Genomic DNA, 144179 nt, shown 5'->3' with positions numbered 1-144179 from the left:
AGGCCAGGACTCTGCTGTCTATCTTCATCTTAACAACAAAGGACACTCATTTCAGGATTGCAACGTACGCATTTTAGCCAGAGAGGATCGTTGGTATGAGCGAGGAGTTAAAGAAGCCATTTTGGTCAACCTGGAATGGCCATCACTGAACAGAGGTGGGGGTCTAACACACCATTTATCAGCCACCTACAATGCAGTCCTTGGCACACTTCCCAGACAACTGAATGCACACCAAAACCCAGCTGTTTTCAGTGACTCACAGGAGGACAGAGAGAGAACCAACAATCCATTGATCACTCCAACGACTTTCGAGGCCGTTCACACCCAGCCCCCAGTGACCCACACCAACAGGAGGACTCAACCACACCTTAGGATTGCTTTTCATCCATGAGAGGATAAATACCTGATACTCCCTATTAGTCAGACAGAACTGAAGAAGCCTTTCGGATGAGAGGTGAAACGTCTTCAAGAATCTTCAAGCAAGTCCAGTTGCTCTCTTTTACCACCCACAGAGATAAAATGATATTACTGACTCTTACTGATGGAGGCAGGGTATAAAGAAAATCACACTAAACAAAATTTTGCCCTTTTTGGATATTCTATTGTACTGGCGTCAGAAGCATTTTTAATGGGGGACATTAAAATGACATGGCATCATGCAGTCTTCATAACACAAAATCACACTGTGTCAAGCGATGACACATAAAAGAGAACTTCACACAATGAACAAGTGCAGTTTTGTCAGCCTACATGCAATGGTGGTACTACAGTAACATTTACAGATTAGTATAACAAATAGATTTATAGATAGAACTCCTTTTTATATTGGTGCCACCACAATTTCTACCATTTCATCACTTTTATCCCCCTTTCCTTCACAATCCACCTGGAATAACATCCATCTCTCTCCATCGCTTTCCTCTCTACTATTCCTTCCCCATACACTGGTTTCCCATGTTACTTTCCAGAAAACTGGCAAAGACCAGACAAAACAAGTTCTTCAAATCACAACAGGGAATCAATAAATATCATCAGAGCAGACTTGACCTCATTCTTGGCATTACAGTAAGGCAGGCCTACTGGGTTTGAATTAAATGATAGCTAACGTTAAGCTAGCTGATACATCTCCTAACATTGACTAGCCGGCTCACTGCACTAACATTTCCACTGGGACAAAAAACCCTGTCCTGTGGGGAAATTCTGACTGACTTTCTGCTTCTTTGTAAAGAATGTCCTTATGTCCATTGTGTCTGGGGGGGAGCAAATACTGCAAACAATTCATCATCAACCAAGAATACCCCATTAGGCGAAGCTTATTTCATTGTTTAGTTGAATATTAATTTAACGTGTCCTAGGGTTAATTTTGAGGGCAGATAACAAAAGAATAAGGTTTTAGCAAAAGCTAGACATTGTGAGGTTGCAGTGGGGATGACGTCACTTCCTCCACTTTCCAGCAGCTGCACCAACATGTCTGTGCTCGCGCTGAGATTCGCTTCCCTCGCGCGCGGTGAGCTGTTGTCGGGAGCGGCCGGAAACCCGGAGTGGATTCTCAGTGCTCTGTGTCTCTTATCCATCAAGTGGAACGGATTCTTTCACGAAGCAATAGAAACGGCGCTGGGTGAACTCATATTTTATGTTGAATGTGGGCGGGTCCAAACGAAGAATTATGACATGTGAAGGGGACACGCCCCCTTCACATTCAATGGGGGCGACGCCCATGATTGGGTCCATAAAACCAAAAAGCCCTGAAACACCAGGTTCTGTTTTCAGGTCCCCGGGATTTTGACCCTTTGGAGATTCCACAGAAGGTCAGCACGCCTCCACGCGCTCTGGCGGAACCGACCAATCCCAGAACAGAACTCTTTCGCAAACGCGGGTGGAGCTAGCCAATCCCACAGCGGAACTCCTTTCACGAGAGCTTCTCGGGTTGGCCAATCGGCAGCGTGGCAGAGCTGAGGCAGGGGCGGGGCGTCGCAGTGGGCGTGGTTTGGGAGGAGAGCCGAAACAAGGCGTGTAGGGACCCTGCGCGCGCGCTCAGGTTTCTCCGCCTCTGTCTGCAGGTATCATCATCATCGTCCCACAGCGCCGGGCTGGAGTTATTCTATTCTATTCTGTTCTATTCTATTCTATTTTATTTATCCGCAGTGTGTTTTGTCCTGAGAGCAGCTTTTACACACACACGCGCGCGGCTGTTTGATGAGCGCGAGAGGAGACACCGCTGCAGAACCGCGTGAGAACCCAGAAGATCCCGAACCTCTCACCTGAGCTCCCAGCGCACGAGCTTCACAAAGGTGAGGAGAGACAGACAGGTGAGGGGAGTTAAATGAGGTAAATGTGGAGAGACAGACAGGTGAGGGGAGTTAAATGAGGAGAGATAGACAGACAGATGAGGGGAGTTAAATGAAGTAAATGAGGAGAGACAGACAGGTGAGGGGAGTTAAATGAGGTAAATGTGGAGAGACAGACAGGTGAGGGGAGTTAAATGAGGTAAATGTGGAGAGACAGACAGGTGAGGGGAGTTAAATGAGGTAAAGGTGGAGAGACAGACAGGTGAGGGGAGTTAAATGAGGTAAAGGTGGAGAGACAGACAGGTGAGGGGAGTTAAATGAGGTAAATGAGGAGAGACAGACAGGTGAGGGGAGTTAAATGAGGTAAAGGTGGAGAGACAGACAGGTGAGGGGAGTTAAATGAGGTAAATGTGGAGAGACAGACAGGTGAGGGGAGTTAAATGAGGAGAGATAGACAGACAGATGAGGGGAGTTAAATGAAGTAAATGAGGAGAGACAGACAGGTGAGGGGAGTTAAATGAGGTAAATGTGGAGAGGTGTGTAATGAGGGGAGACAGACAGGTGAGGGGAGTTAAATGAGGTAAAGGTGGAGAGGTGTGTAATGAGGGGAGACAGACAGGTGAGGGGAGTTAAATGAGGTAAAGGTGGAGAGACAGACAGGTGAGGGGAGTTAAATGAGGTAAAGGTGGAGAGACAGACAGGTGAGGGGAGTTAAATGAGGTAAATGTGGAGAGACAGACAGGTGAGGGGAGTTAAATGAGGAGAGAGACAGACAGATGAGGGGAGTTAAATGAAGTAAATTAGGAGAGACAGACAGGTGAGGGGAGTTAAATGAGGTAAATGTGGAGAGGTGTGTAATGAGGGGAGACAGACAGGTGAGGGGAGTTAAATGAGGTAAATGTGGAGAGACAGACAGGTGAGGGGAGTTAAATGAGGTAAATGTGGAGAGAAAGACAGGTGAGGGGAGTTAAATGAGGTAAATGTGGAGAGACAGACAGGTGAGGGGAGTTAAATGAGGAGAGATAGACAGACAGATGAGGGGAGTTAAATGAAGTAAATGAGGAGAGACAGACAGGTGAGGGGAGTTAAATGAGGTAAATGTGGAGAGACAGACAGGTGAGGGGAGTTAAATGAGGTAAATGTGGAGAGACAGACAGGTGAGGGGAGTTAAATGAGAGAGAGACAGATGAGGGGAGTTAAATGAAGTAAATGAGGAGAGACAGACAGGTGAGGGGAGACAGACAGGTGAGGGGAGTTAAATGAGGTAAATGTGGAGAGACAGACAGGTGAGGGGAGTTAAATAAGGTAAATGTGGAGAGACAGACAGGTGAGGGGAGTTAAATAAGGTAAATGTGGAGAGACAGACAAGTGAGGGGAGTTAAATGAGGTAAATGAGGAGAGACAGACAGGTGAGGGGAGTTAAATGAGGTAAGTGAGGAGAGACAGACAGGTGAGGGGAGACAGACAGGTGAGGGGAGTTAAATGAGGTAAATGTGGAGAGGTGTGTAATGAGGAGAGACAGACAGGTGAGGGAGGAAACTGAATTAACTTGAATCATCTGTATAAACCTCCCACAGCTGGGCTTTATTTCACCCCAACGAAATATGTGACACCAAACCAGGCAATACTCTGCGCGCGCTCGCCTCCAGCTACCAGCTTGTGATTTCGCCACATCATAAAGAGCTCAAAAATATTGGAACACTGGCTCTGATTGTGTAGTAATGAGACAGGATGGAAGAGTAGCAGGTGTTTGTTTGTTTTTGTGTACACACACACACACAAGCAGGTGATCTGGAGGTTCAGCAGTGTGTGTGTGAGGTAGTGTCCTCATGCTCATCCTGTCTCTGTAGATTCGAGTCTGATCTAAAAGTCAGACATCTTTAAAACTCTCAGCCTCATCACCGCTGCTGTTAACATTCAGCTCGGATTTGTTGTGTTGATTTTGTGGTCTGTATGAAGAACCTGCTCAGCGCGCCACTGTGCTGCAGTTCCACAGTTTCAGTTCCTAAAACCGAAATCATCACATGTATGGGATTAGTCTTAAAGATAAGCTCCGCCCACAAGCTCATTACACATGTGTAAACTGAAATATTTGACATGTTTAGTGATTTCTGGTGATAATTTCTGGGCGGTGGTTGTTAAAAGTTAGCGGTTGTGTGTCATGCTGATATCACAGTGGGCGGAGCTAACGGTTACAATGGAGTTTAACAGGAGAAAAAACATTCACCAATTAGGTTTTGCTTTTAGCTCTTCAAACAAGATGTCTTTTCTTACTTTTCATTTTCCGCCATGTCCAACATCAGATTAACGAGCTGGAGACATCGGCGCAAACGCCACACCCGGCTCCCAGAACGCAGTGCAGCTGTACGGGTCTCGGTGTACGAGATGGTGGGATGGGATTGATGGAAGTATTTGTGTGAAAGGTGATGTATCTGAGCAGAGTGTCTGGAGGAGGAGAGAGAGCTGGACAGACTAAAGCCCCGCTGCATCATTCTCTTTAGTTAGAGATGGAGTGAGGACTAATGCTGCGTTCCATGTATTTCGGAAGTTAGAAGTCAGAGCTGGGAATGACGTCACAGCCAAGCTGACCAAGTTCTAGAACAAGAAGTCAGAAAACCAAGATGGACGTCATTATTAGCCAGTGTTGGTGATACCAGTTGATCACAAGGCATTACGCAGTGTTTAGCACAAACCCCGTGGCAGCGTGTCTTCAGGGAGCCGATGGACGGTCCTGTGTGTGTACGACTGATTTTAATGAGAGTTTGGTGCTTGAAGGAGCCGCTGCACAGATTTATGGGTAACAGGAGACAATGATGCCTTCAGCTGGGGGCCTTTTGAGGGACTCTCCTCAGAAGACAGGAAGTGATCAGTTTCGAGTGTTTTAGTCTTGTTAGAATCCTCCTGAGACAGAACACGCCCAAAGAATCCATCAGCGTTCTGAATGGTTCTATGGCTCTAATCGTATCATCAGGTCTTCTCTTGGAGTGTGTGTGTTTTAGGATCAGCTGTGTGTTGGTTCCTGTCAGGTAAAGTTCCTGGTACAAGATGGTGGAAGAGTTCTGGAGGGTTCTCTTGGTTTCATTCTCAGATAGGTTTTAAAATTTAAAAAAAGGTCAGGAGTTTAACACTGATCATCTTGCTACTTGGTACAGTGATGGAAAAAAGGGTTCTTTAAGGGTTCTTCTTACAGTGCAGTGGTAATGTAAAGTTCTCTCTTGGTCTTGTTCTCTGAGATGTTTTTAAAAATGTATGTTTGTAGTGGGGCGGCACGGTGGTGTAGTGGTTAGCGCTGTCGCCTCACAGCAAGAAAGTCCTGGGTTTGAGCCCCGGGGCCGGCGAGGGCCTTTCTGTGTGGAGTTTGCATGTTCTCCCCGTGTCCGCGTGGGTTTCCTCCAGGTGCTCCGGTTTCCCCCACAGTCCAAAGACATGCAGGTTAGGTTAACTGGTGACTCTAAATTGAGCGTAGGTGTGAATGTGAGTGTGAATGGTTGTCTGTATCTATGTGTCAGCCCTGTGATGACCTGGCGACTTGTCCAGGGTGAACCCCGCCTTTCACCCGTAGTCAGCTGGGATAGGATCCAGCTCGCCTGCGACCCTGTAGAACAGGATAAAGCGGCTAGAGATAATGAGATGAGATGTTTGTAGTGATCTGAGACTAAGAAACTTAAACTGTGGAGTGAACCTTTTAAAGAACCCTCGAAGAACTTGAAAGACGTTCCACAACCCCTACACTCTTTCTTGAGAAAGCAGGATTTGTCCCTCAGGGCTTTGCTCACGTTCCACAGTGCACAGTTCTGCTGTTTTGCTCAGACTGGATCTGATTGGATATGGATCAGAGCTGTAAATGGAAGTGAGTCTGAAGTGTTGGTGTTGAATGAGGACGCGCCCAAAACGTCCCTCTAACACACTTCGGTTTCTTGAGCAGTTGTTTGGACTCCGTTTCTGCTCCTTCCCTTTTTGATGAATCGGTTTGAATCGATTCAGATCCGATCTAGTACAGCACATGAAGCGGCTCAGGTCTGATTTGAAAAGATCAGATCAGTGTCACTGCAGCCTGAGAGTGTGAGCGCAGTCTGGAAGCTTCCGTCTGATTGGTGATCGGACTGCTGCAATCAGAGACTCGGCAACTCGCAGGAGATTATTAGGTTTACTGTGTGCTGTAATGTTACGTGATGTTACTGTTTTATTAAACTGTCAATAAAAGTGGAGTCAAATCTAATGTGTGTATAAAATCTGATCTTTAGGTCTAATCTATCGGTTTCTGGATTATTGAGTTTTATTACAGAAAAACCCAGGTGAACAGAAGACATGACAGTGCGCTGTCCTCAGATCAGTCCAGGGATACCGTGTGTGTGTGTGTGTGTGTGTGTGTGTGTGTGTGTGTGTGTGTGTGTGTGTGTGTGTGCGTGCGCAGCAGGATTGTGGTTGTTGCCAGGTATCAAAGTCCTGAGGGTGCAGCCACGTACAAACACGCTCTCTGAACTTTGTGTGTCCTTTTCCTGTACGCTCACTGCTCAGTCCAGTGCTCTAACACCACACACACACACACACACACACACACACACACACACACACAGAATAAACAGAATAATTTATAGGTGGCTAACGCAAGCAAACTAATTAATTAACTACGATTAACTAGTAAGTAACCATGGCAACGCGGTGTGTTCTCTGAACAGAAGTGAGAAATTGTTCACGATGTGAATGAGAGAAACTTTGATGTGAATAAGAGCTGCACTAAAACACTCCCTCATTAGGTTCCTTCCTCTTCAAGTGCCCTAGATCACAGTATCATTCATAGTGAATCAAAGAACCGATTATTGACACACAGCTGTTAGTGACGAAACATCTGGAGTGCACTCATAAACTCTGAAGAGGAGCGCCGCCTCAGGGTGTGTGTGTGTGTGTGTGTGTGTGAGAGAGAGAGAGACAGTGGCCTGGGGTGTCCAGGTGTGTGAGCAAGAGAGGCATTTAGGTAGGGGGAGGGGAACTCACCTGAGCGTGTGCGCACACACACACACAGGGCATCACTCAGAATGCACTGATACAAGGTGTGTGTGTGTGTGTGTGTGTGTGTCTGTACATGCTCACATTCTCCTCGTAACCCAGCTCAGGATGATCCGACTCAGTAACACTGACATGAAGTCATGACTTATTTATCCGCCACTTACAGAAGTATTGGCACCCCTCATATAAACCCGTAGGGGTTTTTTGGCCACAGGGACGGTATCATTTCTGTTACTTCCAGCACAATGTAGGTTTTACGTGTTTTATCTGAAAAACAATGCTCTCAAAAGTATTGACTCCCCATTCCGAAGCCTTCCTGTCGAGGGCCTGGGGCTGTACGCATGGCCGTGGTGATTTTATAAAAAGACGGCGCTGTGGCTCACGTGGCTGATTTTTGCTGCGTCCTCGTCTGGGAGAGAGTTTATAGAAACGCTGTTTAATAAGCGTGACTCGCCTCTAGTTTGTCATGTTGCAGCGTAAACACGAACACACACCTGATGTGAAACTATAATGCGTGGAGTTAGTGTTACAGGTTATTAAATAAAGAATAAAACTCCTGGGCATGTGCTGTTAGAGGAACATAATAAACCATGGACAGGTTGGTTATTTTCCTGTAGCAGCACATCCCTAAATGTTTTATTCCTCTTACACCACAGCAACTTGGCAACAATTCCAACTTATTTATCAAAGAACACATTTGTATTTTCTGTTTATAGTTACGTTTAATGTTCTGTGAAATGAGTTACTTCCTGTTGTCACCTACATTATAGCAGCGATAAACAGTTGTTCCCTCACCAGGGTCTCTTTATTCTCTCCAAGTTCATAATACAAAATAATCGCCGTTTGTTCCGTCATGTTCCTGAGAAACTGCAAAGAAGGAAGTGTAAACTCCTCTGTCCTGAAGATGTCAAGACGTACACAGATCTGACACTGGAGACTCCTTCCAGAGACGTCTCTCTCTCTCTCTCTCTCTCGCGCACACACGTCACCTTACTTTAAGAAAACATCACCATGACAATGATTTTTAATCAGTTTATTATCAGTGGAGTCTTGGCTGGACACGCCCCGTGAATGATCTGTTACTATAGAAACCATAACATATCAGAGCGAGTGCATTAATATAAACCTGCACTACTGTCAGAGCTGCTGTTAGAGAGAATTAATCAACACCTGACGACCAATCAGAGTCCAGAACTCAGCAGCGCTGTGGGTTAAACGGTTTTAATGGCCAAGTATCATCCACTAAAAAGAATACAACAGTGTGTGAAATACCATTCAACTGATCGGGGTGTGTGTGTGTGTGTTTTAGTCATCTGCCTGTGGCTTACACTAACAAGCTGTCACAATACCTGCTTCAGACGCACACCTTAGTTTTATCCTTTAACTGTGAGAGAGAGAGAGAGAGAGAGAGACAGGATTACACACACTGGGAGGAGAGTGCTGGGATTTATTCTGTGCAAATGCAAAACACACACTGTATCGTCTCCCACACGCTCATCCCGAGCTGGACGGGGACACACACACACACACACACACACACACACACACAGCTGCCACACTGTTTGCAAACAAAACCACACAGTGTTGTGACGGAGTTGACGGCGACTGGAGGAGTTCATCAGCACACGCTGCTTTAATCTCCACTCTTTACAACATTAATATTCCAAAGTATTTGAATATTAATGAGTGCATCATGAATATTAATGAGTATGTACTCTATCACACCACAGACTCGGTGAACATTAACTACACTGTTAATTATTACACAAGTTAAACAAATGAAGTAAATCCTGAGAAAATTACATTTTATCACCATGATTTTTAATATTTGTGTTTAGGGATTTAACCCCAAACCCTTCCTGATCTTCAGCGTAATGCTGCGAGTGTTAGATAGATGTGATGTCGGAGGTGAGAACGACACGCAGTGATTTAATGAGGTTCCAGTCACTGACTCTGAACACGACTCGACTGAAATGCTGAAGATAAACTCCAACACCGGGTGGTGATGAGATTCAACTCCACAGCTGAAGGTTTACAGTAAGCATGCACCGATACTGGCATCGGCATCGGCCCCGATACTCCACTAATATACTCATACTCGTACTTGTCAAACAGTTGCCGATACCATGAACCGATACCAGTGCCGATCCCATGCGCCGATGCCAATGTTCCCCGCAGCGCTTTTTGTTCCATTCGAGAGAGAAAAAAAAAAACTGAAGCATTGTTGAGCTCAGGCTTGAGCATAATATGATAGGCTATACCATGCGCCGATAGTGTTCCGTGAAGCGCCTTTTGCCAGCATCCGTTCGAGGAAAAAAAGCCTCTCCCAGGAAAAAAATTGTAAATCTCAAGCATTGAGCGTAGGCTAATTTCGTCAGAAGACAAAAAAAATTGTTCGACAACAACCCATTTTTCCATGACGGAGATGTGTTTGCGTAGTCATGAAACAGTGCCGTCACAACATCTTTCCCCAACACTGTCATTTTAAACATCTCTCCACACTCCACTCCCTTTCGCTGCCATACGCAGATAGGCCTACGCTAAGATCCCCAACGTTGTCCTTTTTTAATGTTGGCTATTCGCCTAGGTAAGGGTTTTGTAGGACAGGCTACTCACTAACAAACAAATGAAAATCGGATTTTTGTATCGGTGAATCCAACCGGCAGAGTTTTTAAGTACGAGTCCAACCGGGAGAGTTTAAGAGTGAGAGAGAGAGAGAGAGAGAGCTTTAAGAAATGGCTGATTGAGTTTTCCAACTTGTTTCAGTTGAGGGCAACGCTAAGACCAAGGAAATTGACGTCCCATCTACAGGTATGGAGCTCCACGAGCACGGGACGCGATGTTGCGAATGGACAGCAACAGCGTCTGCCTAACAAGTTCTGCGACTGAACAAGAGCGTGCTCGAGGCATTCAACTCTCCTGCAGCACACAGCAGGATGTGCGCACATGCACATGAGGGGGGGGGGGGGCATATTTTAGTCTGCATTACTGGCGATGGAAATTAAATAATACATCGTCGCCGGCCGCCACTGTTATCTTGTGCGCTCTCTGTGATGTTGCGATGGTCACTGCTCCTCCCTTTCACGCCCTTGTCTTGTTGCTAAATGTAATTGGAGTAGTTTAAGCGCACCACCAGAACAACCCTTAAGTCAACCAAGACCGCAATGTTGCGGAAGGCCGATGATAGAGGGGGTAAGTGACCAGCGGAGTGAAATGATCACGCTGCATGTGGTAACTCACTGCTCTCTCCTCCCTTCATCAACAATCGGTCTTACATGTTGCAAGAGTGCAAGTCTTTCTTGACTTCGAAAGTTGGACATTGTAATCTAATCCAAATAAATAGCAGCCTTTTTCAGAAATTGCAGCAGCTAAATATTTAATTCTTTGTGTAGGCTATTTGCAATGAGTGTAGTTTTCTGGGAGTGAATGCTGCGCGACAATCGAGAGAGGTTGCACACGGAAGCGCAGATAGCCTTGTAGTCCACGTTACACTGCCAGCAGACAGCGCCTCTTCAGTTCACGGTAGCGCTTCTTTTGCAACATTGTTATGTAGGCCTAGCGCAGCAGCGCTTACGTTTTGCAACATTATTGTAACAATGTTGCAAAAGATAAGCGCTACCGTGAAGAGGCGCTGTCTGGCTGTGTGACGTGGACTCGAGGCTACTCTGCGCTTCTGGAGCAGCGGAGATTGTCAATGTGAACCCGTGTGCATGATCACTCCAGTTAGAAAACAACATTCACGGGAAATAGATAAAGTAGGCCTATTAAATATTCAAATGCTGCAATTTTTGAAAAATTATATTTTAATAACATCAACAGTATCGGTATCGGTAGTACTCGGTATCGGCAAGTACTGAAATGATAGTACTCATACTCGTATCGGTTTTCACAAATGTGGTATCGGTGCATCTCTAGTTTACAGAAATAAACTGATTGCGGCGTTTGAGTGAGGATATCCGTGCTCTGCAGCTCCAGGTGATCAGTCACTGCGAGATGATGAAGCTGAGACAGGTGTTGTGTTTATCTAATCTACTCCGTGTGTTTTTAAATACAGTAATGTGATAGTGTTTATTGGTCTTGAGCCTTGGCATTAAGGCTTTAATTATCATCCTTCCTCTTCCTGGAACACGAAGATCAAACTCCATCTATTATTCATCGTGTGTGTGTGATTTCTGATCAGGACTTATGAGTAAAAGCTTAAAGGACCAGATCCATCATCTTTTTCTCAGTGTTTCACAGAAAACCTGAACATTTCAAAAACGTTGTGACAGTAAATCATTTCCCACTTTATAATGTTTATAATGTTCCCGTTCCTTCTCCTGAAACTTAAAGCTGTTTATGGACTGAAGACTCCGAGTGCTGAAGTGTCTCAGGTGTTATTTTTGTCCCGTTCTTCCTGTAAACAGGTCTGAAGGTGTGGAACAGTTCAGGGTCGTCACTGTCATATTTATCATTTCTAAATTCTCCACACATTCTCTATTGGGGACAGAGGGGACACGCCCTCTTCTTCCACAGCCACGCCTTTGTAATGTGAGCAGAATGTGGTTTTGCATTGTTTTGTTGAAATCTCCCTGGAAAAGACGTCGTCTTGAAGGCAGCAGATGTTCCTTCAAAATCTCAGTGGACTTTTCTGCATTAATGCTCCATCACAGAAGTGTAAGTTACCTTTACCAAGGGCACTGACCCAACCCCATACCATGGCACACCCTGGCTTTTGGACTTGTTCCTGCTAACAGTCTGGATGGTGATGATCTTTTCCTCTTTGGTCCAGAGCACACTGTAACCATTTCTTCCAAAAAAGACCTGGAGTACTGATCCATCTGACCACAATACCCGTTCCCACTGTGTGATGGTCCGTCCCAGACGCCTCCGAGCCCAGAGAAGTCGACGGCGTTTCTGGACACAGTTAACATCAGACTTCCTTTTTGCACAGTAAAGTTGTAACTGGTGTTTGTGGCTGTAACTCTGTATTGTAGCTTGATAAAGGTTTTCCAGAGTAATCCCGAGCCCATGTGGTTCTATCAGCTGGAGATGAATGACGGTTCTTGATGCCGTCTGAGGGATCGGAGATCATGGGGTTCAGATTAGGCTTGAGCCCTTTACACACTGAAATTCCTCCAGATTCCTTGAATGGTTTTGGGGTTGTATGATCCCTGACATTATAGGATTTGTTCCTTCACCAGTCTGTGTGTGTGTGTCGGTGGTGTGTGTGCGCGCGCGCAATGGTCACCTGTCCTGAATTCGTCGTTCTGAACGTGGGTTATTTGCAGTACAGGAAGTGCATTAGCAGCAGTGTGTGTTGATTTAGTGTTGAGTGTCCCTGTGTGTAGTGCACTAGCAGCTGCTGTGGTTATTTCTGTACAATAGGATTCTGTCCTATGTGATTACTGACTAAATAAAGACTCTGTTTTTTCAACACAACGCTAATCACTTAAACAATAGCCCAGCCTCTGTTATTAGCTTTGTGGACTCTGGGTCAGGCAGCACGGTGGTGTAGTGGTTAGCGCTGTCGCCTCACAGCAAGAAGGTCCTGGTTCGAGCCCCGTGGCCGGCGAGGGCCTTTCTGTGCGGAGTTTGCATGTTCTCCCCGTGTCCGCGTGGGTTTCCTCCGGGTGCTCCGGTTTCCCCCACAGTCCAAAGACATGCAGGTTAGGTTAACTGGTGACTCTAAATTGAGCGTAGGTGTGAATGTGAGTGTGAATGGTTGTCTGTGTCTATGTGTCAGCCCTGTGATGACCTGGCGACTTGTCCAGGGTGAACCCCGCCTTTCGCCCGTAGTCAGCTGGGATAGGCTCCAGCTCGCCTGCGACCCTGTAGAACAGGATAAAGCGGCTACAGATAATGGATGAGATGAGACTCTGGGTCAGCAATGGGTGGGGCTTGCTTTTTATTTAAATTTAAATCAGCCTATCATAAACATGATCTCGTGTTGCATCTAGCCTTTTAACATTAAGCTGTATAAAAGTTGAAACATTCACAATGCTAGTCAGCCAGCTAAATGTTAGCTCACGTTTGGTAGCAAGCTGTTCTGGTGATGTCACATGACCAAGTTCATGTTTTTAAATTTCAATGTAATTACAATTAAATTCTGCTCAAATTCACACAAAATGCAAATCCCGATAAAATGTAAATCTCTAAATATGAACTGATGTGTTAGTTTTTGAGTGTAAAGTTGAGCTAAAACTGCTGTGTGTGTGTGTGTGTGTGTGTGTTTAAGCACCTTGGTCTGAAGGTCACTGCCTTCGTGTCCACCCTGAGATGAGCAAATGGAGGATTTGTTTAGCAAAGTGTGTGAAGAGGGCAGCTCAGGGGAAATGAAACTAAGCAGCACAGAAGTACCTGTGCAGAGACACACCCGCTTACGCTGGAGCCACACCCGCTTATGCTGGAGACACACCCGCTTACGCTGGAGACACACCCGCTTACGCTGGAGAGATGATACAGATAGTTAAGAGGAAAAGAGAACCTGCGATCCAGACTCGTGTGTGTGTGTGCATGAAATCACTGGGTCAGTCAGGGTTATTGATGTTTGTGAATAAGTTTCCACATCATCTTGATTCAGTAGATTCTGCATCATGACGAAAAATCTTCAGAAAATAAACTTGGTCACCTGTAGTAGCTCCACACACTCTTGGGGTGATTAGCAAGTTGCTTGGGTTCACTTGTGTGTAATGGTAGTTCTGTAGGTTTCACATAAACGGTGCTCTGGTAGTCTCAGACTGGTCATGGGGGACGTTAGGATGAAATAATTTCATTTTAAAATTTAGCAGGATTTAAAGGATCTAAACCCCTTCTGCAGAAATCACGGTGTCGTTCCTGTAGGGTAATGCATCTCTCTCTCCAGTCACCACACTTGACTTAATCCCTTCACCCCTTCGAGGAGCATAGGTCATCCACTATCACCCGCCATTTATGTTGGTCTTTGGCTGCTGTCGCCATCTTTGTCCCATCTAGTCCGATGGTCCTGACTTCAGCTTCTGTTGACCGCCTCCATGTGTTCTGTGGTTGTCCTGGCTTCCTTTTCCCTTGTGGGTTCCAGCGCAGGGCATGCCTGATGTTGCTAGCTGGCTTCCGTAAGGTATGTCCGATCCAGTTCCACTTCCTCCTCTTAATCTGGTTCTCTATCCAGTCCTGTCCGCTTCCGTAATTCCTCGTTGGAGACACAGTCCTCCCACTTTAAATTGAGAATATTCCTCAGGCATCAATTGACAAAGGTCTATAGCCTGTTTGTTGATGCTTTGATCGTTCTCCATGTCTCGCAGGCATACAGAAGGACAGACTTCACATTGGTGTTAAAAATGCTCAGCTTGGTCTTGTAGCTGATCACCCCAGATCTCCATATGGGGCGTAGTATCCTGAATGCTGCTGCTGTTTTCCCTATTCTTGCCTTGATGTCTTGGTCTGTGCCCCCATACTTGCTAACAATGCTCCCAAGATGGAGAAACTGCTCGACGACTTCTGTTGTTTCTCCATGCAAAGAAATGGGGACATCATCTGCTGGTTTGACCTTCACTGACTTGACTTGGTCTTGGGGACATTGATCTTCCCACCAGTTTCATCCAGGGATGACAACTTGCTTTGCTGAGTGCTGCTCCTGTTTGACAACAGCATCACATCTGCAAAGTCAATGTCTTCTAGCTGTTTCCATAGGGTCCACTGAATACCATGTCTTTTGGTCTTTGGTCGTTTGGGTCAGAACCCAATCAATGGCCAGCAGGAACAAGAATGGGGATAGGAGGCAGCCTTGTTGAACACCAGTGTGGATGTTGAACGGATCTGTCGGGGTACCACCATAAGCTACTTGGCAAGTGGAAGGCTCATGGGTGTTCTGGATCAGGCTGATGATCTTCCCTGGAACTCCATGATGCTTGGGGAAGCTCCACAGTGTGTTGTGGTCCACGCTGTCAAAGGCTTTTTCGAAATCCATGAAAATGACATGTAGTGAGGAGTTCCACTCTATGGATTGTTCTATTATGATCCTGAGTGTAACAATCTGGTCTGTACATGATCTTTCTCCTTGAAACCCTGCTTGTTCATCCCAAAGCCTCTTGTCCACCTCGGTCTTCATCTTCTCCAGGAGTATCCTGTTTAGCACCTTTCCTGGTATCGAAAGCAGGGTGATTTCCTCTCCAATTCTTGCACTCCAGTGACCACACCCACTCCAGCAATCATCTTCAAAGGTGAAAAATGGAGAAAGTGAAGAGTGATTTAGAAAATAAACAATATTTATCTGTTTTTCTGGAGGATAAAAGGACCTGAGCAAGTGAGAAAGAGAGAGAGAGAGACTTGTGATTTAGAAAAGGGAGATATTGAAATGTCTCCGTATCCAAACAAATGATTAAAAATGTAAGAAAATATCCAACAGGAAGTGAATCATTTGTTGCATAACATGAAAAAGCTATGTCGTGAAAGAGTGACTTCCTGTTGATTTTTATTTTTATACACTTGGTGATTTTTAGAATATTGCCGCCACTTTATTTTAATTTTTTTAAAACTCTATAACGACCAGCACCAGGTGAACTGGTCAGTGCAGGAGTCACGGCGCTGCCGTTGCCCCCGGTGGCCACACCAGGCTATTACACTCTACATTCTCTTACATTTCTGTTTGGTTAATCGTGTTGTCGGTGCAGCTCTGGATCAGAGAATAAACAACAGTATCAGTGTAAAATCTTAATCTTTACTCTTCTGTGATTTGGCTCCAGAGTTAATGCAGGCAGGAACCTCTCTCTGATTGGTTACTGGTGTGTTTTATAGGCGGGGTTAATGAGTCATCTGGAAACTGAAAATAATCACAATGTGTTCTGCTGACATCAGATGGGAGCCGTGTGTGTGTGTGTGTGTGTGTGTGTGAGGGCTTTACATTAACTTTTTTGCTCACCGGCCACTGTGGCTAGTGGTTTCCCCGAGTCACTAGCCATTCAGCCTTTTCACTAGCCACAATTTTGTTGCCAGGAAATCGCAGTTTTTTTCTTCACCATGATGCGTTAAAGTTCGGAAGATCTAGATTTAATTATGAATGGCAGCGTATAATGTATCTCTACAGTAGCACTCAGGTATTCAGTGCTGTTAAGGTCGCTCCCTATATGAAAACATGCAACCAGTTCAGACAAAAATATAAACAGAGTATTCTGTTTATTGAACTCAAATTCAAGCCCCGTACAATATGAAATATCGTATAATATGAAAAATAACATTCAGTACAACTGAACTGATTCTAATATTAAAAGTCCAATTCAAAACATTTATCACTGAAAAACATTTGACGTTTTGATATGTAAGTATTGTGTATTATCAAGTATTATTAAATACATTATGTATTATCTATTAATAGTGTGTGTGTGTGTGTGTGTGTGTGTGTGTGTGTGTGTGTGAGAGAACATGTGTAGAGAGAGACATTAAATGTCCTCATTACATTCATCATCAGATGAGTCTGAATGGTCCATGAAAAATGGTCTTCGTGACCTGAGGCTTCCAGCAGGCCGTAAGTTGATAGCTGGGGCGGGATCAACTTCTTTACAATCGCGTGAACGTTTCTAACCAGCAGCTCCATCCTCTCCAGCTCCGCCGACTTCATGACAGCCAGGGACTGAAAGCAATGCTGTCCTGTAGTGACCAGCCGTCTCCGCCTGTTTTGATGTTATAGTACCGATGTGCGCATTTGACTTTTTGTGGTCCTTTATAGTTTCGAGTTTAAAATTACTGGTGCCTGTCTTTGCCAGACTTTCTACAGTCTTCGCAGTACATGGTCTTTTCGGTTTTGCTATGAACTAGCCAATCTCACCCGAACTTCCATTTGTCATTGAACTGTCTTATCTTCCTATTAGCATCTTGTTCATCTCCATGGCGGCAGCCAGCTCTGAGGCCCCCGCGGTCCGGACCTCGGTCATTTTTAAGAGCTGAAAATACATTTGTACGCTAAATATTCAACTGGATAAAAAAAATAAAGAATAACATTAAAATGTCTCCGTAAAAAGTGCATTGTTAATTATGTTAAATGTTGATTCTGTCTTCTGTGTGTGTTTCGTGCGTGCGGCTCTGAGACCAAGAACACAAACGCGAATGAGCGCGCGACTCGGGGAGGAACGCAGTGCAGCAGACACGGGGTTTCCACGGTAACCATCAGCGCACTTTCATCAAGCTGTTCAATTTACATTTTCGAAGCAGTGGAGTTGTAGCCTGCCTTGTTTGTGATTTTAAAAATAAATAATTCGATAAGCCAAAGCAATAGAGGGGAAAGTTTCAACTTATGTTTGCCTTGGATAACTTTGCCTAAAACATGGTGGTGTATACTGATTTTTTTTTTTTTTTTGTCAGTGTAACGGATGCCACATTGTTAATGTATCTCAGTTCCATAGGCTGCATGGTTAGGGTATCTTTTGTCCTCATTGCTTGGGCCAGATCAAACCATTAAACAAGCTTCAATTATTCTTACTCTTGCCACATACAGGATTTTTTTAAACTGATGATATTCAGTTCAAACACCATTAAAAGTAATTTCAGGAATAGATCTCTTGTGTGATGTGTAATTCACCCTCTCATTTAAATATGGCGGAAATGTTTGGGCGCGTGCTTTGCGCATCACGGACCTCGGTGATTTTAAAATGCTGCTCTGGCCCTGATCATCTCCGCCCCTTTTTCCCTCAGCAGCAGGGTTTGAAACTCCAGCTATGTGCCGCCACATAGTGCGCTTGTCAGTCGTCAGCAACTTTGTCGCTTCGTTCATTAACCGCAGGTTACCGCATCACTGATTTTATCTGAGCTGTTAACGAACGTTCTAAACAATTCTAACATGTTGTCAGAATGTTTATGCAGGTGCTCATGGGAGTTGTCGGCGCGTAATATTACATTGCAATGCGTTTATTATATCAGATGCCTTCAGAGAAAACTACAATTAAAATATATTGTTATACCACAGAATAAACCACCCGCCAAAGCTGAATTTTACCCGCATTTGGCGGGTGGGCGGGTGCTAATGTAAAGCCCTAGTGTGTGTGCATGTGTGTGTGTGTGCACGCATGTTTCAGAGCCATCGACTTTGAAACAAATGACTAGTGATGAGAGAACCTGCTTTTACTTCTTATCAGACTGTACTCTGACCTGTGTGTGTGTGTGCGTGCGCGCGCGCGCGCTCATGCATTTGCTCATATATTGATCTGTGTTATTTCCTGCTTGCACATCTGCAGTTACATCATGCTTGTGTGTGTGTTTTGCCTGCAGGGAACATACTTTCAGATTCTCCTGGATGTCTCCAGTTTTATGTTTTGCTTTCGGTTGTGTGTGTGTGTGTGTGTGTGTGTGTGTGTGTGTGTGAGAGATATACACTGCAGTTGGATCCACCCAGCTTTATTTCTGAATGAAGACAATTTAAAGAAAGCACACAAGCACAACTTTATTCATCACACACTTGTGAAATTCCTCCCTGAATTTAACCCATCTGAAGCAGTGAACACACACACACACACACACACACACACACACACACACACACACACACACACACACACACACAGAGCAGTGGGCAGCCATGCTAACAGCGCCCAGGGAGCAGTCGGGAGTTCGGTGCCTCGCTCAAGGGCACCTCAGCCCAAGGCCGTTCCATATTAACCTAACCTGCATGTCTTTGGACTGTGGGGGAAACCGGAGCACCCGGAGGAAACCCACACAGACACGGGGAGAACAAATTAATGACATCAATGCAGACCCATCATACAGGTGTGTGTGTGTGTGTGTGTGTGTGTGTCTAAAGATTAGAGAGAGCGTCGTCTCTCACAAAACAGTAAGAATGCAATATTGGAGACAATGAAGGTCTGAAAAAAGTGGGGGGCAGTGTGTGTGTGTGTGTGTGTGTGTGTGTGTGTGTGGGGTGAGAGAAAGGAAGAAAGAATTTGTGTTGCGCAGCTGAGACAGAATGACGGAAATATCAAATGAGAAATAAATTTACTATAAACATGTTAACAAACCCACAGATGGAGGGAGACGGGAACAGACGGAGACACTTAGGCAGTTGCGGGAGGGACAAGAAGACGGGCACGGACAGACGGAGATGGGAAGGGGGGGCATGGACAGGGACGGGTTGATGAATGGACGGACAGATAAACCACCAACAGACTTAAACCAAGACAGACAGACAGATGTTCTTGGAGACACAGAATAAATAGATGGACAGCCAGATAAATGTGGAGTCAGAGACGGTCAGACAGATGGAGGTTACAGAAGGTTTTTTTTTCCTTCCTCTCGTCTCTTTCACAGGGTGATGATCTGTGTACTGCTGATTTTACACAAACATTCTGACGCTGTTCCTCAGGAGATTCCACTGAAATGCTTATCGTGATGTCGTCCAGAGACAGTTGAGAATCGATTGAGGTTTGGAGATGGACAGATTCGCCTCCTCTGTAATAAGAGTAGACGACGCTGTTGGAACACGTTTCGGTGCTCTGCTGGAACACGTCTGTACGCTCGGTGTGCTCCTGTCTGTACACCACAGATTAGTTTACACACGTACTGTGAAGAACAAAGGTGAAAAGAATTTAACTTGAGTTACGTCATATGTGACCAAAGAAGAACCACGTTTAATTTCTTTACACACCGTTTATAACATTCCGAGAGTCGGCTACAGGGAGTGAAGCAGAAATAAAAAAAGGTAAAGGTCAGTTTGTGAAAAGCTTTTGTCAAAATATAGATATAAAACTCAATCGGTCCGCTCCGTCAAACGCGGTCGGTCCGCTCCGCAACACAGCACTTTTACTGCACTGACCTGAAGGAACGTGAGGATGCAGTAGAATGATTATGGTGTGTGTGTGTGTGTGTGTGTAGATGACATGGCGTCCTCAGTACCGCAGCTCAAAGTTCCGTCACGTGTTTGGTAAAGCTGCCACTAAGGAGAACTGCTACGATGGAGTGCCAATCACCCGCAGTGTCCATGACAACCAGCTGTGTGCCATCAACCCACGCTTCATTGCCGTCATCACGGAGTGTGCAGGGGGCGGAGCCTTCCTTGTCCTCTCCATCAGTCTTGTAAGCTATTTATCTGTCTAAATGCTGGTCAGTTACACTGTGTGTGTGTGTGTGTGTGTGTGTGTGTGTGTGTGTGTGTGTGAGAGAGAGACTGCAGAAGATTAAATAGGACAAACAACTGTTTTATCAGGTCTGAGTTACCATCGCCATGATTGTCTCTCTCACACACACACACACACACACACACACACACACACACACACACACACACACACACACACTTTCTGAAGGTGTGTACACTCTTGGCTTGAGATGTTCTGATGATGACATGTTTACCCACAATCCCCTGCAGGACTGAACATGAGGAGGCTCAGGAGAAACATCTGGAACATCACAACTTACTAACTAACTTTTTTTTTTTTCTTTCCTTCATCATTTATTTTCCTCTTTCTGTCCTGAAGGTAGAGGGGTGTGTGTGTGTGTGCGCGCACGCTGATTTGTACATGCTTGAGCAACACACAGTTGCTCAATATCAATGTTTATCAGCTCCTCTGATCACTGCATATCTCTCTCTCTCTCTCTCTCTCTCTCTCTCTCTCTCTCTCTCTCTCTCTCACACACACCCCTATTGCAGTGCATTGTGGGATGTAATGGATCCTGTGGACTTTTTCACCATAGTGCTTTGGGACGTTGTGCAAAAAATTTGAATAACAAAAATGCAGTCTGATCTTCGCAAGTGGCGTGCGCGCACACAAACAAACACACACACACCCCTTCAGGACAGAAAGAGAAAAATGGAGATAATGAAGGAAAGAAGGTTGGTCACTTGTGATGTTCCAGATGTTTCTCCTGAGCCTCCTCATGTTCAGTCCTGCAGGGGATTGTGGGTAAACATGATGTCATCAGAACATCTCAAGACAAGAGTGTACACACCTTCAGAAAGTGTGTGTGAGTGAGAGAGAGACACATGTTGATGGTAACTCAGGCCTGATAAAATACTTGTTTGTCTTATTCAATCTTTTGCAGTGTGTCTCTCTCTCTCTGTGTGTGTGTGTGTGTGTGTGTGTGTGTGTGTGTGTGTGTGTGTTAGACAGGGAAGATAGACCCCCATCACCCAAGGATCTCTGGTCATAGAGCAAAAGTCCTGGACATCAAGTGGAATCCATTCAATGACCTCTGCATCGCTTCCTGTTCAGAGGACATGACGGTACACACACACACACACACACACACACACACTTTTAGACTTGGAGATGGCGTTTGAAACCCCTCTTCTTTTTACTGCTTTCTGGGGGGGGGAGAGGGATGGAAGGAAGGAGGGAGGGGGAGGGATAGGGAGGGACATGAACACTGGTGATGTAATATTTTTCCTCATGCGTTGTGTATCACACTGTAACACTGCAGTGCCACTAACAGGTGATGAGTCTCCCGTGCAGTTTGTGGCCTGAGAAACTGTAATAGTTGAATTATTGCGCAGCTCCCTGTGAGCGGAGCGCGATACCGAGGAGAACACAGTCATTCATCGTCCTGATCACTGATGGCTTTTGTGACCGGATGATGAACGATGTCTGTGTCCCACCACAGGAACCCAATTGTAAGCACAAGGTGACGTAGCTCATAAACACCTGATCACCGGAATACACAGTTTATATCTTTATTTCCATAAGATAGTTGGGTTTTTATCCAGCGCTGATCTTTAATTTGCTTTTTAACTCTTTACCCCTTCAAGCAGTTGCTACAGCCAACCTTGGTGGCAAGTATATAATGTTCACCCTTAGAACACATTTACAAGAAAAAAAATCTAAAGACAAGGTTTTAGACAAGGCGTCATATGTCGTCATTATGGGATGTACACGGGGTCGTCTCGTCTTGTCTTCATCCGCTTTATCCGGGGCCAGGTCGTGGAGGCAGCAGTCTGAGCATGGAAGCCCAAACTTCCCTTTCCCCAGACACCTCGGCCAGCTCCTTGGGAAGAACACCGATGCGTTCCCAGGCCAGCCGAGAGACATAGTCCCTCCAGCATGTCCTGGGTCTTCCCCGGGGCCTCCTCCCGGGGGGACATGCCTGGAGCACCTCCCCAGGGAGGCGTCCAGGAGGCATCCGAAAGAGATGCCCGAGCCACCTCAACTGGTTCCTCTCGATGTGGAGGAGCAGCGGCTCTACTCCAAGCTCCTCCCGAGTGACTGTGCTTCTCACCCTATCTCTAAGGGAGCGCCCAGCCACCCTGCGAAGGAAACTCGTTTCGGCCACTTGTATCCGTGATCTTGTTCTTTCGGTCATTACCCAAAGCTCATGACCATAGGTAAGAGTCGGAATGTAGATCGACCGGTAAATCGAGAGCTTCGTCTTTTGGCTCAGCTCCTTCTTCACCACGACGGACCGGTAAAGCGACTGCATCACTGCGGAGGCTGCACCGATCCACCTGTCGACCTCATGCTCTATCCTTCCCTCACTCGTGAACAAGATCCCGAGATACTTAAACTCCTCCACTTGAGGCAGGACTTCTCCACCAACCTGGAGAGGGCAAGCCACCCTTTTCTGGTCGAGAACCATGGCCTCGGACTTGGAGGTGCTGATTCTCATCCCAGCCGCTTCACACTCGACTGCAAACCTCCCCAGTGCATGCTGAAGGTCCTGGTTTGAAGAAGCCAACAGGACAACATCATCCGCAAAAAGCAGAGATGAAATCCTGTGGTTCCCAAACAGGATTCCTTCCGGCCCCTGGCTGCGCCTAGAAATTCTGTCCATAAAAATTATGAACAGAACCAGTGACAAAGGGCAGCCCTGCCGGAGTCCAACATGCACTGGGAACAGGTCTGACTTACTGCCGGCAATGCGAACCAGACTCCTGCTCTGTCCATACAGGGACCAGACAGCCCTTAGCAAAGAGCCCCAAACCCCATACTCCCGAAGCACCCCCCACAGAATACCACGAGGGACACGGTTGAATGCCTTCTCCAGATCCACAAAACACATGTGGACTGGTTGGGCAAACTCCCATGAACCCTCAAGCACCCTATGAAGGGTATAGAGCTGGTCCAGTGTTCCACAACCAGGACAAAAAACGCATTGTTCCTCCTGGATCCGAGGTTCGACTATTGGCCGAACTCTCCTCTCCAGTACCCTGGAGTAAACCTTCCCGGGAAGGCTGAGAAGTGTGATTCCCCTATAATTGGAGCACACTCTCCGGTCCCCTTTCTTAAAAAGAGGGACCACCACCCCAGTCTGCCACTCCAGAGGCACTGTCCCAACCACCACGCGATGCTGCAGAGGCGTGTCAGCCAAGACAGACCCACAACATCCAGAGACTTGAGATACTCGGGGCGGATCTCATCCACCTCCGTTGCCTTGCCACCGAGGAACTTGAAAACCACCTCAGTGACTTTGGCTTGGGTAATGGACGAGTCCACTCCTGAGTCATCAACCTCGTCTTCCTCAATGGAAGACGTGACTGTGGGATTGATGAGATCCTCGAAGTATTCCTTCCACTGCCCGACAATGTCCCCAGTCGAGGTCAACAGCTCCCCACCCGCACTGTAAACGGTGTTGGCAGAGTACTGCTTCCCCCTCCTGAGGCGCCAGACGGTTTGCCAGAATTTCTTCTAGGCCGACCGATAGTCCTCCTCCATGGCCTCACTGAACTCCTCCCGGTTCCGAGTTTTTGCCTCCGCAACTGCCCGAGCTGCGGCACGCCTGGCCTGCCGATACTCGTCAGCTGCCTCCAGAGTCCCAGAGGCCAACATGGCCCGATAGGACTCCTTCAGCTTGACGGCGTCCCTTACTTCCGGGCATCCACCACGGGGTTCAGGGATTCCCGCCACGACAGGCACCGGAGACCTTGCAGCCACAGCTCCGAACAGCCGCGTCTACAATGGAGGTAGAGAACATGGTCCACTCAGACTCAATGTCCCCTGCCTCCCTCGGAAGCTGGGAGAAGCTCTCCCAGAGGTGGGAGTCAAAGACCTCCCTGACAGAGTGCTCGGCCAGACGTTCCCAGCAGACCCTCACCATACGTTTGGGCCTGCCAGGTCTGTCCAGCTTCCTCCTCTGCCAGCGGATCCAACTCACCACCAGGTGGTGATCAGTTGACAGCTCAGCCCCTCTCTTCACCCGAGTGTCCAAGACATACGGCCGGAGATCCGATGAAACGACAACAAAGTCGATCATCGACCTCCGACCTAAGGTGTCCTGGTGCCACGTGCACTTATGGACACCCCTGTGCTCGAACATGGTGTTTGTTATGGACAAACCGTGACTAGCACAGAAGTCCAATAACAAAACACCACTCGGGATCAGATCGGGGAGGCTGTTCCTCCCAATCACACCCCTCCAGGTGTCACTGTTGTCGCCCACGTGAGCATTGAAGTCCCCCAGTAGAACAATGGAGTCCCCAGTCTGAGCACCTCTCAGTACCTCTCCCAGGGACTCCAAGAAGGCCAGATACTCTCTGCTGCTATTCGGCCCGTAGGCACAAACAGCAAGAGCCCTCTCCCTGACCCGAAGGCACAGAGAGGCGACCCTCTCGTTCATTGGGGTAAACTCCAACACATGGCGGCTGATCTGGGGAGCTATAAGCAAGCCCACACCAGCCCACTGCCGCTCACCATGGGCAACTCCAGAGAAGTGGAGAGTCCAGCCCCTCTCGAGGAGCTGGGTTCCGGAGCCCAAGCTGTGCATGGAGGTGAGCCCGACTATCTCTAGCCGGTACTGCTCAACCTCCCGCACAAGCTCAGGTTCTTTCCCCCCCAGTGAAATGATAGTCCATGTCCCAACAGCTAGCTGCTGTGTTTGGGGATCAGGTCGTCGAGGCCCCTGCCTTCGACTGCCGCCTAATCCACACTGCACCGACCCCCTACGGCTACCTCTGTGAGTGGTGAACCCACAGGAGGTCGGGCCCACGTCACCGCTTCGGGCTGAGCCCGGCCGGGCCCCATGGGCAAAGGCCCGGCCACCAAGCGCTCGCATACGAGCCCCAACCTCGGGCCTGGCTCCAGGGTGGGGCCCCGGCTGCGCCATACCAGGCGACGTCACGGTCCTTGATATTTATTTTTTTAAAATCCATAAGGGGTTTTGGTGAACTGCTCTTGGTCTGGCCTGTCACCTCGGACCTGTCTGCCTTGGGAGACCCTAACAGGGCCATAATGCCCCTGACAGCATAGCTCCTAGGATCATTCAAGCACACAAACCCCTCCACCACAATAAGGTGGCAGTTCTAGGAGGGGACACGGGGTCGTCATTATGGGATATACACGGGGTCGTCATATGTCGTCATTAAGGGGTAAAGAGTTAAACAATAATGTGGGATTATTCACGGACACTGTAGCAGCCCTTGGCATTAAGAACAGCAGCGGAGTCTCTGACGGGTGCAGATGTGTTTTATTCCTCTTGAACACGACTCCTTCGGACATCAGCCACCATGAAAACTAAAGAACACAAAACAAACATGCTGTAATTAAGGTAACGTGGTTCTAAACAAATATACAGTTTTGCAGAGTAATGTTTGCTGTGAACACTACACACCTCACTCCGCTCACCCGAGGGTGTAGTAATAATAATAACAAGCTCAATTTATATAGCGCCTTTCTCAAAACCCAAGGTCGCTTTACAATTGTAGGAAACAAACAAACAAATAAACAAGTCCACCAAATAGAGGTCAGGACATCATTCCAGTGGTGTAGCAGCCACAGTCCTACCAAAAGGTGCACGAAAACAAGTCCCACACCACCAGCACAGCCACCGCGATGCTGCCAGGCAACATCACTCTGAACACCACGCCATGGATCCACAAAGCGAGCACAGAAGCACCGCCACGCAATGCACTGGTGTGTCCCAAACCGCCTAACCAGCCACTGCAATGCCACCGAGCAACATTGCTCGGAACACCACGCCAAGCACTAAAGCACCGCTGCACAGAGCGCTGGACAACCACGATGTTAAAAAGAGCAACGAGCTCACTGCAGTCCATAGCTACGAGCACAGGCATCACCCACGGCGAACCAAGGCCTGGAGGGAACCAACGCCCAAAACTGGGTCCGGAGCTACACCACCACTGGCGGACAAAAACACTCAAACAAAAACAAACATCAAACTACACAAACACGTGGAAAAATAAATAAAATAAGAAAAGAGAGAGAAAATAAAATTAAAAAAGCTCTGATGAGAAGCAGCAGCCAGAATGTGCATGACGTACTCTCAACCGGAAGCGGAAAAAGGATCCGTGTAAACCTCTACAAGTTCACCAAACGTGCACCGTTAGCCTCTCGTACTAAACCACAGTTCAGCCAGTGCACTGATCACAAACAAAACACACACACTCAATAAACAGCACACACACTTTACACTGTGCATGAATGACACATCAGGATGACGGACAGCGAAGCTTTATAGCGCGCCGTGCTGAAGCTCTGACGGAGGCACATGGGGAGCATAAACACAGCAGCAAGCGTCTGGAGCAGAACTAATACAGCTTCCTGGGCTGACGGCTCCGCCCGAAACATGAATAATGTATACTATAGGCACTTATTATTTGTTGCTTTGAATAAAAACATCAGCTAAATGACTGTAATGTCATGTAATGTTTGAATAATGTACAATATCTAAACAACAGCAACACAGAATTACTGTTGTTGATTAACGTATGCCCCAGAAACGGATTAAACACCGCAGGGTGTTATTCAAGTAAAAATGGTTTTACTTTTTTTTTTTTTTGTGTGTTTGACCAGAGGAAATTTAAGGGCCACTTTATTTTGGTCTGGGCCACTAAGAATTCAGGGATACTGACCCGAGTGGCAACCAAGCACTGAAGTTAATTTTTATCCCTGGGTTATTGGAGGCAGTTGTTTGGGTTCATCACGGTGTCGCTCATTGCTGGAGTCGTGGCTCTGTGGAACATTATGAAGAAATCACCTGTCACTTTGTGACACAACAAATCTGAGTCAAGTTTAGCTGTCAGTGCAGTAACAAACTGTGTGTGTGTGTTCGCGCGCAGGTGAAAGTGTGGGACATTCCTAAACATGGTGTGATGAAGAACATCACGGTTCCATGGAAGGAGCTTCAGGGTCACTCTCGCAGAGTCGGACTCATCGAGTGGCATCCAACCGCCAGTAACATCCTGTTCAGTACCGGCTACGACTACCAGGTACACACACACACACACACACACACAGAGTTTGAAACAGGGTGTAAATTGATGAAGGCAGTTGGGTCTTCAGAACACAAACATGCTTCCTGTGTGTGTGCTTGCGCAGGTGATGGTGTGGAACCTGAATACACCCGAGCAGGTGATTAAGAACCCGGTGCGCTCCATCAGCATTCACACAGAAGTGGTTCTCTCCATGTCGTTTAACACAGACGGCAGTCGCGTTGCCACGTCCTGTAAAGACAAGAAGCTCCGCATCTTCGACCCGCGCACAGGAGCACTGCTGCAGGTGTGCGCGTGTGTGTGTGTGTGTGTGTGTGTGTGAGTCTCTCAACACAAAGAGAAAAAGAACTTATAAAAATACATACATATTCAGTATATAACGGTAACACTCCGTTCACTATACTGCATTCATGATTCACAATTCAATTCGATATGCATGAAGAAAAATGATGACTGAAAAAACTTTTACTTGATTTCTGAATCAAAAACAATGCAAAACAAAATGCATTTTTGTCAATCAAACTACAAAACTTGAATGGCTTTGAACGGAGGTTTAATATTGTAAACAAAATTCACTACAGGGTCACCACATCTAAAAAAAAAAAAATACATAAAATTATAAATTCTCAAAAAATTTGATTGAATAAAATCTCTGACTCTGAGAAAATGCTCAGCTGAAACGTAGCAAGCTCAGTCGCAGAGCCTGAGGCATCATTCTCGCTGGAAATAGAGCTCCAAAGTCTGATAAACTGCCCAAGTGCTGCAGCCTGTTTCTCGGTGCTCTGTAGATGGCAGCAGGGCGGGGCTGGAGTCATTTGGAAGCTGCTGATGAGCTCTTTTTAACGGTTATAATGTTGTCATGTTGCATTACATTACATCATATGGCATTTAGCAGACGCTCTTATCCAGAGCGACGTACAACGAGTGTAAAAGTCAGGTACACAAAGTGCTGAACTTCTAGACAAGAAAGATTTAATGCCAAGTGAACAAGTGACAACGATACCTAGTGTAATATTCTGTTGAAATACCAACAGTAAAACAGCCAAGGAAACAAACCAACCATATAAAGTACAACTAAAGAACTCAAAACAGCTAAGCCCGGGCGAGGCGGTACACAGCCTGGGTTGGCCAAGACTGAAACGCAGTTACACAGTGGGCAGGGAGGAAGGGGAGAGGTGCAGCCTGAAGAGGTGAGTCTTCAGTCTGCGCTTAAAGGTGGTCAGGGAGTCGGCAGTTCTAACATTAATGGGAAGGTCATTCCACCAACGGGGAACCAGGACAGACTTGAGTGGGCTGGGCAGGAGTGGAGAGGAGGAGGGGCCAGGTGACCAGTAGTAGCAGAGCATAGGGATCTGGTTGGTGTGTAGGGGCGGATCAGACTCTGGAGGTATGCTGGCCCTAATCCCTTGAGAGCCTGGGAAAATGTCTTAAGTTTGATGTGAGCTGCGACAGGTAACCAGTGCAGGTTGGTAAGCAGAGGGGTGACATGGGAAGAACGAGGGAGATTGTAGACCAGGTGAGCTGCAGCATTCTGGATGAGCTGTTGGGGTCTGAGGCAGAAGCTGGAAGGCCAGCAAGGAGAGAGTTGCAGTTGTCCAAGAGAGAGATGATCAGCACTTGGACCAGGAGCTGAGTAGAGTAGGTGGTAAGAAAAGGGCGGATCCTTTGGCTGTTGTAGAGGAGAGGAATCTACACATTCAAGCGCATGCTGCTTGAAGTGCCTCACTGACTGAGAGAAGCACAGTCTTGGTTGAGTGTCCGGCTCCGAAGCCGGACTGATGAGGAGCCAAGAGGTTGTTCCTTGAGAGAAAAGAGGAGAGTTGGTTAGCAGCAGCATGTTCAAGTGTCTTTGATCAGAAGGGGAGAAGAGAAACAGGGCGGTAACTCTGGATGACCAAGGAGTCTAGAGTGTTTTTTTTTTTTTTTTTTTTTTTTTTTTTTTTTTTAGTAGAGTGGTGTGGGCCTGTTTGAAGCTGGAGGGAAAGTATCCGGAGGACAAGGAGGAGTTGACAAGGGAGGTGATGAAAGGGAGGATGTCAGGAGTGATGGTCTGGAGGAGAGATGAGGGGATAGGGTCAAGAGCACAGGTGGTTGGATGGTGAGAAAGCAGGAGCCAGGAGACATCTGAAGTGGAAAGAGGGGAAAATCAGAGAGCAAGGGGGAAGAGACGGGGGGGTGGGGAGGTGGAGGCAGGCATGGTGAAAGAGTTGTGGATGGCTATGATCTCAAAAAAGACCATGAAGTCCTCTGCAGTGATGGAGGACTGAGGTGCAGCTGATGGAGAGTTGAGGAGAGAAGAGAAAACAGTTGATGAGGGTTGGAGATGGAGGTATGAATTTTGGAGCGATAAAACTTGATCTTGGTCGATTTGAGCAACGCTCTGAACTCTGCAAGGAGAGACTGGTAGCAGGACAGGTTGGCAGGGGCCCTGGATTTTCTCCACTTCCTCTCTGCTGCATGTAGATCAATTCTGTTGGAGCAAAGTGTCTCAGACATTCAGGGACTAGGCGGGGAAGATTTTGCTGGCCTGGAGACAAGAGGAGATAATGTGTCCAGTGATAATGAGAGAGGGAGCGGAGGTTAAGGTGGACTGTAACAGTGGGGGGGGGGGGATGATGGGTGGAAAGGAAGAGGGAGGGAGAATGAAATGAAGTGGTGGTCAGACAGATGGAGAGGTGTAACTGTGGGATCTGAGGCAGAGCAGTTCCTGAGGAAGACCAGGTCTAGAAGGTTACCAGCTTCATGGTTTGGAAGGGAGTGCAGCAGGGAAAGGTCAAAGGAGTGGAGTAGGCGAAGGAAGGCAGCGGAGTGCGGGGCTTCAAGGTAGAGCTTGAAGTCTCCCAGGAGCATCAGTGGGGTGCCATCTTCTGGAAAGGAGCTGAGTAGGATGTCCAGTTCATCAAAGAAACATCCCACAGGGCCAGGAGGAGGGCGATAAACAACAATGACCAAAAGGTTAACAGGAGAAGAGACTGAAACCGAGTGAAATTCAAAGGAGGAGATGGAGAGGTGGGAGAGTGGAAGATGTGTGTTCCATGTAACAGTATAATCAATAATACTGTCATCATGGTCTCTATATATTTTATGGATTCTATAGATTAGGACGTCTGCTGTTCAAACAGTGCAATAGCATCAAGATGCATAATTTGATATGCTGATATACAGGAAGTGAATCGCACAATCCAAATTATTATTTTTATTATTATTATTATTATTATCGTGTCACAATGCAGCGTTAAACCCTCTTTATATTCATATCTATATAGTACAGAGGAATTATTTTAATGTATTTAATTTAAATATTAAATACTTAAGCATCATTGGTAAATAATCAGGTTGTTTTTGTTTATAATTTCTCTCTCACTCTCTCTCTCACACACACACACACACACACACACACACACACACACACACACACACAGAGTCCACTTGTCCTCACAGTAAGGTGGGCTTCAGTGTGATTTGTAACGTGTGTGAGAATGGGCTGTGTGTTTCAGGAAACCAGCACAAAGACACACAAAGCCAGTAAAGTTATTTTTCTGGGGAATCTGAAGATGGTGCTGTCGACGGGGACCTCACGCTGGAACCATCGGCAGATTACTCTGTGGGATCAGGTCAGATCTGATTAGAGATGTGTGTGAGAGTGTGAGTCCACAAGACAGCTGTTTATTTACTGAGCAGCCAGTCAGATATGAAGCTTGTGGGACAAAGGAAGCCCATGCTCATTAACATGAAAGGGTACATGGCTCAAGAGTGTCTGTGGGAGGGGACGGGATTGGTCACAGGTGATCAAGTAGAGTTTGATGTGCCTTGTGTTTATTTCACCTTTTACATGACCATTAAAGATCAAATAATACGTTTCTGTAGTGTATATACCCACTAAGTGAGGTGTGTGTGTGTGTGTGTGTGTGTGTGTGTGTGCGTGCAGGAGGACCTCTCACAACCATTATTTCAGGAGGATTTGGACGGCTCCTCGGGTGTATTATTCCCTTTTTATGACCCTGACACACACATGCTTTACATAGCTGGCAAAGTGAGTATGCAGAACCTACACACGCGCGCGCGCACACACACACACACACACACTCCCTGAGCACTGTGTGTATATTGCTATGAGTTGTAATTAACATTCACACTGAAATGAGGACATTCACACGTTCACCTTCTTGGCTCCCCACTTGGCCGTGGTGTGGGCGTGTCCCACCTGCTTTAATTGTTCAGGCTGAAACGCACATCTGGGTCTTTTTGTTCATATTCACTAAAACAAACTAATAATTCATCATCACACTATAAACTCGTCTACATTTGTGCTCAGAGTCTCTCGGTCTCTCACTCAATGCACTGGTTTGAGTTTTAAAGACGATCTTTAATGCAGTTTAGTCGTTTCCTGTTGGTTCTGGAGTTTGCTTGTATGTAAAAAAAAATTTGAGCTGCACTGATCTCACTGTGAGGGGCATGACCGTGACGGTGGGCGTGGCCTATGACAGGAGCTCGTGTCATGCTGCAATCCGATTGGCCTGCTCCTTGTGATATTTGTTTATCATTTCCATAAAGGTGAAGAAATTAACCTGTTACTAGAGGAAATGTCTGGAAAGCAGGCTAAAGGTCAGGTGATGATGGGCCTGGCTGAGATCAGAGAGACGGGCAGCGTCTAGAATCCTCGTCTGCTGCTTGAAGTGTTGCTTTTTTTCCTTTTCTTTGTGATGGAGTGACGCTGTTTCTAATACACCTGGTGATTTTGGTTATGGTTTATAAGTTGTGGGTTTGGTAATAAAGTGAATAAGGCAATACTGTGTGTGTGTGTGTGTTGTAGGGAGATGGAAATATCCGATATTATGAAATCAGTGCGGAGAAACCATACGTTCACTACCTGACTGAACATCGCTCTATCCTGCCGCAGAAAGGAATGGGTAAACACACACACACACACACACCCTCCTATTTTATCTAAGATATAAGAGATGTTTCTAGAATAAATGCTGTACAGTAGAATATGTAAATGAGGTGTTACTCAGTGAGGCAGTGTCCCAATCCACACACTCGCATCCTCAGCACTGGACTGAATGGTTTGGGACGCGGCCCAAAAGCTGAAGATGTAAATCCCCTGCAGCAGTGTGAAGAGCAGTGTTTCTTCCCCACACAGATGAAAACACGTTTAATTTCAGCATAAAGGTTTAAAAACATTAGCATCAGTTACTGAATCCTAATTATTTCACTGGTACTGTATAATAAATAGTGGACTTAACATCCAACACTATTTTACTCTGAATGTTATTGTGTTATTTATTATTTACATAATGTTTAGAGTTGAAATGCATTATTATTGTTGTTATTGTCGATTATATTCATTAATTGTATATTTGTATAATTGAATCAAAGTACATATTTATTAATTTCTTTTTATATTTATTACATTTTATATTTAAATCATTTTATGGTGTCGTTATTTTAAAATGTTGTTCTGTTTTTTTATATTTATGTATTTAATTTTGAACTATCTGCTGTATTTATGAAATGGTTAATCCATTTTTAATATTTTAAAGCTGCACTGCCTTTCAGATTTTTCAAGTGTAGGTCATAAAAAGAATTTTCCCGACGCCCAATTATTTTTGTTTAGTGACCAAAAGCTACTGAATTCGAATCACAGACTTCCAATTTTATTAGTTTTTTTTTTTTTTTTAAACAGAACAATTAATGAATTTATCTCCACGTGGCCCTAAATTCTCCGCTATTTTTTCCTGCTTCCCCATGACCCAATACAAGATACTACGTCATGCATCCCGTGGTGGGCTTTCCCCATTCACGCAAGGCATTGTGGGATACAAATTTCGAACAGGAGAGAAAAATGGAGGACGTGAGTGTGCGAATGAAATGTGAAAGAGCGACTACAGTAACGGAAAGAAAGCGAGAAGAAAAGACGTCATGTTATATATGAAGGAAAGGAAACGCAGGACCAAACTAATAAATATGGGCGCTCAGTGAGCACCTCGGTGTGATCAGCTGTTCGTTTAGCGACAGAATGATGGAACTGTCAGTGCACGCTCAAAGGGAAACCTGTAGATGGCAGTAATGCAACACTGTGGATGCCAGCTGCCATAAAACCCAAAAGAAGAAGAAGAAGGTAAACCTGCGCATGCGCACACGGACTTCCTCTGTCTGCTTGACTGCGCCAAGCGAGCGATTTCATGCAGATTATTTGCTTTAATCCCCTCAAATTAAATAACTTCCCAGTCACAGAATGGCCTGATATTTTGTGAGATATTACAGAAATAAACAGATATCACAATCACCACATTTCAGAGGGAACTAAATTTCACCGATTTTATGAACTCAAAAGGCCGCCTCGCTTTAATGTTTTTGCTTTTTTTAAAAAGAAATATTTATATATTTATTAAGTTGTTGTTGTTATTATTATTATTATTATTATTAATAATAATAATAATAATAATAATAATAATTTCTCAGTTTGAGTATCCACTGGTCATGTGTCCATATAGTGAGGGAAAGCTGTAACTAACAGCCTCAGACCTCCAGAATGTTTCTCAAGATTCTTGCAAAACCAAGTAATGCAGCTTTCTGCAGGAGCTCTATCTTTGTGATACCAAGCTTCTCCAGATGTTTGACGAGTTTTTGGTAACCATGCCTAGCGAACCAACATCCACTGGTACCACACACCTCTTTTCTGAGATCCTGGTACTTTTCAGTCTTTTCTCTCTCCAGTCAGCGATGCCAGCAGCTCCAGGTACAGCGACATCGATTACCAGGCAGTGTTTCTCTTTTTTGTCAATCAGTACGATGTCCTCTGCAGCCCTGGATTCTGTATTTCACGGCCTGTTTGGATGGTAAAATCCTACAGCAGCTTTATCCCGTTATCCTCTATCGCTGGTTCTGGTTTATGTTCGTACCATTCTCCTGCAACATCAAGCCCATGCTCCTTTGTGAGTGACCAGTGCACAGTTCTGGCTACATTGTTGTCCCAGTGCTTATATCCCCCCTGTGCCACCTTACTGCACTTGGACAGTAACTGAAAGAGAGAAAGATTGTCTCGTCTTTCACTCCACATGTTCTACAGAGCGGAGACGGCACTTGTCTCTGTATTTTCACTTTCACTGTATTTATTCTTAGTTTGGTCTTGGGCTGCTGTGATGAGTCGTTCCGTCTCCTTCATTCGGTCTCCCCTCCTCATCCACTTCCACGAGGCCTCGTGCCTTACATCTTCAGTTTGCTGTAAGATCTGATCATGTAAGGCCTTCACCCTCCAGTTCTCTAATCTCTCCACTCTCTTCTTTTCTTGGAAATGGCTGGGAGTCCCAACCTCCTCCATCCTCAGCAAGCTGTCACTCCTCACTGCCAAAAGCAGTGGTTTTTTATTTCTCTGAATGGAATACGCTTGCCCCGTCTTCTCTGAGCATACACAATCCTCCACTCCAATCAGCCCACAACCTTCATGTTTTCTCGGTAGGTAAAGGTGGACAATGTCTGCTCACGGGTGGAGCATTCCATAGATTGTCAATTGCTTCCTTGTCTTCCTATCCATGTTCTCAAGCTCTGCTTTAGGCTCCATACCTGAAGACTGACCCCGCTCAAGTATTCATAGCCATAACAATGTTTCTTCTGTTTAGCTTTGACTTTAGGACTTTCTCCAGTCTACAGAAATATTCACTTCTCAACATATCCTTCATTCGTACATGTAGGAGCTCATCGTACTCAAAGACTCTGAGGTACTTGTACCCATCATCCTCCACTGTTTTCATCTTAAACCAATCTGGCAGGTCAATTCTGTCCATCTTCACAAGTTCACCTCTCTTCAAAATGCGAACACTGTACTTCTTAAGGCCGAACTCCATGCTGATGTCGCTACAACACACCCACGCACTGTTTACCAGGGAGTCCACCTCACCTTCATCTTTCCCATACAGCTTCAAGTCATTATATAATAGATGGTTCAGGGACTCTGTCTTTCCCCACTTGATATCTGTCTTTAGACTATTGCAGGACACAGGACTATCAACAGAGGTATTAAGCAGATGACAAACCGCAGTGGGGACGAGCCATCACCTTGGAATATGCTTTGCTGGATTCTAACGTCTCCTAAACTTTGATCATCAGATGTCAAAATTATTTTCCAGTTTGACATGCTTTCATGTATCCATCGTTGAACATTGTTGTTGTTGTGCAAAAGATAATTCTTAGCAAGCTAAGAATAAACCTAGCAAGCTGGTATTCTTGGGATGGGTATCAAGCCACTTCCTGTGGCCTTGGGTACTGCATCCCATGTCCTTCTGTCCTTGTCACATATCTAGAACTTTTGCGGATCACAGCAAAACTGACTTCTGCATCAGCTCAGTGTCCTTCACCATCTCTTCCAACCATTTATTTAAACTTCTTGGTAGGGTTCCCAGAGCGCCGATTATAACTGGAACAATCTTGACACCTTTCAACTTCCAGACCCTCTTCACCTCCCTCTTAAGGTCTTGGTACTTTTCAGTCTTTTCCTTGTCTTTACTGTAGATTTCTTGTGTCAAATGGGTGGCCACATCTGTGATACAACACTTTCTGGACTCCTTGTGAAGTCCTACAATATCTGGTCTATTAGCTTCGATTGGTTTGTCCGTTTGGATCTTAAAGTCCCAAAGTATCGTAGTCCTCCCGGATTCGAGTACCGGCTTGGGTATATGGTTATACCACTTCTCTTTCACAGCCCGATTTCTGACAAAGCCGGCAGTGGATTACTTGGGCGACTTTGTCGTGTCTCCAGTTTTTGTAATACTTCTGGGCCAGAACCTTGCATTCAGCTATTGTATGTGCCGCTGGCTCTTCTGGGGAAACGTTTTGCTTGTCTGTTCAATTTTTTGCACGGTTTGTTCTTAGAGCCTGGTCCCATGCTGTTCGTAGTAGCCCCTTGGTCTCTTCTTTAGCTTTCCTTTTCTGAGCCACACCCATGAGCTTTCATCTCTTGCTTGGTCCTTTTTTAGAATTCATAGAGAATTCTAAAAACTTCTCTATGAAGAGGCTTTGCTCAGTACCTCTGCTGTCGTTCTTCCCTGAAAGCATCCTTATGCATTCCAGCATGTTCCTCTTTCAGAACATGCTGGAATTCAGCAAATATTCAGATGAGAATATTTCTCATCACTTTCATTGACGTATTTACTCAGGTTATTAATTTTGACGACCACACACTCCTTAATGCTCATCAAACCTCATCCACCCTGTGATCTTTAAGTACAATCTATCCACATATGCCTGCTGGTGGAAAACATGAAATATCGTCAATAGCGTCGGTGTTTTTCCTGTCTCTTACCATTATCATTGTTGACCTAGGTGTGATGCCAAAGCGAGGGCTGGACGTTTGCTCCTGTGAGGTTTTCAGGTTTTACAGACTCGTGACCACAAAGAGTCTCATCGAGCCGCTGTCCATGATCGTCCCACGCAGGGTAACTCTCTCTCTCTCTCTCACACATACAGGACACATTGTATGGTATGCGTTAGTGGGAAATAGTGACCTCTAGTGAGCAGAGAGCAGTATTTCATGTGTCTTCGTTTCTGCTCTTGAATGTGTTCTGGGGAAAATATTCCACTTTATCAGTGTTGTAATCACAGCTTTGTGGGACAAAACATGATTTAATTCAGTCACTTTTATCTGAAGTTATCGTCCGACTCCATGACCACAAGTACAATTTACATTTAATCTGCAATTCATTTTTTTCTGCTTTTTCTTCCCCCTCTGTTTTGTTTGTGTCCCACCGGAGTCCTGCTGCATTTTTTTTTTTCCAGATCCCGGAACCAAACTCTGAATAAGTGAAATGAGATCTCGGCCAGTCGAACATGTTTTCTTTCAGTTTCTCTGCCCTTGTTCCAGTCCTGTTTGTAACGTGCCCCTGACGACCCTCTCGTGGCCGTTTTAAGAGCCGAGCCGTTACTTTATGCATTTGAGTGAAGTGAGTTAGACCAGAATCGAGTTGTGATGTGGGACGTAACGACAGTTTCCTTTTTCTGAAGCCGATTATAGTCCTGATTACTTCCTCAGTCTGAGCAGTTTTCCACCATCCTGAAACCAAAGTGCACAAACCTGCACAGATGATGCACGTTAAAGTCTACTTTTATCATTTAAAATGTAAATTTTGCACAAGTGGATATTTATCTGTATTAAAGAGTGTGTGTGTGTGTGTGTGTGTTACAGAGCGAGTCCTATCAGGAGGATATTTACCCGATGACGGCCGGGAAGGAACCAGCCATGACAGCTGAGCAGTGGTTGAGTGGCATGGACAAAGGTCTGAGCTTCTAACACACACGCTTGCTTTTTTTTTTTTTACAGTGGTGCTTGAAAGTTTGTGAACCCTTTAGAATTTTCTATATTTCTGCATAAATATGACCTAAAACATCATCAGATTTTCACACAAGTCCTAAAAGTAGATAAAGAGAACCCAGTTAAACAAATGAGACAAAAATATGATAATTGGTCATTTATTTATTGAGGAAAATGATCCAATATTACATATCTGTGAGTGGCAAAAGTATGTGAACCTCTAGGATTAGCAGTTAATTTGAAGGTGAAATTAGAGTCAGGTGTTTTCAATCAATGGGATGACAATCAGGTGTGAGTGGGCACCCTGTTTTATTTAAAGAACAGGGATCTATCAAAGTCTGATCTTCACAACACGTTTGTGGAAGTGTATCATGGCACGAACAAAGGAGATTTCTGAGGACCTCAGAAAAAGCATTGTTGATGCTCATCAGGCTGGAAAAGGTTACAAAACCATCTCTAAAGAGTTTGGACTCCACCAATCCACAGTCAGACAGATTGTGTACAAATGGAGGAAATTCAAGACCATTGTTACCCTCCCCAGGAGTGGTCGACCAACAAAAATCACTCCAAGAGCAAGGTGTGTAATAGTTGGCGAGGTCACAAAGGACTCCAAGGTAACTTCTAAGCAACTGAAGGCCTCTCTCACATTGGCTAATGTTAATGTTCATGAGTCCACCATCAGGAGAACACTGAACAACAATGGTGTGCATGGCAGGGTTGCAAGGAGAAAGCCACTGCTCTCCAAAAACAACATTGCTGCTCGGCTGCAGTTTGCTAAAGATCACGTGGACAAGCCAGAAGGCTATTGGAAAAATGTTTTGTGGACGGCTGAGGCCAAAATAGAACAATTTGGTTTAAATGAGAAGCGTTATGTTTGGAGAAAGGAAAACACTGCATTCCAGCATAAGAACCTTATCCCATCTGTGAAACATGGTGGTGGTAGTATCATGGTTTGGGCCTGTTTTGCTGCATCTGGGCCAGGACGGCTTGCCATCATTGATGGAGCAATGAATTCTGAATTATACCAGCGAATTCTAAAGGAAAATGTCAGGACATCTGTCCACGAACTGAATTTCAAGAGAAGGTGGGTCATGCAGCAAGACAACGACCCTAAGCACACAAGTCGTTCTACCAAAGAATGGTTAAAGAAGAATAAAGTGAATGTTTTGGAATGGCCAAGTCAAAGTCCTGACCTTAATCCAATGGAAATGTTGTGGAAGGACCTGAAGCGAGCAGTTCATGTGAGGAAACCCACCAACATCCCAGAGTTGAAGCTGTTCTGTATGGAGGAATGGGCTAAAATTCCTCCAAGCCGGTGTGCAGGACTGATCAACAGTTACCGCAAACGTTTAGTTGCAGTTATTGCTGCACAAGGGGGTCACACCAGATACTGAAAGCAAAGGGTCACATACTTTTGCCACTCACAGATATGTAATATTGGATCATTTTCCTCAATAAATAAATGACCAAGTATAATATTTTTGTCTCATTTGTTTAACTGGGTTCTCTTTATCTACTTTTAGGACTTGTGTGAAAATCTGATGATGTTTTAGGTCATATTTATGCAGAAATATAGAAAATTCTAAAGGGTTCACAAACTTTCAAGCACCACTGTATAACAATCTCAAAAAGAAAACCAACAGAATTCAAGTTCATGTTTCACATCTCTAAGAGCCAAGTAAAACAGTCACCATGACGACCATAAATGCAGCGCTGCAATGACGTCATCGTTACATTCAATGCAGCTGTTTAATGATGTCATCAGCGCACTGAAACATGTATTAATCTGTTAATGTGGACTTTTAAAGATAAAGATGCCAGAAAAGGTTATTTACAGTGATGCCCTGGAACCGCCACGAAGCCGTAACGGTGTACTGGGTAGAAATAAAGTCCATCTGAAAATTGTTACTCATCGTGATTTTATTAGATTTTATCAGTGTTATTTATTTGAGAAAATGAATATATTGGTTCAATAAACATTTAAATAATGAGCAAATATTTGAATAGTTGAATTTTGATTGTAAAATAATTCCTCAAACACTTTGGTTCCTTAAAGAACCTGTGTGTGTGTGTGTGTGTGTGTGTGTGTGTGTGTGTGTGTGTGTGTGTGTGTGTGAGTAATTAAATGGTTACACAAGGCAAGGCAAGTTTATTTCTATAGCACATTTCATACACAGTGGCAGTTCAATGTGCTTTACAGAAGTAAAAGCAAAACAGTAAACAATAGAGAATAAAATTACATAAAATAAATGGGAAAAATATAATAAGAATTAAACAATAGTAGAAATAAAAAAAATAAAATGAAGTAGAAATTCAAATAGGGGGAGAGAGGAAAAAAACAGCAGAATAAAATAGAATAAAAGTTAAGTAAAATTTGAAACATGCAGAAACTGTAAAAGTACAGATTATAAAAACATGTAAGGAAGACAATATTAATTATTTAACAGAAAGCATCTGAAAACAGCTTGGGCTTTAACCTAGATTTGAAGCTGCCTACAGCAGGAGCATTTGTTGTACACAAAGTACAACAAATCAGTGCAGTTCGCCCCGTCCCAGAGTACCATACGTCATGGACCTACCAACATTCTAGATGTTCCCACATGGTCAGTAACTGGTGTTTCCATCTCCAGAGTGAAAGTTCAGAAGTTGAATCCTCTCCCCTCCCCCACAGGGCCAGTGTTGGTGTCCCTGAAGCCAGGCGTGGACACCAAGGTGGAGCTCTGTAAAGATGAGGAACTGGTGAAAGTGCCCAGTGTTCAGTTAGACACCCGACGCTCCCAGAGTCGACCTGGTCTTCAGCAGCTCACCTTCACTGAACGCCAGAGGAACCTGGACAAGGAACGACAGGAAGTGAAGATAGAGGACAGGAAAGAGCAGAACTTCTCTGAGACCATTGCTAATGGACAGGAAGACATCACACACTGCTCACCACCTAAAACTGAAAATGAGGTGCTTCACACACTCTGACATGCTCAGTATAATCACACACTCACTATAATCACAGGATAATCACACGCTTGTGGTGATTTTCTCTCTCTCTCACACACACACACACACACACACACACACACACGCTCGCTGTAATCACACACTAATCTCTCACACACACTATAATCGCACACACTAATGACATGCTCAATATAATCACACACTTGCTATAATCACATGATAATCGTGCCTGCTATAATTACATATTCTAATTCTCAATATTGTTATTGATATATAAAATATACACTAGTGTGTCTCAAACAATTAGAATATCATGAGTTATTTTTTATAATTTAATTCACAAAAGTAAACTTTCATAGATTCTGTATTCATTATACATAAAGTGAAATATTTCAAGCTTTTTTTGTTTTAATTTTGATGATTATGGCTTAGGGCGGCACGGTGGTGTAGTGGTTAGCGTTGTCGCCTCACAGCAAGAAGGTCCGGGTTCGAGCCCCGTGGCCGGCGAGGGCCTTTTTGTGCGGAGTTTGCATGTTCTCCCCGTGTCCGCGTGGGTTTCCTCCGGGTGCTCCGGTTTCCCCCACAGTCCAAAGACATGCAGGTTAGGTTACCTGGTGACTCTAAATTGAGCGTAGGTGTGAATGTGAGTGTGAATGGTTGTCTGTGTCTATGTGTCAGCCCTGTGATGACCTGGCGACTTGTCCAGGGTGAACCCCACCTTTCACCCGTAGTCAGCTGGGATAGGATCCAGCTCGCCTGCGACCCTGTAGAAGGATAAAGCGGCTACAGATAATGAGATGAATGAGATGATTATGGCTTATAGTTTGTGGAAATCCAGTGTCTCAAATAATGTCATCTCATCTCATTATCTCAAGCCGCTTTATCCTTCTACAGGGTCGCAGGCGAGCTGGAGCCTATCCCAGCTGACTACGGGTGAAAGGCGGGGTTCACCCTGGACAAGTCGCCAGGTCATCACAGGGCTGACACATAGACACAGACAACCATTCACACTCACATTCACACCTACGCTCAATTTAGAGTCACCAGTTAACCTAACCTGCATGTCTTTGGACTGTGGGGGAAACCGGAGCACCCGGAGGAAACCCACGCGGACACGGGGAGAACATGCAAACTCCACACAGAAAGGCCCTCGCCAGCCCCGGGGCTCGAACCCAGGACCTTCTTGCTGTGAGGCGACAGCGCTAACCACTACACCACCGTGCCGCCGTCTCAAATAATTATTAGAATATTTTTTAAGATCAATTTAAAAAAGGATTTACAATACAGAAATGTCCAACTTCTGAAAATTATGTTCATTTATACACTCAGTACTTGTTGGGGCTCCTTTACCATGAATTAGTGCATCAATGGGGCGTGGCATGGAGGTGATCAGCCTGTGGCACTGCTGAGGTGTTACTGAAGCCCAGGTTGTTTTGATTGCAGCCTTCAGCTCGTCTGTATTTTTGGGTCGGGTGTTTCTCATCTTCCTCTTGACAATACCCCATAGATTCTCTCTAGGGTTCAGGTCAGGCGAGTCGGCTGGCCAATCAAGGACGGTAATATCAGGGTCCGCAAACCATTTGGTAGTGGTTCTGTCACTGTGTGCAGGTGCTAAGTCCTGCTGGAAAAGGAAATCAGCATCTCCATCAAGCTTGTCAGCAGATGGAAGCATGAAGTGTTCTAATATCTCCTGGTAGACGCTGTGCTGACTTTGGACTTGATAAAACCCAGTGGACCGACACCAGCAGATGACATGGCACCCCAAATCATCACAGACTGCAGAAACTTCACACTGGGCTTCAAACACTTTGGACTCTGTGTCTCTCCACTCTTCCTCCATACTCTTCCTTGATTTCCAAATGAAATGCAAAATTTATTTTCATCTGAAAAGAGGACTTTAGACCACTGAGCGACAGTTCAGTTCTTTCTCTCCTTAGCCCAGGTCAGACACTTCTGGCGTTGTCTCTGGTTCGGGAGTAGCTTGATATTAGGAATGTGACAGTTGTAGCCACTTTCCTGAAGGCGTCTGTGTGTGGTGGCTCTTGATGCACCAACACCAGCCTCAGTCCTCTCCTTGTGAAGCTCTCCCAAGTTCTTGAATCAACTTTTCTTGACGATCCTCTCAAGGCTGCGCTCATCCTTGTTACTTGTGCACCTTTTCCAGCCAGCCTTTTCAGCAATGACCTTCTGTGGCTCATCCTCTTTGTGGAGGGAGTCGATGATCGTCTTCTGGACACCTGTCGAGTCAGCAGTCTTCCCCATGATTGTAGTTGTGTGGACTGAACTAAACTGAGAGATACACGGGATTTATACTGTTTTACTCAAAATGAAATATTCTCATATTTTGAGATGGGTTTTTAAATTTTTTTTATTTGTTGCGCTGTAAGTCATAATTATCAAAATTTAAAATAGAAAAATGCTTGAAACATTTTAGTTTACTTGTAATGAATCTAGAGTAGATTCAATTTTCACCTTCTTAAATAACTGATGGTAAAAATACTGAACTTTTTCACGATATTCTAATGGTTTGAGGTGTGTGAGATAATATTTTATATACATGTATGTTATGTATGTATGAATGATTGTCACAGGAAGTGTGTGTGTGTGTGTGTGTGTGTGTGTGTGTGTGTGTGTGTGTGTGTGTGTGTGTAGCTCTTGCAGGTGTATTATAAGCAACAGGAGGAGATCCGGCGGCTCCGTGAGCTTCTCTGTCAGAGAGACGTTCAGATAAAGCAGCTTGAGCTCGAGATAAAAAATGTCAAGAACTTGCACTGAGAAGATGTGTGCGCGCGCACACACCACACACACACACACACACACACACACACACACACACAGAGAGGACCTCGAGCTGCCTAAACCTGCTTTAATTGTGAAACACTGCGTCACTTTTGTACAGCTTTGAGCTTAAATGTGGCATACCTCCCAGCTATGCAAGGTTACTTTTAATCTTTTATTATTTTGGAAAAAAATTAATGATGTACCTGTCTTTTGTTGTAGATAATTCATTCAGGTGTGTGTGTGTGTGAGAACCTCCAGGTAAGACGTTGTGCCGATTGTGTAACGCACTGAATGTGTTTGTCAGTTAAACTGCTGTATGATAAAGTTACGGGTATCTCACAGTGACGCGCTTTACTTCTCTCCTATTTATTTTCTATAATTTTTCTTTGTTTTAACTTTTTTTTTTAAAAGACGATGACCGAAAAAGAGTAAAAGATGATTGAGACGTGCGGAATTGTGACTGATGTCTCACACTGTTCTGGTGAAAGGATCAGGGCGGGGTTTCAAATCGTCTCTTCGGCGCTGAGCCGTACTCGCTTCTGCTCAAACTGCTGCTTTCCTTCACTTCACTGCCAGTTGAGAAAAAATAAAATCCTGTATTTCGAGTATATTAAGCTATGTTTGCCTTAATATATTTCTGATAAACATTTCTGTCTGGCAGTGATCCTGCAATAATCTTTAGTTTTTAGTAAAACTTGCTCTGATGTTTCTCTGACACTGGATTTATAAAATAAAAACTTCTGTGTTTTCTTTTTAAAACATTTTTTTTCTTAACTGGATTTTTTTGTACTGTGCATTTACTTGTTTTATTTTGATTAGCTCCATTTGTTGTGTCCATCTTTTTTGGATATTTTATAAAAATTCAGTCTGGATTTAGGGCTTGTGTATAAAGATGCAACACAAATTCAGGGTTCTTGAGGTGGGTTTTTTGTTATTTTGCCAATAAATTTTTACTGTAATACCATGTTTTCCACAACTGTGAGACACTGAAGCAGCCGATTCCATTTCCCTTTACGCCACCGTATTTGCATGTTTCCCAGATCACTGTACGCATTCACAGAACGAATGTAATTGAGAAGCAGAAGTGACCGTCAGAAAGAGAAATGGCTCAAGACAATGAAATTAACATGCTAAGACTTTTAAAACTAGCAGCAACACTTTTGGCCCGTTTTGTTTTCCGTACATCCAGCTGTGCTCGAGAGCTTCTAGAGATTTCCTCAGCACACACTGCTTTAACACCAGAGAACCTGAATTCCTGAAGGGAATGAAATCGGCATCAACTGCTTCAACGGTCAAGAGAGAATCATTTTAATCTATCTCTCTCTCTCTCTCTCTCTCTCTCTCTCTCTCTCTCTCTGTGTTAATTTTTCTCATGAGCACATCATCACTCTGGTCTCAAGGTTATTAATAACAGCTTCATAACAGCCTTTGTCGCCTTATTAGATTAGATAAAACTTTATTGATCCCTTTGGGAGGGTTCCCTCAGGGAAATTAAGATAACAGCAGCATCATTACAGATAAACAGAGAAAAGAAATAGAGAAAACTTCTAGATAAATTAAAATAAATTTAAGTATTTACATATACAAATATAAAAGAATAAGATATGGGGAAGAGAGGGGGAGGGGAGGAAAGGGGGGGAGAAGTGGGGTTAGGGTAAGTGTGTGTGTGTGTGGGGGGGGGGGGGGGGGGCAGGAAAGATATTGCACATTATATTGCACATTGTCCGGTATTGCTTATTGTCAGGCTCAGCTACTGCTCCTTCCTGTCCTCTGTCCTCCTGTTCCCCCTCCTCCCCCCCAGAGAGGAGTTGTACAGTCTGATGGCGTGAGGGATAAAGGAGTTTTTGAGTCTGTTCTTCCTGCACTTGGGAAGGAGCATTCTGTCACTGAACAGGCTCCTCTGGTTGCTGATGACGGTGTGCAGAGGGTGACTGGCGTCGTCCATGATGTTCAATAGTTTGTCCATAGTCCTCTTCTCTGCCACCATCACCAGAGAGTCCAGCTTCACGCCGACCACAGAGCCGGCCCACCTGATCAGTTTGTCCAGCCTGGATGTGTCCTTCTTGGATGTGTCGTCCCCCCCCCCAGCACACCACGGTGTAAAACAGGACACTGGCGACCACAGACTGATAGAACATCCACAGGAGTTTCCTGCAGATGCAGGGGTGCAGATCCGATGTCAGGATTGGGGGGGGGGGGGGGACACAAGTGTTTTTTTTTTTTTTTTTTTTTTTTTGCCTGTATGCAACTCATACCATGCAACCATAAATCACAACTTCGTAGAGGCTCGCCACATCATTCAAAAAGTACTGCACAGGGAATCATTTGTGTTTACCTTTCTTGTTTATTTGTCCTAAACAGCCAACAGCGTGTATCACTGCTTACTTAACTGTTATATTAGTAAATCATAATTTTAAGCGTCTTGGGCATGTAATGTCTACTGACGTTCTTATCTATCACCTCCCTCCGACCCTCCCAGATCCCCAATTCTTCTCACCATCTTCCTTTTCTCCCAGTGTATGGGACTACTTTATGCATGATTAATTGATATGGGTGGATATCAAAATCTGATTTATTTACATAAATTTATATAAAATCATTCTTTGTTTTTATCTGTCATTTTCCAGGACTCCCTGGAAGAAGAGATCCTGTATCTGTATAACTGTTCTCATCTGTATAACTCTTCTTGTCTGTATAACTCTTCTTGTCTGTATAACTCTTATCTGTATCTGGACAACTCCTGAATACAATATGATAACTTTACAACTTGAAAATACATTTTCAAACTGAAAATACATTTGTTTGTACAATTTTGAATAATTTAGGGGATTTTTATTGGGGGGAGGGGGCATGTCCCCCCCCCGGGATCTGCACCCATGTGCAGATGTTAAAGGACCGCAGCCTCCTCAGGAAGTACAACCTGCTCTGTCCCTTCCTGTACAAGTGGTTGGTGTTGCAAGTCCAGTCCAGCTTGCTGTCCAGCCACAGCCCGAGGTACTTGTAGGAATCCACAGCCTCCACCTCGACTCCCTCGATCAGAACTGGTCATGACCTTGGTCTGGACCTCCCAAAGTCAATGACCAGCTCCTTGGTCTTTGAGGTGTTGAGCTGCAGATGATTCCTGTTGCACCACACAGCAAAGTCCCTCACCAGGCTCCTATACTCCTCCTCTCTGTCGTCACTGATGCACCCAACAATGGATGTGTCATCGGCAAACTTCTGAATGTGACACAGCTCCGAGTTGTAGCAGAAGTCCGCGGTGTACAGGGTGAAGAGAAGAGGGGCCAGCACCGTGCCCTGGGGTGCTCCAGTGCTGCTAATCACAGTGTCAGACATGATGTCCTTCAGCCTGATGTACTGCAGCCTGTCGGTGAGGTAGCTGGATATCCAGGTGACCAGGCAGGGGTCCACTCGCATCCTGTTCAGTTTGTCCTGAAGCAGTAGGGGCTGGATGGCGTTGAAGGCACTCAAGAAGTCCAAGAAGAGGATCCTCACTGTGCCATTTCCCTTATCCAGATGCGAGTGGGCTTGGTGTAGCAGGTAGAGGATGGCGTCTTCCACACCAACACCTGCCTGGTACGCAAACTGAAGACAGACAAGCATGTTGTACCTGGGGTCTGAGGAGGCTGAGGAAGAGTCGCTCCAACATCTTCATCAGATGTGAAGTGAGCGCCACCGGTTGGAAGTCGTTCAGCTTGCTGGGCGGATTCTTTTTGGGAACTGGAACGATACATGATGTCTTCCAGAGGGTTGGCACTCTCTCCAGCTGCAGGCTGAGGTTGAAGATGCGTTGGAGTGGTTCACCCAGTTCAGCAGCACAGGTCTTCAGTAGTTGGGGACACACCTTGTCTGGGCCTGCTGCTTTCCTGGGGTGAAGCTTCCTCAGTTGACCTCTGGCCTGGTCTGCAGTAATGTGTTGAGGAGGGGGCTGCTGTGATGACTGGGGGGAGGTGTGTTGAGAGAAAAAGGAGAGATGGCTGCAGTGAGGGAGAGGGTGGGGGGGGACGTGGGCTGGTTGAACCGATTGAAGAAATCATTCAACTCGTTTGCCCTCTCCACCGTCCCCTCAACGACTCTGGTCTTTGTATTGTGACCTGTGATGGTTTTCACACCTTCCCAGACCTCCCTCATGCTGTTCTCCTTCAGCTTCTGCTCCACCTTTCTCCTGTAGCTGTCCTTAGCTTCCCTCATGCAGCGTTTCACTTCCTGCTATGCTGCTTTCATCGCCTCCCTATCCCTGTTCCTGAAGGTGGCCTTCTTCCTGTTGAGGACAGCTTTGACTTCCTGTGTTACTCATGGCTTGTTATTAGGATAACACCGTACTGTCTTAGCGGGGGAGACCACGTCTGCACAGAAGTTGAGGTAATCCGTCAGACAGCGTGTCAGCCCCTCTGTGTCCTCACAGTGTGGGCTACGCAGCACATCCCAGTCCGTGATGTCATAGCAGTCTCTGAGGGCATCTTCCATTTCAGGGGACCACCTCCTGATGGAGCTAGTTGTTGCAGGCTGCCTTTGGACCAGGGGGGTGTACTTTGGCTGTAGAAGAACCAGGTTGTGGTCAGACTTCCCTAGTGGGGGGGAGGGGTGTGGCTCTGTATGCATCCCTCGCATTAGCATACAGTAAGTCAGTTGTCCTGTTGTTCCTTGTTGGACAATCCACAGCCTGGTAAAAAGCAGCCAAAGTAGTGTGATTAAAGTCCCCAGAAATGATGATAAATGCCTCAGGGTGCTGTGTCTGCAGCCTTGCTGTGACAGAGTGAATCCTCTCGCATGCAGCAGCTGCGTCTGCCCTCGGAGGGATGTAAACACAGATGGTGATCACGTGACTGAACTCCCTCGGCAGATAATATGGCCGCAGGCTAATGGCTAGCAGCTCCAAGTCCGGGCAACATAAAACTGTCTTTACGGAGAAATGTCTCGGGTTACACCAGCGGTTGTTAACATAAATGATGAGTCCCCCACTTTTGCCTTTCCCACATGCTTTAGTGTCTCTGTCGGCTCTCACAGCAGTGAATCCCCGCAGGTCCACGTTAGCATCCGCTACAAGGTGTGTTAGCCATGTCTCCGTAAAGATAAATAACCTGCTCTCCCAGTAAATCTGCTGGTTGTTCAGAGCGGAAAGCTCGTCGACTTTATTCGGCAGCGAGTTCACATTCCCCATGATAACGGAGGGAATGGATGGTTTGTAGCACCGCCGGTTGTCCGCTAGCCTAGCCTTTAGCTTAGCTCCAGCTTTGCAGCCCCTGGGTTTCCTCCTCAGCTCTGCCGGGATGGGGTGTCGTATCCTGGCTCGTCCCATTGTTTTCAGGGCCAGCAGCTCCTCTCTCAAATAAGTGAGAAAACTGGCTCTTGGTTGCGTGTTAAAGTTAAATATATCCATGTTATATAAGTAAAACACACTATGTCTTCGTAAGAAGAGTAAAAAAGTAAAAAAAGGTGGAAAAAAGAGGTTTAAAGAGCTAAAAACTACAGAGCTACTGGAGAGGCAGCCGTCTTACACAGCACCCATTTGCTTTTATCCAAATGTAGTGTTTATTCCTCCTGGTGTTTCTCACACAAACCTCTCTCTCTCTCTCTCTGAAACACTCACATATTCATAGATCTTTATCATTAATATATGAACTAGTTTTCCCTTTAACACTTTACATCCCCTGCATTACCCACAATGCTGTTCTGATAGTGTTGCAGTGGAGTTTACTCCTTGCTTCATCTCTACCTAAAGAGAGTGATGCGGCAGTGCTTTATTCCTTTACTCTGTCTGGTGCTCACTCTCTCTCATGCCATCTGGTCAAATAAATCAGCTGCCAAAGCTTCAGCTTTCACTAATGCCACCATCACCACCATCGTGCTCATCGTCTCCTATATCTCTGACTCGCTGAGCCATGTTTCTGAGTCCTCTCGCTGCATTGTGTTCTGGATTCGAGTCGAGCGTTTGCTCAAATGTCTCCACAACTTCTACACGGGAAAATGGTGAGAGAAAAGACGGTCTGTTTTGAACAGTGAAACCTGACTGAGATCTTTATAACTCTGCTAGCTCCACCCACTGTGACATCATCATGACTGTGGAATTCCTATTTGTTTTTGTTTTAAAAGCACATGATCGCTACCTGCTAGCGCGCTCTGCAGCAAAATATCCACAGATGCACTGTTAGGGATTCCTTCGAAAACCTTTGGTGAGACGGACGTGGCTGGTTCAGGTCCATTACAACAGAATAACTGGATGAAAACAGAACGGATCCGTTGAAATAATTTAAAATATACATGTTGACAAAATATGTCCAATTTCACATTACAGTCTAAGATTTATAGCCTAGAATGGTGTGGATTGTTTCTGGAATATCACTTAGATAGAAAATAGCGACTTGCTGCTTGGTGCAGAGGATTCTGGGAAGGCTGAGCCAGTCCCTTTCAGGTAACAATTTGACGTGCTGCCATTGAATCTGCTTTGATGTGATTCAATTTGAATGCATGTTCTCCGATTGACAGTTTGGCTCAGAATGTGGGGTGGATCTACCAGCAGCGGCTCGTCCGTGGGGGCAGGCCGGTCAACGCTTCACCGTTCACATCTCAGTCCTTCAACAAGTGTAAATATCCATGAAGTCCTCAGTCTCCTATCCCATCTCATCTCATCTCATCTCATCTCATTATCTGTAGCCGCTTTATCCTTCTACAGGGTCGCAGGCGAGCTGGATCCTATCCCAGCTGACTACGGGCGAAAGGCGGGGTTCACCCTGGACAAGTCGCCAGGTCATCACAGGGCTGACACATAGGCTACGTTTACATTAGACCGTATCTGTCTCGTTTTCTTCGCGGATGCACTGTCTGTTTACATTAAAACGCCGGGAAACGGGAATCCGCCAGCGTCCACGTATTCAATCCAGATCGTGTCAGCTCCGGTGCTGTGTAAACATTCAGAATACGCGGATACGCTGTGCTGAGCTCTAGCTGGTGTCTCATTGGACAACGTCACTGTGACATCCACCTTCCTGATTCGCTGGCGTTGGTCATGTGACGCGACTGCTGAAAAACGGCACGGACTTCTGCCTTGTATCACCTTTCATTAAAGAGTATAAAAGTATGAAAATACTGCAAATACTGATGCAAATACTGCCCATTGTGTAGTTATGATTGTCTTTAGGCTTGCCATCCTTCCACTTGCAAGTAGTAAGTGATATGCGCTGAGATCACACACACAGCGGCTCAGTCCCGAATCGTGGCTCGTGCGCTTCACTCGCGCGCTCTGTGAGCTGCGCAGGGCCGGAGTGCGCACCCTCCAGAGGGCACTCGCTGTTCAGGGCGGAGTGATTTGGAGCGCAGGATGCCTGCGGAGCCGAGCGTATCCGTGTATTGGCGTTGCTGTGTGCACGCGAATCGTGTATTGGTGTTGCTGTGTGCACACTAATCGTTTTAAAAACGTTAATCTGATGATCCGCTGATACGGTCTAATGTAAACATGGGCATAGACACAGACAGCCATTCACACTCACATTCACACCTACGCTCAATTTAGAGTCACCAGTTAACCTAACCTGCATGTCTTTGGACTGTGGGGGAAACCGGAGCACCCGGAGGAAACCCACGCAGGTACGGGGAGAACATGCAAACTCCGCACAGAAAGGCCCTCGCCGGCCACGGGGCTCGAACCCGGACCTTCTTGCTGTGAGGCGATAGTGCTAACCACTACACCACCGTGCTGCCCTAGTCTCCTATCCATAGATTTAAAATTCCACTGAAAAGACCTAATAATGAACCCTTGAGTGATTGTCGCTGTCAGACACCGAGGCAGTTCAAGGGCTGGTTTGGAGCCGGAACCTCATCTTGAACCAGTTCTTCACATTTCACCAGACAAAGAACCACCTCTTAGCCAAGAGAACTGGATCGAGAGCAGCAACAACACTTACTTTAATGATCTAGAACCAAGAACTGCTTACATCAGGGGCTGGGAATATCGTGACCACCAATTTTAATAAAACAGAGCTAGTGTAATGTCTCACCTGCCTATAGCGGTGGTCTACTATTATTATTGTTGTGCTTTGCACTGGTGTTGCTGGGAAAGCAGAGGCGTATACGGTGATGTCATGACATGACTATTGTGTGGAAAAGTAAACCAGTTCTTAGAAGGTCCAACTCCAAACCAGAACTACACCCAGCCCAAAACCTAGCACCTCGTTCACACTGGTTGAGAAGGGGGTAAGTTTTAAGCTGCTCGTGTTTGTAGATGATGCGTGGTGGTGGTGGTGCAGGAAGCTCAGTCCCATTCAGTTCCACAGTTATTGCCCCTAGTGGTCAAACTGAGAACTGCAACATACAAGCCCACGAGGGCAGGAGTCCCACTGCCCTGTGCTGAGGGGCGGGGCAGAGGAGAGGACAGTTAATGACTGGGTTGCCAGATTGGGTTCGTTTAAACATCTAGTTCTTGTTTTATAACAATCTGAATGAAATCTAATAAATTAATGTAAACAAAGGCAAAGTGTAAGTACAGTGTCATGAGCTCTATTTGGAGTGAATTAGTTTATCAGCAGGACATCAGGAATAGATTTTTTTTTTTGGTACATCTCAGTGATGAAACTCGTATCTGGACAGCAATGAAATCTGGACAGTGTTGGTGAGTTCTGGACTCTGATTGGTCAGAAGGTGTTGATTAATTCTCTCTAACAGCAGCTCTGACAGTAGTGCAGGTTTAATATTAATGCTCTTATTCTGATATGGTTTCTATAGAAACAGATCACTCACAGGGGCGTATCCAACACAGTCTCTGCATAAAAATGGGGATAATTTTTTTTTTATCTGTATCGTCTGTGGAAGGAGTCTCCAGTGTGAGTGCTGTGGAACAGTCAGAGGTGAAGCTGGAACTGTAAGGTCTCTGATGTCTGTAAAAAGGAGTTTACACCTTTTTACAGTTTCTCAGGAACACGATGGAACAAACTGATTTTTTTTTTTGGCTCATTAATTTCAAGATAGAGAATAAAGACAGGCTGGTGAGGGGACGACTGTGTATCGCTGCTATAACATAAGCAACAACAGGAAGTACCTTGTTTCACAGAATATTAAATGCAACTATAAAAAATTATGAGGTGCTGATTTTAATAAATAAATTGAATTGTGAGTTGCTGTGGCGCAAGAGGAATAAAACACTTGGTGACATGATGTTACAGGAAAATAATCAACTTCAGGGTGGTAAGTATGCATCATTTAGTATTTTACTGTAACATACACCATTTCTGATTAAATCAGAGGACAAGAGAAGCACAAAATGTCATTTTATTTACAAACCTTGTATTTTTCGTCTTACAGAAAGTAAAAATTTAGCAGTGACGCTGAGGTGTGTGACGAGCCGCCACGCTAAAAACGATGGCTCAGCTGTCACACGGTTGGTATAGCAACAATCTTACTGAGAGTGAACCAAAAGGAGGCAAAAAATAAAAGAACAAGAAAAAAAAAATTAAATGCTTCAACAAAACATTAAAAGCACAGACCCAAAACTAGATCCCCAAAGTCCTTACACAGGCTCTTCACACACACACACACGGAAGGGGTGGGGCTTGGGTGGAACATGGACAGGGTTTGGAGTTGAACATATGGAATGCTGTGGAGTGCAGTGACCAATAGCACGCTCTCTCTCTCTCTGTTCCACATGCCCCGCCCACACGGTACAGTCTTGTCCCCATTGGGGTAGAAATACATAGGGGGAAATTGAGGGGCGGGGCAAATGAGGTCAGTGAGTATTTAAAAAAAAAAAAAACACAGGAAGCTGGGGTTAAAGAGGAGAGGAAGCTGATTGGCCGGTTGGATTTTACTCATCGTCGTCGTCGTCGTCCTCATCGGCTTCTCGCTTCCTTTTCTCTCCCTTCGTCACAGCGGCGGCGTCCTCTGTCAGAACATCGTTGGGATCAGTGTCGCAGTTTAAATATTTATGATAGTGCTTTAAAAATTTACATACTAATGAACTTTAACACACACCTTCATCGTCATCATCATCATCCTCGTCTTCATCGTCCACCTCTCCGTCCTGACCGAAGTCTTCCTCCTGAAATCACAGCGCGCGTTAGTGTTTCCTCTAACACACACCATCACACACTTATTGATCTTTCCTTTTTAATCCTGCACTGTTATCAGTAAACGTGACCTCAGGGTTTACGGTTCGGAGACAGTTTTACAAGCTGTCGTGCGTCCGCCGTTTCACTGTAATTTTGCGTGAGATCTCCGAGCAGCGTGCTCGCGTGTTAAAACGAGAAACTCCTATTTTTTTTTTTTTAAAAATTGTAAATGTGATGAACACTGTAACTCACCTCATCCTCTCCACTGACGTCATCATCTTCCTCTCCTTCTACCTCGTCCTCATCCTCGTCTTCATCCTCTTCATCAAAGTCTTCCTCCTCACCGTCCTCCTCCTCTTCCTCCTCACCGTCTGCAGAACACGGGTCCGATCAGCACCAACACAAACACACGGTGCGAGAGCCATGAGTGTGGAGCAGGAACTGAAACTCACCCTCATCATCTTCCTCGTCCACGCCGTCTACCTCACCGTCTGAGTCGGAAGCTTCGCGGTCCTCGGCGTCATATCCGTCCAGGTATGTGAGCTGAGGCAGCAGTTTGAACACGCTCTCCCGATAACCGTTCAGATTCGTCACTTCACAGTTGAAAAGATCGAGACTCTTCAAGTGGTCGAGTTTTTTCTGAACATCAAAGGAAGTGTTAGAATTAGCTTACAGGCTAATTACTTGACAATCACTCCTATTAGAAAAGTGCTAATTTTCACTAACTCACAGATGAGGCTTATAGAAAAACAGGTTAAAGTGTAATCGTAAACTAGCGTTATACTAGCAGGCTAACGTCAAGACTAGCATTTTAGCAAGCAGGCTAACGCACAAATATTCTCGAATGGGATTTTCACCATAATGCTCATGTTCCTTCCTGAGCGAATGTAAATACTCTAATGAACAGAAAGGCTACAGGCATGGCATTTACATTATTTGCGGAAAATTTACATATTTAAATGGAAAGGCGGAGACGAACCAGAGGTTCCAACGTGCTGATGTCTTTCAGTTTGTTTCCACTCAGGTCCAGATGCGTCAGATTCGGCAGTTTCTCCGCTAAAACATCGAGGCCGCCAGAGATTCTGTTATCACTGAGTTCCAACTGTGATGAAGGGAGGGGGGAAACAACACATTTTCTTTTTAAAAGTTCACCCAGAATTACGTGTTGCTATAGAAACTGCAAAACATGGACACACGGGACCTTTCTGAGCTTGGCGAGTTTGGGCAGGTTGGACACCGAGATTAACCCGACATTTATCAAACTGAGATATTCCAGATTGACAAATTCAGCTGTGAGGCCTTCAATCTTCCCCTCGTTGGACCTGCAGTTCTCCAACACGAGCTCCTGCACCTGAAACACGCAGAACGCAAACAATATAAACCCCGATACACATTCTACAACAGTCACGTTCCATTCACAAGAAAACGTGCAGATCGGTCCAGTAAAGATGGACACTGATCACGCAGATGTTCTGATTGGACGAGAGGTGCTACAGACCATGTCACTTCCTGTTTCTACAGGAGCCACACCCCTGAATCTGCTACATGTTTATTATATGTTAATAGTGATCTCTAGCATCTCATAACTGACGAAGGATTTAAACACTCTCGGCATCTACAATATTAATGCTGACTGCCCGAGATCCTTTTAGTTAAATAAATAAATATTAAATTATCATAATGTTGGATATGAAACCGCTGGAGTCGCTTTAAAAAAGCTTACTGACATTACAGAGAGGCAACAAAACCCCGCTATACTGAGCACAGTGTAATAATCACAACATAACTACACTACTATTCACCGAAACAAGTCATGGATTAGACATTAATATGCAGCACCAGTCAAATGTTTGTGCACCCCTACTCTACTCATTGACAGGCGTTTCTGTATTGTGACCATTTTCTACACTGTAGAGCAAAGCTGAAGACATCAAAACTATGAAATGACATCTGGAACATAGCTGGAATTATGTGGTAAATAAAAAGTGTTAAACAAAGTATGTTTGATATTTTAGATTCTTGGGCAGCACGGTGGTGTAGTGGTTAGCGCTGTCGCCTCACAGCAAGAAGGTCCTGGGTTCGAGCCCCGTGGCCGGCGAGGGCCTTTCTGTGCGGAGTTTGCATGTTCTCCCCGTGTCCGCGTGGGTTTCCTCCGGGTGCTCCGGTTTCCCCCACAGTCCAAAGACATGCAGGTTAGGTTAACTGGTGACTCTAAATTGAGCGTAGGTGTGAATGTGAGTGTGAATGGTTGTCTGTGTCTATGTGTCAGCCCTGTGATGACCTGGCGACTTGTCCAGGGTGAACCCCACCTTTCACCCGTAGTCAGCTGGGATAGGCTCCAGCTTGCCTGCGACCCTGTAGAACAGGATAAAGCGGCTACAGATAATGAGATGAGATTTTAGATTCTTCAGCGTATCCAGCGTTTCCCATGATGACGCTTTGCACACTCTTGTCATTTTCTTACCCAGCTTCATGAGGGAGTCACCTGGAACGCTTTTCAGTTCACAGCTGTGTCTCGTCAAAAGGTCATTAGTGGACGAGTTTCTCACCTTCTTCATGAATTTGAGATCAAACAGTAAATAATAAAAATACAGTAAATAGCCCTATTCCACACTACAACTGCAGTAATCCATATTATGTCAAGAACCAAACAACTAAGTAAAGAGAAATGACATCCATCATTACTTTAAAACATGAAGTGGCTTTAATTAATTAAAATAAAGAATAAACACTGTCTTATGGCCCTTTTCCACTACCCTTTTTCAGCTCACTTCAGCCCGACACGGCTTGCGTTTCGACTACCAAAAACCAGCACGACTCAGCTCGCTTCAGCCCTGCTTAGCCCCTAAAACTCGCACGGTTTTGGAGTGGGGCTGAAGCGAGCCAAAGCGAGCCGAGTGAGGCTGGGGGCGTGAGCAGACACTCCCCTGTGCACTGATTGGTGAGGAGGAGTGTCCTCACATGCCCACACACGCCCCGCGAGCGCGCTGGGATCTGTAAACACCGCAAACCCGGAAGAAGAAGAATTACAAATTACAAGAATTTCTGAAGCCTTATGCGCCTCGCCTCATCTATACGCTCTTGCCAGTATCTGTTGGCGTTGTCGGTGACAACAAGCCACAGCACCAAGACCAGCAACACTAACGACTCCATGTTTATTGTTTACTATCCGGGTCGTGAGACTACCACTTAAAAGGTCACTGATGTCACTGTTTGCGCCGCCTAACGACATCACGTGACGTCCACCCACTTTCGCTAACTCCACCCAATGTGTCCACCCACTTCCAGCCAGCACGGTTCAGCGCGGTTGTAGTCGAAATGCAACTCCAACAGCCCCGCTCAGCTCGACTCAGCACAACTCAGCACGGCACGGCTCAGCCTGACTCAGCACGGCACGGCTCAGCCGCGTTGGCAGTGGAAAAGCGGCATTAGAAGAGGTGTACAAATGTTGACTGTGCCGAGTGTTTCATTTTCCTACTTAAATAAATCTCTTTTTTTTTTGTAACATTTTGACAAATAAAGCACCTGAATTTCAGCTTTTTACTGACAAGACAACAATATTTTGTTAATAAACCTAAATCCTGTGACACGTTTTGTAAATCACATTTGTGCCTTAAACCACAGCGCTGCAGAGTTCTGGACTCTGACTGGTCAGAAAGTTGATGAATTATCTTTAGTATAAATACACTAGTGATTATAGGAAATCGTGTGTGCTGATTGGTCGAGAGAAATTCAGACCATGTCTCAATAATCACCTCGAGCGACTCTGCGTCCAATCACTTCGTTACTGTAAGTGTGGAAGAATCACAGATGAGAGAAAACGCCGTCCCTAAAACCACTAACGATGCTACAATGTTTGGTCTAAAACTATTCAAAGGTAAAGTGGAATTGTTGATTTCAGAAGGATTTTATGTGACTCGATGTAAATAAGTGAAGTCTACACTGCACCGTTATTGACATACAGCTTTTGAAGACTAAAATAATTTAATATAATTTTTTAATCACCTCTGTATTTATACTAAAACAATTGTCTGGCCCAGGCTCGGTGAATATTGATGTATAATAACCTTGACTATATCTAGGTATTATTTACTGATATTCAGTTCACCTTTGGTGAATAATTGTTTAACACTAGCAGTAGTACAGGTTTATATTTTCTTTCTGGAGTAACGGCTCATTCAGAGGAACGTGTACAGCATACGCACTTCATAAACGGATTAGGATCGTGAGGAAATCATTCGCATGGTGATGTTTTATGAAAGAAGTATCCAGTGTCAGTCAGAGATAAAGCTGGAACCAAGCTGTGCGTTGTTTAATGAGCCACAGTGACGGCTATTTCAAAAATTCTTCCAGCATTAAAAAGGAGATGATGATCCTGATTTTCAGTACATCACTTGAAATTTGTTTCCAAAATTCAAACCAATGCAAAAACCACATGTTCACAGGCTTTAGGCACCAAACCTGCTCCGGTGGAGGAACTGCATTTCAAGAACATCATGTAGTTTTCACCTCAAATTCTGGTTTAAATGAACATTACTAATCGTGTGGCATTTATACTGGGCCTCATGGAGATCTTTTTAAAATATAAAACTATAACCAGATCTCGGAGTGTGTGATCATTACGCCCTCAACTCATTACAATCACCACACAGCAACAGAGGAGAAAAACAAACAAAACACCGATTTAGTTCAGAAATCACTGGGGTTTATTTATTTTCCCCTAAAAAACTCAAATGCAGAGCCACACACACACACACACACACACACACTCCGAGCCCCCCCACACACAAACACACTCCGAGCCCCCCACACGTCTTGTTTTTGGCAGCCATTTTTGATTTAGTTTTAGTCTTATGGGCGAAATGCTTATTAGTTTTAGTCACATTTTAGTCAATTCCATCCTTGATAGTTTTGGTCTAGTTTTAGTCGACGAAAACTGAAAGGGTTTTAATCCAGTTTTAGTCATTCATTTTAGTAAAAAAAATAATTACTTTAAAACATTAAATTAGGCCAGTACAGAGATAGGAAATTGTAATCGAGGTTGACAGGTTGTGCATAACATACTCTCAAAACAAACAGTGTCTCAAAACAAACTTGTTTCACTTGAACGTAAAAAGTATGTCAAATATTTGGGTTTAATAATCGATGACAATCTTTCTTGGAAGCCTCATACAGATTTTATTTGCAACAAAATAAGCAAGGCTGTCGGCCTTTTGGCCAAGCTTAGACATTTTATTCCACTACATACCCTTATGACGACATATCACTCTCTGATTCAACCTTATTTAACACATGGTCTTAGTTCTTGGGGACAGGCTCGTAAAACTCATAAATAAAAGTATTAAACCCACAAAAACGAGCTTTAAGGTTAATCCATTTTGTTAATAGAGAAAGTGCCCTTCCATTGTTTTCCAAAACCAATATTCTACCAGTGAATCTTATTTTCTATGAATGTATTTCTAAATTAATGTACGACATTGTTAATCAAAGTGCACCCTCAAACATTTGTAAATTATTTTCTTCTATTTCTACTATCCATTCTTATAACACTTGGTCATCTTACTCCAAGAACTTATATACTCAGTATTCTCGTACAAATCTACAAAAGAACTCATTTTCCTGTGTTGGTGTTAGGGTATGGAACCAGATTCCAACTTCTGTAAGATCAGTGTTTTCCCCAGAAAAAAATTAAAGCCCTAAATTCTGGCATGATAATACACAGACAATTGAGTGCCAATGGTGTGAAAGCAAGTGCCAATGGTGTGAAGTGAAACTAGGGGGGTCCAGGAGGGGCATGCTCCCCCGGAAAATTTGTTTTAAACAGATGCTCTCAGGTGCATTTTCAGGGTCTCTGAGAGGTTTTAGATACGTGATTATAGGATAGAGTTTACCAGTGTTTCAGTGATTTCTGACCTAAATCGTATTAATGTAAACACATTTGAAATTTCACCTTAAAAGTTAAACTGTTTTGTTATAGATTACTGAGGTCTATGATCGATTGAAAATCTACGGGGATCCCTTAATTATCTATGATCAAGTCGTGTTGTAACAAAAATGTGCATGAAAATATGACCAGTGTTTTGCTCCGTCTTATGCAACCCAATGAAGAGAATCGATCATCATGACCTCCTGTTGATCACAAAGGGATCTGAACCGAAGACCTGCCACCTTAAAATAAGTTGCTGTATTACTATAACTGTAATGATTTAGAATGTTTCTGATGCAATTACCGTAATATATGTAGAACTAAGATGCACTGAAAAGAAAAGTAAGGGAACTGCATATTATAAAGTTAAAATTTTGGCACTTTATTAAATGGACTAGATTAAGATTAAAACATATTTAAAGGAAAAGAAAACTTAATTCATACATTTAAGTTTGCAGAAAGATTATGTACTTATAAACACATTCATGAAGGGAATTTGTTAATAAGTGTCAAATGCAGCATAATTGCGAATAATAATGATGAGCGTATTTGGCAGTGTGAGGTCACTGTGAGCCTTTAACAAAAGAATAATCCGGAGCCGCCTTTTGTTAAATGGATCCCAGTGACATCACACTGCCAAAAATGCTTATGATTATTATTTGAAATGATGCTATATTTGACACATTTGGACAACTTCACTTGGTGAGAGTGTTTATAAGTACATAATCTTTCTGCAAATCCAAACTAATGGATTAAGTTTTCTGCTCCTGTAAAGCAGATTAATTCTCCTTGGCGTTTGCTTGGCCCGATGTTGGGCAGCCCTCTCATAGTCCATCTCGCCGTCATCCATGCTGATGTGGATTAATTTGTCCAGCGGGTCTCCTCCTCGCTTATTAAAATCAGTCGGCTTTGTCCGTCTGGTAGGGGACGACATCGGCAGCCAATGAGATCGCTTATAATGAATCGGAAAATTCCGGGATGTCTGACGTTTTCTTTCGATGTTTTGATTGGACGGTTTGAACACGTGATCTTGACACAGCCAACAGATTACAGTTTGTTTACATCATACCACGCGGACATATTACTGTGATAGAATCAACACAAACACTGGAAAAAAAGAGCGCTTGTTTAACACAAATATCAATCAGTATCTAAATGGATCTGTTATTTGCTCTCCTGTGTATCGAGTTACTTGTGGGTAGGAAATTTAACGTATCGGTATAAATCTAAGCGTATCGGATTTTAACTAAAGTGACTAAGTGTATCGGCAGGCAGAGCGAGCATATCGGGCCCGACACGCTAAAACACTTTGGGGAAAACCATGAAGAGCTTCATCTAAATTGTCGTTCAAGAAAAAAAAAAAAAAGTCAGACACCACCTTTTTTCTGATTTAAGTAGATATGGATATGATGTTGACATCTCCAAACTCTTTCTTTCTACATAACTTTATTTCTATATATAATTAAGATTATATCTTAGTTTTAACTTAAATAATATTTAATACCATGCATGAATTATTATCAGTATGACAAGTATACCTCTCTCTATATATATTTTTTCAATGTTATTGAATGATATATTACTGTACCTTTATATCGAATAACAAAGTATTGTCTCTTTCTTTTTGTTACCAAATAGTTGTTAATTTGTCAAGTATGTTTTATTATCTTTTTCATACATATTTAAGTATTATATTAATTAATATATTTTTTTCTTTGTAAACATGAATCTGCCTTGATTAGCAGTGCGCTATTTGCAGACTCGTGTAGTCTATTATATGTTTATATGTAATTGAAATAAGATTGATTGACTGATTTGATTGAAGTGCGCAGGCACCCAGCAGGGCCCAGGGGCAGAGCCCGGTGGGGGCCCAGGGGGCGGGAGCTAATAATTTTTGGCTATTTTTTTTTTTTTTTTACCCCAAAACCATTAATTTTATCAGCAAAAATTTGCAATGTATTTGGAAATAAATTCCCCTTCTTGGTGACTCCCAGGTGAAAATGATTAATATGGTACAAGAGACTTGTTTTTAATCAATTCACATTTGATGACTTAAAAAAAAAAAAATCAATGCACCTTTTAATATAAACGAGCTCTGCAGTATTATATTTCTGCATTTTAGCTATTCATGTCTTTGAATACTCTAATCCTTTACAATGAAGTGCAAACCAGAGAAAAGTTCCATCATATAATTCTCTTAAGCTTTCTTCTGATGTTATCATGGTAGCAGGAGGTCTTGCATATTAAGCAGGCAACATTCAACATCACTCATCACTTCCCTTTCAACTGTTGTGTGGACTAACGAGGTTTTATCTGGACAGGATGTTGTGTAATGTAATGCAGATACCATACGGCCAATCTGAAGATCAAGATGGTGATTTTGAATTAAAGAACAGGCATGTACAATGGGCATTACATATTGGAAATTTTTTTTTTTTAAATCAAAAACTATAATTTCATCTCGGCCTAAAAAATTTGGGCAGACACTCCCGCGCGGCACACGCCAGCAATTCTGTCCCCCTATGAAATGAGCAATAAGTAGGAGAGTTATACACGGTATCATACCTATATTTCTGATAAAATTTTAGGCAACATGCTACATTAGATAAGCTAACCCCATTTATAAAAGATACACACTTATGACATGTATTTTTTATATATATATATATATATATATATATATATATATATATATATATATATATATATATATATATATTACACACACACACACACACACATATATACACACACATATATACACACACTGTATAAAATCTCAAACATTGTCACAAAAGTGAATGTTAATTACGACATGTCAAAAGACTCGAGTGTGTTAACCCGGAGCCCACCAAGAATCAAGACGTTATAAGGTGACCACAGATCGTTAACCATACCCCCCCCCAAAAAAAACTTCTCAATGGATTTACATCGATCTCAGAAACGATCATTTTGGTCTGAAGAAGTAGGAAATCCGCTGATCGGCGGAAAATTATCATCCCTGCCGTTGAGAACTTTTCGGGGGGGGGGGATGGTTAACGATCTGTGGTCACCTTATAACGTCTTGATTCTCGGTGGCTCCGGGTTAACACACTCGAGTCTTTCGACATGTCGTAATTAACATTTCCTTTTGTGACAATGTTCGACTTATTTGCGGTCGAATTTTCGGGAAATCCCATCGCGTGCGGTGTATAAACACAAGTGCGCTTGCTCTCCACGCATGGCTTGCAATTGCTGTTCACCGACTGTACACACTGTTTGATGATGCGCATTGGTAACATCGGAAAGACACGCATTCAGGCGGGATATTTTAGCATATCGACAATGGCAAAAGTCCTAGATAAGAAAGAAGAGGATCGGGCGAGGGAGACTGATAAAGGTGCAGGAATAAAGAACTCTTTTCGATGGGCTTTGTTTGAAAGAACACTGAATGTCAAGATCGACAAGCAGACTGTCACAACGAAGCTCTGTGATCACATATGGAAAATAGACGTCCCAGGAAAAGCACTTTGCTCATTGTGTTCTGACATGATAAACTCCGCTAGTAGAGGGGCGAGGACTATCCAACTTCACATACACACCAAAAAACACACAGGCAGGGCCAAAATTATTTTGCCTGTTCAATGTCTCATTGTATTTATAATGTATATCGCACGAATCAATGCCATGGTGTGTGTGTGTGTGTGTATATCTCAAATACACGTCATATATAAGTGTGTATCTTTTATAAATGGGGTTAGCTTGTCTAATGTAGCATGTTGGGGAGAATCATAGTATCATATCTATATTTCTGATAAAATTTTAGGTATGATACCGTGTATAACTCTCCTACTTGTTGCTCATTTCATAGGGGGACGGGGGGGAATTGCTGGCGTGTGCCGCGCGGGAGCGTCTGCCCAAATTTTTTAGGCCGAGATGAAATTATAGTTTTTGATTTAAAAAAAATTTCCAATATGTAATGCCCATTGTGCATGCCTGCTCTTTAATTCAAAGTGGGAAAGGGAAGTGATGAGTGATGTTGAATGTTGCCTGCTTAATATGCAAAACCTCCTGCTACCATGATAACATCAGAAGAAAGCTTAAGAGAATTATATGATAGAACTTTTTTCTGGTTTGCACTTCATTGTAAAGGATTAGAGTATTCAAAGACATGAATAGCAAAAATGCAGAAATATAATACTGTAGAGCTCGTTTATATTAAAAGGTGCATTGATTTTTTTTTTTTGAAATCATCAAATGTGAATTGATTAAAAAAAAAGGGGTGTTCACATGGCAACTTTTACTCCGGTGTAGCGCCGGGGCTGCCCCGGTAGAGCGTTCACACGGTACAAAGTTATACCAGTGTATCCCCTGAAAGCTGCTTAAACCGGTGCGAATCTAACCCTGCTCGGGAGGTGGTTTAAGAAATTTACTCCGGAGTAAATGCTAGTTTGCGGGGCAGCACCGATATAAAATGGGATGTCTGAACGCTACAGGGGTAGACTCGCTACGCGTGAGGAGAGTTGATTACATACGGGCATTGCATAATTTGCATCCTGGTATTTTGCGCTTCCAAAATGGCGAATATCAACAACAACAGAACTGCGTACGCACGTTGTTTTCCCGGCACTTGGTGATGCCATGACAACCGGGAAAAAGAAGTACATTTTCACGCATGCGCATATTTCATTTCTGCATTATTACTATCGGAAATGATAGGAAATGATAGTAATAAAAGGAAATATCAAAACTTTATTACTATCAAAGGAAATGATAGTAATAAAGTTTTTGCTACTATAGCATGGTCGCAGAAACTGCCGTGTGACCGCAAGTGGGGCTGCACCGGTGCTAACACGCTTCTCTCTAGTAAGCAGGGTTGTGACGTGTGAACGCTGCGCAAAATTTACACCGGTGTAAGATATATCACAACAAAATACATCGGTGCAGCATCGTGTGAACACCCTACAAGTCTCTTGTACCATATTAATCATTTTCACCTGGTAGCCCACCAAGAAGGGGAATTTATTTCCAAATACATTGCAACTTTTTGCTGATAAAATTAATGGTTTTGGGGTTAAAAAAAAAAAATAGCCAAAAATCACGAGCTCCCGCCCCCTGGGCCCCCACCGGGCTCCGCCCCTGGGCCCCCAAACCCCCGGATTTTTTCAGACTTTAATATTTTTCATTCTCATCCCTGCAACGGATTTACATCGATCTCAAAAACGATCATTTTGGTCTGAAAAAGTCGGAAATCCGCTGACCGGCGGAAAATTCTCATCCCTGAAAAGCTACAGCGCCGCTTTCTTCCTCCTCAGAGGCAACATGGCGGCTCTTCCACACAAACCCCGCAGAGACCCGCGCCGGGCACTTTAACACTGTTTAACACGGGCTTCCGGTCCCTTTACACGCTCACAATCACCTGGGCTCAACACGCGGGATTTCTTTTTAATAGACAGATCCGTGCTTTTATGATTTTAACAGAGAAGCTCATTTCCGCCGGATTTCCCTCTGACTGTGGGCGGTGTAGCGGAAGCACCTCCGCGTCACTTCCGCCGTGATTACAGTGAGAGGAAAAAACTAATGAATTCCGAATAAACTCGAAAGAAATGGCGTGAATGTGTTTTAGACATCTGTACCGTGTAAAATATTTTTGCTTTGATAATAAAAATACGAAATAAACTAATAATAATAATGATGATGATGATGATGATGATGATGGTTGTGCTGTGTGTGGAGGAGCCGAGCGCGAGGCGTAATGGCGGGAACGCTGCTAGCTTCAGGCTAATCTCCAGAGCGCAGTGGGTTTTAAAGAAAAGGGGGAAGAAAGAAACCGGGCGCGTTTAAAACATTAACTCGTCTTGTTTATTTTTATATGTTGTGTGTGATTTCCGGGAGGATTTTTGTGTTTTAAAAATATATAAATATCTCCAGTGAAGCTGTAAATGATCAGGCGGCCCCTTTAAATCGTGCAGCAGGTCGCGCGCGGCTCGGTTTCCCCGGTGCGGGTTATTTACAGTCGGTAATGACGGCGGAACAAATCCGGACGGTTTTACACCGACCCGCCGTGTCAATGCGCTCCAGACCAGAATAACCACATCCACACCGAGCCGCCACGGATTTACAGAATCGCTGGATTTGTTTTCCGGAGCGGTTTCAGATTAATGGCGCCCAGTTTTCGGCAAGAAGATTAGCAGCGATGCTAACCAGAGCCAACATGGCCGCCACGGCTTCACTGTGAATTCGCTGAGAACCGGTTCAATCCGACACTCAGGACCGGGGAAAGTTATAAAATACCGAAATACGTGGTCTGGGAAGTGTTATCGTCTCTAAATATCGAGTGAAACGCATCAACAATGCGCACTAATAAAAGAACCGGAACGGCTGTTTGGGATTTGTGTAGTGCAGATTATAATAAATCAGTAATAACACTCAGCCGGAGCTGGGGTTCACACACACACACACACACACACACAGAGAGAGAGAGGACTGGTGTGTGAAAACCGAGCATGCACAAGTCGGACCTGCTAAAGCACACCTCACTCTCACTGTGTTCAGGGGCAGGAAACTAATAAACATAGCAGATCATTAGAACTAATACCCCACATGGTCTGAAACAAACCCATAAGACACTGAATTAAAGGACAGAACGACTAGTGAAAGTAAAAAAAAACACTCACATCAGACGGTGTTCTGTTTCTGAGCTCCAAATGGATCCTCTTCTTCATGTCCATGTTGCCCGGGTGGTGTTTTTTTTTTTTTTTTTTAAAGTTTGCCCTTTCTGTGGCTGTTGGGTTTCACAGAAGATTAGAGCCGAGTCCGGGAAATAGAGAGAAAAGTCCTAAAGAAGGGAAGAACCATGGGACAGAGTGTAAACCAGATAAAGCCCTCTTAAAAACACCACGCCAACTTAAACTCCAACACTCTCACACAGCAGAAAGCATGCAGCGCTGAGAAAACCACCGAGAGCGCAACAGTGACACCGTGTGGCGGAACTGCAGCGGCGCAGAACACTAACAACACCACACGGCTCCTGTACAGGGTTCTATAAAGATCACATAGAGACACCTTTATATGTTACAGACAGCCTGTCTGTGACAGGAGCAGGGCGTGGAAAGGAATATGGTTCGACATTTTTCAGATTTCCTGCGCAGGTCTGGACAGTGTAGTTAGAAGAGGAAGAAGAAAAAGGCTTTATTTGGTCACGTACACTCAAGCACAGTGAAATTCCTCCTCGCCATTTAACCCATCTGAAGCAGTGAACACACACACATACCCAGAGCAGTGGGCAGCTACACTACAGTGCCAGCGCCCAGGGAGCAGTTGGTGGTTTGGTGCCTAGCTCAAGGGCACTTCATCCCTGATACAGAGGGAGGGGAAAGTGCTGTTCATTCACTCAACTCCCCTCACATCATTAACATCAATTAGTTTATTTATTCCTTCGAGCAGTAACATCTGAATTACAAGAAATGTCAGCAAGACACAAACAATCCTGCATACAAAAATACACATCAATAATCAATAGCAATGAAACCATAGCCTAATGGTTAGAGAAGCAGCTTTAGGGCCAAAAGATTGCTGGTTTGATTCCCTGGACCAGCAGGAATGGCTGAAGTGCCCTTGAGTAAGGCACCTAACCCCTGGCTCCTCTGGGTTTGTTGTATATTGTTCTGGATAAGAATGTCTGTAATGTACATACAATAAATAGGTCAAGTCAGGTGATGTTAATCTACTTTATATCTTAGTATCAACTTGTGCCCTATCCAGGAAACACTTTTGGTGGTAGATGGTAATAAAATCATTACCACTTCAACTACCCTAAAGTTCCCTGACCTAAAATTATAAGGTTGATGGAATTCTGAAGGGGAAATAAGGCACTTTATGAGAGGGACCCCACTGCACTTCTTCATAAAATTAATCCATAATTCCTCACGTCCATCACGGAGAGGAGGTTATTTAGAACGCAGTAAGGCTTTTTTATAGCTTGAACCTGGGAAAACAATATATCAAGTTTTCCTGCCAGTCTAGGGGAATCAAACCAGCAACCTTTGGGCCCAAGACTGCATTTTAAGACTGTGTTCTGCTGTTAAATTATTCTATGAAACAAAATAATAATTTTTAAAAAACCTTCATTGTCCTTATTCTTTATACTAATGCACCCATCGGAATGCAAATCACATCATCTCATCTCATTATCTGTAGCTGCTTTATCCTGTTCTACAGGGTTGCAGGCGAGCTGGAGCCTATCCCAGCTGACTACGGGCGAAAGGCAGGGTACACCCTGGACAAGTTGCCAGGTCATCACAGGCCTGACACATAGACACAGACAACCATTCACACTCACATTCACACCTACGCTCAATTTAGAGTCACCAGTTAACCTAACCTGCATGTCTTTGGACTGTGGGGGAAACCGGAGCACCCGGAGGAAACCCACGCGGACACGGGGAGAACATGCAAACTCCGCACAGAAAGGCCCTCGCCGGCCACGGGGCTCGAACCCGGACCTTCTTGCTGTGAGGCGACAGCGCTAACCACTACACCACCGTGCCGCCCAAATCACGTCATATATTTTTAAATTTCTGTAACAAATCACATCATATATTTTTAAATTTCTGTAACAATGAAACTGTAATAGGGCGGTGCAGCGGTTATCACTATCACTTTACAGGATGCAGGTTCTGGGTTTGAACCTTGCAGCTGACTGGGGTCTTTCTGTATGGAGTTTGCATGTTCTCCTTGTGTCTGTGTGGGTTTCCTCTGGGTGCTCTGGTTTCCTCCACAATCCAATGGTGTGGATTCGGTCAACTGGCTACACTAAATCCCTCAGAGATGTGAATGTGATGGCTGTTCACCTCTGTGTAGCCCTGTGATAGACTAGTGGCCCGCCCAGGCTGAACCCTGCCTCTGACCCAGAGTCAGCTGGGATTGGCTATAGCTTCCCCTACAACCCTGATGGGTTAGATTAGATTAGATTAGATTAGATTAGAACTTTATTGCTCCCTTTGGGAGGGTTTTGAAATTAAAATTCCAGCAGCATCATTACAGGATAAACAGAGAATAGAAAATAGAGAAAACTTCTAGATAAATTAAAATTAAGTATTTACATATACAAATATATAAAAAAAGATATGAAAAAAAAAGTCCAGCAGGAGAGGTATTGCACATTATAGAATCAGAATCACTTTTATTGCCAGGTATGTGAACACACACAAGGAATTTGACTCCGGTTTCACTTCGCTCTCTTAGTACAAACAGATAAAAAAAAGCATAGACAAAAAAAAAGCTATGTACATGTAGAATCTTTTGGTGCAAAATGGTGCATAGTGCACGGATGACTTAGTAAATATAAATATACAGTGTGCACAGAATGACGGTATGAGTGTGCAGATATTTCACAGCTGATGTTACTGATATTTGAGTCCGGTTTTAGCTGTTCATCACAGAGACCGCCTGAGGGAAAAAACTGCTCTTGTGTCTGGTTGTTTTTGCGTACAGTGTTCTGTAGCGTCTCCCAGAGGGGAGAAGTTTAAACAGTTTGTGACCAGGGTGTGATGGGTCTGCAGAGATGTTACCTGCCCGTTTCCTGACTCTGGACAGGTACAGGTCTTGGATGGAGGGCAGGCTGACACCAGTAATTTTCTCTGCAGACCTCATTGTCCGTTGCAGTCTGTTCTTGTCCTGCTTGGTGACCGATCCAAACCAAACAGTGATGGAAGAGCAGAGAACAGACTGAATGATGGCAGAGTGGAATTGTGTCAGCAGCTCCTTAGACAGGTTGAGCTTCCTGAGCTGGTGCAGAAAGTACAACCTCTGCTGGGCCTTTTTGATGATGGTGACTGTGTTGGTCTCCCACTTTAGATCCCGGGAAATTGTGGAGCCCAGAAACCTGAAGGTTTCAACAGCAGTCACAGTGTTGTCGGTGATAGTGATGGGCGGCAGAGTGGGGGGGGGGCTCCTCCTAAAGTCCACTGTCATCTCCACAGTTTTGAGCGTGTTCAGCTCCAGATTGTTCTGACTGCACCAACAGACCAGCCGTTCAACCTCCCGTCTGTATGCAGACTCATCACTGTCTCGGATGAGGTCGATGACCGTTGTGTCATCTGCAAATTTCAGGAGTTTAACAGACGTATCTCTTGAGGTGCAGTCATTGGTGTAAAGCAGGGGTCATCAAACTACAGCCTGCGGGCTGACTCCGGCCTGCCACCCCCCTTTGACCGGCCCCCCAGCCCCTCTGCCCCCCACCACATGAACCAGCCCTATGAGGCAATCCCCAAAAGTGGTCATGGCCTATTTTTTTAAATTGCTTTTTGGCAAATAATAACATGTCTGCATCTTGTATTTTATTGATTTTATCAATTAAAATTGATATTTAGTTATAAAATGAACTATTCATATTTTCTGAATTTTCGTCACATGCTCGCGATCAAGCAGTGACAGGCAGCGCAGCAGGCGCAGAGAACTGTCAGTGTTCAGGACAGCAAAATGGCAAGCGGTCAGCGAAAAGTTGACAGAGAGTGCAGAGTTTTTAAAGAACAGTGGACCGGGGGTGTCATGGCTCAGGTGGCTAAGGCGCCATACCATAAATCCGGGGACCCGGGTTCGATTCCGACCCGAGGTCATTTCCTGATCCTTCCCTGTCTCTCTCTCCCGCTCATTTCCTGTCTCTACACTGTCCTATCCGATAAAGGTGAAAAAAGCCCAAAAAAAATCTTAAAAAAAGGAACAGTGGACCACCGATTATTTTTTCGTTCAGTGTAAGGACCGTGCAGTTTGTCTTGTATGTAAAGAAAGTGCGTCAGTTTTCAAAGAATATAATCTGTGTTGTCACTACGAAACCCGCCACAAAGAGTATGCTAGTTTGCGAGGGCAAACAAGAGAAGACAGGATTCAGAGGATGAAATGTGGACTGGCTGCACAACAGAATGTATTCCTTTGCCAAACCCAGATCAACCAGGCTGCTGTCCGAGCTAGCTATAAGGTACAGTGGTGCTTGAAAGTTTGTGAACCCTTTAGAATTTTTGATATTTCTGTATAAATATGACCTAAAACATCATCAGATTTTCACACAAGTCCTAAAAGTAGATAAAGAGAACCCAGTTAAACAAATGAGACAAAAATATTATACTTGGTCATTTATTTATTGAGGAAAATGATCCAATATTACATATCTGTGAGTGACAAAAGTATGTGAACCTTTGCTTTCAGTATCTGCTGTGACCCCCTTGTGCAGCAATAACTGCAACTAAACGTTTGCGGTAACTGTTGATCAGTCCTGCACACCGGCTTGGAGGAATTTTAGCCCGTTCCTCCGTACAGAACAGCTTCAACTCTGGGATGCTGGTGGGTTTCCTCACATGAACTGCTCGCTTCAGGTCCTTCCACAACATTTCCATTGGATTAAGGTCAGGACTTTGACTTGGCCATTCCAAAACATTAACTTTATTCTTTAACCATTCTTTGGTAGAACGACTTGTGTGCTTAGGGTCGTTGTCTTGCTGCATGACCCATCTACTCTTGAGATTCAGTTCATGGACAGATGTCCTGACATTTTCCTTTAGAATTCGCTGGTATAATTCAGAATTCATTGTTCCATCAATGACGGCAAGCCGTTCTGGCCCAGATGCAGCAAAACAAGCCCAAACCATGATACTACCACCACCATGTTTCACAGATGGGATAAGGTTCTTATGCTGGAATACAGTGTTTTCCTTTCTCCAAACATAACGCTTCTCATTTAAACCAAAAAGTTCTATTTTGGTCTCATCCGTCCACAAAACATTTTTCCAATAGCCTTCTGGCTTGTCCATGTGATCTTTAGCAAACTGCAGATGAGCAGCAATGTTCTTTTTGGAGAGCAGTGGCTTTCTCCTTGCAACCCTGCCATGCACACCATTGTTGTTCAGTGTTCTCCTGATGGTGGACTCATGAACATTCACATTAGCCAATGTGAGAGAGGCCTTCAGTTGCTTAGAAGTTACCCTGGGGTCCTTTGTGACCTCGCCGACTATTACACGCCTTGCTGTTGGAGTGATCTTTGTTGGTCGACCACTCCTGGGGAGGGTAACAATGGCCTTGAATTTCCTCCATTTGTACATAATCTGTCTGACTGTGCATTGGTGGAGTCCAAACTCTTTTGTCACCTTTTCCAGCCTGATGAGCATCAACAATGCTTTTTCTGAGGTCCTCAGAAATTTCCTTCGTTTGTGCCATGATACACTTCCACAAACATGTGTTGTGAAGATCAGACTTTGATAGATCCCTGTTCTTTAAATAAAATAGGGTGCCCACTCACACCTGATTGTCATCCCACTGATTGAAAACACCTGACTCTAATTTCACCTTCAAATTAACTGCTAATCCTAGAGGTTCACATACTTTTGCCACTCACAGATATGTAATATTGGATCATTTTCCTCAATAAATAAATGACCAAGTATGATATTTTTGTCTCATTTGTTTAACTGGGTTCTCTTTATCTACTTTTAGGACTTGTGTGAAAATCTGATGATGTTTTAGGTCATATTTATGCAGAAATATAGAAAATTCTAAAGGGTTCACAAACTTTCAAGCACCACTGTAGCTCACCTACTAGCTACCCATGGAAAGCCGTTTACTGATGGGGACTTTGTTAAAGTATGCATGCTTGCTGTGGCCGAGGAGGTGTGTCCCGACAAGAAGGATGCGCTCGACGCGGTGAGTCTCTCCGCACCTACTATGACCAGGCGAACCGAAGATTTGGGGGACATCGTGTATGACCAGCTGAATGAGAAAGCGTCAGAATTCGAGTTTTTTGCTTTGGCCATGGATGAGAGCAATGACGTGCAGGACACAGCACAACTGCTGTGATCTATTGCTCATATTATTATAATTTCACTGTTTTTTTAAAATGTATTTATTTTATAGGCCTATTTATTTGACCTTTATTAAGTGCTGCACACAATTATTATTAATATTATTAATAATATCAACAGGCCTACCTACAATTTATAATTTTCCACTCACCTTTGCCAGTGTCAATCACCTCAACTAGGCAGATGTTTCTTACCTTGATAGCTTTGACGTTATTTTTATTAGAAAATAAATAAATGGAATATCTGGGGTATTTCAAATTAAAACAAAGTGTGAAGACTCGATTACTACTTTTGCAAACCACTAGTAAAGATAAACAAATATGTGCCAGGAATCAAGTGTTGATATAGTAGTGGGGATATAGTAGTGGGGGATATAGTAGTGGGGATATAGTAGTGGGGATATAGTAGTGGGGATATAGTAGTGGGGGATATAGTAGTGTGGATATAGTAGTGTTGATATAGTAGTGGGGATATAGTAGTGGGGATATAGTAGTGGGGATATAGTAGTGGGGATATAGTAGTGGGGATATAGTAGTGGGGATATAGTAGTGTTGATATAGTAGTGGGGATATAGTAGTGTTGATATAGTAGTGGGGGATATAGTAGTGGGGATATAGTAGTGGGGATATAGTAGTGGGGATATAGTAGTGGGGATGGCTGTACCAGGCTAGTAATCTCTACTACACAATGAGGCCTGCTGGTGGTCATATTTGTCTGGGTCATACAATTCTATGTTATATAGCTGACCCGACCCCGGCCCCCCATCACAGTCAGGAATGACAATGTGGCCCCCAGAGAAAAAAGTTTGGTGACCCCTGGTGTAAAGGGAGAATAGCAGTGGGGAGAGCACACACCCCTGGGCGACGCCAGTGCTGATAGTCTGGGTGCTGGATGTGATGCTCCCCAGCCTCACCTGCTGCTTCCTGTCAGTCAGGAAGTTTATAATCCACTGACAGATGGAGGAGGGCACAGTGAGTTGGGTGAGCTTGGTGTGGAGGATGATTATATTGCACATTTATATTGCACATTGTCCAGTATTGCTTTTTGTCAGGCTAGGCTACTGCTCCTTCCCGTCCTCTGTCCTCCTGTTCCCTCTCCTCCCCCCCAGAGAGGAGTTGTACAGTCTGATGGCGTGAGGGACAAAGGAGTTTTTGAGTCTGTTCGTCCTGCACTTGGGAAGGAGCATTCTGTCACTGAACAGGCTCCTCTGGTTGCTGATGACGGTGTGCAGAGGGTGACTGGCATTGTCCATGATGTTCAGTAATTTGTCCATAGTCCTCTTCTCTGCCACCATCACCAGAGAGTCCAGCTTCATGCCGACCACAGAGCCGGCCCACCTGATCAGTTTGTCCAGCCTGGATGTGTCCTTCTTGGATGTGTGTCCCCCCCCAGCACACCACGGTGTAAAACAGGACACTGGCGACCACAGACTGAAAGAACATCCACAGGAGTTTCTTGCAGATGTTAAAGGACCGCAGCCTCCTCAGGAAGTACAGCCTGCTCTGTCCCTTCCTGTAAAAGTGGTTGGTGTTGCAAGTCCAGTCCAGCTTGCTGTCCAGCCACAGCCCGAGGTACTTGTAGGAATCCACAGCCTCCACCTCGACTCCCTCGATCAGAACTGGTCGTGACCTTGGTCTGGACCTCCCAAAGTCAATGACCAGCTCCTTGGTCTTCAAGGTGTTGAGCTGCAGATGGTTCCTGTTGCACCAAATGGCAAAGTCCCTCACCAGGCTCCTATACTCCTCCTCTCTGTCGTCACTGATACACCCCATGATGGCTGTGTCATCAGCGAACTTCTGAATGTGACACAGCTCCGAGTTGTAGCAGAAGTCCTCGGTGTACAGGGTGAAGAGAAGAGGGGCCAGCACCATGCCCTGGGGTGCTCCATTGCTGCTAATCACAGTGTCAGATATGATGTCCTTCAGCCTGACGTACTGCGGCCTGTCAGTGAGGTAGCTGGAGATCCAGGTGACCAGGCAGGGGTCCACTCGCATCCTGTTCAGTTTGTCCTGAAGCATAAGGAGCTGGATGGTGTTCAAGGCACTCGAGAAGTCCAAGAAGAGGATCCTCACTGTGCCATTTCCTTTATCCAGATGCGAGTGGGCTCGGTGTAGCAGGTAGAGGATGGCGTCTTCCACACCATCACCTGCCTGGTACGCAAACTGCAGACAGTCCTGGGCATGTTGCACCTGGGGTCTGAGGAAGCTGAGGAAGAGCCGCTCCAACGTCTTCATCAGATGTGAAGTGAGTGCCACTTAGAAATGAGTGAAGTGAGGAAGTCATTCAGCTCTCTGGGCCAGTTCTTCTTGGGAACTGGAATGATGTATGATGTCTTCCAGAGGGTGGGCACTCTCCCCAGCTGCAGGCTGAGGTTGAAGATGTGTTGGAGTGGTTCACCCAGTTCAGCAGCGCAGGTCTTCAGTAGTCGGGGACACACCTTGTCCGGGCCTGCTGCTTGTAGCGATGTAGATAATGGATGGATTGATATTCAGTAATCAATTAGCATATGAAATTAGCAGCTAAATCCTGACACAGAGACGCTGAACCCATGTGACATCCAGCTCTGTGTTCCAGATAAACAGGTGAAAGTAGCTGACTTATGCTCAAAAAGTGACTACAATTCATAAAATATATCATAAACTAATTTGCATATTCATTAAATCATTAAAATTTTTTGCATATCAGAATGTAGAAATAAGAATTTCTGAAGACTCAGTGATTGATCAATGAAGATAACAGTGATCAGTCATTGGTCGATGGGGATAATGGTGATCAGTGATTTGTCGATGGGGATAATGGTGAACAGTGATTGGTTGATGGGGATAACGGTGATCAGTGATTGGTTGATGGGGATAATGGTGATCAGCGATTGGTCATTGGGGATAATGATGAACAGTGATTGGTTGATGGGGATAACGGTGAACAGTGATTGGTTGATGGGGATAATGGTGAACAGTGATTGGTTGATGGGGATAACGGTGATCAGTGATTGGTTGATGGGGATAATGGTGATCAGTGATTGGTCGATGGGGATAACGGTGATCAGTGATTATTTGACAGGGATAACGGTGATCAGTGATCGGTCGATGAGAATAACAGTGATCAGGGATTGTTCGATGAGGATAACGGTGAACAGTGATTGGTCGATGGGGATAACGGTGACCAGTGATTGGTCGATGGGGATAATGGTCGTTGTTGATAATGATGATCAGTAATTGGTCGTTGGTGTTAATGGTGATTAATGATTGATCATTGGGGATAATGGTGGTCAGTGATTGGTCGATGGGCATTTTGAAATAAAGTTGCTTCGGGGGAATAAAAGAAAGCAGGCAAATTAGCAAAGAACACTGAAATAATAGGACTTTAACTTTACACTTTGTCATTATACACCTTTCACAGTGCATTATGGGTAATAAACACACTCCCTCACACACAGAGAACAAACACCTTCAAGAACTGTCTCTGTGTGTTTGAATATTGCAGACATGGGGATAGTTGTGTGTGTGTGTGTGTGTGTGTGTGTGTGTGTGTGTGTGTGTGTGTGTGTGTGTGTGTAAATTAAATGTAAAATTAAATCTATTTATAAATCTATATCGGCTGTGTGAATAGCAAAGTTATTTATTTATTTTTATCTTTTTTTTTTCTTTTTAAGCTCTAAATAAGGACAGGTTTTGATTTTTAAAAATTTTTATTTACAACATTTACATATTCAGATTTTTTTCTTAACACAATTTCATATATATATATATATATATCCAGCCAAATTTTAGATTATAAATGTACTTAATGTACACGGGTCTGAGCCACACCTTTGGTGCATTTGCATGCTGATTTTGATGTCTGAAAAAAATTATTATTATTTAAACAAAAAAAGTTTATAAATCTATATTACAGCTATACTGCAGTCAGCCAACAGAGGGTGAATAAGATTCACATCATCTTCCCTTTCAGCTGCTGTCACGGTGTGTGTGTGTGTGTGTCACTGTCAGCAACTATAGGCATCCATGCAGTTAATTAAAATTATTTTATTATATAATTATTAATAGAGTATATTATATATAGTAATTAATAATTAAAATAGTTAATAGCTATATAAATAGTTTTAAAATTAAGGAGGTTATACTATATATAGCCATTTACAGTGGTGCTTGAAAGTTTGTGAACCCTTTAGAATTTTCTATATTTCTGCATAAATATGACCTAAAACATCATCAGATTTTCACACAAGTCCTAAAAGTAGATAAAGAGAACCCAGTTAAACAAATGAGGCAAAAATATTATACTTGGTCATTTATTTATTGAGGAAAATGATCCAATATTACATATCTGTGAGTGGCAAAAGTATGTGACCCTTTGCTTTCAGTATCTGGTGTGACCCCCTTGTGCAGCAATAACTGCAACTAAACGTTTGCGGTAACTGTTGATCAGTCCTGTACACCGGCTTGGAGGAATTTTAGCCCGTTCCTCCGTACAGAACAGCTTCAACTCTGGGATGTTGGTGGGTTTCCTCACATGAACTGCTCGCTTCAGGTCCTTCCACAACATTTCCATTGGATTAAGGTCAGGACTTTGACTTGGCCATTCCAAAACATTAACTTTATTCTTCTTTAACCATTCTTTGGTAGAACGACTTGTGTGCTTAGGGTCGTTGTCTTGCTGCATGACCCACCTTCTTTTGAGATTCAGTTCATGGACAGATGTCCTGACATTTTCTTTTAGAATTCGCTGGTATAATTCAGAATTCATTGTTCCATAAATGACGGCAAGCCGTCCTGGCCCAGATGCAGCAAAATAGGCCCAAACCATGATATTACCACCACCATGTTTCACAGATGGGATGAGGTTCTTATGCTAGAATGCAGTGTTTTCCTTTCTCCAGACATAACGCTTCTCATTTAAACCAAAAAGTTCTATTTTGGTCTCATCCGTCCACAAAACATTTTTCCAGTAGCCTTCTGGCTTGTCCATATGATCTTTAGCAAATTGCAGATGAGCAGCAATGTTCTTTTTGGAGAGCATTGGCTTTCTCCTTGCAACCCTGCCATGCACACCATTGTTGTTCAGTGTTCTCCTGATGGTGGACTCATGAACATTAACATTAGCCAATGTGAGAGAGGCCTTCAGTTGCTTACAAGTTACCCTGGGGTCCTTTGTGACCTCGCTGACTATTACACGCCTTGCTCTTGGAGTGATCTTTGTTGGTTGACCACTCCTGGGGAGGGTAACAATGGCCTTGAATTTCCTCCATTTGTACACAATCTGTCTGACTGTGGATTGGTGGAGTCCAAACTCTTTAGAGATGGTTTTGTAACCTTTTCCAGCCTGATGAGGATCAACAATGCTTTTTCTGAGGTCCTCAGAAATCTCCTTTGTTCGTGCCATGATATGCTTCCACAAACATGTGTTGTGAAGATCAGACTTTGATAGATCCCTGTTCTTTAAATAAAACAGGGTGCCCACTCACACCTGATTGTCATCCCATTGATTGAAAACACCTGACTCTAATTTCACCTTCAAATTAACTGCTAATCCTAGAGGTTCACATACTTTTGCCACTCACAGATATGTAATATTGGATCATTTCCCTCGATAAATAAATGACCAAGTATAATATTTTTGTCTCATTTGTTTAACTGGGTTCTCTTTATCTACTTTTAGGACTTGTGTGGAAATCTGATGATGTTTTAGGTCATATTTATGCAGAAATATAGAAAATTCTAAAGGGTTCACAAACTTTCAAGCACCACTGTATACAGTAAACAGACATTTAAATAATTTTTTAACATATTTAAAATCTTTAAAATTTTTATTTTTCACTTAATCCAAAACAAAGAACAGCTAAAACTATTTCATTTACTTTTAGTACAGTTACATTTTGCTGTGTATTCTCTGGGTGTTTTTCTTTCCTGTGTGTGTGTGTGTGTGTTAATGATGTTTTGTATTTTATCTCAGATAAACATTCATTAATGCCACAACAGCAGTTTGTTTGGACTTGAGTCATTATAAAGTCCAGAGAAAAGTCGGTCCAGAGTGAGAGGAATAAAAGAGTGTAGTGTGGCGCTTCAGTGCTGTAATGTGCAGCATGAAGATTGAGACACACCCAGAGACAGAGGACAGGAGATAAGAGATGGACTAAGACAAAGAGAGAGAGAGAGAGATCATGTATCTGAAAACCACACCCTGTCCACTACACTCTTAAAAAAGGGGTTCTTCATAGTTAAGGGTCCTTGGCTTCAGAAGAAGGTGCTAGTTTGTATTTCTTTCTGAAGTTTCCTCCAAGGGTTCTAGATTGGACCTTTTCTAAAATGGTACACTACCATTCAAAAGTTTGGGGTCACCCAGACAATTTTGTGTTTTCCATGAAAAGTCACACTTTTATTTACCACCATAAGTTGTAAAATGAATAGAAAATATAGTCAAGACATTTTTCTGGCCATTTTGAGCATTTAATCGACCCCACAAATGTGATGCTCCAGAAACTCAATCTGCTCAAAGGAAGGTCAGTTTTATAGCTTCTCTAAAGAGCTCAACTGTTTTCAGCTGTGCTAACATGATTGTACAAGGGTTTTCTAATCATCCATTAGCCTTCTGAGGCAATGAGCAAACACATTGTACCATTAGAACACTGGAGTGAGAGTTGCTGGAAATGGGCCTCTATACACCTATGGAGATACTGCACCAAAAACCAGACATTTGCAGCTAGAATAGTCATTTACCACATTAGCAATGTATAGAGTGACCAGGCAAAGGTCAGTCAAGGCTGAGCAGCTTATAGATCCCACAAATGTAGAAGTATGGACTTGTGGGCCTCAGGAGGAGAACTGGAGGTGGTGGACCTCAGGAGAGGAGTAGCAGCTGGTGGACCTCAGGGTTGCAGGAGTAAGAGATAGTGGAGTTTGTAGATAGGGGTAGGGGTATGAACTTTTAGACCTCAGGATGATGGATATAAGTATTTGTAGGTGTCATGAATGTTGGAATAGCAGGTTTAGGACAGGAACAGGAGATTGTAGATGTCAAGTTTAGAAGCTTGTAGGCCTCAGGTTGGAAATAGGAGTCTGTGGGCCTCAAAGAGGTTGGAGCAGAAGATTGGAGACCTCAAGAGGCATATATTGTGGAAATATGGATCTGATGGCCTTTAGGAGACAGGACCATTTTCTTGTGGGATTCAGAGTTCTCAACTCAACTTTATTTTCAACTCAACTTTGTCATTCTTCCACATACACAGGATACAGAAGAACCAAATGTCTTTTTCTTACAGACCAACGTGCACAGACAGTGTAAACATCAAATATCACAATAAATCAGGAAACATTAAATAGTGCAAGCGCTGGTAAAGAGATGTGCAAACATAACACAACACACCCCAACACACCATAACAGAACTGGTCTACGTGCAGCAGAGAGGAAGTGGAGAAAATGCCGACCTGTCCCGCTACCATGTCCTGCTACCTCTTTGCTGAGTTTACAGCCTCGCTCAGATTGGCCAAGATCAAGTTTTATCACTCCAAAATTCATACCTCCATCTCCAACCCTCGTCAAATGTTTTCTGTTTTCTCTTGTCTCCTCAACTCTCCACCAGCAACACCTCAGTCCTTCATCAGTGCAGAGGACTTCACAGTCTTTTTTGAGGAAAAGATCATGGCCATCCACAACTCCTTCATCATGTCTACCTTTCCATCCCACCCCCTCCACACCCTTCCTGTCTCTTCCTCCTTGCTCTCTGCTTTTTCCCCTCTTTCCACTTCAGATGTCTCCCAGCTCCTGCTCTCTCACCATCCAACCACCTGTGCCCTTGACCCTATACCCTCATCTCTCCTCCAGACCATCACTCCTGACATCCTCCTTTTTATCACCTCCCTTTTCAAGTCCTCCGTGTCCTCCGGATATTTTCCCTCCAATTTCAAACAGGCCCACATTACCCCTCTGCTGAAAAAACCCACATTAGACCCCTCTGTTATCCAGAACTACCACCCCATTTCTCTTCTCCCCTTCCTGTCAAAGATGCTTGAACATGCAGTTGCTAACCAACTCTCCTCTTTTCTCTCACAGAACAACCTCCTGGATCCTCACCAGTCTGGCTTCCAAGGCAGACACTCAACCGAGACTGCGCTTCTCTCTGTCAGTGAGGCACTTCATGCAGCACGTGCTGCCTCCCTCTCCTCGGTCCTGATTCTCCTTGATCTTTCTGCTGCATTTGACCCTGTTGAGCACCCCATCCTCCTGTCATCCTTATCAGCTCTAGGGATCTGTGGGACTGCCCTAGACTGGTTCAAGTCCTACCACTCTTGTCGCTCCTTCCAGGTTACCTGGTCTGGTACTGTATCAGTACTATGCTCACCTAACACCGGTGTCCCGCAAGGTTCAGTCCTTGGTCTGCTTCTCTTCTCCCTCTATACCCAGTCTTTCAGCCCAGTTATCTCTTCTCATGGTCTATCCTATCACTGCTATGCTGATGACACCCAACTGTTCCTCTCTTTTTCCTCCTTCTGACACACAGAACTCCGCTCGCATCTTTGCTTGTCTGCGTGACATCCAGAGCTGGATGGACAACCATCACCTGAAGCTCAACCCAGGCAAAATGGAGGTAATCTACATTCCTGCTCTATCCTTTCCACCCCTGGACACTGTCATCTCCCTGGGGGACATCTCTAGGTCACCTTCACCTGGTGCGAAGAACCTTGGGGTCATGTTTGATGACAAACTCTCCTCCTTGGCAAACATCGCTGCAGTGACCCAGACATGTAGATTCCTTCTCTACAACATCTGCAGAATCCACCCTTTTCTCAGCACCTACTCTACTCAGCTCCTGGTCCAAGCACTGTTCCTCTCCCGCTTGAACTGCTGCAACTCTCTCCTTGCTGGCCTTCCAGCTTCTGCCATCAGACCCCTGCAGCTCATCCAGAATGCTGTAGCTTGCCTGGTTGACAACCTCCCTTGTTCTTTCCATGTCACCCCTCTACTTGCTGACCTGCATAGTTCGCATCAAATTTAAAATATTGCTGCTAGCTTACCAGGCTCTCAAGGGGTCAGGGCCAGCATACCTCCAGAGTCTGTTCCGCCCCTACACACCAGCCAGATCCCTACACTTTGCTATTACTGGTCGCCTGTCCCCTCCTTATCTCCACTCCTGCCCAGCCCACTTAAGACTGCTGTCTGTCCTGGCTCCCCGTTGGTGGAATGACCTTCCCATTGAGGTCAGAACTGCCGATTCCCTGACCACCTTCAAGTGCAGACTGAAAACCCACCTCTTCAGGCTGCACCTCTCCCCTTCTTCCTTGCCCACTGTGTAACTGTGTTTTGGTCTTGACCAACCCAGGCTGCGTATGGTCTAGCCTGGGGTTAGCTGTTTGAGTTCTCTATTTAGTTGTACTTTATATGGTCGGTTTGTTTCCTTGGCTGTTTTAATGTTGGTATTTCAACAGAATATTACACTAGGTATTTGTGGGTATGTGTGTGTGCTCATTGCTCACAGTTCAAAGACATGTGGTTAGGTTAATATGGGATGGCCTTGGGCTGAGGTGCCCTTGAGTGAGGCACCTAACTCCCAACTGCTCCCTGGGTGCTGTTAGCATGGCTGCCCACTGCTCTGGGTGTGTGTGTGTGTGCGCGCGCTCATTGCTCACATGTGTTTGCATGTGTGTGTTCACTGCTTCAGATGGGTTAAATGCAGAGAGGAATTTCACAAGTGTGTGATGAATAAAGTTGTTGTTGTTGTTCTTCTTCTTCTATTGCTGTCACTTGTTCAGTTGGCACTAGAACTTTCTTGTCTAGAAGTTTATTACATTGCGTGTACCTGCCTTTTGCACTCGTTGTATGTTGCTCCAAATAAGAGCATCTCCTAAATGCCATGTAATGTAATGTAATAACACACCACAACACAACATACACGCCATAAGTCAAGTCAAGTTTATTTTTTTATCGCGCTTTTAACTATAGACATTGTTGCAAAGCAGCTTTACAGAAAATTAAAGACTTTAAACATGAGCTAATTTTATCCCTAATTTATCCTCAATGAGTAAGCCTGTGATGATGGTGGCAAGGAAAAACTCTCTCAGATAACATGAGGAAGAAACCTTGAGAGGAACCAGAGTCTAAAGGGAACCCATCCTCATCTGGGTGATAACAGACAGCATGATTATAAATAACTCACTTCTGTAACTGTGTCCTATAGAGTCACAAAGAACAACTGTTGTTAAGGCCTAGCTCAAAGGCCTTAACCAAACCAAGGAGGACAAACCATCGCGGAACAAACTTTTAAATAATTTATTAAATAAATAAAAAGAAACAATAAGGCATCTTCATCAGTAATGAGTATCAGTATGTCAGCAAGGGTGCATGTAGCGAGTGTATATGAGTAAATGTGAATGCATGGATGCAAAAACAAAGGACAAAACGCAGCTCTCCAAACGACACCAAAAGCAGCAGCCCAGCTCCCGTCAAGGGGTGCAGCGAGTACCCTTTATAGGCCAGCTGATTATTAGCGAAATGCCTTGGCCACGCCCACACCAGCAATCACCTGAAGAGGGAGACAAACAGAGAGAGCATGCAAAGCAAGAAAAGACGGCCTGCAGTATGCAGCCGTCACACTGTGTAACCAGGAAATTCATTATAGTTTAACAGGAAGTCTGTTTTGTTGAAGTTATAAACTGTTTGTTGATGGAAACTTGAGTGTAAAACTGTTCATGACAACTGCAGTCCTAAAGTTAGCAAGTCAACTGAAGTCTTCAGACATAAACGTGTTACTGTAAGTGTCCAGAGCATCTTCTAAGCGTGACTTTTGACTGTCCATATGGGGCCGTCCTCCACAGGAGCAATGTGATGAGACTCCAACCAGAAGTAGGGCATCAGGATGGATCAGGAAGGTCTGAGGAGCAAAAGAGATTCAGCATCCTGATCTCAGGATCGACATGTAACTCAGAGGGACAGACAGAGTGAAGGGGGAGAGAGGGGAGAAAGAGAGAGAGAAAACACAGGTTGTTAGGTATGTCCAATGTCAACTAATGAGTAAAAACAGTATGCGATTTGTGCTGAGTGCAAGCAGGGACTCCAGCCTCCAGCCATAACACAACACAACAGACCATAACACAACACACCATAACACAACACAACACAACACAACACACCATAACACAACACAACACAGCATAACACAGCATAACACACCATAACACAACACAACATACACAACATACACACCATAACACACCATAACACAACACGACACACCATAACACACCATAACACAACATAACACACCATAACACACCATAACACAACACGACACACCATAACACACCATAACACAACATAACACACCATAACACAAGACGACACACCATAACACAACATACACACCATAACACACCATAACACAAGACGACACACCATAACACAACATACACACCATAACACACCATAACACAACACGACACACCATAACACACCATAACACAACACGACACACCATAACACACCATAACACAACATAACACACCATAACACACCATAACACAACACGACACACCATAACACACCATAACACAACACGACACACCATAACACAAGACGACACACCATAACACAACATACACACCATAACACACCATAACACAACACGACACACCATAACACAACACGACACACCATAACACACCATAACACAAGACGACACACCATAACACACCATAACACAACATAACACACCATAACACACCATAACACAACACGACACGCCATAACACACCATAACACAACACGACACACCATAACACACCATAACACAACATAACACACCATAACACACCATAACACAACACGACACACCATAACACACCATAACACAACACGACACACCATAACACAAGACGACACACCATAACACAACATACACACCATAACACACCATAACACAACACGACACACCATAACACAAGACGACACACCATAACACACCATAACACAAGACGACACACCATAACACAACATACACACCATAACACACCATAACACAACATACACACCATAACACACCATAACACACCATAGCACAACACGACACACCATAACACAACATGACACACCAATAATAACAGTTCTCTGATTGATCCTCTCTAAAAGAGATTTGTCGCAGATTATCTTTATTTATCGCTGTTTATCCCACAGTGCTGCTGAATCCTGGACTCCGATTGGTCAGAAGGTGTTGATTAGTTTTCTATAACAGCAGCTCTGACAGTAGTGCAGCTGCACATCACAGGTTTGTATTAATGCTCGTTCTAAAACTTTTTTTTTTAAATAATAACTCATGGAACATGATTTTATTTCACATTAATGAACTCAAAACATTCTCCATTTATCCTGACAGGAAACAGAGATGCTGCATCACTGCAGGAAAATCCAGCCAAGAGATTATTCATGTGAGATGGGGAAGGGGCGGGGCTTCCAGGGTGCAGTTATTATTGGCAAGTTTAAGTTCATTACTGTCAATTATCCCAGAGTCACGTGGACATCAAGTTATCTGCTGTTTTTATTGTGGAAAAATAAAGAGTGTGTAATTTTGAGTTGTAGCTCATCGCAGCGACGCTGGTGTTAAGATGCATCGTGGTGACAGGGCCAAGCCAAATCACACCATCACGGCGTGGATTATTTTCCTATAACAGCATGTCCTGAAGTGTTTTATTCCTTTCATGCGGTAATGTTCACATTACATTTTAATTAACAAGTTTTTTTCATCACAGCTTCAGCTGCTGCCTGCTTTCACAACAATGAAGAAACATGGAAAACAAAAGATTAGTGACAGGGAATTCCATTTCTCACTTATTCACACACACACACACACACACACACACACAACCATCATTGCCAACAGCATGACCCGTTTTTTCTGAATTCTGTGCCAAGTCCTCCTCCTTTACAAATAAGATAAGAGTGGCGTTGCACGAACTCTCCCAGCTTGGCGTTAATGTTTAGCCTGATAACTCTTCTCTCAGGGGCAGGAGCCACAGCGCTTTTCTTCTCCCACCCGTCTCACACTTACACTTTATGTGTTTGATCGAGCGACAAAATGGAGGAGACGCTCGAGGAGAAAGTTCCCGTCGAAGTGAAAGTCCCTGATGATGACCAAGGTACGAATTTCACTTTAATCACCAGCTTCTTCTTGTGTGTAAAAAAACAGTGAGCTCAGTCCAGCACATTAACGTACGATTTTTCTCATCTATTTATTTTTATTCACGTCAGTACATGACATGTTGCTGTCATTTCTATTTGAGCTTGTGAAAGTGTTCATTGCATTTGTGTTCCATAAACTTTTAATAAATGTCATTATTTCTGTAATATAATCCTTTCTGAACACACTTTCACACAAAAACATCAGGGATTTTTTAGGATTATTGTATAAGATCTGCGATCTGTCCTGACTGACACCGACACTCATTATGAGCTTCAGCTTCTTTACCAAAAGCTACATTAGCGCACTTATTAGAATGTCAGCCATTTTAAGGCTTTGTCCCAAATGTTAGAACAAACAGACTCGATAGATAACCTCGTCCTCTAAAAGGCTTTAGTATTACAATTACAGTTACAATATAGAGTGCTAATTTTATATGCTAACCACTAATCAGCTCATTAACTAGCTATCATGCTAACAATCTGTTTCCTCGTAACTTTTCTTTGCTAACACTGAATTTGTCTGAATATTTTTCCTGGAACAATCTGCTGTGAATCTGTTACCATGATCGATTAGCAAACCAAAGGAATGTGGGATTTTTTTCAGGAGGGATCGGACGGCGGCTTCGGGATCGAGATCTACTGAGGAAGAGGAAAGCTGAAGCGGAAGAGCGAGCAACTAACCAGTGGGTTTATGGGTAAATTTAGTGCCTGTGCAGTGTAGTGTGGGTTCATTAGCATTGTAGCACCATTGAAGCTATCACACACTGAACACGTCTTTTTCCATTTTATTTTTATTTCATGCGCTCCTTTAAAGTCACATGATTAGCCCCGGCCTGTGCAGAGAGTCGGTATGGAAATTCTGGAAATTGGTGTGTAGGAAAATTAGAGGCAACTAGGAAATCAGGATGTGCAACTTTTGCAGATTTTTTTAGCTGACTTGGTAAATGTGCATAATTTTACATGCAGTGAAGTCCAAAAGTCCTGACAACAGCATAGTGTGTTGTGATTGGCTGAGAACAGCACGGTGTGTTCTGATTGGCTGAGAGCAGTACAGTATTCTGGTTAACAGCATGGTGTGTTCTGATTGGCTGAGAGTATGAGGGGAATATTGAAATGGTGTCTCATAACTTATAAAATATTTCACTTTTACACCGACTGCTAATGTTTTCCTCTGCAGCTTGTAAACAGTATGAATTCTTCTCCATGTTTTAGTCACATGGAAATCCAGTGAGTTCTCTTTTTTGAAATCCTGCAGAGCTCAGACCAGTAAGCGAGCGAAGAGAGAAACAAACAACGTTCCAAGGAAGAAAGGCAGACCAAGAAAGAACATCCCTGTAAAGGAACAACAGCCTGAAACAACAGAAGTTCCACATGCGGGTGAACTTGAGACACCCAGCCAAGCGGAGGAGAAGGTTACTGCTCCACATTCTGCCCCGATTCCTACCCAAGTGTCAGCTCCTGCTCTGGATCTTCCTCAGATTCCTGCTGAGGTTTCTGTCCCTATCCCTCTTCCTCCTCCTGATGTGATACCAGAGGTGAAGCCCAGCAGTGAAGCTCTTCCTGAACAGGTTCTGATTGAAGAGCTCAGCCCTGATGAGGAAGAGGACAAAGTGGAGCCTCAAGATAAACTTGTAATCGATCAAGGTCTTAAAGAGCACCTGTTCTTATAAAACCACTATGCTTTAGATTATTATTAAATGTGTGCAAGCCAGGTTTATAGGTTTTAACCCTGAGAAGTTCAGCTCTCTGGTTGGACTGGACATCTTCAGTCAAATCAAAGTGCTTCTGAAGAAACGTAAATGTTTCAGTGGGTCTTTAGTTCGCTTAACAATCAACAATTGCTTTGCATTTTATTGATGGCAATTCTTTTTAAAGATATTTACCAAAAACATGCACATTGTCCCATTGCAGGTGGTGTTGAGGAAGTGACAGGTGTTGGCGTTGACGCTGGTGAACAGAATAAGGTGTTCTCAGACACAGTGTTAGCGTCGCCTCAGCCTGAACCTCTACCAGGAAACCTGATCTAATGGATCCCCAACCAACCCCAGAGATCATAGCATTATCACAACCACATTGTATTTCTCTGGTTAACAACAACAAATTATTATTATTATTATTATTATTTTACATTTCAAGTGTGTATATGAGGAATTCGACCAACAGCAGATCAAAGGGTTTGCATCTGATGTAGAATTTCAATCAGGAACAAATGTATATTTATTAATGTTGTGATATTTTCTTGAGCCTGAAGCCATTTTTTTCCTTTTCTTTTTTCAAAATGAATCATTTTCAATAAAAGAGAAACAGTGAATTTGTACTTCTGTTGTTCTGGACGTTTATTTAATAACAAATTATTTACAATATGGCGCCCACTGGTGGTAAAACATGATAGATTTTTTTAAAAAATTAAAACCCGCCTCCTGCGCTAGGATTGGCTAGTTGGAGCGAATCTATCCAATCAGCGGACAGAATTTGAATACGAACTCGCCAGGTCTCGCGCAGAAGGCGGTAATTATCGTTCTTTCTTTCTTTCTTTCTTTTTTTACAGCCGTTTTGTTTTAGGTTTTATTTTAACAATAAATTATGTTAACAATAAATATCATCAATTATTGAGACGGGGAACTAAGAGCTAGTCTTCGCTCTTCCATTCAAACAAGCGATATCAGATAAATCCCGCCTTCTTACGTTGTGATTGGATAATCCGATTAGAACTCTCCAATCGGCAGGCGGTGTTTGAATATTGCGCAGAAGGCGGGAAAATATTAGCCAATCCTAGTTCAGCAGGCGGGCTACAATAAACCAATCCTAATGTACGAGGCGGGATACTAACTATCCAATCCTAGAACAGGAGGGCGGGGCTTTATCCGAATGCGGAAGTGAATAAGCAGCATGGCTGTCGATGGAAGCCAATCGAATTAATGCATGCAGTGTTAGTTTGAGATTAATTTTAGACTTTCACAAGTCAGACGCTTATATAGTTAAAATTTGTGCCTTTGTTGATTAAAAAAAATATTCTTAAATTTCGTGTAAGATGTCAGCAGGCGCGTGCGGCTGTTCAGAGCATGCGCAGTGGCTGAAACAGCAGGTCTCAGTCATGAGGAAGGAGCTGAAGAACCTCAGGTAGGGTCCTCAGCATGACTGCTGACTCTTAAACTCCACCCACCACACAAGTGTTTAATTACAAGTTGTTGTCTGTCTGTGCACAAAGTATTGGCACCCCTCATAAGGAACCCCACTGAGCTGATATTAGCAGGGTTGAGAGCTGTGATGAGACATGAGCACTGATGCATGATGGGAGAATGTCTGATGTGTGTATTGTGTTTTTAGGCAGTATGCGGAGAGTTCTGTTCGAGCCCACAGGAAACACATGACGTCTATGCACTCCACACTGAAGGACGTTCTTGATAAAGAGCAGACGACGGAGAAGAGTCCATCATCCTCCGCTCAGAGTGCAGCCCAGACGGAGCTGTCATTAGAGCGAGGTTTACACAATACACTGAGGTTTTTACACACTATCCAAATACAGCCATGCCCCCGGTGTCTCATGGTGACACTGAAGAGACAATCCCATAGTTCTCTTTTTCATGAGAGCTGTTTCTCTGAGATGAGGAACGTGTGGAGGAATTGATGGACAGAAGTTGCTGGAATTGTTACCTTTGCTGAGCTAGCTAGTGTCTGGTGTAACAGCACCCAGGAGACGTGCTGGTTAGTTTAGTTAGTTATCTGAGAAGCAGATAAGTGAGTGGGAGTAAATAAAGAACATGTGCAGGAAGAAAGTTTTGAATGTAAAAAGTGTGAAAGTCTGAAGGTGTGCTAATGCTAGGGGGGGTCTGTGGGCATGCCCCGCCCAGAAAATTTTGAAATTTATATGCCTTCTGGTGCATTCTCAGTTAATAAATTACTCGCCATTTCCCTGTAAAATACTTGCAAAATGTGTATGAAATTTCCCTCCAGATGTGTGACTGCTTGGCTTTCTCAGTTCCCCTCTGTAGTACGCTGCCTGGCTCTGTAACATAACTACATATGCTGCGGCATGGTCATGTGGTCCAGCTCAGCCAATCAGAGCACAATTAATCGATCAACAAATATGGCATACTACATACTGCTTCGTATGCCTCGGAAATATTACCATAACACTGATCAAGCGTCTGATTTAAACGTGTGGGACAGTCCACATATTGCTGAATGGTAGGCGGGTGTTCAGACAAGTTACAGGAGTTAAAGTCCCCAAGAACGATGATGGGCTGGTCTGCAAAACGAGCGAGTGCGTTATTGTAGCTCTCTGCTATTCTTTCCCCAGCTACATCATCATTAGACCCGGGCACATAAACAGGAATGACTGCGATCTGCCCAAACTCCGGTGGAAGGTAGAATGGTCTGAAAGAAACAGTCAGTATCTCATAGTCCGGTGTGCACACTTGCTCGCGTATGCAATACTGAGTGGCCCAGCTGTTATCCACGAATAAACACAACCCACCACCGATGGATTTGCGTGAAGTGCGCGCATTCCTATCAGCTCTTAAAGTGGTATACCCTGGCAATCTTGGAGTTTCGTGATAGTCTTTAAGCCATGTTTCCGTCAAACACATAAGATTGCTTAGTCTGAATGCGTTGTCATGCTCGGCTCTTAACGCAAGTTCATCAAGTTTGTTGCTTACCGAGCGAACGTTGGACAAAGTGATGGCAGGCAGTGGAAATCTGCTGCAGCGTCTCCAGAGACGGTGCCTTAGGCCTCCCCTTGAGCCGCGCTTTTTCCCAACTTTCCTCCTCCTCTCTGGCCATTTACCAGACTGTCGGATTTCCGCACAGTCCGCAGGTAGAATCGCGGGTGGGACTCCAGCTGAGCGGCGGGAAAGCAGTTGCTCTCGGGTGTAGGTCAGATAGTCTTGTCGGCCTTTTAGGTAGCACCCCCCGGACACAACAGCCAACAGGCAAAATAATGTCCGTAGGAAGGCGATTTTCATCATGATAGTAAAGTGCCGAGTGCAATAGCATTTCCAACAAGTGATAATCACCCGAGACAAATAAACTCGGATAACTACATTAAAACAAGTCTAAAAACACAAACAAACAAACAGTGAGCGCAGGGTCAGCGGCTGGCCACGCCCCCGGAAGTTATTATCATTATTCATGAATTACTACAGTTCTGAACTTCAAATGTTAAAAGTCTGGCCTTTGGAGAGATGATGGAGACTCTTGGTGGAACACAACGGAGCAAAATATTGTGACCCTCTAATGTTGACCTGAAATTGGCACCACTGGGGGTTGGCATTGGGTTTTTGTCCCCACCAGTGTTAATACCAAACCTACGCCCTTGCCTACATGTTATCTCGTTCTAATTGTTGTTACTTTTATCCAAATGACAGCTGGAAATACGTTGTTACTTTACACTTTGTTGATCTGGGTACGAATCTCTGAGAAACTGGATTGGCAGAATGTTGCCTGTGAAGAAAAGAATGTCTTTATTCCCCTGTGCCAAGTTAATATTTACTTAAGTGCAGTTTTTAAGAGCCATAGGTTGTATTTTATTTATTGTTTTTGTTGAGTGGTTTTGTTTGTTTGTTTTATTTCTTTAGGTTATTTATTTGTATTTTTTTTTTAGGTTCCACTGTTGAATTGAATAAGTTGATTTAATTAAAAAGTTTACTGTTCTTTGAAAGGGTGTATTTGCATGATCATTATTATTTCACTAGTGGCATAAAATTGTCTTGAAAAGACGTCAACAGTAATATCGTTTATCGCAATAATTTCTGAGACAATATATCGTCCAACAAAATTTGTTATTGTGACAGGCCTAGTCATGACCCGAATTGAAGACAATTTCGTGGTGAAATAATTGGGTTTGCAGAAAATTCTGGGCAGCGGAGACGATATCAATCACTTGAACATTGAAAGGCAAGTTTTTATTTTTTGTGGCTGCTGCCTCATAGAGGCGAAGTGAGGCAGGAGCCACCATGTCATTGTGTTGTAAGAATGAGTGTAACAATAGCGCACTGCGCATACGCGTTACAATCACCAGAACAGCGAATCGTGATCTCGCGTTATTAAATGTACACAAGAACGAGTGGCAAAGCCATGATGTCATCATGTTGTAAGAGTGAGTGTAATAATAGCGAAACTTCGTAACCAGTCAGCACTTATCCTGATCAAGTTCGATTCCCCGTTCTGCTTCTTGATGAACTTCGGAACCAGAAACAAAATAAGAGAAACCTCATAACTTCGTCGTATCAGCAGATAAAAAGATAAACGAAATTCACCTCATGATTCGCCGAGGCTACTGATTCGATATCGAGTAAGTGGTGTTTATTTTAAGAAAACTTGCCTTTTGATAATCACAGCTTTTGTTTGGTCCTTCTGAAAGGTCAAAAGAAAGGTTTTGTCAGGGTTTTTTGAGCTTCTTGGCAGATAGCTTGAGAAGGGGATACCAAACTTCTGTTATTCGCCTTAAGTTTTTAATTTTATTTTTTATTTTAGAGTCTTTACACTTGTGAAACAAAATGTGCTCATTAGTACTAAATAATGCGTCAAAGACAATTAATGAACAAGTGTTTTCTTACTATTTTGAAAATAAATCTAGTTCACAGCTCTGTATTTTGAACAAAGTCCTGGTGCGGCTCACAGCTTGATGTTTGTAAGAGATGAGGCGAGTATCATTGAGAACGTGTTTTTGCTGTATTTACTGTTTGGACATGGGATCAGAAAACAGTTTTATTTATAAGCAGTAGCCACATGTACCCATTGGGTTTCTTTCTTTGTTTGATCGGGTAGTCAGCGCAGACTGTCTGTAGGTGGAGAAAGCCACCGGTCACCGGTGCTTCTGGACATCTCTGTTCATCCAAGAAACGTACATCATGCACCAAAATCTATCTTTGTGCTTTTGAAATGATTCAATTTAAGAGTTGTTCAGATTTAGTGACTCGTTTTTGAGTCTTCGCACATCACGGGTGTAAAGCAGGGAAAGTTGAGCGCTTGTTCAGTTTTGACATGTCTTCAGATTGGTTGAGGGTGAACAGGGGTTCGCTGGGCTGGTGAACCTGCTCTTGCGTGTTATTAGCTGGACTGCAGTTCTGCACTGCTTTTTGAAAAAGCCTTGATGTACTAAAGTCCTTCCCGCACCATATGGCACATTAGGCGGCGCCAATCTCCATTTCTGTAGCCCTCAGCCTCTCACCTATTACATAACCAGGGTTACAGTGGTGGGGCGGGTCCTCTGGTAATTGCGAGAGTTTGATATACAGAATGTTTTTTTTTTTAAAGTGTAGAAACACACAGATACACAATGATGCAGTTAAACCTGATAGTCATGGTAATGGCCTGTTAATATTTCCTGCATTACTGCAATGCTGCAGATCAGGTCATGGCCTCTAGGTGGCAGCACTGGAGTATCACAGTGTGGATTAGGGAGTAGGGCGCCATCTGTGTCACGGGGAAACACCAGAGCAGGTCAGATGTTTGTCGTGATCTATAAAGGAAGCTTTCGAGCTTCAGGTTGTTTTACTGTTCACAGTTTGTTCACGTTGCACATCTTCCTTTCTTCTCTTCTTTTCTCAGGTTGTATCCGCACCGTCCCCATCGGCTTCATCACTTCCTGTTTTGCTCAGAAGAACGGCACACCCAGACAGCCGACCGTCTGCAGCTCGTCTCGTGCTCGTCTCAAAATCCAGTCCTCTGTGTTCAATAATCCTGAACACGCTCTCACCGGCCTGCACCAGTACTCCCATGTCTGGTGTGTGTGTGTGTTTTTCCAAGATTTGGTTCAGGTTTCAGTTATTTGTTGTTCAAGTAGAAAGGTTTTTTCATGAACAGTTTGCTGGAGCAGGAGACGGCGATTTCACACACGAACAGCACTGTTCATTCAGGAGCCAAAATGAGATTCGGGATTTAATTAGGGAATAAATTATTCAGATTCATTTGGGAATCATTTAAGACATTAATTCAGGAATTCAAAATCTAATTAAAATATGACTCCAGAATCAGTTTAAGGTCCAGTTCAGGATTAATTTATGAATATATACAGTGTAAATGAGATTTAATAACTGTAATGATCAGCAGTGATGAAGGGAAGATAGTGTCTTGCAAAAGTATTCCCCCCCCCCTTGGTGTTTGTCCTGTTTTGTCGCATTACAAGCTGGAATTAAAATGTATTTTTGGAGGGTTAGCACCATTTGATTTACACAACATGCCGACCACTTTAAAGGTGCACTTTTATTTTTTTTATTGTGAAACAAACAATAAGATGAAAAAACAGAACTCTGAAGTGTGCATAAGTATTCACCCCCTGCTCCAACCAATTCACTTCATAAGTCACATAATCAGTTGATTAAGATCCACCTGTGTGCAATCAAAGTGTCACATGATCTGTCACATGATGTCTGTATAAATCAACCTGTTCTGGAAGGACCCTGACTCTGCAACACTACTAAGCAAACAACATGAAAACCAAGGAGCCTCCAAACAGGTCAGAGACAAAGTTGTGAAGAAGTATAGATCAGGGTTGGGTTATAAAAAATATCCCAAACTTTGAATATCCCACGGAGCTCCATTAAATCCATTATAGCAAAATGGAAAGAATATGGCACCACTACAAACCTGACAAGAGAAGGCCCCGCCCACCAAAACTCACAGACCAGGCAAGGAGGGCATTAATCAGAGATGCAGCAAAGACACCAAAGAGAACACTGAAGGAGCTATAAAGATCCACAGCGGAGATGGGAGTATCTGTCCATAGGACCACTTTAAGCCGTACACTCCACAGAGTGGGCGGGGCTTTATGGAAGAGTGGCCAGAAAAAGTAATTGCTGAAGAAACACATTTGGAGTTTGCCCAACAGCATGTGGCAGATTCCCTAAACACATGGAAGAAGATTCTCTGGTCAAATGAGACGAAAATTGAACTTTTTGGCCATCATGGGAAACACCATGTCTGGTACAAACCCAACACTCTGAGAACACCATTCCTACAGTGAAGCATGGTGGTGGCAGCATCATGCTGTGGGGATGTTTTTCATCTGCAGGGACAGGAAAGCTGGTCAGGACTGAAGGAAAGATGGATGGCACTGAATGCAGAGCAATTCTGGAGGAAAACCTGTTCGAGTCAGCCAGAGGTTTGAGACTGGGATGAAGGTTCATGTTCCAGCAGGACAATGACCCTAAACATACTGCTAAAGCTACACTGGAGTGGTTTAAAGGGAAACACTTAAATGTCTTGGAATGGCCTAATCAAAGCCCAGACCGCAATCTAATTAAGAATCTGTGGCATAACTTGAAGATTGCTGTACACCAACACAACCCATCTAACTTGAAGGAGTTGGAGCAGTTTTGCTTTGAGGAATGGGCAAAAATCCCAGTGGCTAGATGTGCTAAGCTAATAGAGACACACCCCAAGAGACTTGCAGCTATAATTGCAGCAAAAGGTGGCTCTACAAAGTATTGACTTTGGGGGGTGAATACCTATACACACTCCAGATTTCTGTTTTCTCATCTTAATTATTGTTTGTGTCACAATAAAACAATGTGCACCTTTAAAGTTGTAGGCATGTTGTGTGAATCAAATGGTGCTAACCCTCCAAAAATCCATTTTAATTCCAGCTTGTAATGCAACAAAACAGGCCAAACACCAAGGGGGATGAATACTTTTTCAAGACGCTGTATGAGTGTTTTGTTTATAAGGTGAAAGTTGTTATAATTCTGTCAAGAGGAGACACTGCAGGACCATCTCACTCTCTAACCTGTTCCTGTCCTGCACTCGTCTGTGTTCCTTCTCAGGCTCATCTTTCTCTTCCATAAGAATGGGCACATGAGCTATAAAGCGAAAGTGAAGCCTCCTCGTCTGAATGGAGAGAAGGTGGGAGTTTATTCCACACGCAGCCCTCACCGACCCAATGCCCTCGGCCTCACGCTCGCCAAACTGGACTCCATCACAGGTCAGGATCTTCTGGAGGTCATTATTTAGAGATGATTAAAGGCAATGTGTAACGTCATGCAGTACAGTTCAGGACAATCACTCAGCACGCAGGCCACGCCCCTTTAACTGTGACCGAGACAAAGGTCAGAGGCCACGCCACCTTGACTGAGACTGACAGACAGAAGCCACACCCCCTCCCCTCATGTCTGTCCTCTTGTGTTCTCTAGGTGATGTCCTGCACCTGTCAGGTGTGGATCTGATCTCTGGCACTCCTGTACTCGATATTAAACCGTATATTCCTGAGTACGACTCTCCCGTCACACACACCACGCTGAGCACAGAGCTGCAGCACCAACAGGAAGTGCCCTCTGACACGCCCGACACCCTGGAGGAAGTAGAACCTGCAGAACCGGAGGGTTTGGAGAACTCGTATGTCTCCTCTCGCCTGGAAGCTGAAGAGAGGCTCAGTGATGTTGGCGAGTTTTCAGCAGAAAGTGATGTTCCTGGTGTGCTGGGGGATGTGAGGGAGTTCCTCCTGCAGGGGGCGCCGTGTTCTCAGGGTGGGGCTGAAGATAAACAGACTGATGAAATGGAAGAGGAGGAGGAGTCCTGTGAATCGAACAGCAGCGTCGCTTCCTGGATCAGAAAACCTCCAGTGCGGAATCTGAGTGTGAGATTTACTCCGACTGCGGAGAGACAACTCGCCGACTTCCTGCCTCCTCACTGCTCAGGTCTCTCGCACACCTCCTGGCGCTTTATCAGTAATAATCAAACTAAATTCAACAAATAACCCCAAACACTCACAGTCTAGTGTGTGTTTTTAAACTAAAATTTATTTTAAGAAGCTTCACAGGACTCTGTATAAACCGTAATTTACGTCGGCTCTGTACACGTTTAAATGGTTAAATAGGTTGCGTGTTTACTGAACTAAAGAAAGGAATGTCAGTGTGGCTTTGTTTTTATTTTATTTATTTATTTATTTATTTTTTAAATTTTTTCTAAAAATCAGACGTTACTAATAGTATTCCATTGGTATGTGGTGGGAATTAAACTCTGGATCCAAATGTCAGCTTTCATTTCCTGATATTTACAGATTTACATACTTGTTTGTTTTGGGCTCTGATCAGATGTCCGTCTTTTCTCAGTGTCAACATGTCTCCCTTTTCTCCCGGAGACAGCTCGCTGGTCTGTGTATTGGTTTATCCTTTTGAACAACAAATACAGTTTTCACAGGTGAACCTCAGGACTCAGACCAACAGCGGACATTCACAGCAATTAATTATTTAATCAATCAATCAGTCTAACCGAACACACACTTGGACGACTGGAAACACCTGTCAGTCATGCGATGCAATATTTTTGATGTTTTTAAAATGAGTGGGTTTTAAAAAAAACAAAGGTGCCATGTTCTATTGTTTAATAGATATAAATATGAGGAAATGAAGCTGGAAATCTGATCTCTTGTCTCATTTTCATCTTCTGATCTCGAACCCAAATGTCTTCAGTGTTTCGGAGAAACAAAAGTATTGGGTTTGCTTTTGGATTTTTGGAGGACACTGAATCCTGTAGTGAAAGTGAAATCCTCTCATGTGTTTAATTAGACACGGGAAGGCCCAAGTTCCAGTTTTTGAAAAGCCCAGAGGAAGCAGCTGCCGCCATCCGGGGAGTTTTATCAGCTGATCCGAGGTCAGTGTACCGGAGAAACCGCTGCAGTGATCGCCTCTTCTTCTTCAGTCTGGACACGGCTCACATCACCTGCTGGTTCGGGGACGGGTTCGCTGAGGTGCTGTGTGTTCGACCCGTGATGAACCCAGATGGAGAAACTCCGGGTCCGAGTGAGACGTCCTCAGTCACCTCATCTCCGATATAAACTCTCTCTGATTCATACCGGACTCCTAAATATAACATTGTGTGTCTGTGTGTATTTTCGACTCATTATTGAAATCATGTTAAAGATCATGCTGTTTTGTTTGATCATTAAGCGTGCCAAAGTGTGTGTTAAATAAAATATACTGTTTTTATTCATCAGCTTTAGACTTGATGCTCATCTCTGAAGTGAGTGTGTTACAAGAATCGAGAAATTTAATTTCAGAACGTCTTAATGGTGCAATAACAGTATTAATTACCTTTATTTGTGAGTGTTCATTGTAATTTGTATGATATCGCAGGCTGTTCATCGCTGTCTGTCTGTAAACTTTCACACTGGCTAGTGTTTGTTTATAAATCTGTTCTTGGTTGAGTTCCTCCTCGTCTTTCTTTATACTTGCGTCTAAAACAAAACTGACACGGCCTGTGCTCTAACACAATACAGATGTTGGCCCCTGGAGTGAGAACAGACTGAGGGGAAAAAAAGGCTTTTAAATCTGCTGCTTCCTCGTCCTGAAACAATTTACAAAGGGACTTGAAACTGTCCAAGCTGACGACCCTGGGTTAATTTAACTCTGCTCTAAGAGACAGAAAATACCTCTGTGTAAAAGTGCACTTGCTTTTAAAATTCTATTTATGTTTTTATCTCTAATCATCTGTAATGTTGCACCAGGTGTATTTTGTCTGTATGGTTGTATTTTTATTGTAATAGTGTTTATGCTGCCCTTTTGGCCAAGAAGAGAGATTTTAATCTCACATACCCCTTTTCCACCAAATCAGTTCCAGGGCTGGTTCGGGGCCAGTGCTGGTGCTGGTTCACAACTCGTTCAACTTGCGAGCCAGCTGAGAACCAGTTTGCTTTTCCATAGCTCGCGGTGCTAAGCGGAGCCACGTCATTACGTCGCTGCATACGTCAGTTACGTCATTGTATACGTCAGTTACGTCGCTATGTTTGCATAAACCTTGGCACAAATGTCGAAGCAAAAACAACGCGGAAGAAGCAGCAGCAGCAATAATAATAATAATGGATGACTTCGCGTTTATACAGCTGCTGCTTCTCGTCGCTTAAAAATGGCGATCTTTCGCGGTCTTCTTATTGTTGTTGGTCTTAACAACTCCGCCCCCCCCCACCGCTGATGTAAGCGGTTCTTTCCTCTGGCCCAGCAGAGAGTTGGTGCTAGCCTGGAACCGGTTTTTCTGGCCCCAGAGCCAGTTCTTTGTCAGTGGAAACAGAAAACCCGGTTCCAAACTAAGCACTGGCCCCAAACCAGCCCTGGAACTGCTTTGGTGGAAAAGGGGCAACAGTCTTTTACCTGGTTAAATAAAGGATATTGACATTGAGAACCTTGATAATTTAAAAAAAATGAAACTAATCTGAGGAAGTTAATTTAGCATCTTACATGATTTAAAAATAATTTTCATAAGTATTAAGAACAAGTGTTTTTAATAAACATTTTATCTGGATCTACTCTGCTAAATGAAGCTTGTAGTAACAGTTCGTAACCACTAGGTGGCGAGAGGCGGGACACTTGCTTTTTTTTATTGCAATAAAACAACATTGACGTGACAATAAGGTAAAACAAGAGCAAATGATTAATACAAGTACATAAAGACAAAGTAAATTACATTAATCAACTAAAAGGGGAAAAAAGCAAGAGGAATATATATTAGAGAACGTTCAGAAGTCTTGTATTTTTCTTATGTACAAACTTAAGAGTTGAGAAGAGAGGTCATTTCTAGAATAAAAATATTAGAGAGGCTGATTCTTTTGCCATTTCTGTTTATGAATGAAAAACTTAGCCTGTAAAATATAAAAATTAACTAAAAATTCAAACAGGTGGCACGGTGGTGTAGTGGTTAGCGCTGTCGCCTCACAGCAAGAAGGTCCTGGGTTTGAGCCCCGTGGCCGGCGAGGGCCTTTCTGTGCGGAGTTTGCATGTTCTCCCCGTGTCCGCGTGGGTTTCCTCCGGGTGCTCCGGTTTCCCCCACAGTCCAAAGACATGCAGGTTAGGTTAACTGGTGACTCTAAATTGAGCGTAGGTGTGAATGTGAGTGTGAATGGTTGTCTGTGTCTATGTGTCAGCCCTGTGATGACCTGGCGACTTGTCCAGGGTGTACCCCGCCTTTCGCCCGTAGTCAGCTGGGATAGGATCCAGCTCGCCCGTGACCCTGTAGAAGGATAAAGCGGCTAGAGATAATGAATGAATGAATGAATAAAAATTCAAACAATAAATCAGTTGAGTTTTCATAGTAGAAGAAAATATCTTTAAGAGTGAAAATATGACCCTGCTGCGCAAAAAGATAGAAACTAAGGTCTGTTAGAAATTGTTTTACTATATTACAGTCAAAAAATAAATGTACAAGTGTTTCACCTTCTTTATCACAAAAAGAACAATTCAAACTTATGTCAGTGTATTTGGAAATATTTACATTTGTCGGGTAAATCTTGTGAAGAATCTTAAAATGAATTTCCTTTATTTTATTAGTGATACAGTATTTGTGAGGTAGCAGCCAAGCCTTCTTCCAGTTGATATTATGAACTAAAGAGTTCCAAAAGAATTTCCCTCTAGGAAACAGGAGACTGACGCACACGTTTATTGTCACATTTTTTATCAAATATATTAATGCCGTTCAATACAATTTCTGAAGAAGGAGAAGGAGTATTAATAGGTAAATGATATGACAAGTGACTTTTAATAAGAAGAGCTAATCCTTGAGGGACTGCTTTGATTACTGTGTTAAATTGGCGAAAGGGTATATAGGGAAGTAGTAACGTGACAAAAATTGCTCATATGTCAACAAAGTGCCAGAATTATCAAACAAAGAAATAACATCACATACACCATGTTCAAACCATTTAGGGTAAAATAAAGTTTTGTTTCTCACAGTAATGTCAGAATTGTTCCAGATTACGACTTTATGGGGGGAGAAGTTATGAACAAAGCACATTCTCCAGGCAAGTAGGCATGGAAATTAGAAAGTTTAATAGGTAATTTAGATGGGACGAAGTTGCACTTAAGAATAAAAAAAAGACCACCTAATTCATTGAATATGTGATTAGGGATAAAAACCACAGTGAGTTAGGCTGTAAAAGGCATCTTCGAATCCATCCAATCCTGAAGGAATCAATTGTATTAGAGAAGTCTAAGAAATCTAGACCTCCATTAGCTTTACAATCAGTCAGCACTTCCTTCTTCAATTTATGAGGTTTATTTCTCCATTTGAAATCCAGAAATATTTTGTTGATCTGTTTTGTTTTATCTTTCAAAAATAGGGAAAGAGAGGGACAAACAAAATGAGAAAGACCATCTGCTTTAGACAGTAAAGTTCTTTCATATATACTTAGATCTCGTTGTAACCAGGAGTTAAAGATGTTCTTGGCTTTAATTATTTTTCCTGCAAAATTCAATTCTTCTCTATTCTTGGGGTCCTTAGTTATTTGTATTCCTAAATATTTAACTGTTTGCTTTACTGGGATGTTATTCATTGTGGTGTCGTTGCAGTCATGTAGGGGTAATATTTTCACATTTTGAAATATTCAACTTGAGACCTGATGCATTAGAAAATTGCTCGACAAGAGCCAGTGCATGGGGAAGTTGTTCTTTATCTTGCAAAAATAAAATTGTGTCATGTGCCAGTTGCGATATTTTGATTACCCTCTGAAAAATGGATAGACCCTTTAAATCAGGGTCATTAACTATACTTAAAGCAAGAAGCTCTGTCACTAGAAGAAATAAAAAGGGAGAAAGAGGACACCCTTGCCTTATTCCACGCTCAACATTAAATCTTTGGGTAGTGTTATGGTTAACTATTACTGAACTGTTTATGTCATTATAAAGCGTCTGAATTATATTAATAAAGGGTTGACCAAATCCAAATAGCTTGAGAGATTGAAATATAAACTGATGCTCAATGGAGTCAAAGGCTTTGTAAAAGTCCAGCAGTAGCATGAGAGCTTCAGAGTGTACCTCATCTGAATAATCTAACAGATCAAGTACCAATCTTATGTTATTTGTAATATGGCGATTTTTAATAAAACCTGATTGTGTCTCTGATATATCAAGGCCAGTCTTAAATCTCTTTGCAAAGATTAACGCTAAAATTTTATAGTCAATTGTTAACAGTGATATTGGGCGCCAATTCTCAACAGAATGTGCATCTTTCCCTGGTTTAGGGATTAGAGAAATTACACCTTGCTTCATAGTTGAAGTCATATGTCTCTGCTCAATGCATTCTTGAAACATACAAAATAATGGATCCTCAATGTGTTCCCAGAAATGAACATAGAATTCTACAGATAGCCCATCTATACCTGGGGCTTTGCCTTTCTTCATCTCAGCTTTAGTTATGTCAGAGTCACAAAGCGAAACATATGAATTATCTACGGTTGGGATGTATTTCTCTATTTTTTTAATGAACACTTCCGCTGTACAACTATTAAATTTGGATGTATATAGTTCTTTATAGAAATTATAAATATGTTTTGAAATTAGAGCAGCATCGTTACAGATTTTTCCATCAATATTAAGAGAATTCAGCATTTTCCTTTGACCATTCCTTTTCTCCAAGGCAAAAAAATAACGAGTTTCCCCCCCCTCTTCCAGCCATTTGGCTCTAGAGCGCACAAAGGCACCTCTCGCTAGATTCAAATAAAGATCATCCAATTGTAAACTGATTTTTTTAATTTCTAATTTTTCTTCTGTATTATTTTCTTTGGTTAACTCATTTAAATGTTGCAATAGCTCAGTTTCTAACTGACTCCTTCTAGCCTTGAGCAGTTTACTTACTTGCTTTTAGTAGCAATAAGTCTAGCTTTATACTTAAAAAACTCCCATTTTTGTTTGCATCCATCACTACAGTCAGCGAATAGTTCTTTTACAAGTTCTTTAATACAGTCATTGAATTCCTCATCATTTAATAAGGAATTATTAAATTTCCAGTATCCCCTTATTGCTGGTTTATTATGTTGGTCACCCATCTTGAGAGTTATGAATTTGTGGTCTGTTAAAGGTGCAGCAGAGTGCATGACATTTATAACTAGAGACAAAGCAGACTGTGAGATTAAAAAAAGATCAATTCTTGACTTCAATGTCAAAGTACTGTTAGACCAGGTGAAATCAACTAAGTCTGGGTTAAAGAAACGCCAAGTATCAGTTAAGGGCAGGTCAGAAGTTAAAGTCAAGATTAAGTTATTTGAAATTGAGTTTTGATGGAACTTTGGTGGAAATCTATCAACCGTAGCATCCATACATTCACTAAAATCACCTCCCAAAATAACTATTGAACCTTTATATTTGTCGCTGAGTAATTTAGTTTTACTGGAGATCTCAGCAAAAAGGATTTTGTTGAGTTGACTAGAATTATACCCATAGATATTGCCTATAATAATAGTAGTGTTACCATGTGTGGCGACAATTAAGACCAGTGTTGGGCACGTTACTTTCAAAAAGTAATTAGTTATAGTTACTAGTTACTTTTCCCAAAAAGTAACTGAGTTAGTAACGGAGTTACTTTGTCATGAAAGTAACTAATTACCAGAGAAAGTAATTATTCCGTTACATTTTGTTCCCCCTCAAAAAAAAAATCAAATTAAATTAGTGTAATCATAATAAAAGTGAATGTTAAATGTGTTTAATGACTGAAATGGACACTTAACAGAACCAATTAGTAATGTTATCTACACTATATTAATATTTTTGTGGGACAATGTGAGATAAGACATCTATCAAATGTAATATATTTCTGTAGTTATTAAAATTGTTACTAATTACTGGCCACTGACGAGGACAAACGCTTTGTTCCTCGACATAATGTGCATTGCACGTAAACACTCTTGCCTTTTATTTCAAGTAATGAAAAGTCCTGGCTGTATTTCCAGTGTGAAAGCGCAGTGCTGGGCTGACCGCTCACCATCGCTGGGTCTTCCGATTGAAAGAGCGCGCAGTAGTGCAGTAGGCGTGGCCTACCTACGTATGTTGTCCAAATCTACTCTGATTGGCTTACTGTGCCATTGTCTCGTGTCTCCCCGCCCCACACGAAAGCAGAGTAAAGAAAGGCTGAGCGAGCAGCGTGCCAGATGAGAACAGCTTTAATAAAGTAACGCATAGTATTTTATTGTAAGTAACGGGAACGGCGTTATAACGATGTAAAAAGTAATTAGTTAGATTACTCGTTACTAAAAAAGTAACGCCGTTAGTAACGCCATTTATTTCTAACGCTGTTATTCCCATCACTGATTAAGACCCATCTACCTTCTAAAGAATGCATCATTTCCAAAACCTCTCCTTTAAACCTGTGACTGAGTACTGCAACACCTGCAGAGTGGCTGCTACTGTGAGAATAGTAAAGGCTGTTCCCCACTGTAGTTTCCAAAATTTACCATCTTCTTCAAGTGAATGTGTTTCTTGTAGCAGAACAAAACCTGCCTCACTTCTCTTGCAAAATAAAAATAAAGCCTTTCTTTTCACACTTTCTCGTATTCCTCTGCCAGTTAAAGACACACAACACAGAGATTCGACCCGGAACACAGAGAGACTCTGTGGCTGTTCCGCTTCCTGTCGCACTTTTTAACGTTGCAGTAGAAGGCGGTCGCGTAAAGATGACGTCACTGCGCGTCAAATTTTTTTGAACCGAACGGCGGTTAAAAACAAACGGCAGCAGCGAGTCCTGATTTGATGAAAAGGAAATAAGGTAGGGATGATAACATTCTGCTTTCTGTATTGGTTTAACTGTAAGAGCTGTGGAGGTGAGGTGAGGTGAGAGCTGCGGGGTGTGAAGCGGAGCTCTGTGCTGGTTTAACTGTAAGAGCTGTGTAGGTGAGGTGTGTAGGTGAGGTGTGTAGGTGAGGTGTGTAGGTGAGGTGTGTAGGTGAGGTGAGGTGAAGCGGAGCTCTGTGCTGGTGTAACTGTAAGAGGTGTGTAGGTGAGGTGTGTAGGTGAGGTGTGTAGGTGAGGTGAGGTGAAGCGGAGCTCTGTGCTGCTGATCACTGTAACATTCTGTGGTGCTAATGCTAGCGGCGCGCGCGCACTGAGGCGGCTGAACCCGGATTGAAGGAGTCTGCTCTCTCTCAGGGTTCTACACACACACTACACACACACACAATACACTACACACACACAATACACTACACATACACACGGGGCACTACACGCACTACACACACACAATACACTACACATACACACGGGGCACTACACGCACTACACACACACGGTACCACCCCCACACACGGCACTACACACACAGGGCGCTACACTACATAGGGCACTACATATACAGTGGGGCAAAAAAGTATTTAGTCAGCCACCAATTGTGCAAGTTCTCCCACTTAAAAAGATGAGAGAGGCCTGTAATTTTCATCATAGGTACACTTCAACTATGAGAGACAGAATGGGGGGAAAGAATCCAGGAAATCACATTGTAGGATTTTTAATGAATTAATTGGTAAATTCCTCGGTAAAATAAGTATTTGGTCACCTACAAACAAGCAAGATTTCTGGCTCTCACAGACCTGTAACAACTTCTTTAAGAGGCTCCTCTGTCCTCCACGCGTTACCTGTATTAATGGCACCTGTTTGAACTCGTTATCAGTATAAAAGACACCTGTCCACAACCTCAAACAGTCACACTCCAAACTCCACTATGGCCAAGACCAAAGAGCTGTCAAAGGACACCAGAAACAAAATTGTAGCCCTGCACCAGGCTGGGAAGACTGAATCTGCAATAGGTAAGCAGCTTGGTGTGAAGAAATCAACTGTGGGAGCAATTATTAGAAAATGGAAGACATACAAGACCACTGATAATCTCCCTCGATCTGGGGCTCCACGCAAGATCTCACCCCGTGGGGTCAAAATGATCACAAGAACGATGAGCAAAAATCCCAGAACCACACGGGGGGACCTAGTGAATGACCTGCAGAGAGCTGGGACCAAAGTAACAAAGGCTACCATCAGTAACACACTACGCCGCCAGGGACTCAAATCCTGCAGTGCCAGACGTGTCCCCCTGCTTAAGCCAGTACATGTCCAGGCCCGTCTGAAGTTTGCTAGAGAGCATTTGGATGATCCAGAAGAGGACTGGGAGAATGTCATATGGTCAGATGAAACCAAAATAGAACTTTTTGGTAAAAACTCAACTTGTCGTGTTTGGAGGAGAAAGAATGCGGAGTTGCATCCAAAGAACACCATACCTACTGTGAAGCATGGGGGTGGAAACATCATGCTTTGGGGCTGTTTTTCTGCAAAGGGACCAGGACGACTGATCCGTGTAAAGGAAAGAATGAATGGGGCCATGTATCGTGAGATTTTGAGTGAAAACCTCCTTCCATCAGCAAGGGCATTGAAGATGAAACGTGGCTGGGTCTTTCAGCATGACAATGATCCCAAACACACCGCCCGGGCAACGAAGGAGTGGCTTCGTAAGAAGCATTTCAAGGTCCTGGAGTGGCCTAGCCAGTCTCCAGATCTCAACCCCATAGAAAATCTTTGGAGGGAGTTGAAAGTCCGTGTTGCCCAGCGACAGCCCCAAAACATCACTGCTCTAGAGGAGATCTGCATGGAGGAATGGGCCAAAATACCAGCAACAGTGTGTGAAAACCTTGTGAAGACTTACAGAAAACATCTGACCTCTGTCTTTGCCAACAAAGGGTATATAACAAAGTATTGAGATGAACTTTTGTTATTGACCAAATACTTATTTTCCACCATAATTTGCAAATAAATTCTTTAAAAATCCTACAATGTGATTTCCTGGATTCTTTCCCCCATTCTGTCTCTCATAGTTGAAGTGTACCTGTGATGAAAATTACAGGCCTCTCTCATCTTTTTAAGTGGGAGAACTTGCACATTGGTGACCGACTAAATACTTTTTTGCCCCACTGTACACAGGGTACTAAATAGGGCACTACATATACATAGGGCACTACATATACATAGGGCATTACATATACATAGGGCATTACATATACATAGGGCACTACATAGGGCATTACATATACATAGGGCACTACATAGGGCATTACATATACATTGGGCACTACATAGGGCATTACATATACATAGGGCACTACATAGGGCACTAAATATACATAGGGCACTACATAGGGCACTACGTATACATAGGGCGCTACGTATACATGGGGCACTAAATATACATAGGGCACTCCATAGGGCACTACATTTCCATAGGGCACTACGTATACATAGGGCACTAAATATACATAGGGCACTAAATATACATAGGGCACTACGTATACATAGGGCACTACATAGGGCACTACGTATACATAGGGCACTACGTATACATAGGGCACTACGTATACATGGGGCACTAAATATACATAGGGCACTACATTTCCATAGGGCACTACATAGGGCATTACATATACATAGGGCACTACATATACATAGGCACTACATTTTCATAGGGCACTACAGGGGCACTACATAGGGCATTACATATACATAGGGCACTACATATACATAGGCACTACATTTTCATAGGGCACTACAGGGGCACTACATAGGGCATTACATATACATAGGCAGTGGTTACGTTAGACTTTTTCATTGTTCGTCATTTTGAAGGACAGGGTCGTAAAAATTCCGTCATTGTCCATTATTATGTCATTTTATTTTAGCTTTTAAATGACAATGTATATAGGCTATAAATGCTGTATATTTAATAACTTGTGTTTTCATGGACTCATTTTCATTTAAAAATTAATTCACAGAACAAGCTTGTATTATTTAATCATTTATTTATGTATTTATGATGCAAAAAGATGAACAGAGATTCTGACGTTCGGTCACTTGTGAACCCATTTTCCCTCCGCTAAAAACATTGCGGCTGTTGTGCCTTAACGGGCATATGAACAATGTTATTTTACAACGTAGCAAGACAATTGCAGTTAAAATATGAACAGTCCACTACAACGATTTAAGTGACAATCTAATCTGACCTGTTTGCGTGAGCTCAAACCTTCCTTCTGGCCCGCATGGATTTAAATTGGGAGCTCGCTTGTGCATAATCAAAGTCGTCAATGGAGACTGCTGCCGAGGCAATTGTCATTACATTTTGCGTCTTTGCCTCGGACAGACGACTTCTCATTGACGTTTTAATTTTATTCTGAAGGCTGAACCCGCGCTCTGCTGCGACACTGGAGACTGGAATAACCAGCGCCACTTCAGCCAAAGTTCTGAAGTCGGGAAACATTTCTCCCAGGGAAGCGATCAGAAGCCGGCAAGAGCCTCTGAAAGTTGGATTTCCCGACCCTGCTAGTCCTCTCTTCATAGGGAGGAAATCCTGCAGCATGCCGTCTTTCTGCACCAGTGGTGACCTGTAGTGGTCACAGACGCGTTCCAACGCATCCAGCCCATGCCTCTTCCATGAACTACCGGCTACTTAAATTGATCATCTGTCAAAATCACGCACGGCCTTCAGATTCTTCCGTAGGCTACTTAAATTTGTCATAGTGGGGGTCGGCTCAGCTCGGCGGAGCCTGGAACCTGACACGGAAGGTCTTAAATAAAATGAAGTCATGTTTAAATGTTAGTTTGTCTACCCGTGCTCTCATTAAAATGATAGCTTAGCAGATATTCGAGCAGTGATGTTCCTAAACTTGCTGGGGAAGAATACAATAAATCGACATTTGTTTCATTTTAAAAACAAGAAAACAACTAGCCTAAATGAGCGCTATTGCATTAAGACGTACAGGCAGGGAAACGACACAAACAACCCAATGCATCTCTTTTTTTTATTTTTTTTTATTTTTTATTATTTTTTTTTTAATAGCAAAAATGACGTGTCTTCTGCAGAGAAGGGAAACATTAATCCATCTCACTGTGCTAGTGGTTAGAAAAGTGAGAGCGCGGTGAGGAGCGCGATGGGGGGAACAGCCTTGCGCAGTGGCTGCAGTGTATACATGAGCAGCCGATGCACTGAACATCAAGACTGCCGCAACGTCGGCTCAGATTGAAAGTGACGGCAGTGAAGACTATGTATACTGTATGTAAGAAAACTCTGCCACAACTTGCCAATCATTTCAATTGTGTGTTTCATTGTTTTATTATAGTTATTATTAGGCTATTATTGTTATTGGTAATGGTAACAGTAAACATCCGTCAAAATGACTGACGGCCTTCAGATTTTTCCGTCATAGCTAAAAAAAAAAATCCGTCAATGACGGACAATTGTCGGTTAACGCGACCTATGCATAGGGCACTACATAGGGCATTACATCTACATAGGGCACTACATCTGCATAGGGCACTACATATACATAGGGCAGGGCTTTTCAAAGTGTGGGGCGCGCCTCCCCTAGGGGGCGCCAGAGTTCTTCAGGGGGGGCGCAACGCGAGGAAAAATAAACCAGAATAAGTTATTATTGCGGACATTTAGCAAACTTCAGCTAGCCTTTACCAGGGACAAAATGGATTGATTTTTAGTACCTAAAGCTACAGTGAGTGAGGAGACAGAGTCTGGGCCAAGCAAAAAAAGAAGGAAGTATGAGCACGATTATTTAAAGTTTGGATTTTCATGGACTGGATCTGAAGATGCTCCACTGCCACAGTGTGTTGTCTGCCAAGAGGTGCTCGCTAACGATGCTATGAGATGTTTAAAATGTGTAAAAAACAAGATGTTTTTAAAAAGCACAGATGTTTAAAATGTGTAAAAAAGAGGTTTTAAAAAAGCGCAGATGTTTAAAATGTGTAAAAAAAGAGGTTTTAAAAAAGCGCAGATGTTTAAAATGTGTAAAAAAGGTTTTAAAAAGCACAGATGTTTAAAGTGTGTAAAAAACAAGATGTTTTTAAAAAGCACAGATGTTTAAAATGTGTAAAAAAGAGGTTTTAAAAAAGCGCAGATGTTTAAAATGTGTAAAAAAGATGTTTTAAAAAAGCACAGATGTTTAAAATGTGTAAAAAAGAGGTTTTAAAAAAGCGCAGATGTTTAAAATGTGTAAAAAAGATGTTTTAAAAAAGCACAGATATTTAAAATGTGTAAAAAAGGTTTTAAAAAGCACAGATGTTTAAAACGTGTTAAAGATGTTTTAATAAAGCTCATGTTTTAAATGTGTAAAAAAGAGGTTTTAAAAAAGCACAGATGTTTAAAATGGGTAAAAGAAGAAAAATGTGTACAACAACCTTTTTTTTTTTTTTTTAATATGAATGGAACATCAAGTATAGCAACAACAAAAATTGTGGGGGGGGGCGCTGTTGTTTATTTGCTCTCTGGGGGGCTGACTCTCCCACACTTTGAAAACCCCTGACATAGGGCACTACATGGGGCACTTCATATACATAGGGCACTACATATACATAGGGCATTACATATACATAGGGCATAGGGCTGCTCGATATTGGAAAAAATCAATATCACGATTTTTTCAGTAAATATTGATATCGCGATTTTTAAAACGATATTTATACACCTTTTTTTAAAGCCCTGATCATCAACACCCGAGGCACCGGGCCACATTTTTATAGTACAGGCCTCATAGGCTACCTGTCAACCCTTCCCGTTGTACCCTGAAACGCCTTTTACTTAAACTATTTACTGTGCAAGCGCGTACTTTGCATAGGTCCTATAGCCTGCACAAGGCTCACGTTCTCCTCACTCAACATTTCCGATCACAGAGGATGGAGCCAGCGCTGGTATTACCAGTGATTACTGCGTAACGTCCACACTGGCTCGTAGCCAGCCAAGGATAAAATCTCTCTCTCTCTCACACACACACACACACTACAACGTAAGCTTGTGTGTTGTTAAGACACCAACATTAAACATGCGCACACACACGGACTGGCCATCGGGAGTAGCGGGAGTTTTCCCAGTGGGCCGGTGGTTCAGTGTGGGCCGGCGGAGAAAAAAAAAAAAACAGTTGCGCGCTGGCCTTTAATATGATAAGCAATGTTAACAGTTCTTTAAGAAACTGTTAACATTGCTTATCATATTAAAGGCCAGCGCGCAACTGTAATAAGCAATGTTAACTGTTTCTTAAAGAAACTGTTAACATTGCTTATATTAAAGGCCAGCACGCAACTGTTTTTTTTTTTTTTTTTTTTCTCTCCTCCGCCGGCCCACACTGAACCACCGGCCCACCGGGAAAACTCCTGCTACTCCCGATGGCCAGTCCGTGTGTGAACACGCACAATATAGAGACAAGTCCTTAAGAATTAACATACATGAAAATAGCTCAGCGGCATGTAAACATTCCCTGAAAGTGTAGGTGGCACTGCGGCTAGATGCTACGTGAAATGGCACAAGGCAAACACCATGCGTCGCTCAGTCAACAGACAAAATCCACGAACCCAGTAGTCCTCCTACTACTGTGGGTTAGTGTTCTGTGGCCAAAAACACCCCACGCACAGTCATTCCAAAACATCCCCACTAGTTGCAGGTTATGTCTCAAATACAGATATGCGTTGTGGATTAAGCGATCTATTTTCAAGCATCAGGCTTCTCTTCCTTCATCTTCCAAATGTGGACTCCGCTATCTTTTTGGCATGTCAGCATTGAAATACCATTTGCAGAGATATTTCACTCGCCATTAAGAAAAGTAAAAGCAACACATGATTAGGGCGACATGATTAGCAGGGGGACACCGTTTTAAGCGCACGGAATTTTAAAAACAATGTAATTACATCTGAGTCCGTCTACATCGCGCAATAAACCCGTCCTTAGCAGAACCTACTTCAAAACATGATGCTAGCTGCAGATGCACAAGTCAAAATCAAATGAACCCAAGTAAACATGCCGCGGCGGGCAACATTAATAACCAAATTGCCTTACCTTAAAACGCTGCCTTGACCACAGGACGACTCGCAATTATTCCACTTAAATCCACACGGTTTAACACATCTAACACAGCTAGCAAGCTGGATATGTGCTAATATTGTTGTGCTTGTTTTCTTCCGTAGATGCCATTTTTACATTACCCAGTCCCACATCCAAAAATATGACGTAAATATATGTTAATTGTATTATTATAACTATTAGCAAGCAAATCAAACAACATATTAACAAATCAATATATCAAATCACCCGACACGTATGAAAACAGAAGAACTGATTTTTTACTGTTGCGGAGATATCGCGGGAGTAGAATGGATGACGTATACAAGGCTACGGTGTGCCCTAGGGGACAGAAGGGTTCGTTTTACCTTACAAATGACAAAAAATCGTTTCATATCGATATTATGAATTTTGATATCGTTTGACACCAATATCGATATCGTGATAAAAATACGATATATTGCACAGCTCTAATAGGGCACTACATAGGGCACTACATAGGGCACTACATAGGGCACTACATATACATAGGGCACTACATAGGGCACTACATATACATAGGGCACTTCATAGGGCACTACATATACATAGGGCACTTCATATACATAGGGCACTACATATACATAGGGCACTACATATACATAGGGCACGAAACAATGCCTTTGTTCGCCATCTTTAGTGCACTTTGTGTTCGGTGGCAGGCAATTTGGAATTACAGTAAAAGCGTTATAAATTCAGTTTGATTTTAATTTCTGTAGATTTTTGTATTTCATGATAATTTAATTCCGGGACATTACGGTTCAGTTTAACAGATTCATTCTCTGGAGGCACATGGGATCATTAACCAGTTAACCACATTACACTTTATTTCCCTAATGGGTTTTATTTTATAATGAAGGGGTGTGTGTGTATATGTATGTATGTATATGTGTGTGTGTATGTATGTATGTATGTATATATATATATATATATATATATATATATATATATATATATATATATATATATATATATATATATATATATATATATATATATATATTTTATATATATAAGGGCTGTAACGATATGCGTATCGAAATCGCGATACGCAGAGCCACGATGATCCGTATCGCGATACAAGAAGGCAGAATCGCAGTACACCCTTTCAAACTTCTCCTCAGCCCAAAAACAGAGGCGCTTCCAAACTTCAATTTATGAATACTTTACTTTTTATTTAAATTACATTTTAAACTTACTTAAATTACTTTTATCTTTTTATATCTATTAGTAAGTCGTTTTTTCGCCGACCTGCGACAATCTTCTGCGAGTCACGCAACGTCCACGCTCGCCACTGGCAGAGCATTCATTTCTTTTAAGCGCTCGCCATTCTGGTTGCGACGCGGGGAGCGAATCTGTAAACAAGCAGCTCATTGGCTGGCTAGGTGTGCCACAAGCCAATCACAATCACTTGACCGGAAAGGCATGCAGTGTTGCCAGATTGGGCGGGTTTAGGTGCTTTTTGGCTGGTTTTGAACATATTTTGGGGTGGAAAACGTTAGCAATATCTGGCAACACTGAAGGCGTGTCTGCTTGGGCGGAAGCCTTCTGCGGCAGTTACATTTTGACACGCGAGCAACGTTTCACCATAAAAATTCCGTAATTTCCATCTGTTTTCCGCGATCACAGAAAATCATTGGCCCTATGAGAGTGAGACAGTGACAGAGCCACCACCCCCCCCAAAAAAAAAATCTTAACAGATTTACACGATTTGGAAAAATGACTTTTTCAGAACCGAAAAAAACAGAGCTTCCGGCTCAACCGTATTATTTTGAGAAATAAAACAGTCTTTGGATATACATTTATTCATTTTTGCATACAGATTACTCATTCTCTGCAGTGGTCTGAATTATTTGTTATTAAATAGTTAATGTAAGTAAGTAAATGTTAATAAGTCAAATTTACTACTTTAAAAAAACATTTAAAAAAAAATCGTGGGCCAATCGAATCGTGAGTTGGGTGTATCGTTACAGCCCTTATATATATATATAAAATATATTGTGTGTGTGTGTGTATATATAATATGTATGTATGTATGTATGTACGTATGTGTGTGTATATATATATATATATATATATATATATAAAACCATTGTTTAATTTGTAATCAAGGGGTAAATGTGATGGTATATTTGAATTTTTTTTATTTATTTAAAAAATTAAATTTGTAAATGAGTTTTCCTAATTAAAATGATAAAATATTTTGGGAAACACATTTTCCACAAGCAGGATTCATTTATAACAGATATTAAAATGGTGGAGGGAATATCTTTTATTTTAATTAATTAATATATTTATTTTTTCATTAATTAAGAAATGAATGAACAATGTTTAAAACCCCACTTTCTTCTGGTCCGGTGTCCATCTGTGAGTTTATATGTTGTATATTTGCTGTGATTAGTGTTATTCAGTAGTAAACGGATGAGTGTGAACATGACCGGGGTTTGATTAATAAACATGCGGGGTGGGGTGGAGACTGATGTTTGTGGTTGTGAGCAATGAGACAGCTGTATACTGGTTTATTTCCCATTTATGAGCAGAACTGAAATATTAATCATCATAGAGGGAAAGGATTGTTTTCAGATGGTATCTCATCACACACCTGAGCTTTAGATCTCTCTCTCTCTCTCTCTCTCTCTCTCTCTCTCTCTCTCTCTCTCTCTCTCTCTCTCTGGTTACAGAAAGAGTAATGTCGAGTATTGGAAGCCCTGTAAGTACATCATTACTGTGAACTCACACATTGACATTAAAACACCGGGTTACTGCTAGAGACCTGACTCTAAAGTGTGTGTGTGTGTTTCAGCACACAGTGAGGTGTGAGCGAGCTCCACTGCGTGATGTACAGAATGAAAGATCAGCGCTGCAGCAGACTCCACGCACTGCTAAAGTGTGTGAGGGTCACTCTGATCAGGTAACGCACTGTGTGTGTGTGTGTGTGTGTGTTATTGTGACAGTCAGGATGATAGCCTTGCACTACTCGGACTCCACAGAGGAGCGTTGTGGAGTCGGTGCTCTGTGATGTGGGTTTGATTCTCCTTTGATATTTTGGACTTTTTGAGTGAAATTAATGAAGTTAATCGGATGTCGGCGTTACGGGTCTTAGTTGAAGCCAGTATTATTCCTGTAAGGCTAACCCAGTCTGAGTCGTGGTTTATAAAGATATTTCTGAGAGAGGCTTTCTCTTCACACCTCAGCGTTTTTATTCTGATCTGAAAGAGAGGGTGTGGAAACTCATGTTCTTTGGTGTTTTAAAACGTCAGCGGTGAGGTGACCGTGTTTCACCAGGAAGGTGATGTTTCATTGGAATACTGTAACCTGGGAACGTTTGGGAATTTCACAGGAAGGGCTGGAGTCTGTGGGCGGGGTTAGAGAAGTCTGGACTGAAACCCATCAGGAGAATGAATGTGTGGTGTGATGACGGTAATAATAATCGTAGTGTACTCTGATTGGATTGTAAATCTCTGGTTTCCCTCCAAACAGAAGGAGAATCTCTCCGAGCCATCCTTCATCACAGACTCTGATCCACATCTGTGCAGGAGCCACACAAACACATCTGGAAAGAACATCACGTTCAGATCCTTCACATGTGCAGGAGGAGAGGTGGGGATTTCAGACAGAGCTGATCTCTCAGACCAGTCTGTTCTAATCCCACACGCTGTGAGTAACACCACCACCATGACACACAAGGATCATCCGTACCGCGCACACACCGCTGACGGGAAGCAGGAGGAGCACGTCGCCTCTGAGTCTCTGAGCCACACACGCTCCTCAGACGTCACCTTCATGTCCTTCACCTGTCCTGGAGGAGAAGTCGAGCTTGCAGGCGATGAATCAGTCGTACATGACGAATCGATGGTCACTGAAGATCCAGCTTCAGAGAATCCCGCTCAGAGTTTTGAAGATGAGGTCTCTGAGCACACCGAGCTTCCCAGCCAACATTTTGATCATCTGTACTGTGACACTCAAACATCTGAGCTGAGATCTGAGAAAATGGAGGAGGAGCAGGAGGAGGGTGGGGCTGTAAACCATGCGTTCAGGTCCATCTCAATAAACACTCCAGACATCACCTTTAAATCCTTCACCTGTCCTGGAGAAGAAGTTGGAATCGCAGAAGAATCACTTCTACAATGTGATTCACTTGTGAAGAATGAATCACTCATTGCTGATGATTCAGAGCTGCAGAATCTCCAAAGTGAGACCTGTGATGAGCACACCGAGCTTCCCAGCCGCCATCTGGATCATCCGTACTGTAACACTCAAACGTCTGAGCTGAGATCTGAGGAAATGGAGGAGGAAGATGGTGAGGAGGATGGTGATGGTTCTGTAATTCCTCCATCCATCTCCAAAAACGCTACAGACGTCACCTTTAAATCCTTCGCCTGTCCTGGAGGAGAAGTTGAGATCGCAGGCGATGAATCGATCGTGCATGATGAATCAGTTGTCGCTGAAGATCCAAATTTGGAGAATCCAACTCACAGTTTTGAAGATGAGGTCTCTGAGCACACTGAACTTCCCAGCCGCCATCTGGATCATCCGTACTGTAACACTCAAACGTCTGAGCAGAGATCTGGGGAAATGGTGGAGGAGGATGGTGGTGGTTCTGTAATTCCTCCATCCATCTCCATCTCCAAAAACACTACAGACGTCACCTTTAAATCCTTCACCTGTCCTGGAGGAGAAGTTGAAATCACAGAAGAATCACTTCTGCAGTGTGACTCACTCATGAAAAATGAATCACTTGTGCAGGATGAATCACTCGTTCCTAAAGATTCAGAGCTGCAGAATCTCCAAAGTGAGGACTGTGATGAGCACACCGAGCTTCCCAGCCGCCATCTGGATCATCCGTACTGTAGCGATGGAATAGAATCGTCTACTTGTAAAGGAAAAGGTTCCGTCACGTCCTCCTCTATGTTGGATACGAACAGTCCTGAAGGAGTCAGGACTATAAACGACTCTTCTAGTGCTCTAAACGGCTCTGCTGCAGCGGACAGGCGAGATGACGTCACGTTTCACTTCTCTGGTGCTGAAGTGGAGCTTGAGAACATGTACAAAACGTTTGACACGCCCATGCTCATGAACAATTTAATCATCTACCATCAGGCCAGGTCCTCACCCAGCACGGAGTTAAGCGAACATGGTGGAGAAAGTGTTCTCATTAGTGAAAAAGATGGCCGTGTTTATTGTCACGTTGTGAAAACTGATCCACGGGTGAGTGTTTCTGAAAACGACACTCACCTCAGGGTACAGATTTCCAGTTCTGGGGTTTGGGAAAGCTCAGGAAGTGCAGTCCGGTATGAAGGATCCCAAAATATGAAGTCTGAAATGATGGTTCCTGAAGGTTCTTCAGACACCACGGAGGTACCAAATGTAAAATCTGTCCAGCAGCAAGATCTCGACCAGGAAGTGTGCGCTAATCTCGAAGAAAATGTGCTTAAGGATGAAAACACGCGACTGAGATGTGATGAAAATGATGAAATATCTCATTCCCACCCTGGTGCTGAGAGAATTCCTGAAAAATTTGGTTCTACAGAATGTAAGAGTGTGCAGAACCACAACATGATCAACCAGAATGCTGATGACGCTAACGTGTCGAGGCACGGCGATCCCGAGGTCCTGCGTTCTGAAAGCATGGATGTGGAAGCTCAGATGAAAATGTGGAGCCACATTGTTCTTTCTGAACCTTCCACTCCCAAACATTCAGCACTTGGACATTTCTGGCTTTCTGAAAGTCCCATTCCTCCTCCGCAGCTGCACTCCACCGTACTCACTGCGCCGCTAAGCCCCAAACCCGTGCCCGCCTCTGATCACGAGCTGCAGAAAGAGAAGGTCATCAAGGATTTCTCTGCTGTGGGAAAAGGACCTCTCCAAGATCAGCTCAGGAAATTGGGGGAACTCCTGATCGCGGCCTCAGGGAAACTCTCCGCCCCGGCGGCCGTGACGCCTGTGGAGCAGCACGACGCCTGTGTGTGGACCACGCCCACACTGCGGCAGGAGTGCAGCACCAACACATCCGCCATCGTGGAGGAGAGGAGGGAGATGGAGGTCTCGGACGCCTGCACTTCCACAGACCCTCTGCTCTGGAGGTAATGGAGCTGTGCTCATGAGTTCACTGGTACAGCAGTAGGATCAGAGCCCAGCAGTGAGGAACGCTCTTCAGATACTTCACGGGTTCCGTCTCTAATAGAGTTACTGTGTTTTAAATTAAAGCACATAACTAATTAATTATGCGCTGCTGAGTCTCTGACCCTTACTGTGATTAGCTGGAAAACATTCAGCGGTGCTTTAATGTTTTGGTCCTCATTTAAATTACTCAAACGAACAACTGACAATTAAATGAATAAATGAACAACTCGCCCACTCGCATGACAACTGACCCGTTTACACACATCAGCAAATGACTCACTGACTCGAACAACCGGTGCATTCATCTAAATCACCAAACGAACGACTCACCGACACAAACGACTGAAACATTGATCTGAATCAGTAAATGAAGGACCCGCCCACTCGAATGAACAAATGACCAACAGCTAACAGTCAAGCCCGAATGAATGAGATTGACTCGCACAGAGAGAACCCCACACACCGCCAACGCCGCGTGCACCTGACCGAACCCCACACACCGCCAACGCCGCGCGCACCTGACCGAACCCCACACACCGCCAACGCCGCGCGCACCTGACCGAACCCCACACGCCGCCAACGCCGCGCGCACCCGACCGAACCCCCCACGCCGCGCGCACCCGACCGAACCCCCCACGCCGCCAACGCCGCGCGCACCCGACCGAACCCCCCACGCCGCCAACGCCGCGCGCACCCGACCGAACCCCCCACGCCGCCAACGCCGCGCGCACCCGACCGAACCCCCCACGCCGCCAACAAACAACAATCTGAACAAACCACCATCTGATTCATTAATCCTTACTATGTGTGTTGTTTCTGTTTCATCTGATGTGTGTGTGTGTGTGTGTTTAGTGTGAGTCGCAGTAAGCTGGAGTGTTTGTCCCGCTCTGAGCTGGAGCAGAAGCTAATCTCCACCCTCATCATGGTGGAGGTTCTGTCTCAGCAGCTCACGTCGGCCCAGAACCAACACCTGAGAGGCAGCGGCGAGGCGAGTCCATCCAGCCTGAGAGACCGCCTTGTACAGACGGAGCACACTGAGCTCAGCCGGGTCAGAACCAGACCTACAGAACTATAATATTCATTCTAGAGGTTCTTCAGTAGTCTGTAATGATGTTTTTCAGCTGTAAATGAGATTGCAGCTTTGTGGTGTTTCTCACGCTGTGACTGAAACGTGTGTGTGTGTGTGCGCGCTTTCAGACGGAGCCGTACAGAGAGCTGTATGTGAGCGCACTAGAGAGAATCCAAACTCTGGAGGTTGATCAGGAAACTTTTCACAACTTGCACCAAGCCATGCAGCTTATGAGCAACACCATGGTAACACACACACACACACACACACACACACACACACACACACACACACACACACCTCTACACATCAACACACACCAACCCGCATCACATTAAACTTAATATCTGTACACAGCGCACACAAGTAAAGCTGAAGAACCCTGTTTTTACGTGTAGAGTGTTGAGTTTGAGGTGTGTTCCTGTGCAGATGAGTGTTAAATCAGAAGTGGAGGAGGCTCTCTGCAGCATGAAGGAGCTCGAAGGCGTTGTTACTGATGATCAGGAAATCCAGTCCCAACAGGTGAAACTCCCTCCTCCCTTCCCACTGACCACTACTACACTGCACACCTGTTCCTCCCAGCTCTGGCGGCTCTGCTGCAGGTTCCTCAGGCTGGTTAGATGTTGTTTGTTGACTGCAGCGTTCCACCAGTGCTGCACATTCTCACTGAGGTTCAGACCTGGACTTTGGCTTAGCCATGCCAGAATATTCTATTTATTTATTTATTAACCACGCCTGCGTTGCTTGTGTTCGAGGCCATTGTCCTCCTGAAAGCTGAAGTTTCTCCAAAGCTGTAGTGTTGTCTCAGACTGAACAGGTTCTCTTGTCATATCCCTCTGTATTTTTCACCATGCATCAGTCCTTCAGTTTTAACAACATGGTAGCCGCGGGGTCTTAAGTCTTAAAAAAGTCTTAAATTTAATATTCCAAAATTAAGGCCTTAAAAAGTCTTAAATTGCTTTGCCCAAGTCTTATTTTTTTAAACAAAGGTCTTAAATTTACTCATACTATTCTACGATGTGAAAACGTGGGTTTTGCGTAACATCAGTGAATTTCTTGGAGTATGCGCAAAGAAAGAAACAATATTGATACACTTTCGCGCCGGCGCAATCGTCGGAGTCCGTGGTGGAGAGGAGACTCCGCGAATCGCAGCATGGGGAAGTGTCGTTTAAGTGTCGTTTAAAGTGAGGGAGGTTCCTGGAAGCGACGTTGAAGCAAGATGTTGTGTTTGTCGAAAGACCTTCAAGTTGTCCACTATAGGTCATTTCGCTTTCGAGTCTCACATGAAGAGTTCAAAGCACATTGCATCTGCCCTCCACCGCCACCAGCCCATCGCTCAGTTCTGCACGGTTCAATCTCCGAATGCAGCTGGAGTTGGCACGAGCACCGCTGTCGAACGTCAGCAGCGTCAGCTAAGCCAGACATCATCGGCAAGGCTAGCAACAACACAAGGGCCGAGCAGTGGCATGATGGGTGTCGGTGGAACCCCGACACTTCGGGCAGAGGTGCTCTGGATTTTAAAAACAATTATGGAACACCACTCGCACAGCTCGAATGAGGGCATAAGCGAACTCTTTAAGGCTGTGTTCCCAGACTCGGAAGTCGCTACAACATTCTCCTGCGGAAAAAAACAAAACGTCTTACAGAACAAAATTCGGTCTTGCTTGTCTTGAATGTGAAGATTTGACAAGCAATGCACATAATGACTTAAGTATATAACTTTTATAATAAAAGTATTTTTACTTGAAACATTTGTCATTATTGGGAATTTGATCTGGTGTTCTACGACCGCATAATGGGTGCGATGTAGGTCTTAATTCTCATTTAAGTGGTCTTAAAAACGTCTTAAAGTCTTAAATTTATGGTGGTCAAACCTGGGGAAACCCTGAACAAGATGCCCAGTTCCTGTAATACGATGCTGCCACCACCATACTTCACCCTCAGGACGGTGTTTGTTGAGGAATGTGAAGTGTTGGATTTGTGCTGCATGGAGTGTTTTGAATTTTGGCCAAAAAGCTCAATTTTTGTCTCCTCTCACCATAAAACATTTTGAGTCACTCCAGACATGACCCCCCCCCCCCCCCCCCCCCCCCCCCCCCCCGAGCAGTTTCTTTCTCTCAGCCCCTGAGCTCTGCAACTCTGACACCGTTTCGTTGCATGGCCTTGTCTGTAGCTTCCATTTCCCACTGTTAATCCAGCAAGATATTATTTTGTAATCTAATTTCTTTAGCATGCTCTTTGGTCTTCACTATTTCAGCTTTCCTTCAGATCCTCAGTCTGACCGGTCACACTTAAATTAATGGGCACTTTTATCAGAAAAGGTGAATTTTAAATCCTTCAGAGCTAGAGGCCAACTGTAAACCATTCGTATCTTCATTAGAGCAGTTTCTTTCACCTGGAGCTTCCACAGCACAGGGGGTGAATACTTATGCACACAGCATTTTTCAGTCAGTAATTAATTTTTGCCACAGAATATTTTCTAACAAAAAACCAATATCTTTAATTTTGAGTTTCCTGCGAGTAAACTGTGTGTGTGTGTGTGTGTGTGTGTGTGTGTAGGTGGGGCAGATGAAGGCACTCTTTGCCCGCTGTACGGACATGCTGAGGAAGATGGAGCAGAAGAGCAGGGTGTGTGTGAAGGACAGGGACGATATGAAGCAACAGATGGAAGAAGCTTTGGAGGAGAAATCCACGGTGTCTCTCTCTCTCTCACACACACACACACACACACACACACATGTGCATACACACCTGGTTAAATGGAACATCACAATACAGAAATTATATTTTTGCTTGAATATTTATATTTGTGTGTGTGTGTGTGTGTGTGTGTGTATGTAGGTGTTGCGGGTGCTGGAGCAGTTGCGTAACCATCACACCACACAAGTGTCTGACCTTCAGCGTAACCTTGGATCCCATGAGGAACTGACAGATGCACTCACACACACTTACCCACAGCTGGTGAGAACACACACACAAACATGCTCACACTCTCTTTTATACATCACTACTTTATTATACTCTTGTACCTCTGTTATTAATCCTCAACTCTGTGTGTGTGTGTGTGTGTGTGTGTTTCCTCTCTGCTCAGGTGGAGCTGAATAGGATGCACATGGACTCTGTTACCGAAGCCAACACACTGCTGAGAGAGACACTGGAGGATCACACACACCTGTTGGCTGAGGTATCACACACACACACACACACACACACTGCACTGGCACTCATACAGATCCCACACTGATGTTGTACTGAACACTATTGTGTGTTTTAGCTCCATAAAGCTCAGCAGCTCCTCCAGAGGACGTATCCGTTACTGCAGAAACTCCAGCACAGAGCGTCGGCCGCAATACAGCGGAGTACGGAACACCAGGAGGAGCGAGACCGCGCTTTAGAGGACAGAGAACAGGTCACACAAACACTCGTCACAGTGGGCATGTCCTTAACCACACCCCTGTTCACTAGATAGTGAATGAAATGCAGCATGTATCCAGTCCTCTGAACTGGAATAGTGAGAATATCTGAAAGGCTCCAGTCATCTGTTACTGTGTGTGTGGAGGAATATCGCTTTATGATTATGATCATTACATTATGACACTTTTCCGTGTGTGTAAAAGACGGAGCAGCAGCTGTACGAGACGCACTCTGGTCTGCAGGAAGCTCGACAGCAGGTTGCGGATCTCAACACACAGATAACCATCATGAGCTCAGGTGAGTGTGTAATATTAACCCCAGACACTAGGCGGCAGTACACACCTCACACACTCACCATCGGTCCATCATTAACCCCAGAGAACAAGTCACGCCCCCTGAGTTGTGATTGGTCAGTAGTTCCCAAGCAGCAGTGTGCTGATTGGACGATTAAGACTTAAAAAATGAATACAAGTGAAATGCTCCCCTGTTGCTTTTCTCTGGTTGCTATGGCGATGATAAAGACTTCAGGTTTAAGCAGTGTGTTGAGTTTGTCTTCACTCGCTGTTCTCCTCCTCTGGAAGTGTTTCCCCTTCTGTTGAGAACTTGGAGTGTGTGAATGATTGACAGGCCGTCAGGTGACACACTTCACTTGTTTGTTTGTTCATATGATAGACACCGGAGTGTTGAGAGCCATGAGGGATAAAGGAATTGTTAGTACTGTAAGTGTGTGTGTGTGTGTGTGTGTGTGGTGACAGAGATGGCAGTTCTGCGTGAGCAGCTGACGGAGGTAGAGGACGAACGCTCTCAGTTACAGAGGAAGACCACTGAGCTCTCAGCTACTGTTTCCTCTACACTCGCTTCCTACGCTTTCCTGGAGCAAACCCTCGCCTCCGAGACCAGCAAGTACGCCACACACACACCGTCAGCTTCTGAACATCTCACACTCTATACATGTACATCCTCATATGTTCTTCAGTCCATCACTAACTAGCCGTACACCTGCACTGCATTCTGGGACTTTTTGACTCCAGTCCTTGCTCCATGACTTCTGCGCTGCATTTCTCATTAATATGATGTCATCTTTTTTTCCTCCTGTTAAATTCTATTTTAACTATTCTAGCTCCACCCCCTGTGACATCAGAGCTACACACAACTGCTGATGTCTCACAGGAAAAAAATACATCAACAACCAACAAATCAGCACTAAACACGCATTTCAGTATAAACGCTTCAGGCTGATGGAGATTTTATTGTTTCAGGTTGCAGCGCTCACTGCACGACACTCAGGAGGCCAACGAGAGAGCAGACGGGTACACTCTCTCTCTCACACACACACACACACACACACACACACACACACACACACACACACACACACACACACACACAAATTATAAAACTTGGTTTACTTTACAGAACCCAACATCTCTCTCTCTCTCTCTCTCCCTCCCTCTCCCTCTCTCTCTCCCTCCCTCTCCCTCTCTCTCTCTCTCTGCAGTATCCAGGCGGCTCTGTGTGTGTGTGAGGGGAGGCTGGAGGAGTTGGAGCAGATGTTGGTGCAGAGAGAGAATCTTATTTCTGAACTCGGTGCTGAAACGGAGAGCCAGCGACTGCAGCTGCGCAGACTCACGCAGGTCCAAAGTGAACTGTCTAACACCAAGGAGATGAGTGAGGTGTGTGTACACACACACACACACACACACACACACGATCCCAGATTGAGAGTGATTATAAAGTTATGGTGCTGTCTGGCAGATACCAATATGACGTCCCTAATAGGAAACGGTAGTGTGTGCCAGTGTGCACAGAACAGACGTGCCTGTAGAATTTATGGCCCTGTGATGATGCACGTTATCACGGCTTCAAACTTGCACTAGTAGTGGTATCTACTGCCGAGTACTGCTCCCCGCTCCAGGGTCATGTGAGGGTGAGGTGATGGGGCAAGTCCAGGAGAGCACATGGGCACTGTCTCTGACCCGGGGGCTTCAGGAAGAACCAACTGAAACATAATGAGCCCTGTGGCTGAGTCCGAGGTGTCATTTAAGCTGGAAAAAGAGCAATTTGTGTGTGTGTCAGGGTTCCCGCGGGTCCTTAAAAAGTCTTAAATACAACTTTCGGTTTTCAAGGCCTAAAAATGTCTTAAATTGTTTGGAATGACTGGAATTTTCGAAAGGGAGGTATTAAATTTAATATTGGACCGAACGAGTGAAATGTCTGCATCTGGTTTGGGGTATTTTTTTTAACCGTAATTTTAAAAGTGACCCGCGTACCTTTTGGGGGCAGCATTGGCTCTGTGCATTCCGTAGATCAAGAGCTAACGTTAGGAGGCTACTGGAGGCGGTGCGGTGCGGTGGTTGTGAAGAGTGAGAGATGCGCAGGTAGCTTACGTGGGCGCTAGAAAGTGTTGATAATTATGGGAAGATGTCTGTTTAACGACAAGTGGTTGGGGGATGACCGATACCCCCAAAATAAGGAGGAGAATCGTTTGCGATAAAAAGCGCTGGATCGCACAAACGTGTTTAAAGACGGTACCGCAGCGCTGGGGACACGCCCACTGGGAAACTGGTTTTTCATGGACACGAGGCACGTGCGCGCGTTAGAGGTCAAGCGCTCCGGAGTGAAACGCAGGGGGGTTCGCGCATGCGCACAAGAGTCAGGTGGAAAATGGGCTAAAAGGAAATACTACTACTACTACTACTAATGATTAGCATCATTTTTTACATAATTAGCATTGTTTATTGTACTAAGTTTAATATAAATATATAAACAACCTTTATTTCAAAACTCAGTTAAAAAGAACTCCAGAAAATACAATAATTCTAAATATAGTACAATATAAATAATTTGTACAAAAAGTTTTTTTTGTTTTATTACTTATTGTCTACAACAGTGTTTTTAATATAATAATAAGAATAATATTAACAACCACTAATAATAATTAGTAGTAACAGTAATTATTGATTATTAATCATTACTACTTATGAATTAGTGATTAATAAGTACTAGGGATTATTAAATGTTATAAAATTAAGTTATTAAAAATTATTACAAATAATTATTAAAATGTAGTAATTGGTAGAATACAAACAAATACTCATCGATTATAGATAATTGTTTAAAATGGTGAACATTGATATAAAATAACTATAGTACTACTACTACTACTACTACTAATAATAATAATAATAATAAACAATAATACTACTAGTAATACTTGTTAATGTTATTTATTATTATTATTATTATTATTATTATTATCAGTTCAATTGTTATATCAATGTTCACTATTAAAAACAAATTATCTATAATCCATGAATAATTGTTTGTATCACTACTACTACTAATAACTACTTTTTTAATAATAATTTTAACTAATCTCATAACTCAATTTTATAGCATTTTAATAATCACTACTTATTATTTATTAGTATAATTTAGTAGTTGATGATAATTACTATTTATTATTAAATTACATTTTGATAATCACTGCTTATTAATTAAGTAGTAATTAATAATGCTTATAATAATTGCTACTCTATTATTAATTAATATAGCTAATAAGTAGTTATTATTAAAATGTTATAAAATTTAGTTAATTTTTAAAATTATTATTAAAAAGTAGTTGTTTATTATTATTATTATTAGTAGTAGTAGTAGTAGTAGTAGTAATACAAACAATTATTCATGGATTATAGATAATTAATGATTGTTTTTGAATAATGAACATTGATGTAACAATTGCACTGATGATTAGTTTAGTTATTACAACACATTGATTAATATTGATAATGGTTATGAAAGGTGACAGTAGTTTTTCTGTGTTTAATGTGACGCTCTGATGATTGTATGACTGCATAAACAGGTTTATGCTGTTCCCTGCTATAATCAAATCAAATCAAGTTTATTTGTACAGCGCTTTTAACAATAAACATTGTCGCAAAGCAGCTTTACAGAATTTGAACGACTTAAAACATAAGCTAATTTTATCCCTAATCTATCTATCCCCAATGAGCAAGCCTGTGGCGACGGTGGCAAGGAAAAACTCCCTCAGACGACATGAGGAAGAAACCTCGAGAGGAACCAGACTCAAAAGGGAACCCATCCTCATTTGGGCAACAACAGACAGCCTGACTATAATATTAACAGTTTTAACAGGTATAACCCTCAACTGTCCTCATGGGGCCGTCCTTCACAGGAGTGGGGCGATAAAACTCCGACCAGACACAGGGCACCAGGATGGATCAAGCAGGTCCGAGGGGCAGAAGAGGCCAGCATCTCAATCCCAGGATCAACATGTAACTCAGAGGGACAGATGGGGGGGGAGAGAAAGAAAACACGTTGTTAGGTATGCCCTAAAAATGACAAGTATTAAATCTGTGTGATAGGCTCACAGAGACGAGAGTCTTTACATCAGGCATGACGCACAATGGCATGTTAATATGGTAAAAAATATATCATGACCTGCTCTGGCTGGATGCTTGATTGGGTGATGGGAGCACACTCCTCAGCAATGATGAGATGCAGATGGGACCCTTAGGCCTGGCCAAGACAATTCAGTTACATTTCACCGGGTCTGGGACATGCGACAGAACGTCTGACGGCCGATTCCCTGCAGGCTACGATAGCCAGTCGAGGTCCCCAACGTCTCCACCAAAAGATTTCCTGTTGACTCCATGTAACTCAGAGGGACAGATTTGGGGTGGGGGGAAGAGAAAGAAAACACAGGTGGTTAGGTATGCCCAATGTCACCTGAATAAGTAGGAACAGTATACATATTGCACCGAGTACAAGCAGGGACTCCGGCAACTAACTATGACAGCATAACTAAAAGGAGAGAGCCAGAAGGTAACACAAGCATGAGGGAGCCCCGGGACATAAAGCAGCCAGCCACTGCACCGTCAACAAACTCGAGTGAGCAAGCGAGTGGGGACTGACAGCATCCATACATCCCAGTTTACCAAAACACTCTGTCTGAGGACCCTCCAGATCTACTCCTTTACCTCATAAACACCATTAACAAAAGGCTTGACTAAACAGATATGTTTTCAGCCTAGACTTAAATGCTGAGACTGTGTCTGATTCCCGAACATTACTTGGAAGGCTGTTCCATAACTGTGGGGCTTTGTAAGAAAAGGCTCTGCCCCCTGATGTAGCCTTCACTATACGAGGTACCAGCAGATAGCCTGCACCTTTTGATCTAAGTAGGCGTGGCGGGTCATAGAGGAGCAGAAGTTCACTCAGGTACTGTGGTGCGAGACCATTTAGTGCTTTAAAGGTCAATAGTAGTATTTTATAATCAATACGAAATTTGATTGGGAGCCAATGCAGTGTGGATAAGACAGGCGTGATGTGGTCATATTTTCTAGTTCTAGTAAGGACTCTTGCTGCGGCATTTTGAACTAACTGGAGCTTGTTTATGCACTTATTGGAACATCCAGACAGTAAGGCATTACAATAATCCAACCTGGAGGTAACGAAAGCATGGACTAGTTTTTCTGCATCATGCAATGACATTAAATTTATTATCTTTGCAATATTTCTGAGATGAAAGAAAGCTATCCGGGTGATGTTATCAATGTGAGTTTCGAATGAAAGACTGGGGTCAATAATCACTCCGAGGTCTTTTACTGCTGCACGTGAAGAAACAGAAAGGCCATCCAGAGTTACTGTGTAATCAGAAAACTTACTTCTAGCTTTATGTGGTCCTAGCACAAGTACTTCAGTCTTGTCAGAGTTAAGCAGAAGGAAATTTATAAGCATCCAGTGTCTAATGTCCTTAACACATTCCTCAATTTTATTAAGCTGGTGTCTCTCATCAGGTTTTGCAGAGACATACAACTGTGTGTCTCTATAATGCAGAAGATACTCGAGAACTTCCTCAGCCAGCTGTATACTGTACCACACGCACACTGATTTTGCTGTCAGACGCTAAATCACACATCATCAAAGATAATCTTTGGGGATTGAAATAATGCCGGCTAAGGTTGTTCAGCTGGTTCTACTTGCCATTTATTGTTTTGGTTTTTGAAATGATTCCTGGTGTTTTCTCCAGTAAACTCCAGTCTTCTCCTCGCTGCTACAGTAGTTCTGCAGCCCAGAACACACGACTTTGCTTCAGCTGTTTGCTGTCTAACAGCTGCCACTGATGCACCCTGTTATTCACCAATTGTGTACATTCTTCTTAAAGTTAGTAAAAAAAAACTATTGCAGAAAACAGTTTTAAGTTGTCGTATTTATCATTTTCTTTGCCATGGTACAGTCTTAATTTTTCCATTTAGAGGTCTTGAAAAGGTCTTAAAAGTCTTTAAATTTATACTTGAAAAATGTGCAGATACCCTGTGTGTGTGTGTGTGTGTGTGTGTGTGTGTGTGTGTGTGTGTGTAGTTCCTACAGGCGGAGAATGAGCTGACCCGAGAGCAGTTGGCTGAGAGTGAGGGACTGCTGCGTTCACACCTTCAGGGACTGAGGGAGAGAAACCTGGAGTGTGAGGATCTCCGAGTGGAGCTACAGCAGCTACGGTAAAACACACGCAGGTTTGAGTTGGAATTCGGCTTCAGTACGTGTCATCACTTGTGGCCCGTTACAGCATTGTTCTGTGTGTGTGTGTGTGTGTGTGTGTGTGTGTGTGTGTGTGTGTGTGTGTGTAGTATGGAGAGAGAGTATCTGCAGCAGGAGCTGGTCAGTACGCGTGATAAAGCTCGCCTCATGCTGTTGGATCAGGGAGAGCAGCTCGCTCAGGCCACGCTGGACTCCTCCCTACTGCTGCAGCGTGTGTGTGCTCTCATCAGCGCCACACACCCCACCCACCACAACCACAAGGTACACACACACACTCTCTCTTTACTCAGCCCGAACCCTCAGCCACGTTTCCTCCACTCTAAGTGATGAATTCTCTGTGAGTCGGGCTGCAGGTTGGAGTCAGTGCTCCCACCCTGAAGCTGATTACTCTCCTGGAACAGAACATCCCCGAGTGCGGAGCGTCCGCCGTACACGTCCCTGTGAACAGACTTTTACTATGGACAGGAAAGAGTGCATTAATATAAACCTGCACTGCTGTCAGAGCTGCTGTTATAGAGAATTAATCAACGCCACCTGACCAAGAGTGTAATTACTGTGGTGTAACTGAAGTGATCAGCAGGGTGTCCGCGGAGTCTAAAAAAGTCTAAAATTACACATTTTCAATTTTAGGCCTAAAAAAGTCTAAAATACAGAGATATTTTGCACTGCTGGTCTAAAATCTCATTTGGGTAATTTAAGACCTAGGTTACGTGTAGAATTATTGTGCACGTAGAAAATCTTCCCGGAAGTTCCTTTCAGCACCTAGATGTCACCTGGGATTGGTTGGCATCTCGGTGCTGAAAGGAACTTCCGGGAAGATTTTCTAGTTTCGGTTGTGTTGCCAGATTGGGCAGTTTTAAGTGCGTTTTGGCGGGTTTTGAACATATTTTGGGCTGGAAAACATCAGCAGTATCTGGCAACACTGCCGGTGGGAAGATTTCCTGGTTCCGGTTTACAGCGCTGACTCAGTTTGTGCAATTGCTGGTGTTGCATAGGCTACCGTGTAAGCTCTGTCAATTTCAGCGACAAATTAAAAAATGGAAGCGGACGAATTGGTTCCTAAAAGAACTAGTAAGGGGTCAGTCATCTGGCATTTTTTGGATATCGCGAGGAGGACGTGGAACAGCAAATGCCAGTTTGTAAAGTGTGCAAAAAAACCTGTCATCACGAAAGGCAGCAGCACGACAAATATGTTCCATAAACTCACCCGGTACAGTATGAAGAGTCTCTTAAACTCCGAACTACTTGCCCACGAGCTAAAACCCCCCACAAGCTAAACAAATGACCATAGCGGCCTCGTTCTCCAAAGCCCCCCATATGAGAAACCGAGTCAGAGATGGAGAGCTAGAACGGATGCAATCACTCACTTCTTCATTGCCGAAGACATGATCCCAGTTAGTATAGTGGAAAAACCAGGCTTCCAAAAATGACTAAACACACTCGATCCCAAATATGAGTTGCCTGGTTGCAGACATTTTACAGAGAAGGCAATACCGGAATTATACACGTCTGCGAGTCTCTCAGTGTTGAGCTGCACTTTATTGGTTTGAGCTCTGAGCAGCTCTGTATTGTTTTGCCCCTTTGTTGCAATTTTCAAGATTGTTTTTTCAGTTTGTGCCACATCTTTGTTGAATAAAAATAGTCTTATTTCAATTCAGTTGTGAGAAGCACCAGGCTGCCCATAAAAGTCTGCAACAATCGCATGCCATCACTCAATTTTGTTCACCGTTGTCAGGTCCAAGCACATCTTGAGACGGTGTATCAGCGAACTCCGTGCAAACCGTAACGCTACAACACGCAAACCGTACGGAATCGAATGCCTCATCCTCAAGTGATTTGCGGGATGTCTTTGGCTCCACCGTAACTTAGTTCCTCATTAATGCAAGAGCGCACCCTGGGGATGTAATGAGTTCGTTGGTGAATGATAATAAATTTTGTTATTTCGAAAGTAATTCAGGCTCTCCCAATTTTCTTTATTTTTTTTGTGCGGCATAAGTCTTAAATTTAACCTGTTATGGTCTTAAAAAGGTCTTAAAAAGTCTTAAATTGAACTTGTTCAAGCCTGCAGAACCCCTGGACCAGGGTGTGTAAACATGGCGATGTTTCCTCATTCTCCCTCCATTACCGTCCCCCCCCACAGAGCACTGACGGTACGGTCCAGACTGATCCGTCACCTGTCCCTCAGCCCTGCAGCTCCTTCCTGAACTCTGTCATTACTGCTCTGACTGAGGAGCAGCCGTGTGATACAGCACCACCTACTGAACCAGGTCTGTACCGCAGACACCCACGCCACACGCAGAAGGTGTTCAAGGGAGAGATACTGAACACAGAGTACAGACGGGGGTAGGGAAACAGTAAATCTGTAATAAATTAGACTGTAGGGACAAATCAGAGAGAAATATTAAGGGAGGTACAAACAGCGAAATTTAAAGGTGCAATAGGGTTTTGTTTTTTAAATAAATACCTAACTTGTACAAATAACCTCAAAGATATATGTATAACCTTATAAATTCTTACACATTGCCCCTTTAAGTCACTGAGAGCCTGTTTGGAAAGCGGAGTTCTGGTCCAGAATGCCTGTTTGTGTTTGGATGGACCGCCTGTCAATCATTTTATAGATGCTCTATAGGCCAGATAAGATCCTAGGGGCGGAGCTTCGTAAACATGTGAAGTATCATTCAAAAGTCAAACCCACTTAATTGTTAATGACCTAATCTTACAGCTGTGTGTGTGTGTGTGTGTGTGTGTGCAGAAAGTTGTGTAGAGGAAGAGGACCTGATTAGGAATATGGGGAAAGGAAGCAGCGCCTTCACTCGCATCACACCAGCTGCACTCCAAAACACTAACGGTAACACACTCTTAATATGCAGCATACAGTTTAACACACGCAATATACACACTGCACGGTAGTGATAGAACCGAATATGAATACAGGTCATTAAGATAAGTAGGTGTGTTCTATACAGATATAGACAGTGATGATGTGTTAGATCTCTGCTCGGTGTGTGTGTGTGTGTGTGTGTGTGTGTGTGTGTGTGTGTGTGTGTGTTAGATGATGAGCGCAGTACCACTCTGTTGGAGTTGTTATCGTCTCTGGGTGAGTGTGTGTCGGAGCTCCACTCGGCCATCGAGCAGCTGAAACAAGGCAAAGACTCGGAGATACACACTCTGCACAAGAGCATGTGAGGAGCATGAGTACACTCACACGGAGTGTTTGTGCACAGTGTGTGTGCTACTCAGTGATGTAATACAACTCTGCTGCTGTTCCAGTCGTGACCTGCAGGAGGAGATGGAGACACAGAATAACCGACACGCCATGGAGGGGGTGGAGCTTAAACAGCAAGTGGGCCGGCTTAAAGGTCAGGTGGAGAAAGATGCACAAGTGCTGCAGCAGAAAACACAGGTGTGTACTGCTACTGTACATCATATGTTACATTAGGCCACCCAGTTTTTATCTTTAGGTTCACGGATTTTTTCAACATATTTTTGATGTCATCGGTCGAAATAAAAATAAGTGTCCTTGGCCAATTTTTTTTTTTGCATGGCAAAATTTCAATGTCAGATTAAGATGATAAAATAATTTAAATTCAAGAGACACACTTTACATGCATATATATATATATATATATATATACACACACACGCGCATATATATATATATATATATATATATATATATAATGTGTGTGTGTGTTCTTGTGTACAAGTTTATAACATGGACTAGCATTCCAGTACTTGCTTCTCTGAAGGTATGTGGTCATATGACTGTTGAGCTCTCATGAGCACATCGAAGCCTGATACCAGACCTGTTTACTCCTACGATTTGTCCGTAGTTCCTACGATTTTTCAAAACAAAATACGGATTACGAATTCTTGTCCAAAAACTACGATTTATGGCCGAAATGTTGCCAAATGTTTCATTACTTTATTATAATATTTATTGTGGGAATCGAACATCGATCGTATAGTCATGGGCGCGGCCATGTTTAATCACGTTTAAGCCACGTTTACCGTACGTTGCATTGTGGGAAGGTTCCATTGTTTCAACTTTGGTTTCTGAGCACACAATCATGGCGGCCGCGAAGCGAAAGGCCGATGGCATTATTGATGGTCCTGCAAAGAAATACCAGAAGTCATCGCAAAAAATATAAAGACTCCTATCACGATCTGTGGCCATGCCTTACATCATCTAAGAAAGGGAACATGTACGTTCATTGCAACGTTTGTAATGTAGATTTTTCTTGTGCTCACGCGGGTCAGAATGACTGCAAGAGACACGTCGGTACAAAGCAACATACAGAGATACTGAAATAATGAAATGTATGAGGAGTCAACAAGTAGACCTTAGAGTCTAGGCTTGGTAATATGAGGATTATGGAGCAGATCTAGAATCTTACATGGGTTTGCTTTTTGGTTCTCACAGGTGCTTAACTTGACAGAAAAAATAAGACCAGTGCTAGATTTTAATTTTTAAAATTTTGTTCATGTAATCTATCACTTACTTTCAACTTGAATGAGTACTATTATCTAATAGGCTGCTTTCTACTTTTTGTCTTCGATACAATACATAGATTGGACCCCAGTAAAATTCCTACTGACAGCTTACCAAAACTACTGACACGATACTGCAAGACTACTGACAGGGCAAATTTGGGGTAAACAGGTCTGTGATACGTTCGTGCTACTTGATTCGATGGGACTCTCTGCGGCTCCATCCTCTTCTAATTCCACAGTCACATACTTGCAGCCAAACTTGCAAACTAGGGATGTTAACCGATGACCGTTTGACCGGTGGTTGACCGAATCAACGTCTACCGGTTAATTTTTTTTTGGTTGTCGGTTAAAAAAAAAAAAAATCAATCGTTTTGAAGCTGCCAATTTTGGAGCGGAGGACTTGGAATTCTGTGTTGTAAACGCTTGGGGCTTGCAATGCGGTGTAAGGACGACAGCTGACGAATCAGAAACACCCATTCAGTCATGTCCCGCCCTCCCGCCCCAGTTAAAGACAGCTGACAAATCAGAAACATCCATTCAGTCATGTCCCGCCCTCCTGCCCCAGTTAAAGACAGCTGACAAATCAGAAACACCCATTCAGTCATGTCCCGCCCTCCCGCCCCAGTTAAAGACAGCTGACAAATCAGAAACATCCATTCAGTCATGTCCCGCCCTCCTGCCCCAGTTAAAGACAGCTAACAAATCAGAAACATCCATTCAGTCATGTCCCGCCCCAGTTAAAGACAGCTGACAAATCAGAAACATCCATTCAGTCATGTCCCGCCCCAGTTAAAGACAGCTAACAAATCAGAAAAACCTATTCAGTCATGTCCCACCCCAGTTAAAGACAGCTGACAAATCAGAAACACCCATTCAGTCATGTCCCGCCCCAGTTAGACAGCTAACAAATCAGATACATCCATTCAGTCATGTCCCGCCCCAGTTAAAGATAGCTAACAAATCAGAAACACCCATTCAGTCATGTCCCGTCCCAGTTAAAGACAGCTAACAAATCAGAAACACCCATTCAGTCATGTCCCGCCCTCCTGCCCCAGTTAAAGACAACTGACAAATCAGAAACACCCATTCAGTCATGTCCCGCCCTCCTGCCCCAGTTAAAGACAGCTGACAAATCAGAAACATCCATTCAGTCATGTCCCGCCCCAGTTAAAGACAGCTAACAAATCAGAAACACCCATTCAGTCATGTCCCGCCCCAGTTAAAGACAGCTAACAAATCAGAAACATCCATTCAGTCATGTCCCGCCCCAGTTAAAGACAGCTAACAAATCAGAAACACCCATTCAGTCATGTCCCGCCCCAGTTAAAGACAGCTAACAAATCAGAAACACCCATTCAGTCATGTCCCGCCCCAGTTAAAGACAGCTAACAAATCAGAAACACCCATTCAGTCATGTCCCGCCCCAGTTAAAGACAGCTAACAAATCAGAAACACCCATTCAGTCATGTCCCGCCCCAGTTAGACAGCTAACAAATCAGAAACACCCATTCAGTCATGTCCCGCCCCAGTTAGACAGCTAACAAATCAGAAACATCCATTCAGTCATGTCCCGCCCCAGTTAAAGACAGCTGACAAATCAGAAACATCCATTCAGTCATGTCCCGCCCCAGTTAAAGACAGCTAACAAATCAGAAACACCCATTCAGTCATGTCCCGCCCTCCTGCCCCAGTTAAAGACAGCTGACAAATCAGAAACATCCATTCAGTCATGTCCCGCCCCAGTTAAAGACAGCTAACAAATCAGAAACACCCATTCAGTCATGTCCCGCCCCAGTTAAAGACAGCTAACAAATCAGAAACATCCATTCAGTCATGTCCCGCCCCAGTTAAAGACAGCTAACAAATCAGAAACACCCATTCAGTCATGTCCCGCCCCAGTTAAAGACAGCTAACAAATCAGAAACACCCATTCAGTCATGTCCCGCCCCAGTTAAAGACAGCTAACAAATCAGAAACACCCATTCAGTCATGTCCCGTCCCAGTTAAAGACAGCTAACAAATCAGAAACACCCATTCAGTCATGTCCCGCCCCAGTTAGACAGCTAACAAATCAGAAACATCCATTCAGTCATGTCCCGCCCCAGTTAAAGACAGCTGACAAATCAGAAACATCCATTCAGTCATGTCCCGCCCCAGTTAAAGACAGCTAACAAATCAGAAACACCCATTCAGTCATGTCCCGCCCTCCTGCCCCAGTTAAAGACAACTGACAAATCAGAAACACCCATTCAGTCATGTCCCGCCCTCCTGCCCCAGTTAAAGACAGCTGACAAATCAGAAACATCCATTCAGTCATGTCCCGCCCCAGTTAAAGACAGCTAACAAATCAGAAACACCCATTCAGTCATGTCCCGCCCCAGTTAAAGACAGCTAACAAATCAGAAACACCCATTCAGTCATGTCCCACCCCAGTTAAAGACAGCTGACAAATCAGAAACATCCATTCAGTCATGTCCCACCCCAGTTAAAGACAGCTGACAAATCAGAAACACCCATTCAGTCATGTCCCGCCCCAGTTAAAGACAGCTAACAAATCAGAAACACCCATTCAGTCATGTCCCGTCCCAGTTAAAGACAGCTAACAAATCAGAAACACCCATTCAGTCATGTCCCGCCCTCCTGCCCCAGTTAAAGACAACTGACGAATCAGAAACACCCATTCAGTCATGTCCCGCCCTCCTGCCCCAGTTAAAGACAGCTGACAAATCAGAAACATCCATTCAGTCATGTCCCGCCCCAGTTAAAGACAGCTGACAAATCAGAAACATCCATTCAGTCATGTCCCGCCCCAGTTAAAGACAGCTGACAAATCAGAAACATCCATTCAGTCATGTCCCGCCCCAGTTAAAGACAGCTAACAAATCAGAAACACCCATTCAGTCATGTCCCGCCCCAGTTAAAGACAGCTAACAAATCAGAAACACCCATTCAGTCATGTCCCGCCCTCCTGCCCCAGTTAAAGACAACTGACAAATCAGAAACACCCATTCAGTCATGTCCCGCCCTCCCGCCCCAGTTAAAGACAGCTGACAAATCAGAAACATCCATTCAGTCATGTCCCGCCCTCCTGCCCCAGTTAAAGACAGCTAACAAATCAGAAACACCCATTCAGTCATGTCCCGCCCCAGTTGAACACAGCTGCCACTCGGCGAAAGAAAAAAAGTGTAGACACAGGCTTTTTAGCTTACAAATTACTATATATATATATATATATATATATATATTTTTTTTTTTTAAATTATTATTAGAAGGCACATGGAGTTTAGTCCTGCCTTGGCCAGTGCATTCTGAAAGTATGTTTCGGTCTGTAGCCAACAATGCATGTTATTGCAGATCAGATCTCTCCACACAAACTAAAGGCGCAGATGCCGACTTTTTCACGGCTGAATCGTGCAGATCTGATCGCTTTCCTTTGAGCATACAGAATTTACTCTGATGAAATTATTCAGACACTCCAACGCCCCCCTAAAAAAAAATCGGATCTTTGCACGATTCAGCCGTGAAAAAGGCGGCATCCGCTGAAAGGCGCATCCACCGTTTGCATCCCTGTTTAAACTCATAGGTTAACCGACTTTAACCGGCTAATGAGGCTCGGTGGTCGGTCAAGATTTTTTTTAGTTTTCGCCATCCCTATTGCAAACTAACGTTATGGCAGGCGTATTCGGCATCGCGCTCATTACATCACCGCCTTAATTCTGAGAACCAAAGATCGTTTTGATCTTTTCATTGTTTACTTTCAACGCTTGAGAGATGAAACCGCCCACGTTTTGGTTAGTGAGACAGTGAAAAGACTTTTCTTTACCACACTTTATGCTTACGTACAGTTGAGGCGATAGCTCGGAATCCATGCTGTCAGCGTCGCCATGGTCAGCACGAGGTCGACGCTGTCGTAAAGCGGTCGTAAATACCATAAAAACATTCAAGTGAATACTCAATATCGTAAACAGTTTCGTTTTCGGACTCGGCTGAAGTGGATATATACAACACACATTGTTGTTTGTATTTGCGATTTTAATACTTTTTACTTAAAGAAATATGACCTTGTACCAGGGATACAGTGCTGTTACAAGAAAAATATGACTATATATATTTTTTTTTTTACATTTCTTTTTGTATGTTTCGGCGGTAAAAATAAAAATACGCACAGACTTATTTTTCTAGCGGTAGTATTTAACTGCCGTCGGCAGATCCATGATCCGAAAAATCTAAAATGAGTCGCCTAATACACTTGTATTACTTATTATACTTCTACCTCTGTCTGTGTGTGTGTGTGTGTGTGTGTAGGATGATAAAGCTCTGAGGAAGTTGTGCAGTGAACTGGAGGAGAAGCTGGAAGCAGCACAGAAACACCGAGCAGAGAACAGTGTGAGTGAAACACACACACAGTATATTAGTTATGATCTAGTAAAGCAGTATGATCTCTGCATGATCAGTTCCAGTAAATTCCTCAGACTAATCACATGATGTTTGACTGTGTGTGTGTGTGTGTGTGTGTGTAGGAGCTGCGTAGGGAGGGAGCCGATCTGCGCCGGCTGCTACAACAGTCTCAGGTGGAGGTTCAGGTTCTGAGAGCGGAACTAGGATCCACAGGCCAATCAGCAGCCAGCATGAAGGACCTGGATGACAGGATCCGCCTCCTGAGGGAGGTACTGCAGCAAGAATGTTTATTTTTATTTTATAATTAAATTTACAAAGACGTCATGGAACCTTTAGCACAGAACTGTGGAGCTCCGGGTCGTGATTGGTCAGAAGGTGTTGATTACTTTTCTATAGCAGTAGTGCAGCAGCAAATCTCAGGTTTATATATGTATGCAAAAGTTTGTACACCCCTTCCCAGATTACACTTTTCTTCAGATATTAATGGGCGGATGCTCTGTGTGTGTGTGTGTGTGTGTGTGCTGTAATCAGGTAGAGAAGCTGAAGGCCAGTCTGATGGAGGTTGAAGAAATGAGATCCAAACTGCTGGAGCGAGCAAAGAGACACGTACACACACTTTTTTATAATAATGTTTTATTTATGTCCTTAATCATCTCTCACGTATAATTACAGCAGTGACAAAACAATCAGTTACTGTGGTTTATTATTTGTATAATGTTTGTTTAGTGTGTGTGTGTGTGTGTGTGTGTGTGTAATAATGCCTCTGCTTTCTGCAGCAAATGGTGCATGCGATGAATCAGAGTAAACTGGAACGAGAGCTTCACCTGCTGGACGACATGATTGAGGCTGTGAGGAAGGTGGGACACACACACACACACACACACACACACACACACACTTATCTCCAATATCTCTGGATGATTACGACTTTGTGGAATGTTCCAAATGTTCCATAATGCATTACAGACACAACACTGATGATGTCATTATGGCTCTAAAAGCCGAGGTGCTTCGCTAAACTAATTTATTAGCTGAATAGAGTTATCTCGTTAAACGTCCATTACAGGCAACTCCTCCTCAGTGTGAATGTGACCCGGGTATGTAGCATTAGCGCGCTAGCTTCTTGCTCGAGACTTCAGCTGAGCTGCACAGGTTTGTTCAGTCAGAGCAGTGTGTGTGTAAATTATTCACGTTCGCTAACTCACAAGGTTAGCCTGTTAAATTCTTTGCTAGCTTTTCAACTTCACTGATATGAGATGAAATGCGTTCTGCAAAGACAGAGTTAGCTTGGAGAAGAGTCTGATTTAAGTGTGCTGTAAAAACTCGCGTGTTTGTAACCACATCCCCGATTCAGACACACAACAGAACAGCAGCATGTTTAGAGAACAAACTGTCTGGCTCTTAATCACAAAACCCTCCTGCTGTGCTTGTGCATCTGTAAGGTGTGCTGATGTGCATCACTCAGGCACTGTACACAGGTCACATGACTATACACTCAGTATCCGACTGAATCAAGGAAAAATAAACTTTATTCGTCCTTAGTGGGGAAATGTACATGTTCCAGCAGCTCACAGATGGAAAGAGTCAGGAATAAACAGAAACCAAAAATAGAGTGCAATAAAAGTTTTTTTTTTTTTTTAAATTGGGGAAATTTACAGCTGGATACACAAACACCCGGCTCTGTTATCGGTGTTAAACCGGTTATTAACAGTCACCGGTTGTCACTGCACGTGTTAAACAGCTACACTTAGGCACATAATTATCTCTGAGGTTTTTGGCTTCCATCTTGGCTCTGTTTAGTCGAGATTAGGATTTTCTTTGAGTTCAGGATTTTTCCCAGAAAAGTCAGGCTTGTTTTGTTTTGTGGCGTTCTGAGGGTTCTGACTGACGGCACCATCAGGAAAAAAACCAGAACCACAGACTCGATTTCACACTGTAGTTCTGCTGTCAGTCAGTGTGGCTGTGAACTTGTTGGGTTTTGGGTCAATAATTCATCGTTTTTGCTGAATGTGACTGTTTTAATCTTTAAACTGTAACAGACTTTTATATGATAACTGCATCTCTACAAGTGAACAGCATGTGAATGAAGACCACCGGAGAAAATAATCACGAGCGAGATTACAGTGAAATGATTCTTGAGTGTTTCACACAAAACCTTCAGGCAGTTTATTCGGCTCATCTCAGAAATTAACAGTTAGGACAAAATCATTTCTTATTTTTACGCTTGAAGTCACAGCTTTTGTTTTAATTTCAACGGAAAATAAAATGCTAATTAATGTAAGATTCATATTACTCGTGTTTTTATGATTACTCAGCTATAAACTTGATCTTAGGATCATTTTAAAGAGTTTTCAAGCTCTTTCTATCTGAACTGTTTGTTTTATTTTAGTATTTAACCGCACTGACAGTTTTACTTGCGTACCAACTACAGGCTTACTGCAAATTATGAAATAAAATAAGATAAACATTAATCTCCAGAACCGTTATAAGCTCGAGCAGCGCATCATTTAACTGTGTGTGTGTGTGTGTGTTTTCCAGGCTCTCTCGTCTGTCCCTGATGTAGTAAACTCGTGTCCTGAGCTGCAGAAGTTGGTGGAGTTTCTCGGCTGAATGAATTCTGACTCTGTGTCACTTTTTTTAATGTTTCTAATAAATGTTTAATTATTAATGGAATTAAAACTAACGTGACTTTGTGTATAAACGGATGTTTTCTAAATAAAAATGGCTTCTGTGTAATTTTTTCCCCTGGTGTTTTCAGTCCACATCCAAGTGAGAAACTGATTTGACTCTGAATCGACTCCCTGCAGGAACTGAATCAGATGTGTCGTGGGGTTTTGTAGTTTTCCTGTGAGCTGCTGATCTCGAAGAAAGGAAGCAAATGATCCACGTTACATAATTCAGTATTCATTTACTGAGCTGCAGCTGTGTGTGTGCACGCGTGTGTGTGTGTGTGCGCGCGCGCGCACAGGTGAATTGTGATCTCTACACACCGCTGGGGTGTTCAGTTTGAAAACGGTGTGAAATGTTGTGCAGTGGGCTTTTGAGATACATTTACTCTCATTTAGTTGGGTGTGTCAGACGCTTTACCCAATCAGCAGTGGTGTGTACACTCCCCGGCCACTTTAATAGGAACTTGCTGTTGATTGTAAGATCCCTGTTCTTGGCTGCAGGAGTGGAACCCAATGTGTTCTTCTGCTGTTTCATGCGGAGATGCTTTTCTGCTCACCACGGTTGTAAAGAGTGATTATATGAGTTACTTTATCCTTCCTGTCCATTTCCCTCTGACCCTCTCTGATCAACAAGGCGTTTGTTTCCACCCACAGAACTGTCGCTCACTTACTCAGTGTTTTTTGTTTTCTGCACCATTCTGTGTAAACTCTAGAGACTGTTGTGTGTGAAAACCCCAGGAGATCAGCAGCTTCTGAAACACTCAAACCAGTCCATCTGGATCAAACCAACACCCAGACCACAGTGAGAGAAAGTCACACTGTGAGATCAGTGTTTCCCGTTCTGATGTTTGAACATTGTGAACATTAACTGAAGCTCCTGATTTGTATCTGTGGGGTTTGATGCATCGAGCTGCTGGCGAGGGATCGGCTGATTACAGAACTGCAGGTGGATGGGTGTTCCTAATAAAGTGGCCAGTGAGTGTATATAAACCCAGTTGTTTTAAGTGGTGTGCACAGCAGGTCCTACTGTATCCACTGCAACTTGGTGTCTGCAACAACTGAAGATGTTTGCTGTAAATATAATTCTATAGTAAAGCGTTAAGTTACCAGCTCTGAAAATTGTTTGAAAAGAAGTGAGAATGGCCTCCTCAGCTGCCGAGGTGTAACGCATGTAACTCACCAGTGTGTTCAGTTCACCACGTTTCTGTTTAAATAAACGTTATGCTTTGTTTCGTCAGGGCTGAACGGAGCCTTGGGAGAGATCTGTTTGATTTTCCCCATTGCTGTATTTCTGACCAATGAACAAGAGTTTTGAGGACGTTTTCAGCCCAACACACCTGAGATGATGTTTATTGTTTTTGCTTCTTGGTTTGTTTAATTATGTTCAGTGTGAAACCAAAGCAAAGAGCAAACAAACCACAAGAATTAATTTTACTCTGATTCAGACTCGATGCACAAGTTAATCCGTTAGTTTCCCAAAGCAGGGTCCGGGCTGTGACCCACACAGACTCGCTTCATTCACAAATGGGGTCATGAGACAATCTCACCAGCTCCTCTTTTGTTTCATTCATTTATTTGTAGGGCGGCACGGTGGTGTAGTGGTTAGCGCTGTCGCCTCACAGCAAGAAGGTCCGGGTTCGAGCCCCGGGGCCGGCGAGGGCCTTTCTGTGCGGAGTTTGCATGTTCTCCCCGTGTCCGCGTGGGTTTCCTCCGGGTGCTCTGGTTTCCCCCACAGTCCAAAGACATGCAGGTTAGGTTACCATGGGACAGCCTCAGGCTGAAGTGCCCAAGAGTGGTAGCGCACATGTACGCAGCGGCTTTGCTCTCCGATGACGAACTAAATTTCGTTGTACATTTGTGCAGTGACAATAAAGGCATTCTATTCTTCTATTTGACAAATTAATATTAGAGATATTGAAGGTATACAGCGAGTGTGTGAATAATAATGATGATATCAGTAATTGGGGTGTGTCTCTATCACACCACCCCGGCGTGGATTCCCACTGGACTGGTAGAATAGTGTGAGGAATATCTCTTTGAATTTTAGTCACTTATGTTACGCACATTAATGCATGTTACAGTCATCCTGTATTATAGATCTGGAATTAACAGCATGTAGCCTAGGCAAGGCAAGTTTATTTCTATAGCGCATTTCATACCCAGTGGCAGTTCAATGTGCTTTACAGAGGTAAAGGCAAAACAGTAAACAATAGAAAATAAAATTACATAAAGTAAGGGGGGAAAAAGAGAGAAAAATAAAAATATAAGAATTAAATAGTAGAAATAAAGTAATAAAATGAAGTAAAAGTTCAGTAAAAAACAGTAGAATAAAATAGAATAAAAGTTAAAGTTTAAAACATGTAAAGATGATATTTATCAGTGAGCAGAAAGCATCTGAGAACAGCTTGGTCTTTAGTCTAGATTTGAAGCTGCCAACAGCAGGAGCATTTTTAATGTCCTCTGGCAGTTGGTTCCATAGCTGTACTGCATAGTAGCTAAAAGCTGCTTCACCACACTTTGTTTTAACAACAGGTTTTACCAGTAAATTTTTCTGCTGCGATCTGGTAGATCTGATTGGGTTAGGCCGCTGCAACATATCAGAGAGGGAATTGGGCCCTGTACCATTTAGAGATTTGTACACCAGCAGCAATGCTTTAAAGTCAATTCTGTAGCTTACTGGAAGCCAGTGAAGGGACCTTAGAATTGGAGTAATGTGCTCTGTTCTTTTTGTTCGTGTGAGAACCCTCGCCGCTGCATTTTGAACAAGCTGAAGTCGTTTGATGGTCTTTTTCGGCAGGCCTGTGAAAAGGCCATTGCAGTAGTCAACCCTACAGGGTCACAGAAAAGTCCATTTGGGGTTATTTACCTGAAAAAGTATTGAAACTCCTGGACCAATAGGAGTGAAAATGTATTGAGACCAGTGCTGAGTTCATGTGCGTGTCCAGAGTGGGTGGATAGAGGGCGCTCATGAGCACACTAACAGAAAATCAGGACACACTGCAGCACTGTGAAGCTGCAAACCTGCAGGCGTGGGATGGAACTCATACACATCATTTCAGAGAGAATGAGACTGAAGCTTTGTGTGTGAATATGATGTTAACAGTAATGCTGAGTTTTAAACCAGCTGCTGTGCCACTAGAAACACACACACACACACACACAATACAATGTCTGTAATTTCAGTAAAACGTGGTGATAATGTTGCACTTTAATAAACACTTCTTAGTTAAAGGCAGGTTTAAAAATGCCAGATTGAGTCAGTTGTCTCATAAAAGTGACGAACCAGCACCTTTCAGTGCAGTAAGCTCCGCCCACAACAGTTCCAGGTTCTCCAGATAGTGCCTCAACTGGAGCAGGAAGTCGAACCCACTTTTGTGTGGTGTGTACATTCACCATCCACTTTATTAGGAACACCTGATCGTTCATGCAGTTCTCTGATCAGCCAATCATACAGCAGCAGCTCGATGCATCAAATCCCACAGATACAAATCAGGAGCTTCAGTTAATGTTCACAATGTTCAAACATCAGAACGGGAAACATTGTGATCTCACAGTGTGACTTTCTCTCACTGTGGTCTGGGTGTTGGTTTGCTCCAGATGGACTGGTTTGAGTATTTCAGAAGCTGCTGATCTCCTGGGGTTTTCACACACAACAGTCTCTAGAGTTTACACAGAATGGTGCAGAAAACAAACAACACTGAGTGAGTGAGCGACAGTTCTGTGGGTGGAAACAAACGCCTTGTTGATAAGAGAGGGTCAGAGGGAAATGGACAGATTGGGTCGAGCTTTTTTGCCAGGAAGGATATAGTAACTCATATAATCACTCTTTACAACCGTGGTGAGCAGAAAAGCATCTCAGAAACACACATCAAACCACGAGGTGGATGAGCTCCAACAGCAGAAGATCACATCAGGCTGCTCTCCTGTCAGATCAGAACAGGAATATCATGAGCCCAGACTCACACACTGGGCTGGTGAAGATCAGAATAAGACCTGGTGATGGATGATTGTATTCCTGGCATGTGATTGGCTGACTGGTGAAGTGAATGAATGCCCAGGTGTAGTGTTCCTATTAAAGTGGCTGTTGAGGGGAGACTGAGCTGCATAGTGTGATGGTAAAAATCAACATTTACACACTTTCTACATTTAATAGGAGACCTGACAGGAGTCATTTTTAAAATTACATGTATTTATGCAAATAAGGTTTCATATCTGATTAAATTCACATACATTTGCATACTTAACCAGTCCTGTTACCTCACAGTCGAATGCTCTTAGCACTATGTTAAAAATACTTATAAAAATAATAAACCTCATTAGAATAAAAAGATTTATTTCACACAGTGTGAAGATGCTATTCGGAGAGAAAAACTTTCACAGAATGGTTTATTAGAAAATCTTTTATTTATCATCTCATTACAAAAAAGCCCATGCAGTGTTCTGGAAAATATATTTCCAGCAGTAACTCATCG

The 144179-nt window shown here is 43.5% G+C and overlaps 5 protein-coding genes across 9 annotated transcripts; 4 read left to right on the top strand and 1 right to left on the bottom strand.

Moving 5' to 3' along the window:
* Positions 1-1994: 1994 nt before the first annotated feature.
* coro2aa (coronin 2Aa) lies at positions 1995-44185 on the top strand. 3 transcript variants are annotated; one of them, XM_060926640.1, is made up of 12 exons: positions 1995-2291; positions 20109-20309; positions 21340-21456; positions 27238-27387; positions 27497-27676; positions 30888-31004; positions 31319-31423; positions 32204-32300; positions 36712-36824; positions 37571-37661; positions 40368-40645; positions 43298-44185. In XM_060926640.1, exons 2-12 carry the CDS (start codon positions 20109-20111, stop codon positions 43418-43420), a joined length of 1572 nt encoding a protein of 523 aa, XP_060782623.1. In that variant the 5' UTR covers positions 1995-2291; the 3' UTR covers positions 43421-44185. The 3 variants fall into 3 exon arrangements, with proteins under 3 accessions (XP_060782623.1, XP_060782624.1, XP_060782625.1); XM_060926641.1 differs by having other exon boundaries at positions 1995-2309; XM_060926642.1 differs by lacking the exon at positions 30888-31004.
* Positions 44186-52670: 8485 nt separating this feature from the next.
* anp32b (acidic (leucine-rich) nuclear phosphoprotein 32 family, member B) lies at positions 52671-66409 on the bottom strand. Its single transcript, XM_060924905.1, has 7 exons — positions 66046-66409; positions 54665-54814; positions 54443-54565; positions 53916-54102; positions 53716-53834; positions 53387-53453; positions 52671-53296 (listed from the first exon to the last, which is right to left on the bottom strand). The coding sequence occupies exons 1-7, from the start codon at positions 66097-66099 to the stop codon at positions 53220-53222; spliced, it is 777 nt and encodes a 258-aa protein (XP_060780888.1). The 5' UTR covers positions 66100-66409; the 3' UTR covers positions 52671-53219.
* An 18673-nt stretch (positions 66410-85082) lies between these two features.
* On the top strand, positions 85083-87700 carry hemgn (hemogen). Of its 2 annotated transcripts, none has more exons than XM_060924903.1 (4): positions 85083-85340; positions 85988-86078; positions 86639-87027; positions 87295-87700. In XM_060924903.1, exons 1-4 carry the CDS (start codon positions 85280-85282, stop codon positions 87408-87410), a joined length of 657 nt encoding a protein of 218 aa, XP_060780886.1. In that variant the 5' UTR covers positions 85083-85279; the 3' UTR covers positions 87411-87700. The 2 variants fall into 2 exon arrangements, with proteins under 2 accessions (XP_060780886.1, XP_060780887.1); XM_060924904.1 differs by having other exon boundaries at positions 85117-85340; positions 85988-86066.
* A 328-nt stretch (positions 87701-88028) lies between these two features.
* On the top strand, positions 88029-97314 carry trmo (tRNA methyltransferase O). Of its 2 annotated transcripts, XM_060926637.1 has the most exons (6): positions 88029-88503; positions 88711-88865; positions 92935-93109; positions 95148-95305; positions 95514-96017; positions 96888-97314. In XM_060926637.1, exons 1-6 carry the CDS (start codon positions 88415-88417, stop codon positions 97154-97156), a joined length of 1350 nt encoding a protein of 449 aa, XP_060782620.1. In that variant the 5' UTR covers positions 88029-88414; the 3' UTR covers positions 97157-97314. The 2 variants fall into 2 exon arrangements, with proteins under 2 accessions (XP_060782620.1, XP_060782622.1); XM_060926639.1 differs by lacking the exons at positions 88029-88503; positions 88711-88865 and adding an exon at positions 88896-92826.
* A 6451-nt stretch (positions 97315-103765) lies between these two features.
* On the top strand, positions 103766-139774 carry spag5 (sperm associated antigen 5). The gene is made up of 26 exons (XM_060926636.1): positions 103766-103842; positions 113664-113692; positions 113786-113893; positions 114463-117065; positions 117958-118153; positions 118303-118419; positions 118604-118696; positions 120734-120868; positions 121016-121135; positions 121266-121358; positions 121449-121583; positions 121792-121885; positions 122344-122491; positions 122848-122898; positions 123087-123261; positions 127973-128106; positions 128236-128407; positions 130287-130413; positions 130899-130994; positions 131199-131328; positions 131417-131549; positions 136946-137026; positions 137161-137307; positions 137570-137644; positions 137815-137895; positions 139577-139774. Exons 2-26 carry the CDS (start codon positions 113672-113674, stop codon positions 139646-139648), a joined length of 5337 nt encoding a protein of 1778 aa, XP_060782619.1. The 5' UTR covers positions 103766-103842; positions 113664-113671; the 3' UTR covers positions 139649-139774.
* The last annotated feature ends 4405 nt before the right edge of the window (positions 139775-144179 follow it).

Source organism: Neoarius graeffei, chromosome 7 (assembly GCF_027579695.1).
Source record: "Neoarius graeffei isolate fNeoGra1 chromosome 7, fNeoGra1.pri, whole genome shotgun sequence".
Lineage (NCBI taxonomy): Eukaryota > Metazoa > Chordata > Actinopteri > Siluriformes > Ariidae > Neoarius > Neoarius graeffei.
The sequence above is the reverse complement of the archived record's forward strand: the minus strand, read 5'-3'. Positions and strand labels throughout refer to the sequence as shown.

What these genes read in the sequence shown, in the direction of transcription:
- trmo (XM_060926637.1), top strand. Translation starts at nt 88,415, where the DNA reads ATGTCAGCAGGCGCGTGCGGCTGTTCAGAGCATGCGCAGTGGCTGAAA. An exon ending in GGAGCTGTCATTAGAGCGAG is followed by an intron (nt 88,866 to 92,934) that starts GTTTACACAATA and finishes TTCTTTTCTCAG; the next exon opens with GTTGTATCCGCACCGTCCCC. An exon ending in CACCAGTACTCCCATGTCTG is followed by an intron (nt 93,110 to 95,147) that starts GTGTGTGTGTGT and finishes GTTCCTTCTCAG; the next exon opens with GCTCATCTTTCTCTTCCATA.
- anp32b (XM_060924905.1), bottom strand. Translation starts at nt 66,099, where the DNA reads ATGGACATGAAGAAGAGGATCCATTTGGAGCTCAGAAACAGAACACCG. An exon ending in TCAGCACGTTGGAACCTCTG is followed by an intron (nt 54,103 to 54,442) that starts GTTCGTCTCCGC and finishes TTTGATGTTCAG; the next exon opens with AAAAAACTCGACCACTTGAA. An exon ending in GGACGAGGAAGATGATGAGG is followed by an intron (nt 53,835 to 53,915) that starts GTGAGTTTCAGT and finishes CGTGTTCTGCAG; the next exon opens with ACGGTGAGGAGGAAGAGGAG.
- coro2aa (XM_060926640.1), top strand. Translation starts at nt 20,109, where the DNA reads ATGACATGGCGTCCTCAGTACCGCAGCTCAAAGTTCCGTCACGTGTTT. An exon ending in GTTGAGTGGCATGGACAAAG is followed by an intron (nt 37,662 to 40,367) that starts GTCTGAGCTTCT and finishes CCTCCCCCACAG; the next exon opens with GGCCAGTGTTGGTGTCCCTG. An exon ending in CACCTAAAACTGAAAATGAG is followed by an intron (nt 40,646 to 43,297) that starts GTGCTTCACACA and finishes GTGTGTGTGTAG; the next exon opens with CTCTTGCAGGTGTATTATAA.
- hemgn (XM_060924903.1), top strand. Translation starts at nt 85,280, where the DNA reads ATGGAGGAGACGCTCGAGGAGAAAGTTCCCGTCGAAGTGAAAGTCCCT. An exon ending in AGTCCCTGATGATGACCAAG is followed by an intron (nt 85,341 to 85,987) that starts GTACGAATTTCA and finishes GATTTTTTTCAG; the next exon opens with GAGGGATCGGACGGCGGCTT. An exon ending in TAAACTTGTAATCGATCAAG is followed by an intron (nt 87,028 to 87,294) that starts GTCTTAAAGAGC and finishes GTCCCATTGCAG; the next exon opens with GTGGTGTTGAGGAAGTGACA.
- spag5 (XM_060926636.1), top strand. Translation starts at nt 113,672, where the DNA reads ATGTCGAGTATTGGAAGCCCT. An exon ending in ACAGACCCTCTGCTCTGGAG is followed by an intron (nt 117,066 to 117,957) that starts GTAATGGAGCTG and finishes GTGTGTGTTTAG; the next exon opens with TGTGAGTCGCAGTAAGCTGG. An exon ending in CCACCCACCACAACCACAAG is followed by an intron (nt 128,408 to 130,286) that starts GTACACACACAC and finishes CCCCCCCCACAG; the next exon opens with AGCACTGACGGTACGGTCCA.